We start from the raw sequence: 144,179 nt of genomic DNA, 5'->3' as shown, positions 1-144,179 counted from the left end.
TATTACACGATTTGTCATAATCCAGTTAGTGAAACGAACAGCTCTGCCACTGAGAAGATGACAGCATGAATCAAACGAGTGCAAATTAATTGTCATCTGGCTACAGCATCATAACAAAGCTTGCTCTATATTTGAAAAATGTATATTTATCAGTGTTTGATATCCTTGTGTGTGTCGTTTGTAAATGTCCTATTAACAGCCTCGACTCTCCCGTGACTACTGTACAGTAGTATACTTGATTTGCTGGTTGCAGTAACGTAACATATCTCTCCATGATTAGCAAGGAAGCATCGAGTGCGCATGTCGTTCAAGCTCAATTGGTATTCAGTAGTGCCTCAAAATGTAAATGCTGCATTGCATCAGGCCCTAAAAGTCAAACTGTCAAAAAATCCATTTGTGAAGATGAAGTAGTGGTTATATTCAGGCTTTGGGTATGACACATGATGCAATGACGATTGTGCAAATGATCCAGAGAATCCTTGAGGTCTTTTAGTGTTCAATAATGTGGAATACAGATCAGTAATAGTCATGCGAATAATGCAGAGTGCAGCGGCTGCATTAATGGATACAGTAATACAGTCCCAACAGGGACATGAAACATTTTGTAACATCCTGTTCATCCAGAGAAGGCAGCTGGCCCAGATAACGTGTCACGTGTGTACCAGAATGTTGAAGGTTTTTGCGGACCAACTGGCTGAGTCTTCTCCAGGTGCTCTCCCGCGGGCAAGGAGGGACCTGGTCATGTCTTGTGAACCGAGACAAATGAATACAGAATTGCAGCCTTCATGTCACGCATTGTGAAAATGGCTTTTCTGTCATATATGTGGTTAGGAAGTGCGTGACCCCCCCCCCCCCCAGTAGCGCTGATGAAAAATTGTGGCCTCCTCCAGATTGCCCGTCCCTGGCTGAGATGCAACATGCACACACGTAATTACACTTAAAATGAGCTGGCGGACAAGTCTCCTACTCTGTCTGCAACTAGGCGTGAGTCTCACAGTCTTTAAGAATTGACAATAACAACATAAAAAGACAAATAAAAAAAAAATAGAGTTACTAGAGGGGTCTGGATATTGCTAAATATTTTGTCAAAGAGTTGACAACATTTTGACTCCCTCTGCCACTTTGTCCTTTCTTGAAAGGGACACAAATAGGACACTTTACCCACTAACACAATACATTAAAAACCAAACTAAATTAAAAACTGAAACAAAAAATAATTACTTTCCAAGTTTATTGAAAGTGCCTGCCTTTTCCCAAACAGTTCTTATCAGTTCACTTCCAAATACCTTATGTAAAAAATCCTTTATGGAAAGCATCTAATGTGAAAACAAAACAGAGAGCTCATATTAGTTTCTATATTAGTCATCAGTCAATTCATAGCACTAAATGAAAGCAGAAAATTGCCCATCGGGTTTCTCCAAGCAGCGTAAATCCAGACAGATGTTTGCAATGTGGTTCTAAATGTGCAGTATTTGCATCATTATTGCTTGGATTACCCACATTTCAGATCTGCCAACTGCCAACAACGTTCTAGAATCATTTCTAAGACTGTTTACTGAGGATTATGTGAGAGATTCAGCAAAAACAGGTGGTTGAAAGAGAATAAACACAAAGTACAGAGTGGCTGATTTTTTTTTTTAAATCATGTCGTGTCATCTTGTGTTTTAGTATACATGGATGATGCATAAAGATGCATATTTGCATTTAACAATTTTTTTGACAGGATGAGCTGTTTCATTTGGAATTGGGCAAAACATCTCAATGGGCTTAAAATGCCTGGCTTAAACTGACAGCGATGACTGTACATCTTTAGAAATGTCTTAGCATGTTTACATGTTAATACGGCATGTGCATGTTTAAAGATTATATTGTTGCATATGATTTACTTGTTCTAATCCTAAATTGTTGTTGAAATTCAACAGTCGTAAGTGCCAATCAGGTCTAAATTCAACTGATAAGTGGTATTCATTTGAGTTATCCTCATGTTACTGTGTATATGAATTTACAGTGAAGGGAATTCAGGGGCTGAGCAATCATTCCTGGTTTTTCTATAAAAGTGCATACATTAACATGTGTATGGACAAATGTGTGAAGTACTTGACCCCAATGTGTTACCTCCCCTTTACTTTGTATGTAATTATATTTTGTATGAATTGAACATACAAACAGGCCAAATGTATTTCTTCGTAATGTTCGGGAGCCATCCAAGCTTTGCTTGTAAATATCCTTACAACATTTTCTCAATTCAAATGCAATGCAAGAAACTCTCATACATCAGCATCTTGTGAAACAGTTTAATGACAAATTTGACAGAATGTTGTACAGACAGAATCCTTTGGGGAGACTGTTGGGCTAAAGTAATCAATCATCACGCCTCCCAACACATTCCAGTCGCAGGCCTCACTTGATTATTTAAGGGAATTAGCTATCGATCCACAAAGAGTCACCAGCCAACTAGCCGGTCACATTCACCGCATTAAGGGGAATGGTTTGTTCAACACAATGTTCTCTTTAGCACCTAACCTAATATGACTAGAAAGAATTTCAGAAATGAAAAACTTATATTTGAAAGGAACGCTCAAAGTCTACAAAAACGAATAGCGGCACTATTACTTTTTCCCCAACACGGATTAGTCCGGAAGTATTAGCAGACAGGGCTCGGAATGGGTCCTAAATTCAGCCTGGGAATTTGAGATTGAGAGGCCCCTGGTACACAACTGATTTTTTGTGGCAAGGACCCAAATACCGTATTTTCCGCACTATAAGGCGCACCTAAAAACCTCCAATTTTCTCAAAAGCCGACAGTGGGTCTTATAATCCGGTGCGCCTTATATATGGACCAATATTGAGCCACTACGGCAGGCGTGTCCAAATATATGGACTTATATATGGACAAAGTTTTAAAATGGGCCATTCGTTGAAGGTGCGCTTTATAATCCGGTGCGCCTTATATATGGACAAAGTTTTAAAATGGGCCATTCGTTGAAGGTGCGCCTTATAATCCCGTGCGCCTTATAGTGCGGAAAATACGGTACTAACTCCTAATTTTTGTTGCATAAACTAACAAGGGTCTAATAATGTTGTCGACTCAAGACACTTTAAGAAGTCAGTATTTGTGGACTTCATTTTGATGCTTCCTGAAAATTACTTCATGTTCTTTCTTGGTTCCTACAATTTCCTGTCCCTCATGACAATCTTATCACCACACCACCTACCGGTAAGTGTGTCTCAATTTTTATTATGGAAACATATCGTCACAATCTCCCAAAATGTGTATTTCTTTTGTCATTATTGCTCTTGTTGTTTGGGGACCGCACGACTGTGTTATCACTGAGGATTTAAGGGCAAAATAAGATTACAGCAAGTCTCTTCTACATCCTGACTACTGTCAAGCTGCCCTTGAGTCTGTCCTCCAGACTCAGCTAAGCATTGCAGCATCATTTGCCATCCCTACCACTCACCTCATCTCTTCTTGCATTCTATGTTTGGGCTCTGCTTCTCTGTACGCTAGGCAACAGAAATATACAGCAGAGTGTAAAAAAAAACAAAATCCCACCAGGCATCCTCTGGTTGTTTATGATATCATACGACAAGAATGTATAGTAGTGACCAACATTTGCATTTTTGCACATAAAACAAATGGCCACATCTTTATGACCTCATGCAAAACTCTGCCACAAAATTATTTTAACTCTACCCCAAGATAAGCCTAACCCCCTGCAACAAAAAATAGAATACAAGGGACCCTCAAAAAGGTGAAATACATTTGTGAACTATTGTTGAAGCAGCAAGAGTTGCAGTATACAACGATTTCAGCAATCAGCATGGTTCGATTGCTTATCTTTTCTCCTTTAACTGACGCAATAGGTGAAAAGCACGTATATGCAGTTATGTGGATCCTGCAAAGTCAAAGTACTCACATCTGAGTGACGAATCGGGATTTGGACTTGTTTGTGGATCCTGCAAAGTCAAAGTACTCACATCTCAGTGACTGAAATCAGGATTTGGACTTCTTAGAATAATCTAGTTAAAAAATGTAAATTTAGAAATAATTCAAAACCTTTTCACTTCTTTTCCATTTTGCTTTCAATAATCTCACCTGCAAGAAATATGTTTTAAGGAATATTGCCACTGGGCATGTAATCATCTATTTACTGTGTGCTTTACTGTTGCTGTGTATCACTGCAAGTGTTTGATTCGTCATTTAATTCTTCAAGAGGATAATCATTTGGTCTTCAAAGCTGACTCCAATTTTCAACCTGTGAATCCCACATCTAAAATGATGGCAACAGAACATAAGCTGGTTTTGCTCCGGTTGGTGAGAGACCACCTGCCGCATCACAGTTTCATACTGAGGTACAACTGCTGCACCATTCTCCCAAATCAAATCAAAGAGTATGGGCAGTGAACAAGTGTACTCCCTTGCTCTTGAATGTCTCCCTGGTGATCAGAGGTGGCAATGAACAACACACTGTCCCCTTTGGATGAGTTCACTGCCTCCGAAGAGTCAAAGTCATCTCCAGCTGAGCTTCAGTTGCAAGTCTCCCAGATCTCGCTCACTTTGTGAATTTCAATTGCAACATTCATTTTTTATTCAACCAAACTTAAAAATATTAATTGCAACCTACTCTTGTTTTAGTCTCTATTACTGAGCACAGACATTCTATACTATAGACCACAGGTGTCAAACTCAAGGCCCGGGGTCCAGACACGGCCCTCCACATCATTTTATGTGGCCCGCGAAGACAAATTGTGCATCAAATTCATATGTCAATATTAAAATTACTAATTGTTTTCACTTTTAAAAAATAGATCTATTGCCAGCAATTTTTATTACCATTCATATTTTTAAAACAGTTTTACTTAGTCTCTGTTTTGAAAACTAGTTATTCATCTAGTCATTCACTAGTTTGTTGAGTACCGTACACTATATATAATTTGAGACATTCAGGCCTTTATTTGAGTTAGCAATTTCGATGGCCCTTCGAGGGAAACAATGACTATGATGCGGCCCGCGACAAAAATAAGTTTGACATCCCTGCTATAGACTGTAAAATGATGCCGCCATTTTGTTTTCTAAATTTCCATACTTTGATCCATCGTAGAACTGCTCTACTCTCACTTCCTCTGCCTTTAAAGACACACGTGAGTATATTTCTCTCCATCCTCGGTCATCAGCATCTATTCTACATGAAATCAATGTCTTTGGGTTCTTTTCCGTGTGTGGAAGCATTGGTGCCACATAATGATGAATTAGATTTCAACAGCATGCCTCTATTGATAATTGCTGCCATGTATAATTAGTCCTTTTCAGTGGCAATAAGAGGCTCTACTTGACAGTTTTTTTTTTTTTTTTTTCTGTGAGCCCCACAGCTCCTGTAGAGCGTGTCATGCTGCGGATGAAACAAAGGGCACATTAAACCTTCCACAGCTCACTGCTCCTCAAACATTCAGTTACTTGTGTGTAACATTAAGAGGATACTCCTTTTCATTGTTCTGTTGAAACTACAGAACAGACACGAATCTCACCCAATTCTTTTTCTATGGTAATAATGTCTTTGGAAGACAATACAGTAAACGCCCCTCTATGGAATTCACAACATGTATTCATACGAGTTACGAGAACTGAAGTCCTCCAGCAGAGGGAGTTTCCAATGAGAATACTTCAGCACCGTCTCTCTTAGGACTAAAAAGGGACAGCTGAGTGACTGAGCTGCTGTGTGTTGGAAAAAAAAGAGTCAGGAACAAGCCCCTCTGCTTTTGGGTGGAGGTTATCCGCTCGCCCAATGGGATCAACCAGAACGTAAAAACATTGAGCAAGGGGATAATAAATACGTATGCCCACTCAGGAGTGGAAGAGTCCAACTTCACTCGAGAGCACTTATATACAGGAGTGTCTAAACGCGCCTGACTCGATCTAGTCGTAATTTCTCAACCTCACACAGAGGTCCTCTTTAAGACCATCACTGAGCTAGAGGGTGTTTGCAAAATGCGCATTGCATTTAAAGAGAATTTGATATATTTACTGGCTTCCCATCTACAGTAGATAACTGTTTCCATTCAGTTTCCAGGTAGACTGGCAGATGAGGCTCATAAAATGCAAAGTTTAGTTGTTGCTTTTATTGCATTACAAATTTCCCTGGATTTTCATTGTTTTTGCAGTTACATCAAGGAAACAAGAACAGTCTGTCTGCTGACAATTTTTTTTAATTAAATAAAACTCAAAAAGCATTTCAATGTCTGACATGGATGATTTTGAGACAGTTTATGCAACATCTGTCATCCCAAGATAACATGTAAATTGCCCGCATTCTTTACTTGATTGTAGACTGAGGGAATGGAATTAATTCAACCTCTTTTTAGGGTTAGTGTATTTATTATTCATGATTGTATTGCTATCATCTGCCATGTAGCCACCCCCCCCCCCCACGAGGTTTTCTGAAATTAAATTATCAACAATTACCAATTTTAGAGTTGCTATTAGGCAGTTAATGTTATGCTTTGCAGTTCACTATTATTGTATATTAATGATTTATCAATTTTAAGTACTACTCTGCACTGGAAAATCTCCCACTGTCATTGTCCTGGCTTACAGTTTTGAATTTCAATCAATGTCTTGAAAGGTCAGACTGCATAGCACCAAGTAGAGGATGTTCAATGTTTCCTCTTGTTCATCACATTCACCACAAGTTTGTTCTGTTGCATGACAGCATCCAGCTTTCTTAAACATATTGCACAGTTATACACCTGAGCTTCCTGGCAATTATTTCTCTTAACTTAAGGGTGTGCAAAAGCTAGAATGTTCCTCACCCTACTTCATGAAATACAGAATTTCAGATGCAAATTTCCTATAGTAATGGTTACCTACCAATTCCATGCTGTAGCTTCCTTTAATTGAGAAGTCAAAATCTGTAAAACAATTTTTTCAAGCACATTTCTTGCATAGCATGTCCTAAAATAAATAAATTACATTTTGTTTCTTTATTATGGTTTAGTCAAGTCTGCTATAGTCCCAGATAAAAGTCCCAAATAAATCCAGATTTACATTAACATGCAGTTAGCAATGGAATGAGCATACCAATTACTTCCGTATGGTATGACCCCCTCCTGCGGTGTTGGTAGCTTATTCCATTTAACAGGTACGTAATAGCAGCATAACAGCTAAATGCAGCTTTGCCGTGTGTAGTTTGAACTATGGAAAGCCCAATTTAATAAACCACTGAATAATACTGAAAGCCCTAATATTTCAAATCCAATTTCTTGCACGCCCATTTGGGTTCCTGATCTTTATCTTATTTACCTTCATTTCTTACCTTGAATTTATTTACAATAAACTACTGGCACACAAACACTGTGGAATTGTTTCATTTTCATCACGTTCATGTCCTCATCATCAGTAAAAGCAGCCACAGTAGCGTTTGAAACACAATCCATGTTGACAAGCTTCAAACTGATACAGATCAACAAAGAAGCGGAGATTTTCTTTCTCGCATCTAAAGGCAACAACAAGGAATCCATTGTCTGTTTAGAGATCAATGCAAGGTTGTTATCATGGTCAGAGTTTGTAAATTTACTTAGTGACATTCAACAAGAAGAGCAAAGTTTGTATTCCTGGACAATGCAGTGCCGCTAGCATTGGCCCAAGAGTATAAAACAATAAATTGAAATAAAATAAATTCAAATTAAGCGAGCAAAAGCCAGGCAATTTACCTCCTCAAGGTAATGGCCCATATACATTTATTTAGTTATTAATTTATTTGCGGGGGGGGGTTAGGGTGGGCACTACCCATTCTTCACAAAAAAAAGACTTTTTGGAGGTTTTCAAGACTTTTCTGTTTAAAAAAATAAAATAAAAAATCAAACAAAATCACAATACCTTTTGGATGAGCTCAAGGAACAAGCCAATCCGTCAGGTGCGCCATCCATGACCTATAATAATATATTGTTAATATTGTGGACAACTTTATTTTTCATGTTCTTATTTATTCTAGTAGTTCAATAAAACAAGATGAAACTCATATTGTATTATACTGTAAGTTCCCATTGCACTACACTCTTTGTTTTTGAGTTATTTAATAATTAAGGTGATTATAACAATGTCGAATTTCACTATCTCAAGAAAAACCCAAATTGGTTTTTAACAGAAATTAGATTGGAATTGGCCCATGAAATGTGTTAAATGAATCAATATATGAACGCCACTTTGAATCAACTCACTTAAACTTTTTGATATTTAATTTTTTTATATGCACCTCTTGATGAAAAGGGGAAGGCAGAGAGAAGAAACTATTATTTCACTTCACATTCTCATCCACACCCATCTGAACTCCATTACCCAGATTAATTAGTTTGAGGGAATAAAATTCCGTGAAAATTATGAGGTCACTGACTCTCTGACACCAATCAGCGATATGGACATTTAAAATAATTTTAGAGAGTGAATGCCTCAGTTATTTTTAAAAATGTTTCTATTCATATTCAGAAGTACAGAAAATTCCATACATTCACATGATACGTATAACAATGTTGGTGATTAGACTCCACAAATCTGACATTACACAAAAGATGGATTTTTGAGTGAAACAAGGTGTCGTGTGAAGTTCTCAACTTTGAACATTAATGACAGGAGCAGATTGCTTTTGCATTTTGAAGGTAAACTAATGCTGCTGGCTGTGAGTGTGTGTTGACATCACATACTTCCTTAATGCTGGCCTGAAGGTACATCTCTAATAATTGGGCTTCTACACTTCCAGGTCTAAAGTTAAGAACTGAAAGCAAGAGAGAAAGCAGTTTTGAAGGCAGATTGGCAGATACTAAAGCTGTGATAAGACCACACTGGCACAGCAGACGCATAAATTGAGGTAGGTCAGGAAAAAAATAGCTCGTGGCATCCCAGAGAGCGTGGCGTTTATGACAAGAGCCGCCAGAGACGACCTTGAAACAGAGATTGTTTCATCCCTTTGTGGTTCTCATTCAGCCATATGGTCAATCTACCTTTCCAAACTGAATAAAGGATGTCCATTTTCTGTGATCCGTCTGATTGTAGCTTCCGGCCTGTACCTTTAGTTTGCATTTAGCAGAATCCTGTAGGAGCAAATCTTTTCAACAACACATTTGGTCTTGATTCACTGAAATATATTACATTCCGCCTCTATGTGGGAGAATGCAGCCCAAGAGAGTTTCTTTGGCAAGTGAAAGTTTCTGTCTTGTTATTTCTAGCCATGCAAGGTTCAATACTTCAATCATTACACATTATGCTACTCTGCTGTGCTGAGCCACAACTGCACCCAAAGCAGGAAGCGCCTGAACCTGCTGTGGGATTAAAAGGAAGCTTTGCATATCTAAACAGTGTAGCTTCAAGACATTTGAGACTACAGAGTTTATAAATCAATGCTGACATCAAATGTGACAATGTTATAGCTTTGGCTGGACTTGACTGTTGTTAAATTGCAGTGTATTTCTCCTGGGTCACACCAATATGACCATCGTTCCCGTGTTGAGCAAAAGAAAGGTAACGTTTAGTACTTTTCCATTCTTCGCCGTCAGTTTTTGTTTTTTTATACCAGCAATTATTTAATCTGCGCATAATTTCTTTTTAAGCATTGATGATTCAGAAACAAAAACAAACTAAATTATCTGATGGAGCTCTTGTTCACATGCTCCTTTCCTTGTCTAGCATTTCCCCATATTGATATCCAGTAAAAAATGTGTGCAGAAGAACAAAATCTAGCATGGGAGTTGAAATAGAGTACTAAAGTTTCTACTTTAAACAGCCATTAAATGAAACTCTGGAATTAATAAATGGAGTGAAGCTAAAATATGCTTTAATGAGGAATTCAAATTATGCCATTTTCAGATGAAGGTATTTCCTTTATCCCGCAGAATACGGATTTGAATAAAGTAAATCAAGCTCATTCCTGTGCCTGTGTCAGCACATAGTATGGGACCATAAAACAAGAATTTTATGGTTGCAGTTGTATAAAATTCTAATTATGGCACTGGCAAATTATATCTATTTCTAAATGTGAAACATTTAATCACTAACCGGCAGTTCCTGGCTGCTGCACCAAAATAATAGTCTATATTTTACTTTATACTGATTTAAATACAAGTACGAGCTTATAATAATTCTCATAATAACTATAATAATATAAGATAAAGACATTTCTGGTCAAAAATATCCATTTTTAATTTCACCACAAAGTTCATGTGTTGAGGGAGCGAGCATGTTTGGTCTCTTGTCTTTTCATGGTAGCATCTGCCATCATTAATGTCACAGAATTATTTACTCATTTGACACCATGCTTCACTGGACACCAAAATTGAGAGATAATGAGTTCACCTACAGATGTATGCAAATGCTCACAATATCATCTTTGTTGTTTGCACGCAGAGGTTGTGCATGAAGCCCTTCAAATACTTGTGCTTTAAGCAGCATACAACATGTGCCTGAAATAATCCTTACCCTCAAACAACGATCTCACAGTATCCAATTAACCAAGGCTGACATCCTTTCGGACTTGCACTTGGTCTTCAAGCTCAGACTGTGATCTTTTAAATGGTGAAGTCAACAGGACATCAAAATAAAATGCATCTCCCAGTCTCAAGGTGAAAAATAATAATCACATCAAATGCTAATCATGCTGTTTGCCCTCAGACAACTTTAAAATATTTCCAAAGACTTGGGCAGCATGTTTAATGTAACCTCATTAAATTCATTTTTGATACAAGCGAAGCCTGGAGTTGCTAGAAAATATTTGATGGTACAGAAAATGCATGAATGAATGTAGGACCTCGAGTTTTAAAATACTTTGAAGTCAGAACGAGTGAGCATCAGTTGAGAAAACATTCAACCAAAGCTGAGAGCGCTCATATTTCAGTTAAATGCATTTTATGATTTAGGCACTGGCTATTTTCACTTTTACACTGTCAGAGGAGCGTCTTAGTTTGTCATATTTGATTAAACAGCACTATGCTAACGTGAAAACTGAAGGTAAACTATGTGACAGTACTTGTAAGCTTGTATGGGACCACGCACCATAGTTTAGATCACAGGTGTCAAACGCAAGGCCCGGGGTCCAGACACATCATTTTATGTGGCCCGCGAAGACAAATTGTGCATCAAATTCGTGTGTCATACTAGAATTGCAAATTGTCTTCACTTTTAACAATATCTTGTTTTTTTTTAAATATTTGACCAGTTTTTACTCGTCTGATTTGAAAATGAGTTATTTGTCAGTTTGTTTTGTAGCTTTTACTGTATATTATATGGGGTGCTCATACATTTATTTGGGTGACAGTCATAATGGCCCTCCGAAAAAAACTATGACTACAATGAGGCCCGCGAAAAAAAGGAATTTGACACCCCTGGTTTAGATCTAGCGTGATTCCTTGTCAGCTGGTCTAGTAAATTATGCATGTTAAATGTTTGCAACTCAAATGAAGTTGCACCTAGCCTTTTTTTTTTTTTTTAAATTGCAATAATTGTTACGTTTAAACTGAAATGAGTATTTGTGTTTGTTATTCTTCCAAGTGCAATAACCCCATTTACAAAAAGTCTTGGTTTTTGTGCTAAAGTGTCGACAGCAGGAACAGAATGCAATGGCCTAATCGCTGTACTCAAGCTGGTCTTGGTTGTGCTGAAAAGAAGAAACAAATACAACGAATGGGTTGGATGCAACCTGTTAAAAAGTAATTTGTTGCGGCTTATCGGTTAAGAGACCATCCTGGCTAGCATCATTAGCTATATAATTAGCTGCAGGCGCCCGCTAATGACAGGTGGTTGCACAAATTGTTGCCTTTTCTGCTTGTGGAGCAGAGAAAGGGCCCTGAATATAAAGTAGCATATAGAACCAACTTCTTAAATATATTTTATCTTCATCAATGCTAAGTACAGTAAAATTAAGCTGTTTACCACTAGCTAAATATGCACACTTGATTAAACGTTACGTCAAGGGTGATCGTGTGACAAATGAGCATGCTGCTTAGCAAAAGTGTGATACGCAATACGTAAATGAGCAAAAACATGTACAGTAATCCCTCGCTACTTCGCAGTTCATTTATCGCAGCTTCAGTACATCACGGATTTTTTACAAACTAAAATAATTAAAAACTCACTGATTCTGATATACAGTATGTACACTTGTACCTTGTTATAAAAAAGTTAATAATAAAAGCGTTCTAAAAACATTTTTATAGTATGTATTTTAGTACTTTAGTAGTACATCTACATATGTTACACACACACGCACGCACGCACGCACACACGTATCATATTTATATCTATATTATGTATACATTATTTTCTGTATGTCATTTATACTATTAATATAGTATTTACATGTTTAAAACTATTACGTTCTAATAATAACATATGCACTTATATGGTTTAATATACATTTATTGATACACAAAAATATTATATATGTTAAAAATGAGAGGGTGACACTGTCACCTATCACGGGTGGTCTTGGAACCAATTATCCACGATAAACGAGGGATTACTGTATTACATTCATTTTGTAATTTTTTTATTCTTTTTGTAACATTTCTTTCTTTCTGATTTAAATAAAGGCTTTAACCCAATATTAAAATGATAGCTTAGCATGAAAAGATTACACTGCAGGAGGTGGTGACAAGGGAGTAAAGTATCTCATTTGGGGGAAGGCCCACTTCACTTTGTTGCCCTGTTTAGAATACAATGCATCCTGTCAGGATTTGAATGATGTTGTTTATTTTTGGATTACTACCATTCCCACCTGCCTTTCCTGTTTTTCTTTTCATTCTGGGTGGCACAGCAGGCACAGCATACAGCAATGTGATCAACTCTCTAAAGCTGCTGCAGAAACGGGATGATGCCAGATTATTTGGTTCCTTCTTTGCCTAATTGAGTGCATTTTTAAGTTGGAAACTTGGAACAGTAAAGATAATTTGTTGCTTACACTAGCAGTCCATGCTTTGGCACCAAACAGGCACGCATACCCAGACACACAAAACAAAGTCTACTGCAGAATGTAGAAACCAGCATACTCTCAGATCGATGGTAGATGGAAAGATATAAAGAGAGACAGAAAGTTAAAGTCACGTTCACACGGCACTGGAAATGAACCTAAAAACAGAAAAGGCAGGGGAGAATGGCAAGAACGTATATATGAGCAGAACTCAAATCATTATTTACTGTCCACTGCAATATTTAATAATATTTTTTTTTTAGTTAACCGGAATAGATGCAGCTGCTCAGTCAGTATATGAACAATTACAAAATAATAATAATTAAAGTTGTACACACACGCACGCGCACGCGCACGCGCACGCGCACGCGCGCACACACACACACACACACACACACACACACACACACACACACACACACACACACACACACACACACACACACACACACACACACACACACACACACACACACACACACACACACACACACACACACACACACACACACACACACACACACACACACACACCATAATCAGGGCTAGGACTTACGTATCTATGTTCATTTCCCCCTTTCAGCGTAGCGTCCTGTTCTTTGCGCTGTGCTTACTGTCTGCTGTATGCATGCTGGCTCAGTTTTGCTCCTCTTATTTATTGGGTTATTGGTTTATTATTTATTCATCGCTCATTTTATTTATATTGTTATTTTTTGTGTATTATTTATTGTTTGTGCCTTCTTGCTTTTATTTTGTGTCGTCTACTTGTATGTCTCGTCACCGTGGGATAGAGAAAACGGAATTTCGGTTTCTTTGTGTGTCTCGACATATGAAGGGATTGACAATAAAGCTGACTTTGACTTTGAAATAATAAATGGAATCGAAATAATCAAGTTCTTTCATTGCGGCAGTCAACACATAAATCTTCTTACTGCCCGAATTCCTGGCAAACTGATAACACAAATGCCCAACATACATTGATTGACGCAAGTATACCAGACCAGGAGGGTAACAATGTGAGGGAAGGAACAAAAATGCATTGCTTATGCCACTTTGCTTCAAGCCTATGGTATCACCTTAGGGCAAAACATGTAGCAACGAGCATTGAGACCACAGCAAAAGTAACACCAATAATTCTGGTACAAGCAAAGCTGCAACAGGCAGAAAGAGAGGAGAGGAAATGTGGTGTGCCCTCTCTCACCCAAAGTCAGCTGGGTGGTCCAGCTTTGACTCTAATGAACATAAGCAAGGTGTGAAACGGAAGGGGTTGTTTGGGTTACAGGTCACAATAATTATATAAAACATTGTGAAATGCTTTATCATGGTTTCCTTCTTTTATGTCACCAAAAACCTTGCACACAGGGGTATGTAGACCTTTCTTTCCACTTTATGTGCCTCTGTCTGTTTCTTTGAGTTTATTGCACAAATTAAATCACACAAGTGATTTCTTTGCGCTCCAAGACATCTGACTTACAGCATCTAAAGCGCTCAAGTAGAAAAGCAACTTGTTTAATTACCGTATTTTCCGCCCCATAAGGTGCACTTAAAAGCCTTTAATTTTCTCAAAAACCGAAGGTGCGCCTTTTAATAAGGTGGTGGGCCTTTTATGTGGAATTCCAAGATCTGTAAATGTTGTTGTGTGGCTGCCGTGTTTAGTGTGAGTCCGAGTCCAATATGTAGACGTAATATGTAGACCCGGTCAACCAATCAGAGCCCACAACAGCATGGGGGCAAACTTTGATTTCCAAGTTCAGTTACTATTCACTTTTTTCTGGGATGAACAATAAATTCAGTTTTGAGTGAGTCCAAAGCTTTGTGGTTTTTCTTTTCGTTTTTTTCCCCTTGAGCTTCTGATGTAATCTGCAGCCTCAAATAGACAGGAATAGCAATAAGGCATGTGTCTCTTCTGACAGAAGGTTCATGTGCAACTCATCTTGAAAAGCCATTGTGTTTGACATCTAATAAACCTTGACTTAAATTAGAAGCCCATTAATGCCACATAATGGAACTTTGCTGCAGTCCTTGCACCGAGGCCCATCACACATCCTCCATGAGAAATTACACAATGCTGACCACGTAAAGCCTTGCCTATAGACCACACTCCATTAAAAAGTTTCAGTTCTAGATGGGAGAGCCGCAAGGGGAGGAAGGCTAACAACCCCTTGGCAGCACAATTACTTGCTATCTAACAGTATAATTAAAGACAGCCTTGCAGTCATTCTGACATTGACCCCCTTTAGACCAGGGGACACTACCCTCTCTGTCTTTTTGATTGAGGAGATCCAAGTCACATTTTTCATTTTGCTTATCCACAGCACAACTGGAAAGATAACCCAACCTTTGCAAATAATTTCTACTAGGACGCCAGTACAGATTATCCCAATGAAATACAATCTATGACTGAATTCTCATTTTTCATTTGTTGTTGCATCAGTTTTCTGGCATCTTATTCAAATAGGATGACGCAAAAAAATGTTGTCACATCTATTGGTGCAGCCTCTTTATTTTGCCAGTGGCCATTTTTCAGATGCAGGCAATGAGCATTAACCAGAGCAAATAAAAACAAACATAGCGCGGAATCTGTCAAGATGATTCAAGATGTGTGAAACTGTCCTTGTCGTACTGTTGACTGTTTTTTTTACAAGAATGGTTCGGTGCAGCAATTGTTAATGCTGGGCTGCGTGCACTGTCAGGAAATGCTACAATAGCGTCTCTTTGTCTCAGGTTGCTGAACCTCTGTTGAAGCAACAATTCTGAGAAATATCTTTTGACATGCATGCCTAGGTTTTTCAGTTTTGTTACTTTTATTTATGTATATCTTATTCCCAGTCGATTTTATGAAGTCAGAAAGGCAACAATATATAATCTGAAATACAAGGCGCAAAATGACCGGACCATGGGGTACAGATACATACCTTGAAATGAATGCGATAAGAATGACTAGATATTGAAAGCTTTTTGTTCAAAACATCCATCCATCCATTAATTTACCCCTGTCCATCATCCATCCATCCATCCATCCATCCATCCATCCATCCATCCATCCATCCATTCATGCATCCATACACCCACCCCTCCCTCCACCTTCTCAGAACTCATCTGCTTTACTTCAAACCCAGTTTCACAGGTGGATCTGGTATTGCTGTTTGTACATGGGTTTGAGTAAGGGTCAAGCAATTGTTGAGCTAAAGTTCAGACATGTCAATGTTTCTTCGGTAGAGATCACAGCTTTTTGAGTGGCTTGCTTCATAGTTCAGTCAGAAGTTCGGTCTGGACTCAGAGCAAAAGCTTGGTTATTAGGAACAGGAAGATGGTGTCACGTCATGGGCCAGTTTTATACTTTGCTTCAACAGGGAGATAGAAGAGATGGAAATACTGGCTAATTATGCTTGGGCAAATAAAGCACCCTAATGGGGCCATTTTGGAAATTGTACTTTTTAATTGCTTACATACAAATAGTTGGCTCACTGGAAATAAACAAATGCAATAAAATAACCAAATGAATCTTTTGTTGTTTGGTTACTTTAATGTGCATGCAAACAAGATTTTCTGCAATTCTGCCCACTGCTTGTGGTGGCCATTCATTTGCTGTATGGGCAGAGGGGAATAAAACCACATAACAAAACCAAAAGGTAAGCAGATCTGCACAGTAATTTAATTCAGGTATTATTAGATTTTGCTGCTTAGTGCTGGCTCCATGAGGGAAAAAAGCACCGGCCGTAGCTCTTACGGTAACATAATCCCCACTCACCATTAGATGATGACTTTCTTTTTGGCAATGCAAGAAAAAGGGTGTGTAAAGTGTACAGTTAATCTTTATCCTCTTGGTAATTTTTACGATAGCATATTATGAGATATGCTAAAAATGTGACATATCCATAATGACAACATATTTGATGATCAACCAACCACACCGCATCTCCTCTGTCCACTTTTTGAAACATGATTTGATCTATTAAATACGTGATTTTTTGGGCTGTATTCATTTTAATGGCTCTCATGAGTGTCAGCAGACATCTCCCATGGCACCACTGTGCAAAGCAAACTTGACTGTGTGGAAACAACTCTATCCGTTTAATTACCATCCTTTGAGTTGTCAACTCATCTCAAGTGCCGCCCCCATAATTCATGAATTAATGATGCACATCTCTTGTCGTTATTAGTTAGCTGCTTTGGCAAACAAACTGGTTGAAGTTAATTTAAGAATCATGTTTTTTTGCCCTGCGCTATATAAAGTTGTATTGTACACAAAAAACTATGATGATAAAATGAACTAAAAATGAAATGAAAATATAAATGTATATATTTTAGTCTTTGTGGCCTGCTCACAGTCATAGGTATTCCATTCGTTCAACATTTTCACAAAAGGTCCTATGATAATATAAACTTAAATGCAGTCTGTTTTAGTGAATGAAAGCCTTCCACAAATGTCTTTTGGTGCTGCAATAGAAATTGTATATAACGATCATAAAAGCGAGATTAATTCATATACGTTTTTTGAAATTAATTTTAAAAAGCAGATTAGATCAAAAACGACCCCTTCTAGTCTCTTTGATAGTTATACCAAATTACAGTTTAAATTCTCAATGACTAGGCTTGCGCTGACCGCCTTCATATCAGTGGGTCTCAATGTGGCTTTGTCTTAATCCAAACACTGTGGCAGGTCATTATCAGTGTTCATGCAAATAATCCAGTGGCTAGTGAGCTGTATCTGAACATTAGAGAGGTAATTCACCTCCCCACCATGTCGACTTCTGCTAGGGGAACAGGAAGCTTTTGATCGAGAAGCTTGTAGGGATTCTCCGAAGCATTTTCACAGCACATTGCACCACATCAGTGCTGCCTCGGGGCATCATAGTGAAAGAGGTAGGCTGATGTAACCATTGAAAGAGAACAGAGATGAAGCGGATACAGGTCAGGTGAATATAATGACTTGACATGCTCCGGAAACTGGGTCACTTTGCCCCTCGGTAACATCAACATCCAAGGGGGTCAAGCATACTAACATTCTTATTTTTATTTTGATCATAGCTATTTTACAGTTTATGTTCTAGTACATATGCTGTCATTGATCATAAACTGTATATTCAGTTCATTTGTTGCATGTGCAAAGTTTGCAACGATACTAAGAACATAGCAAAAACGGGTTTGAATCGGAAAATCAGTTTGGATTTAATACAGTGCATCGAATCGAACCAAACATCATGGCCAAGGGCCGTGCAGGACACCATTCCTGAGGCAAGCATATGAAAAGAAATGACTGTATTTTTAGTGTATTCTTTTATTGTTTGAGTCAGTTGATAATCAGTCTTTTGCTGACCTTTATCGAAAGGGGAGAGCCGGACACAAATTGTTCCAATACACCGCGTGCGTGTCCCATATTTGCCATAAAGGACTTATTTTTGACAGACTCTGTAGAGATCTGTACTTACTGTTCAGTTCAGAATGAAATTGAGAAACATAAGCGTTAATTGATACTCCAATGGTTTCACAGCTAATAACCAATTAGTGCTTCAGGAAAACCTGCGACAAAAAGATCAGCGGAAATGATAAGAACCTTGAGAGGGACGAAATGCAATGTAAGTCTCGAAAGACGATCTGATTGCTCATTGTTTGAAAGATGGAATCCTAAGGCACAGCTGGGTAAAATCATTAACAAATCCATTGTACAGGAATGATGAGCCATCTGCTCTAAAACTGACAATTCTGTGGGAAGTTCATTAAAGATGTGAGCGCACACTGTGCACTGATAATGTTTAATGACTGCCATAAAAGGTATTAAACAGAAAGTCATCATTGATATACAGGGAATGTAAGCTACCCTTTAAAGTGTTTTGAGATGGACAAAGTACGGTAAAATGTATCTTTTTTTTTCTATCTTTTCACCAATTCAACAATCTTTGTTCCTTTATACATAGTACGATAATATTGGACTGAAGGTAGAGTGTACAGTATAACGGTGTGTCCATACTGGTCCATGACTAATCAGAAATGTGTTCATCTCACCAATAAAAGACGATACGGGATGCATCTTGATACCTGGGGCACAATATCAAAGATGAAGAAGTGTATTTATAGAAACAAAGTTGCCCTTGCCTATAACATCTCACTCCTAATGTTATCCATAATTCATTTTAACAACATCAAGTTGTGTCTTTGGAAACTTTAATTAACCACACCACCCCTAAAAAAATTATGTTGTGGGCCAAAGATAAACTGGACCATCTCTGGACCACACCAGAAAGGACTCAGCCCAGGTATGACTCTTACCACATTTTTTTAATTCCTCCCACAAGTTAGCGTGAACGTGTTTTATTTAATTATTGAAACAATTGTTTGCCATGTAACCAGAATTAAAAGACAAGAATGTGTATGTACGTACATGTAATCTTATTTTGCTGTGCATTTGTCCACCCACTACTTGTGTTGTGACACTATTTTGTCTCAGCAGTACTTTGTCTTGTGCCTCAAGCAAGATTTTAGTTCAAGGAGAAAAATAAATCATGTGTAGTATTTTAGTTCGCTCTATTTCCTTCTATTCTGTTTGTGATTCAGTACAGCGCATACGACTCTAACTTTAGTGTTTATTAATATTAAAGCTATAACTGATACTTGCCCTCAGTGGATTACTGTTAAAATTGAGATAACACACAACATTATTTTGTTACAAGCCAGGACAGACTTACAGTGTTGGGCCACCTTTTGTAGTTTTAAATAATTTCCTACATTTTGTAAAAAAAGAACCCTGGCTGTAAGCCTCGCTTTCTCCCCTAAGACTTCACTGCAGAACCCAAGAATATTACTTTAGACTTTGGTAAATTTCTCACTCCATTTCTTTAAATAATAAAAAAAAAAAGTGACATATTAAGATTTACTATTTCACATTTTTGTTTGGGACCCATGGAAATCACCTTCATAAAGAAATGGTGGTAGAAAATATAAATGTATTCTGCTCTTGACCCTTAGCAGAGACATTGACATTGCCAACACAGAAACAGATACAATTGGGTGTGCAGCATCTTTCTCAAGGAGAGCACTGTTCTAATTTCTTGACAGCCACTCCATTCCCTACGGCCAAGCTGCCCTGCAGATACTCGGCTACTGTAAACCTGACATCTACTCAAATTTATGACTTTGCTCTTTATGTCAATACACCTTGACAACTCTTGCACCAACAATATCTCCACTGTTTATGTGTTAGTGTTTTGCAGCTTCTTTTTTACAGTCGGGTGTATTTGTTTTTTTTTTTTTTTTTTTTGAGTTTTTGCAGCTACAGACAAATACATAAAGTACTGGTGCAAGATTTAGTATTGACCTGAGACCAGATAAGAAAGGGTTGGTATCCCTCATACTGTTACTTTTAGTCCTTCTTCCAATCTATATCACGTTTCATTTTGGATTATAAATTACTTAAAAGCCAGGAAAGATTTCATCAAAATATTTGGGCTAGTAGAAAATATATTGTATTATCAAAATTTCTTTTTTATCACAGCTGCTTTATTCTTATTCCTCAGATCCTGCCAACTATGGGAGGATCCAGTAACACACAGCTACTTATGAATTTTGCAGCCTTCTTGGTGAATGGCTGCGGCTTGCAACACAATGAGCGTATTGACCTTAGCATTTTCAGTGGTCATCTGGTACCCTTTCATTAAAGTCTGACTACAGACAGTAAATCAGCGATAGCTGGCACACAGCACAAAGTGGAGACGCAATAGAGGAAGCTTGCACAGATTTGATTTTAGGGGACACACCAACCCCAGTGTATAGCCGACCCTGGAATAAACATACTACCTTCAGGCAAGTTTCTTATTTCACGTACCAATCTGCAAACCATGTGTTCCAAACTGTCTATTGAAAGTAATCTTTATGGAGGGCAGCTCAATGATGCACCGGCAAAAGTGTCCCCTGGATTTTTTGCCTCCACCACTAACTGACAGGACACCCACAAGATCCTCGTGACTCTATTCTGGTCCTGGAAGTGCTTATTTGTATTTGCGAGTTTAGGAAGTTCTGTGTTGTTCATTCAACCTGAGGAAAACATTCAGGGAAAAAGAAAGTTTAGATTACAAAAATTGGAGAAAAGAACAAGCAAACGTGACAGGGGAAGCAAAACATCACGGAAAGACTGAGTGGGGAAGCATCAATAGAATCTGTCAACCACTTAAAGACAACAATGCTCTGACCAAGCTGTAAATCTAGAGTGAAAGGTCATCTGGCAGGAGGACACCTGAGATGAGGCAGATGGCATGACTCTTAAGAACAGCAGGGCATACACTTTGGAGATCGACCACAGATGCGTAGCCTGAGGCCTGCAAGCTCAGAGAAAAGGCTCTTGAAAGCCACTGGAGTGCATGCGTTAGAGATGAAGTTTGAGTACTAATGGAAAAAGAGCAGAGGGGCTGGAGTCGCAACTATGTTCCAAAGTGGACCACAAGAGCCAACATAGCTGTTATGGGGAAAAAAAGCTCATACGAGATAGAACGATATGATTTCTTATGGAAATGTTGATAACTGGAATCACATAACGCATATTAGCATAGTTGCTGCAACTCGTGCCAGATGATCGTAGAACGTGGAGGGTCTAAATATGCAAAATACACGAAACCCTGCAATAAGCATAAAAGAAAGTATTTTCTTGTGCAAATTCAATTAATACCCCTACAATTTAAAGAAAGCATTATTGGTTGTACTTTTCATCTCGATCCACAAATATTGGGAGGAATATGTTTTAATCAAGACCTACACAAACGTATTTGGGAGCCATATTCTAAATGTACTTTAACAGGAAGTCTGTCGCTTTGACTTTGTGCCATTTGTGACCTTTTATAGGGATCGTCTGGAAGAATTTATCCGATTGTGCTATATTCCAGTACCCTAACATGGCTTGTGAAGGCCCTTTATAGATGCTCACAACTGTAAACTTTTAAATGTTGCCTGTTGAGCAATCAGTAAGTATTTCAGATTTTTCTTTTCTGTTTAATACTTGTGTTTTGTATTTATTTTTGTACTGCCCCTCAGGAGTTATCCACTGTTGGACTCAGGTCTGCAAAATCCAAACATTCTGGTCTACAGGGTAAAATGAGACATTTATTTTATTTCAGTCTTGGGTTAAGAAATGTCTCGGTGAGATCAATCTAATGACTGCTGTGATTATTGTTGCTGACAGTTGTTGGAAGACTTTGCAAAAACAATCACAGTAGTAATAGCTTAAGGTAAAAAAAAAAAGAAAAGAAAAGAAAAAGCTGGCTGGGAATATAATGGGTTTGCAACTCACAAGAGACATCAATATGCAGCAAATGCACTTAGAAAGAAATATGGCTTTAAGGGTGACTTACAGGAGTGCAAGTAGAATAAATATGGCTGCAAATGCTTGACTAAAATATCACTGGGACTAAAAGATCAGACTTAGGGTCTTTTGGAAGAACTTGAAAGTTAGCTTGAAGAAGAAAAAAAGGAATTCATCAGCATTGAAGAGAAAACCCAATTCAGTGCAGTCAAATACAACAGCAAATCCCGATTGTGTAAAGATTAGAAGAGTTTATAAAAGTACAGTGGTCATAAACGGACCAATGTAGAGAAAGATTGTGGCCTGGAGCTGCTGACAAAAGGGACTATACAAGGCAGCATTTCAAAGGGGACCACCGGTTGTGTAAAGAGCTGCTTACACGCTACGATGATGTGTACCATAAAGTATTAAAAGATGTTAGAAAGCATTCACTGGAGGGCAGCAGCTCGAGCAGTGTCATCAAACCACTGTAGTGTGACAGAGAGACTGCAAAAAAAAAAAGAACAAAAAAAAAAAAAGGAAACAGGACCATAATACAGAATCGTCAATGCAGGGGTGTCAAACTCTTTTTTTTCCCACGGGCCGCATTGTAGTCATAGCTTCTTTCGTTATGACTGTCAACCCAAATAAATGTATGAGCACCTCATATTATATACAGTAAAAGCTACAAAACAAACTGACAAATAACTCGTTTTCAAATCAGATGAGTAAAAACTGGTCAAATATTTAAAAAAAGATGTTATTAAAAGTGAAGCCAATTTGCAATTCTAGTAATGACACGAATTTGATGCACAATGTGTCTTCGCGGGCCACATACAATGATGTGGCGGGCCGTATCTGACCCCCGGGCCTTGAGTTTGATACCCGTTTTGAACTAAGGATTTTTTTTCTGACCTATAAATAACAAACAAATAGAAAATAACTGTAGTGGCAAAAATGTTTTCATAGATTTCATTAATTGAACCACTTAATGCGGGCAGCTTAAAGTTTTCTGACTCGTATCCTTATTCAATGCATTTCCGTCTTGACTTCGGTGTACTCACGGATCCGTTGAGTTTCTTTTTGTTTTCTTTCACTCTTGAACGCCTTGATTTTATTAATTGCTGTCCACGATCGTCTTGCGCTGCTGTATGCGCGGTGGCGTGCGCGCCCGGTGCGTGGCTACTTTCCAAACAATTGTTTGACAGTTTGTTTCCAGCGTTTCAGGATCGTTCGCTGAAATTTATTTTCTGTGTCATGTCGATACTACACATATGAAGGTTCCAATAATAAAGCAAATTCACTTGATCATACACCGACGATCTCCTAGAGCACCAGATACTGACAAGGTCAAAAAACGATCTGCCTTCTTCTGGGGCGTCTTTTATACTAAATCACCCGTATCCATAGCAACCTAGTGAGCGTCACTAAACATCCCTCTGCCTTATTAAACCCCCCCAAAATCAAAATTACTTTCCAATAAATTGGCTCTAACAATAAAAATTCTCTTGACGAAAGCAAAACATGAGCATATCCTCTTTGAATCAATATGAAGGCAAAGTCTAGCATTCTGAACGTGATTGACATGTACGTAGTATTTCATTGTGATTAAGACACATCTAAGGTTGTTTCAATTACAGAACAGGGAGTCGTCTGTATGAGAATGACATCTGTCACAGGGTGAGATTGTATTTGGTTTCTTTTTCAGACACCGACAACATTTTCACTTATGATTGTGCAAACATCAGATGTCTTTGGCACTTTTTATTTTGACCAGAATCAATAACATGTGCCCACAATTGGTGATATGACATAAGGGCAAATTGACAGTATTTCTATTTTTACTTCCATTCCGCACACGTCATTTTCCAACATTGTCACAAACACAGCGTAGGTTGGCACTAGATGTAAATTCAGGTTGGCAAATCTTCAAAATAAATGTAATTGCCTCAGCCTCTGAATTGGAAGAAATGCTAAGCACTATGACGGTAAGACGCTTTAATGCGACTCACAGTGCATTTAGTAATGACGGTTGGATTAGCAGCCCCATGGTTGAATGTTACTCATGCAAGCCATAAAGGCAGACATCTTAAATCACACCTGACGCTTTACATGGTTCTGAAAAACAAATACCATCTAAACATACTTTGCTGGGCTGGATGTAAAATTGCCGCAACATACTATGTCATTGAAGTAGGTGGTCAAGGCAAGCTCGGTCTACTAAGATCGCAGCCAACGATCTTCGGCTGGTTACTAATGTGGTTAAACACGTTGTAATAATTGCCTCCATGTTGGCGAATAAGATACACTTCTGAATATCATTCTCACAACGGGATGACGAGTGGTAATTATGAAAAAGGATGGGGAAGCCACGCTAATTGGAGTCCTGAGTTGTCTTGTGAGCTGTGAACACAGTAGATCTCATATTTAAAATAGATGTGTTATTTGGCAGATGTGATTGAAAATTTTAAGGCAACATAACTAAGTGTTGCTTATTAACTGTAAAAATGAATACATCCAGTTTAGAGTCAAACATACTTGGCTTTTGTGTTTCACAAGTACTTCTCCATTGGAGTCATTGTGTAGTGATTCAACTCGCTGACTTTGATGCAACTTGTGCAGGAGGAATTTCCACTCAATCCTTTACTGATGTTCTCAATTTATTCTCAGACTGACTGGCGACCATCCCAGGGTGTAGTGAACCATTAAACCTAAGCCTCCAGGTTTTGCTGTGACCTTGAACACGTTGACTGATGTAAAAAAGGAGGAGAATGAAAAACATGTCCTATCCTCAAGGGTTTGAAAATACAAAAGGTTGCAACTTCAGATACAACATCATAATGGCTTTTTAAGCCTTCGAAGAATTTCTGCTGGCTTTATTTCAACATGCTTTGAGTTGGATTTTAGAGATTTTTTCACTAGCCAGTTTTGGAGTCCATTAGACGGACTGATTGAAACAATTTGTAGTTGACCCAAGATTTAATGGAGAGAATATAAATCAAAAGTCAATCCTATGTGACATTTATAATCTTGTGAGACTTCAGCTTGGTAAAAATATAATGTCTTTTTTAAACTTGAGTGCAGTGTAATGGCTATAACGACTACCCTGAAAGCTAACAGATATGTAGGCTTGCAGCACATTTTCTTCAGTAAAAAAAAGTGCCTTCTTTTTTATGTTTCTCCACACCAAATCCTCTTGATTAACAAGTATATACTGTCGAATATATTAAAAACTCAAAGCAAATACATAGTTCAAGATGTGTTCTTATGCTGCCTGCCAATCGACGCACTTATTAATTCCAGCAGTACCTATAAAAAGCCACTACATAAGGGTGTCATTCTGCAAATACCTTTCAATTCTTTGTTGTGCTTCTTTATGTGCTCATTGTGTGTTTGTCGGACATTTTCAAAGAGTGATACATTTAATTTTAGAGCAGTTAAGTCAAGTCAAATTTGTTTGGATAGCCCTTTATCACAAAAGAATCTCAAAGGCCTTCAATGACAAACATAAACAATGTCCCCTGAGCTAAACCTCTTCAAAATGTCAAAGAAAAACTCAAAAACTCCATATGAAGAAAAAAGGATCACTAAAAGAGCAGCGTGTTGTGAGTGAATGATTTTGGGAAGGAATGTCAGCATGATAAGAAGGTCTTAAGTACTGCCGCAACAGAATCTTGAACTCACATCTCAAGTGATCCGAGAGCCAATGCAAATTGGCCAGTGTGAGGGTAATGTGATCAGCAGTCTTGCTGCATGCAGCATTTTGTTCTAAAAATGTCAAGTAGACACAGGGAGGGAACATGTGTGCATAGGAAGTGCATGTGTGGCAGTGTAAGGAGCACTTGGAGAGCAGAAATAAGCATCTTGAGCTGAATTTAATGAGCAAAGGGAACGAGGGCCATGAAAAGAGCCATCTCTGCAGTGTGACCCTGGTTTTAGTCTGTGAATTTGCCTCGTGTTACAACAAGAGACACTGAGGCCAGTCTTCTGCATGCGATAATAAAGAAAGAAAAAGCAGTTTCCTGAAATCACGGAAATCTGTATACTGACGTCACAGACACGAGCGGTAAAGGCGGTTTGTTCCGAAATGTTGGAATAAGTGTTTTCATGCGGGCCAATCAGATTATCAATCGAAATAATAAATAATAACAATATAAGACATTATATACAATAATATAGACAATAATAAATACAATATTGATTGGAATGGGCTTGATACCACCAGAATATTTCGAATGGATCATTTTTATTCCAATCAGACTTTTAATCAGAGTAAATGGGTCAGTGTAAACGTAGCCAAAGTCTTGAAAGTGTTTGTCAAATTCTGACAGACAACTGTCAAAATACCCTGTGCAGACATGCACTGTCAAGCTGCACACATAAATTCCCTTGAGTCGCCAGCTCTGACGCAAAGCTCTGGAAGCTGGCCAAACCATGGTGCTTGAGCTTTGCATGTGTGATAAATAAAGCAGAATCAAGATGCCCCATTCGACGTCCAAGGAATGAATGAATAAATAAATAAATAAACAAGAGTCCATGTTGAACGGATGTCCAAGAAATAAATAATAAATTAATTCAAGACTGCAATGTCAAATGAATGAATAATAAATAAATCTGAGTTGAATGTGCCTGAACGGAAATACTCAGCCGTAAAGGACATACCTATCACACCCATAGTGCAAAAGAAGAAACCCTCACTTCATAAGTGGGAAAAAAGAACAAAAAAGGGTACAAAGGTTTAGAAAACTGTTCAGGAGAGAAACACAAGCAACACAACGCACAAGCAATGTACTAGGAAACAAGAAAAGGTGAAACATAGCCAGCAAGCATGTGATCGATATGAGCAAATGTCAATTATCAAACAATATTTTAGCAATCAGATTCCATTTAAAACTGATTATGTGGAGCAGGTGTGCACTGGAAAAGCCACCCATTCATCAGCCTAGAGAAATAAAACAGAAGCAGTTCAACAAACAGGGTCACGACCCAATTCGTTTCTATTTAAACTTTGCATGTCTGCAACGCTAAGGTCAGATTAATTATCCTTAATGTGTCACTTGACCTTTCAGACCGTATTTCACTGGGACATAAAATGAACAAATCATGTGATTGTGCTGGAACATCAACGTGAGTGTGGAAATCAGGATTAGAGGGAAATTCCCCAGATGTTACATGTGGACAACGAATATGCAAAGGTTTGAATCTCTTTGCAGTTAGCTTGGGTTCATTCCCTGCATTCAAATGGCCCCTTTCCTGTCAGAGCCATGACCACACAATGTCTGTCTGGAGAGCTATAAATAGTGATGGCAACAAGGAACCTTTAGAATTGTACTCTCCTGAGGCAGTACTGACCTGAAGTGGATTTGAACAAGTTATTCTGTTAGACACTGCTCTGAAACTCCACTTTGGGAAGAATGGGTTATTTTCTCTTGAAGGTATTACACTGAGAAATAGTGCCTATCGTGAATCTAAAACAACAGTCCCCCAAGCTTGAATGACTTATAACCGATAATTGAGTCTCATGTTTGGTCCAGGGAAAATCTCTCATCATTAAAATATGCAGCATCTAAGTTTTTGATGGCAACTGATTTTTTTTTAAACGAAAGTGATGACCTTGCTGCACCCAGATGGGTTTAATTAATTGCTGTATCCCTTTAAAAAAACGCTTATGCCATTAACTTGTTGACTCCATAATTGCATCCTTGAATATGTGCAAGGACACATGCGGCAAGTCGAAGACTTGTTGCCTCATATTTCTAGAGCTTTGGCACTACATTTCTTGAGACACATTTGGTATTCTCAATGGTGACAGATAGTTTTCCTTATTTTTCTTGCCTTTTGCAGATGCAGTTTCATCCTTGACTAACCGCTTGAAGAACCCCCTCCAGTCAATGTCATCTAGCCTTTTATCAACATAATACGGCACATAGCAGTAGAGCTGTTATGTTCTTTCCCCTGCGACAACCTGTCCCAATCGAGCATGCTACACTTGATCTTCAATACAACACCTTATATTCTGTGCCACGTTCAACTTTCAGCAAAGATTTCCCAAAGTTTATGCATACATTTCCACGCGGGTGACAGATTTGGCCTACACACCTCCGTAATACGTCTTGGCTAATCTTTATACTTAGTTTGCATTGTGAGGTGAATTCCCCAATACTCGTGGTCGATTATTCCTCTGTAAACTAATGCAAGTGGATGGATGAAACTTTGTAAAACAAATGCATTACATTTGTTCTTCTAATAGAGCAAATTCACTTTAAGATGATATGAATAGCTTTCCAGTGTATGTGCTGATTTCTATGGTGCTAAACGCAACTGACAGTTTAATATTCCGACTGGTGAGTAGATCAAATTGTCAATAAATGAACTTGTTTTGGCAGTCCCAGATGAGGGATTATACACCTTCCTCTCATAAGACTAAGAAAGAGGAAAACACAAAATCAAGGCCTGCCGGTCTGTCTCGCAGCCATATTTATAGGTTTGATGGATTAATCACCTGTATTAAGCACCTCTCATTAATTTCCCGCTTTGTGTGATTGGCCACTAAAGCATGATTACAATTTGTTGGGTCTCTCCTCATCATGCCGGTCAATATTGGACACCAATTGTCCCATCGGATCATTTTCTGGGCCAGCAAGGCACAGTTGTGGGAATGCTCCTGTTATAGTCAAGCCTATCGAAGAAGAAATAGAAATATTATTAGCTGACATTTACATCATTTCCATTCGCTTGAAGCCAAGGAAACAAAACATCAATACAAATTGGACTCATCTGCAAGGTTCCAGTGGTATTTGGCTCATGTTATCACAAAAATCAAAAGTGTTTGTTTTCAGCACCACATGGAAGCTCACTAAATACTAGCTACTCAAGTTTAGGTGCAAACAATTCTGGTTCACTCCAAACATATGTAAATAAAACAAAAGCTGCACCATTATGGGGATTCTAGGAAACACAAAGCCCTCTCATTATATCTATTCTTTATTTTGCATAAGGAAAATGATTGGAATCGAAATTGCCCATGCAGATTTAACTTTTTATTCTCCTTAATTATGTTGCTCTTCGATTGGTTGATACCCTTTCTACTTTGTCCTTCCTTCCCATTGCCAGGGTGATGATGGATGCAGGGAGTATTAAAGAACTGCTTTGAACAAAAAGCTCTTATATGAAAAAGAATGGGATATTAGGCACCACGAGGGATTCATGGCGTGCCACCACTCCCTCCCTTGAAGTTGTCATATAATTAGATAAAGGTAGACTCTCTGCTGCAAGTCCATCTCTATTGAGAATTTCCTGCGACCCACAGTTCAGCCCATAAATAGAAAGGTAGAAGGAATACAGAATGTTTTTTTTCCTTCATGTCAAGGTGACATCGTCTCATCACGATGAGAAAAAGAAAAAAATGTGGTAAAGGAATAATGATTGAGTATAATCTGATGGTCAGAAGGGAACAAAGCACTGAAATCAATGGAAAAAGATGAAAGTATTGAAATTTGAAAATGTCTCTCACCAAGTGATGCAGATACAATGAAGGGGGTGTGCACATAAACATTTTCAGACAACAGGATAGAAACAAACAAAAAAAAAATAATTTAATATAATGATGTTGAATGCAACTCTAGATCACAATTGCAGTGACTGTATTTGTAATTAGTGGACAAGCTATCTATGGCTGTTGTCAAAGTATGGTAACCTGTCAAATTTTTGCGATTTTGACAAGCGCATTGACTATACAAGTGTCACCGACCTCTATTAGTGTGCAAATTATCTTGTAGGTTATATACCACTCACGGCACTGACAGGTTGAACTAATAGCATTACCATGCATTAGTAAACATTGTGAGTCAACACAGATGCAGCAGAACAGGACACTAATGCTATTACAGCTAAGTATATTCAGCAATAAATCAACTAGTACATGCTGAAAGGTTAGAGAACTTAAAAACCAGTGTCTGTCCCTGCAATGATATGATCTTATTTTAATGATCAAGAGGAAATTCTCAAGATCTTTCCCAATGCCAAAGGTTGAGCACTTTGACAATTCGGTTACAAAATTTATTGATCTCCCTCCTTTGTTCTTCACTGCCTGCCTACAGTGCCTTGGAACAGAAGGATGAGATAAAAGTGGATGACACCAGGAATTAGTGACATGTGAGGGCACAGCTCGGCAAGAAACTCCTTTTTGTGAAATAGAGAAAATACACTGACAGTAAGTTAGAAGGAGAAAAAGAACAAGTTAAACTTGAAAACTTACACTGACAAAGTCTTAGTCTGACAGTGGTAAAATGTTTTAAAGAAAGACACAAAAAGCTAGGTGAACTCTTTATTCATATATATACTGTATATATATATATATATATATATATATATATATATATAGAGTCGAGCTTTGAACTGCTCTCTTGTGTTTCAAGGCTCAGCCTCATTTACCTCGCAGGCTTTTTATTTACTCATAGTGTTTGTTGCTTTATCTCAGAAGTTCTTTCTCCGTTGGGAAATGTACATGAAAGCAACTATACACTAGCAGCCAAGAATCAGTGTTAAGTTTTGTCCACTGAAAAATTCACTTTGAATATTTGATATGTCTGCCTATGCCCACCCTCCCACGCAGAGTGCACTCAGTAAATCAGTAATGTCTGGACGAGGGGTTACATATCGAGGCTCGGTTGTTGTCACAAGCGAGAAAAGCAGCTGGTGGCTTTGTTGGATTTTGCAAGAAAATCTAACTAAAGTTTACTTAGTTGGGTGCTGTTTAGGCACTGACATTAAGAATCACAAATGATAGTGAACTAGTTTGCATTGAGGTATTATTGTGTGCTCCACTGAACTCTGGTTCAATAATTGACAGAGGAGCTGTTTCAAAGCAACAGTTGTTCCATTAGTTTCCAGTAAAGCCAGTGGTTACCAAGATCGATGATGCATGTGGGAATAATTCTCTGACACTATAGGGGCACGGTTTTTACTAAGACTTGGTTGCAGTACTTATGTTGTTGTGTGAGTGTATGTTGAATGTTTTTACAGCTTGTGATCTGTCTTTGTAGACGCTGTTGATATAGGCAGATATCCACTACTTCTATCATCCGTCCGTCCATCCATCCATCCATCCATCCATCCATCCATCCATCCATCCATCCATCCATCCATCCATCCATCCATCCATCCATCCATCCATCCATCCATCCATCCATCCATCCATCCATCACTATATTAGCCGCTTAACCTCACGAGGCCTGCGGGCGTGCATGTCAATCTGAATTTTGCAAATCACCCATGACCTATGTAATTTGATACAACATAAACTCTAGCAAGCTTCGATATGGAATGATCAACATGAGTGGATTCAGGTAACATTTTTACAAATTTTTCCCGTCTTGGAATGGTCACTGATATACTTGTAAAAACAGACTTAATTGGACTGCAAGTCTGAAAAAGCAAATACAAATCAGAGTCCTGGTTTTAACGCATACAGTTAATTAAATTTATGAATTTTTTTTTAGACTTCAAAACATTTCATCACCGTTTATTGAGGGAGGATTTTATTCTGTGAATGTCAACTGTTCCATGAGGGACATGGGCATACTTTTGGTGTTCAAATTATTATTGATGTTCAGATCGTTCTATTTTTTACTGTATGTGCCACAAATATCACCGTGTGGAGTGTATGCTAATATATGAATTTAATGTGACAGTGGCGCATTCTTAGAAAAGTGTGGCAGGGGCTGGTTCAAACTGCTGTAAGACTGCAGCACTTTGAAAGGAAGCAGGAGGAGTAGATTCCTTGTTTCCATGGAAACCATGGGGGCGTGCAAATAGGAAGCGGATGCTACAATGAAAGAGCTAAAGGTGAGCTCACCATTCAAATTATTTGACCACATATTCTACCCTAAATAAATGGGTTCATGTCCACATCTCATGCCTTTGTTGTAAATCCCAAGCCATTCTTGTTAGGCTCCATCTCAGCATGTGTTCCATATTTTCCACAGCCCAGCAGATTGTACATGAAATAAAGGCTACATGTGACGTTAAAAGACTGGCATGTCTGGTCTGTTTTGGGAGACCCCCCCCTTCCTTTCTCATTATTTTAGATTTCAAGACAAGGGTCTTTGATCTGTAAGACTAACCTCACATGAGTTAATAAGTGTGCATATGATGCATGTCTCAATTTACGTCATTTTTCAAATCTCCACAGACTTAGTGAACAAGAAATATTTTATAAACTGAGATATAAGTAATTGCAAAAATAAAATATTACATAACTATAAAAACCTTGCACTTTTATTGTTTCTTAGGTAAAGCTAGTGGTGTGACCAAGGCTGAATTAGTTCAAAAAGGGAAATAGATTGAGCTGATAAGCGATAACACATGGAATCTCATTATTACAGGATCAGAGAAAGCACTTGTCAGAGGGTGCACATTTAGCAGTCAAGGAGGGATTAAACATGATAAAGGACCACTCAATAACCTTCTCATTTACACCAGGCTGTTGTCTATCTTGCCCCTTTTCACACTTTCTTCCCCCACTGCAATGTGGTTCTCTCAAATCAACTGTTTATTATTGCATTTTGAGGAGTGCATTTCCATATCAGTAAAATGGAACCAAGCAGCCATGTCTTATTTAATGGACTTGTGAACTTGTGTTGGGTCCTGGGCTCGTAAGGCTCTAGCCTATGCCAGCTGACTTTGGACAGGAGATGGGATACACCCTGTACTGATTACTGGCCACTTACAGTAGGCTCCTTTAGTGGGAGGGGATCATTTTGAAAGTTGATCAACTTAGCATCACTCTGTTTCACTATACCACAAACCATTTATTACTAGAATAATTGCTGTGGAAAAAAAATACTTGACTCAACCACCAGATTGCACTTTGCTTAAAAACAAGTCAATAAAACAGATTCAGATATGCAAAACCATCGCTGCATTTTGATTTTTGACTAAACAAACATGGACAGACTAAAGTGTTGGCATGTATTTTAAAAGTTGAATTGCATGGATTCAAACATATCAACTGTCTCATAATTCATGTGTAATTCTGTGCTCTTTGCATGTTCTCGTCATGCTTGCGTGGGTTATATCTGGTAGTCAGTTTTTTTTCCCACATTCCAAAAAATTTTGCATTTGTATGCCCTGCGATTGCCTGGCAACCAGTTCAAGGTGTACCCCTCCTACCGCCCAAAGACTGCTGGGATAGGCTCCAGACACCTGCGAGCCTCATAGTTTGGAAGATGAATAAATGAACGAATTAAAATGAATTAAGTTTTTTGTTAGTTGTATCTTCTTGGTATAAAACAAAGATTCTGCAGTGTCTTACCACCTAACTATCCACAACAATGTCATCCACTAAAAGCGCAGCCATCCCCCTGGGGAAATCCAGGAGAAGAAAACACACATTTGGAACTTCTTGGTTGTCTGCTTTAATATCCGAGATGTCAGATTTTTATTTTAAGATGGGAGGTCCTCAGCCTTCAGAAACACTTCTGTAGGGAAAGCACTCTGAGCCTCGGTGTCCATCCATACTGCATGATCGTAACAAGTGACAGTGAGTTTTAGCAAAAATACACTGTGGATCATCCATCCATCCATCCATCCATCCATCCATCCATCCATCCATCCATCCATCCATCCATCCATCCATCCATCCATCCATCCATCCATCCATCCATCCATCCATCCACCCATCCATCCATCCATCCATCCATCCATCCATCCATCCATCCATCCATCCATCCATCCATCCATTTTCTATACTGTTTCTACTCAATGGGGTCATGTGTGAGCCGGAACCTATCCCAGATAACTCTGGTGAGAGGTAGGGTACATACGTACCTATGGACAATTTTAAGCCTTTTTTCGGAATGTAGTAGGAAGACAGCAGTGGGACAAAACCCATGAAAGAAAAGAGAGAACATGCAAACTATACACTCGAAGGAGGGCCGAGCTAAACTGCAAACCCCAAACTTTCGACATCATGACTACTATGCCACCGTACCACTACGTGGGCAACCCTCTTGAAGCTTTTAGCTCAAATATTCCACGTAATTGCGCATGGAGTATTTTAAAATCCATTGTCTATGTTTGGTTGAGGATTTGTGGCCACCGATTACACTCTTCTCAGTCCAGGTTAGACACAATGAGGTTGAAAAAATTGGAAACAATGCTGAAATCAAAAAGAACCTTGAGGCATATTCTAGAAAAGATGCACTGTGACACACTTTTGGGACTGTGCAGATTCTCCCTTAATTGTTTCAGTTACACATCTTAATGAAATGTAGGCGCTCTCGTTGGAACGACATTTAAATGAGGGTGTCCCCTGTTAAATCTAGCTCGCTCAAGATGCCGTACGAGGGACTAGTGCCTCTTGAAGAAGAAACATCACATTACGTACATGTTTTGATTTGATTAACTGCTTCGGTGCTTCACCGTGCTGGTGGCTTAGAATCTGTCTGGGGGCGCAGCTCACAACTGCAGTCATTGTAATGTTTGCAACGGGGAGCTCGATTTTGAATAATTTGTTCTAGTTTGACATATGCCGGTCGTGAAATCCATAAAAGTATTGCGCTCACATGTGCGGCAAGAAGTGTTACTAGGCAACACTTTAACAGCTCACCGGCTTTTAAAAAATGGAACAACTCCAAGTATGCCTTTGGTCTTGAGCACTGATTAAATTACCTTTATTGTATTTATGAAATACAGAGTGCAAATAGCCTATACCGTATTGGCCCGACTATATAAGACGACCCCGATTATAAGACAGCCCCCTCTTTTTCAAGACTCAAGTTTGAAAAAAGCCTTAGTCTAGACCCCAAATGTAAAACGACCCCCCCCTTTTTTCAGTTTTATTTCAATGGAAAAAAAACGTCTTATATTCGGGCCAATACGGTATATGCTCCTTCAAAGTAGCCCATGAGATGCATGTCACAGAGGACAATCAGTAAACAACTTCCAGGTTGATACGCAAGTCAGTCTATCATTTCAAGTTGGACATTTATTCCAAATGTATCTCTATGGTATTCACGTCTCAGGAAAATTTCATAATCCAGGACTTGCATTCCTCATCAGATTCCAATGGGTCACACTTCTTTGGTTGCCGCATGGGCCTTCACCGGTTATGCAGGTGGGTGTGTCAGAGGCCTTGACGGGAAAATTGCGCCTTGAAATTTGATAAGAAAGAAGTGTAATGCTACGTGGAGGCCAAACGGGTGCTTAGTATTCCTCGTGGCGCTTTACCATATACAGTAAAGTCAATCCAGTTTGTGCGGTCAGGCACGGTTGCTTGAGCGGTGGCCCATTTGAAGTCTTCCAAGCGCAAATGTTCCTCCTTAGCCCATTCCGCTCATGTAGGCTGAAGTGAACTTTTGGTGGCGGTGCATCGGCGACAGCCAATCAGTGGCAACCAGTCAGTGATGAGAACATACTGTCACGTGCATGCTCATCAAGTAGACACAGCCAAATAAAGTAAACAAAGAAAACATGCCTACATATGTGGTGAAATAAAAACTATATGAGACAACAATATCATTGGGCTCCGTGGGATGGAGGGGTTGTTGTGATTGACCTGAATTGTTGAACTGTCGACCAAGATAGCAGCCAATGCAACCCCCATCGGTCAGCAGACTGACAGACATTTTTTTTCTTTCCTGTCAGAGATGTGCCCCTCCCTTTGTCTGCCTCAAAGAAACCCGCAGTGAAGTCACCTCTGAGTACAAACACACGGGAGACAAGCAATGAGTCATAATATTTCACATTCAGTCTGAACGTAGCATAATTGATACAAGAGCACGCAGGGGAATATGCCCACTACTGCTGATTCCTTTGATAATAAAATGTCAAAGTGGTGTCTATTGCACATACAAAAATATTATTTGATCAATCCAACATTCCTATACAGCTCATCTTCTTTAAGGGCTCAGGGAAAATGAAATCAATAACAGCTGATTTAATGTGTGAACTCACCAGTCAATCAGAGCAGTGGCACAATCAGAAAATAAAAATAAAAATAATAATAATAAATAATTAGTAGATGTAAAAAGTAAAGATGAGGTGAGTTGAGAATTAATATTTGAATATTTCTGGCTCTGTAACTAATAGAAACAACAGAAATATTAGACATAGCCCAGGTCATCCACATCAGTATTTCCCAGCATTTATTGAGCCAAAGCACCCATTTGACATTACAAAAATCCCCCCCAAAAAATGTCACAAAGTGTACGAATGCTAAAATAGTGATCTCATTTCAATTTACTCAACAAATGTACTTACGCAATATGAAATCTGGGCATGTTTAATTGAACACAACATATGACTCATTCTTGTAAGGTCACCGTAAAAATGGAAACAAGTTTATGGTACCATTTGCTAGCTAATTGAAGAGTCATTTAATTTGTTCTGTTTGTCACTTTACATTGCTGGCATTGATAGGTTAACAATGTATTTGCACCTCATAAATAACATTCCCACCAATTACAGGTTTGTGAACACTCCTGATTTCTCACGCCTGACTGGAAATCACAGATTCGCAATGTGGCCGGTCAGTGTATATTTAAAAAAGCTAGTCACTGCTTTGTAATTATGGTAAAATAATTACTTTTACATTGACAGTCTCAGACTTAGCATATGCATGTCCATGAAATAAAAGTGTCCTTTATACTGTATATTACTCGGCTCATTGGTATTGATTAACAGCCTTTTCACTCTAGGTAATTTTCTTCTCGGAGGCAGTAAAACCTTGAAACAGCTTATTTGATAAAGGCTATGCCACAAACCTGTCAATGCTGCAATGGCTCGGTCTCTAAATAAGGTCAGTAATCGAACAGACTCATGCAATGCCCCTGTATTTCATGATAGCATATCCTCCAAGGTTAACCATGTCTCAAATCACTTCTATATTTTTTTTCTTTTGACATTTGTCAAGTAAGTAGTTCAAATAAAATAATGCACATTGGCCTGTGTAGCCTGCACTGACTACTGCACCATGGCTCAAAACAGGCACTTTGAGAGGTCAGGACAAATGTGATTTTGTTAGTTGGCCTTAGTGTCTTGAAATTTGTCTTTGATACAAATGAAGTGTTTGTGCTACTTTTTATTGACTTTATTTCATTTACTTTTTACTTACAAATGGCAGACTTTGTCTGAAAACTATTTTAAAATTGATGGGAGTAGAATGGATAGTCCGAGCTCATTAAGACAATTTACTCAACACATTTGTCTGTTAGGCTTGCTGTGTTTTTGATACAAAAACAGTGACTATGAGTCATCTAACAGACTTGTGCATTTAAATGAGCATTGCCAAACACCTGCAGCTTTGTAAAATGGGAAGACAGTTTAATTCCTTTGCTCATTTGGTTTTGTAGATGTGGGAAAAAAAAAGATAAAAAGTAAAAATACATACTTAGGTCAGAATCCCCCCCCCCCCCTTTAAATTGGTTTGTTTCCAAACAGGGATTTGTCTCAGCCTTGCCCAAATTAAGGTCAAAGTAAAATTATTCATTTTTAGCCAAGTAGGGACCAGAGTTATTAAAGCAAGATGGCTTTGTAATTCATGTTTTTTTTTTTTAATTAACTCACTACTGCTGGGCTCTTCAACATTTGTGTTGATGAACTGTGCTTAACAAATATATTAAACCACCATCCCCTATTTATCTCAGAGATCATAAAATAGTGAAGCCACTTCATATTGTCTGAGTTTATCTTAATTAGGAAAAACACAAAATTCAATTTGTTGATACAGCTGTATAGGGACAGGGTTTAATAAAACGAGATAATCTACAGCCTTTGTTTCCAAATAAATTGCAAATCACTTCTCGTTGGTCTGTTGAATTCGAAAGGATCTCAGCTTCAAATAAAGACATTTAATAATTAGCTTCAGATTTTTCATGTGTCTGTGTCAAGATGAAATTGGCACAATAATACTTTGTTCCTTTGATAATAGCCCCAAGCCTGTACAATCACATTATTTCCCCTCTTATATCAAAGGGGTATTGTTAAAAGACAGCGTCACACATTTTTCTTACCTCGCCAAACCTTGGTTGCTTTTGATAAGATACTGCAACATGCTGAACTAACCTATGGGAGTCACTCTGTTTTGCACAAAAAGAAGGATTTTGGCCTTGGAGAAATGTCGTATAGCATCTTTAAAAAGGCACATTCAAAGATCCTGTGGTCATACCAAATGTCACACGGAGGGGTTGCTGGGGCTAAAAATAGACGGGGTTGAGCTGCCAGTTTAAAAAAACAGACAAACATCGGGTTTTCTCTGTCAAATGTGGGCTTGTCAGTAGATGATAGTAAATGATAGTGATATATATGCCCCACAATACTTGGATGGTACGGTGACACTAAATAATGCTATAAGGATGCATATTATATCAATTTTCTTGACTGTTTGCCCTGTTCAGGTTCACACAAATGTGTCTTTTTACCCAATGGAAGTCCGAAAAGTAAACTGACACAAGGTGCTGAAAAGAATTATAGTAGCTGTACATCGATAAGGAGACATGGCCTATAAATGTATATGTAAATGTATACAAAAACATGTATATCGAAGTATGTTCATATTTTATGACATATTCATGCTTACAATAATTTTATTTAGTTGTTTTTACAATAGAGATTTGATTTTGTGCTCTGTGCCATAAAAGTTGTCAAAATTACTACATCCTAGATTTAGTTTTTTAATCAACTTTGCTACCGGACTAGAAAATACAGTTTGTTGCTGTACACAATGTTAATTCAAGAAAAAAACTGATTATGCAAAACGTTAGTTCGTGAAATTGTCATATGTTATAATAACCCTTTGCTTCAGGCCCCTGGGACTAACCAGCAGGGGCGAAAATGATCCACAAAATTAGAAAATGCCTCAAATGAAGTCCCTGATTTGCAAAACTGCCCTACAACGAATACAAATGTTCCCACCCTTAGAATTCTCCTGAGGGATTTACTGTAAATTCTTGATTTGTATGGTGGTATGTCTACACACCACCAGGTGCTTCCCCAATGTATATAAAATACCATCAGCCATTCCTCCATTGCACACACAGATGCAAAGATGCATTTCTGGCCCCTTTATATGATAGAAAAGCATAAAAGTGATTGATGACACTCCTATTGTTTCATTTAATTATTCAGGAAGCCTTTGACATCTTAAAATGTGAGGAGAATATTTACGACTAAGTACACATCATCTACTTAAATCAAAACCTGTAATGAAATGTTCAAAATTAATTCAACATTCATAGAGCATAGAGTTTGGACATTGAGGAACCTTTTGCTGTGTTGATCACAAACATACTGGCTCATGTTTGTTTTCCCACAAAGATCCATTTATTCTTCACAAATGTCCTGAAAATTACAGTTCATTGAAAATACACATAAAGGTCAGAGAACACAGATACATGTAGCTAGGAATTACTACTCAGTGCATGGCACATTCTCAGGGAGACGACCCATTGTGAGTCTTTGGCTCGTTGCCTCTGGAGTGGTAAAGGCAGAAAGAGTGCAGAAAGATTAAATGTTGAACAGTTGGCCAGCCAACTTGAGCCTTAATATTCCAAAATGTAGAGGAGTAAATTAACCTGCTACTATGCGTGACAAACAATAGTCTAAGTTTGGTAGTAGTTATAGAAGTATAGTATTTTTTTTTTCTGTATAAAGCCCGGAATGCACTGTACAATTTTGACCACCTCTGATGGGAAAATGAAATAAGGCAACAAAAACTGGACTGCGACCAACATCAAGCAGTGTCCCAAATTGAGGGAAAATCATTTCACAGTTTTTCTGACGCCACGATCGCAGATAGAAAACCAAAGAAAAGAAACACACCATGAAATGACATAAATATCATTGTCACAGCCATTATCATTAGCAGAAACTGCATATGAAAACTCGGATTAATAATGTGACTCACTTTGAGCAACGTTTGTAAGATTGGCCACACTTTCCTATTTGTTCTTTTAGTCACAACAAAAACACCACTATGTGAGCGCAACATTTTGCATCGGTCACAACAACAACCTGTGGTGGACCCATACTAATGATGCAAAGACACTGCGTTAAGACCCTGAAAATTGTAGCCTAGATTCAAAGTATGTTCCATCACATAATGTGAATATTCTGAAAATGAGTGACTGATGACTGCAAAAAAGTGTTCAGTGTAGAACAGGCATCAGTAAATTCATATACTCATCACACTATACAGTGTCCAGACCTTACCAATGCAAAGGGATTTTTCTATAAAGATCACACATTAGTAAGCAGGTACCCTCACTAAGAATAAAAGTCTGATAAGTAAACATCATATGAACAATCATGAAACAAGTTGCCAGTGCCATTGCTACCTTCAAAATAAAACTGTATAATGCATGCCATGTTGTTGTGTTGACATTTCCAGTGTCTTAGCTTTTGCAAGCAATGCTGATATTGTGTGTGTGTGTGCGCGCGTGTGTGTGTGTTTCTGTAAAAGTACGTCAGATGTGTGTGCTCTTTGAAATATCATTGAAGGAATGCAAGAGTTTTGTATTTTTCATGATACGCTGTCCGCTCAGTTGTATTTTTGAGGCTTTATCTTTCTGCTGCTGCTGCTTTGCCCTTCGTCCTCGCTGTCGTCCGGGCGCTTTCCAGTGCTTTCCGAGCTCCCGGGCTGCCCTTGGCTTCTTTGCTGTGAGGTTCAAAAGATAAACATGAATAATAAACGAGACAGCCACGGTCATATTTCATTGCAGCCATACAGTAGTCTATAATTTGACTGATATGTATGGGCAATGCTCATTAATACCACAGAATGTCAAGAAACGATGCACCGAATAGACAACCAAGGCTCTATTAAAAAGACTGATCAATTTTTCATATTTATCAGAAGCCTTACACTCATTACTGTCCATTCATGCACCCTGTGCAGCTATACGGAGGAACACTAATGTACCCTACATTACTCTCACACGTTCGCTTATATACTCAGTAGCGAACTAGCCTTACGAGCTTGAGAAAGCCAAACGTGATGTTAGATGAGATGAATTTTCTTGTTTATGGCTGAGGCCCATCAACATCACAATTCATCTGTTTTTCTGTCTTTTATTCCAGACAAAGGGTGAATGAGGAATGCATAATGCATACCATTAGCCACCATGTGGGATGAAAACTCCATTCTTTGAGGAACAGCTCTGACAGTCACAGGAGTCGAGCACAGTGTAGTTTGCGCATTAAGAAGGATCATTGTAATGTATCCTATCAAATTGAGCTCTCATTGGTAGTCTGAATATTTTAGTTAATTTTTCGACATTTTGGCGGCATATCATTTGGCGTGACAGAACATACGGAAACTAGAAAGCATTTCTCTCAGTAAAGCACCTGCCGTATGACACTTTTGGGAATGCCTTTATACTCGTGGCTGCAAATAATTTATTTACACACCACTCACCTTAGCAAAGTGTGACTTAAAGCAAAATACACAAGAAGAGCTCTGTCAAACACTATCACACAAGGGACCGAATTCAAAACACACTGTTGGGGGCTGAACATAAAACAAAACGAACTGAGCTTGTTTCAAAATAAATCAACTTAACCATAGAATTACTTCAACCAAGTTGATCTGCTAATTTTAGACAAATCCTAGACATAAACACGCCCAAGAGCTACCTGACTGCAAATCACTACTAATCAAACAAAATTCTTGCTGGTGTGATTCAGCGCAGATTGAATCAAGGATTTACTGTTGAAAACAAAATTGTGTCTAAAAGGATACGCTTTACGGAAAAAAGGTCAGATTTTTACAGATGTACGACAAAATGGACCTTATGCTTATTTCAGGATTTATTGCGGAAAGGTCAGTTGGAATAACGTTTTCTGCTGTTAATATATTACAAGCTACCGGGATGCTATCTATCTGAAAAATAACCTCTGCCGGTAAATGTGTGATAACCCGGGATTGTGTAACAAGTAAATTCAATGTTTGTGCTAGGATGTTTCAAGGTTGAAATGGCAGCAATAGGTTTTTACTGATCAAAGATGAAATAGGAAATAGCTCCTTCAGCCAACACTTTGGTGTACCGCTTTATTGTCACGATGTCGCCTTATACTCAATGTGGTAGTGCTGTGTGTAAAGCAACAATAGAACTGACTATGAATCAATGATACAATCTAATGTATGGCATTGATAATCAATCTGAATAAGTCACTGAATATTTTCTGGTATGTTCCTCCTAAGATATTGGCGCATTTTTGTGAAAATGGAATGTGTCTAAAAGTGAAATGCATCCATTTGAAATGCATGACAAGTTCTCAGTTTGACATGATTGTATTGAATTCAAATGGGATGTGTTGTTATAGTGCACCATCTGCCAGCTCCAGGCAGGTGTGACTCAATTCAGTAATATGATGCTCCAGATTGTTATGCTTTAGCGTAGAAGCCAGGATTATATCTTGTACTTTATTTTTCTATGCAGTATCTTGAACTTTCACCTTCTCTTTAGTTTTTTTTTCCATTCAATCTCTCATACCCATTTCAGATGGAACACATATTTGATTGTGTCAAAATAAATGCTTAGTTAAGACAATCAAAATGCTATTGTCTTAGTTTTTCTTCTTCTCATTAATCCATTTTTTTGTACTGCTTGTCCAGTTCAGCCGCAGCTGACCCTGGACTGGGTGCTAGTAAACATCAATTTACTGTCACATTCACACCTAAGAATAATTCAGAATCTTTAGTTAAGAAACATCTTGGGAATGTGAGTACCTGGAGTAAACTACAAAAGCGGGGAGAACATGCAAACTAGACACAAAAAGATTTCTCCAGATCATCAAAGCTATTTCAATATCCCAAAAAGGTAATTAACCCAAGTAACTATCCAATGTGATTCATAAATGAGATTATTATTTGTTAAGGGAATCCTTTCATTGTTTACCAAGTGTGAAATCTTAACCTTAACCTTAGCCCTAAAAGTACAGGCTTTGTTTTGAGTGTTTTGGCCTCAGTCTCACCTGATGTGGTTCTGGTTGTTGTTTTGCTTCTGGAGCTAATTCCGTTGTCTGATTCTGGGAGCAGTCACTCCCAATCTATTGGAGGAGAAAGGAAACATCTGAAAGTACATAATATGAACTTGGGTAACAAGCTTATTAAATATATTCCATGTTAATGGAAACTATCATGAACCTGAATGGTACATTTATTTTTTTTATTTATTTATCTCTCATTAACTATTTATCTCTCATTAATGTATTTAGGTAGCAGTCATACAAACTTGCCGTTAAAATCAGAAGCACATCACTTTATCTGTAATTCATAATTTGCGGTATTGATTGTGGATGGGTGGAGAAAAGATAGCATTTTTGAGCTCTACATGTGTGGTGAAAAAAAAATCAGATTCTCTTTTTATCGCCAAAGCAAATCATGTGTATCGTTGTTTCTCTTCTCCCCGGGTGAGCTATACCAATAAACGGTTGGGCTTGGCACCGGAACTGGCACTATAACCAACAACATCATTAAACTGTCTACTGACCAGCCACATTATGACTGCTTGCACAATATAATTGTAGCCAATAAAATAGCCTTATCAAATATTCTGTACACCACTGCAACCTACAACCTACAACCACAACAATAAACACACGATTCAAAGTCTTACATATTGTTATCTGCCTTATCACTTTGCAAAATATCTCGCTGAGTGACTTGATTTTTTTTGTATGTAAAGGCACAATATTTGATAGAACCTCCGTATTGGATCTTTTTTTGTGTGTGCATGTGATCCAAACGTGGTCTGTGTCTGAAAGCACATTTGGGCTGATTTAATAATATTAGTTCCAGAAATATCTACAAATCACAGTAGCCTAAAAAGAGCATCATATATTTAATGCTGAAAGTTGTCAATGTGAAGTCAGATACTATAGTTTTTTTTTAAATTTCCAAAGAGAAGCAGAAACGTAATGAAACAAAATCATTGATGAGCGATCAGCCCTAGCAAACTTCTCTGCATGTCAAAAGGCTTTTACAAGAACTGGCCAATGTCGAAATTTCAACATTTGTTCCATGAAGTTGTATTTATTTATTTCCAAAAGTCAATTGTCTTGATTTTGAATCGTTTCACTATTACATCCAGGTTGATGCGAGATTTATTTATTTTTTGTCCAATCAGATTGCAGTATTTCCATGTCAATCTAACCTGTCCAATGCCTTCAGAATCAGTAGTGCTGGCTGATCCAACTTAAACAACTTGTTTTTCTAACCCTAACCCTTGCCTTTGTCTTTTATCTATGTCACAATTTTTCTCCCAAACTGCAGGAGTTTGACGCCCATGTCAGCATTACATAATGGTACACTGATGAAACTTGAAATTTGCACAATTTTACAAACAATCTCCTTGAGATACTTTTTACAATTGCTATTTTCCACTTTGACATTTTACCATCGTCTCCTGGCATCAATGTCTTTCAATGTTTACCTGTGGTACTCCTTCCATGTGACTTTTCCAAGAACCCTTTTGGTTTTCACAAAACATAAGAGGGCATAGGCTCCTTCAAAGCAATTGTCACAGTTGCCTGAATCTTAGAGATGTTTGCAAGTGGGAGTGAGGCAGCAAATTAAGCAAAATTTGAATAGCAAATATCAATTATTGACTATATCTTCTCACTTGCAATAACTGCTTTCAAATTCATTTTCAATTTAGCACAGCACTCAGCTGCAGATTTTGTTCAAATGAAGCCTTCCAGCAGAACTATTTGGAAACCAGAACAGTGGAGCTGACAGTGACGAGCTTTTATGCTGTAAGTGTCAATTTTTAAATTATACCCTAATGGAATTATTCCTTCCATCCATTATCGCTAAAAGCTTATTCTGTGCAGGGTCATACGAAGCTAGAGCCAGCAGACGCTGGACCACAGGTTGAGTCACACGGGGTAGATTACCACTGACCTTGAATTACTTTGGCTAAATTGAACAGTCTTTGATTTTAAAACTATTTTTTTCTCCAAAAAAACACAGTACAGTGTTTATATTCACACCACTAACCATCACTAATCACACGGGGTAGATTACCACTGACCTTGAATTAGTTTGGCTAAATTGATCAGTCTTTGATGTTACAAATATTTTTTTCCAAAAAGAAACAGTAGTGTTTATATTCACACCACTAACCATCGCACATTATTGATAATCACACATATAGGTACTTATGTGACAATTATGTGAATGAAAAAAAAAAAATCTTTATTTCGTCATTCCACAAGCTTTTTGGATAATGACAGTAATAAAGACAAACTATGTTTTTAAATTCTGGTGAGGGATTTGAATGGATGCAAGTGGATTCAGGCCCTTGGGTTGCATTGTGGTTTAATTACTGTTAAGGCTCACCTCCTCCATCTGGCACTTTTTAACTCCACCAATTTCTCTCCTCATTACGCTGATGTTCATGGGTGTTTTGCTGGTTATGACGACTCTCTGAACTTTAGAGATATCCTATTAGGGAATAAAAAAAAAACTGTAAAAAAACAAACATTTTAGCCTGGGGTTAAAAATAAAATGTCGAAATGGCTCGTTACTTGCAGAATGGGATCTGAGCAACCTGAAAAGTAAACATGTCTGACTCAGAATGGATTCATTATTCGCTCTTTTAACAATTTCTGAAATCTGAATAATCAAATGCATTCCTAAAGCAGAACAGCAGTGATGAACAAGAAGAACAATATGGTGTATGCCAGGGTTGTCCAGCTTGGATCCGCAAAGGCCGTTGTGTTGATTTCTGTTATTGTAACCCACAAGCATTGAATGCAAAAATAAGAACACTACTGCATACAAGTTGAAATAAAATTAATGCTGTTTTGTGTTTTTATCCTTACTGTAATACGGAACCTAATCAGACGACATTAAGTGTGTAATTCTTTTGAAACCAAATGTTAGGGGGAAGAGCATTTAGAAAGAGAGATACTCTATGTCCATAGCAAAAGGGAAAGAAGCTTCAGCATTAAGAAACCTATTGTAGCCTACTGCTCAGGGCTGTTATAGTACAGCAGTTCCTTTCACTGGACCTCAATGTCTCCTGAGAGTAGGAAGCAAAACATTTTTTAAGATAGATACAAATGAATTTAAAGTCACTGTAAAACTTTTCTTCTTACTTTTTTGGGGGGCTGCTGAGTCAAGAAGACTTTTAGGAGAGACAGGGAGTTGGGGGGGATAAGCATTTCATGCATTATTTCGTACATCTTGACAGCCGCCATCAGAATCAATTCATAGTAAAATAGCAATAGGAGAAGGAATAGATTTAAAATGCTGCTTTTACTCATGCGTTAGAATGATAAAGAATAATCCTTGTACATCATGAGAAAATACAGAGATTACTTCTGTAAAGTGAGTGTATGTTTGTATGTCTACTAATTTACAAAACAACTTATGTTGCACAATTTACAGTTTTGTACATATCTATACGAGCACACTTGCGTTACTTGGCCATGAAGGATCACTTGAGCATTAAAAATGAAATCTGCTTTATTGACGTTAAATGATGGTTATCGGTACATTTGTTTTGAAACTCCCATATATAAGCGTAAATTTTATTTCTGGGCTGATGGTGGTAAAGAATTGAGGACTTGGGAAGGAGGGGCCAGAGAATGTGGGGCTGCAGCCAGACTATCTTGGAGAAAGAAGCAATCAAATGACTGATTTCTTCTCCTAACACAGTGTTTCAAATCCTAAGACATGATCTTCCATTATTTAAATGAAAATTGCATGCTATTGGGCCACAAGCCGTGGCTCTCTCCCCAAGACCCTTAAATATGAAGCAACTTCCACTGCAATCTTGCTGATCTCCGCTTCCTCAAACTAATGAATCTTTCAGCAGTGAGTGGAGCTTTGTGAATGGAGGAGAGGCCAAGTCCACAGGAGCCCCTACTATGGCATCTATGAGAACTTAAGCCTCATTATATTAACTCAAATAATAACCCCAGATTGGTGTCACTGAGCATGAATAAACTACCCTGCACTTATCCTCCTTGGATGTGAAATGCTGGAGTGTGCTTATAAAACATAAAGATCATCTGGAGGAAAATTGGCTTTCTCTTTGCAAAGGAAGATTTTCTTTTCAAACAGATGATCAAAAACGGCAATTCCTACAGCTAACCGCCTAAAAGTTTTCCCTCCTGGATGTTCAACTGATTCTTCTGGTGTGCTTGAGATACGCCTCCTTTTATTTTTCAATATTTATAGAACAGCATTTCTGCCAAGTTTGATCAGAGTGTTCTATTGTTCCCAAACATAGTTATGGAGCATTGTTCCCAATGCGCAGTGAGTGCAATTGTGTGGTGTTCCGAACACATAATTTTAGAACAATTTGGCAGGGATTTCAACGAGATCTGGCACACCTCCATATAAGCAGACAGGGTGGACAGATGGAGCACCCCAGTAATCTTTACAGCAAGGGCTGAGTCAGATTTATCAGACAGCCAGTCAAAGAGTACAGCGCTTAAAGGAGATAATGGAGATAATAGAGCGAGAATCTTTACCTGCAAGTGGAGTGCAGCTATTTTTAACACAAACCAAGAAACCATAAAAGGTGGCCAAAAAATACACTTGTATGGTATCATTCTGTTTTAATTGTTTGAATGTTATCGCAACAGCGACCGTCTCAAACTGTTGTTTTTCACAATTTCACGGACACTGGAAGAGACGTTGAAACTAAGTCAAGATAAAGGACAGAATCGGAAAAAACTCGTAGCATGTCAAATCTCCGAGGCACCCATTGAAGGGACGCCGAGCAAATTGTCACTGCTTTGATGGGAGAAAAGCCTCTTAAACACAGAATTGCTCACCGGAATCATGGAAGATAAAGAAAGCATAGCAGAGCTGTGTACAACCAAATGATTTCAAAGTGCCTGCCGTGACTGCTTTTCAGAAATCACAAATTGCACAATCTCTGATTGGACTTGACTCAAGTGTTTGGTATCTTGAAAATACACGAAAAATATGGTGTGATGTATGTGTTGTGGCGCAATACAGATGCACATTATGTATTTCTATATTTATGGAACTAATAGAATGTGGAATTTGAGAAATCGTTATGGATAGTGACATTTAGACATCTAATCAGTCCAACCAAAAGGGGCACAACTGTTTCATTTCTTTCAATTGTTTCGTTATTTGGCTGCATGTCAAGGAAGCAGCCCCTGTCCATTCTCGACAGCGTTTGGCTGACTCGAACGGGACGAGGATGAAATATTGGTGGAAACTAAAAGATGGAACCTCGGGGGCTAGAGGACAATGCCCGCCTCTGGTAATTTGTTCACTCGTACGAGTGGGCAATTATGAATCAAATTATAATTAAAGTACTCTGATGAGATAATGTGATCATTGGAACTGTTTGTTTCCACGGTACCTGTTAGCGCGAGTCCTCTTTGAAAGTTACAGACCGAATGGGGGGGGGGGTTGGTTGGGGAGATGCTAGTTGACGCATCTTATTCCCCTTGTTAATTTCTTATTAGGAAGCGATGCAGTTGGTAGATTGACACTAAAAATGTCAAGCTTTTACAGTTGTTTAACTTTTTTCCTCAAAAAGTAGGACCACCAATTTCCAGGGCCAGCAATAAATTTTGATCTTTGTTACATCTTTGCGCATTTTGGCATTCTTCATGACACACACTGTTAGTTCAAGGACGGCTGAGAATCACTCTTCAGTATCGCTGCAATACAATATTATTGGGCCAAATTTGATAACAAAAGTGGTTCTTTTTAATAAGCATTAAATCAGATGGCACTGAGTGAAATACTGAATTACCTTGGCATGGGGTTGTTGAAAAGTGACTCTGGAGCTGTTTATGAGTGATGAGTATCTGTACAAATGGGAGGAAGAGGTGGGAAATCTGTGGCTGCTGCTGGGCTGGTTGTGCAGGACAGCTGAGAAGCAGATGTGAACAGTGTCCTTTAGCGCCTTCAGCTGAGACTCCTGTTCCCAAAAGAGATTACACACAGGATAATTTTTCAATTCCTCCATCTCTTTTGCCATGCATACATTTAATTGATTTTATGAGATGCAAAGTTCTAAACAAATGGTGCCCACCCAAGACATGCATGCCAAGGCAGTCTGCACGATGTGAGCAGTAGCCATAACTGGCCCTAACATAAACAAAATTGAAAAATAAATCAGATACAAGCTAGCTGCAAGCTGAGTGCTGACCCATAACAACGTCCAATGATGCAGTTTCATGAATGTTGGTCTGTGGTCTGCCAGTCGACCGTAATTGACTGGTTAGGCACTCCTTTCTAAAGTGCTTAATAAATACCGAAATAAATAAAACAACAAATGTTTCAAGAGCTCCTATTATATTAACATTTAGCATATAGGAGTTGCAGACTTTTATTCCCTCCATGTTGCACACATGCTGTGTGATGCTTCTTGTAGGTCAAAGACAAAAGCAAGATTGAGGTCTCCAATGACCAACACGAGGATGCCGGAATCAGAGATGTTGCAGACTGCGATGATGAAATTATAATCTTGTGATTACATCATGTATGACATTATACTTGTGTTGGCTACAAACTGAGTTGGAATATATTTGTCCATTGGCGAATAAAGCAAATGCATAAAGAATGATTCAAATCTGTCCTATTTAATTCTATTTGTCGCCTCACTTAACTACTATATCGCCGGGTCTTCATATCTCCTCCAGATTGATTGCTGCATCTGTTTTTGTTGACAAAATATTTGTTCTATCTGATTCTTTGTTGCAGGCCAGCCTGCACCTCAGACTAAACAATGTATCAAAGCAGAGGGCAGGTACACAGACTGCCGTTGTATAATCTTGCAAGGCTTATGTTTTGTCTTAGACTGTTTTGGCCAGTTCTCCTTTAGTACAGTGGATCCCCGGGTATTCCAGGGCCATAGTGACTGGGCTGGCAAGCAAATAGCACAGCAAAAATAACAACCAAAAATATTTTTACAAAAATTTAAATAACCTAGAAAAATGGAGGTTACAACAAATAAAAATATAAAATATAAAATAAAATGAGAAGTCAGATAATAGATGAATCGACAGGTGCCGAAGCGTAGGCATGTGGGTGTCCACTGTATATTCCTCGGAGTCCTTCCGGATTCCTTACCAAGGTTATTTGACCTGAAGTCAAATAGTGTAATTCTAGAAACTTGATAAAAAATTTCTGACACCTGATGACCTTTTTTTTTTTTACTGATGTTTGTTCAGATATGTTCTTCAGGCTGTCCTAAAGTAACAACTGTAAAATCAAGGACAGATTTCAAGGAGCTTCAAAATAAAAAAGGCATACTAAAGAAGCCCTACTAAAGCCTGAAAATGACTCACCTTGTCAAGAGCAGTCTTCTCTAATTCTTCCTTGGCTATGGTTAACTTGTGTTCCAAATCCATTAACTGTTGCCCCTAAAAAAATACATACATTTTGAATCACAGCAACATTTCCAGCATCTTTTTCCCCGTAGCCCTATCACATCCAAGTCCAATTCCTGAAAGTGTAGAAATGTAGTTGGCATTCATTGACCTTATAAATACACACGCATTCGCTCGCTCGCACGCACGCACACACGCAGATTCAACCCTCATCATCCATCAACAACACCTTTGGGTTTGTCTATATACACAAAAAGGCATTTTGTCTGTCCGAGAGTTACAATATTCCATTCCACATTTTAGCGCTGTTTTATATATTGGTTTATATATTTCATATTGTAAATAAAACACAAGACCCATAATTACTATCATCGTTCAAGTATAATCTCTGACCTGAATAACAAAGAAGAGTGCATTTATATCACACAAAAAGCCCATCAACAGAAGAACCAAATTAATCCATTCGTAATAGCTTGACAATTGCGATGGAACAAATTGTGATAATTTGCATGCAGACTGCGTAAAACTAAAACTGACCTTGGTGGTCTGCTTTCAATCATTATCTTTTACTATGAATCTTTTACTGGCCTTTTGAAATGAAACTCTTTGCGCTTCAAAGGTCAGCTAAGCCATCAAAAACGAGGCGCAATGTATTGGTATAATTTTGAATAGTATTATTGTACCCGCATCGATATTGAGTCGCACAGTATTGAAACATCCAATAAAGTATTTGCAAAATTTACCTCATTACAATGCAGGTATCAGAGGACAAGTTTATAGTTTTAATGAGGTCAGCTCTAATAAAATGTTTGTTATTGAGTTCAAAGATGGCACCTTTGAGTTACTAGCCTGGAACAAAAGCTCCGCTATAATTTTTCACCATATTTTGTTTGCTTCCACCTTTTTGTCATTGAATGTTTAAGTCGTGTTGACTGTTTTTTTTTTTTTTTTGGGCATTTTTGGCCATGACATTCATTTAAGGAGAATATTTCTGCTTGATTTTTGTGCCATTTTGGCAGCACATACTGCATTCTCAGTTTCTCTATTGAGAGAAAGGTTGCCACGATTCAACCGTTGCCAATTTATGGGCACAGGACTCTTGATTTTGCGCCTAAATGGGCTCCATTTTTTGCAACACTATGTTGTTTAGCGGCAATGTCGCTGCTGTTGGACTGTCTGCCACGGTACAGCTGGCTGGCTGGCTGGATGGATCGCTGGAGGAGCTGAATTTGAGGAGTGAAGTGAAATTTATTTTTGAACATAAGATCGACCAAACACAAAATCCTTTTCTTTTCACATTTTCACATAATTTCATGGCACATAAATTATCATGTTCAGGAGGAGCGAGACGCCTCATCAACATGGGCCCGGAGGAGATGTGGAGGGGAGTTAGAGTTAAAGTAAAGTGAAGCCTGATGAGGATCTAATTAGAAGTGGAGAAATGAACCATTTCTGAATGCGTGTATTTTATACACCAACAAATGTTACAGTTGCTTGTTTACTTTCAAACTTAGCTTAAAGCAGACTTGAGAGATGCCATGGGTGCTGTGATCATGACCGAATGGTGAAAGGAGTCTTTGAATCGTTCTTCTTTCATCTATAATCCAAGATGGCGGCGCCCCTGTTGGCCGCGGCCGCTACGGGTCTCAGCATTCGACGAGGATATTCACAAAATATGTCGCCTAGGACACTACAAACAACTCAAAGTTTAGTTTATCCATCCAGTAGATTAGCGTATGATCGCCAGCGCCTGCTGGAGGTACGGTCATCGAGTGTTTTCGGACACGTAGCCACAACTACCCTAGTCTGTTTGCGTAGCCTCGGAGTGCTCAGGGCGCTAGCCCCAGGAGCTCACGACGCAGCGGGCTCGCCGGGCAGCACACGCCGGAGGAGGAGTAAGCGTAGGCGGTGTGACCGGCGGCGAAAGCGCGGCTGTCGAGGTGGGCTAACGGCTAAGCTGAGAGCTAACCCCTACAAACCGCCGCTTCCATCCATCTTCCTCTCCAACGTCCGCTCGCTGGATAATAAAATGGACCATCTAAAACTGGAACTCTCTTCAAAGAGGGAAGTTAGAAACTGCTGCGCTCTCATCCTGACGGAGACATGGCTGAACTCATCAATGCCGGACAACGCCGTTAGCCTGGAGGGGCTCGCTACATTCCGCGCCGACAGAAACAGCGAGCTAAGCGGTAAATCCCGAGGAGGTGGGCTGTGTGTCTACATCAACAACAACTGGTGCAAAAATGCTAGATCTGTCGCCAGCTTCTGCTCTTCGGACATCGAGCTTTTGACTGTGAACTGCAGACCCTTCTACCTGCCCAGGGAGTTTACTGTTGTTAGCATCACGGCTGTGTACGTGCCTCCTAGCGCTAACACTAAAGAGGCCATGAGGGTTCTCTACCGGACAATTAGTGAGCTGCAATCCACGCACACAGAGGGGGTTTTCATCATTGCTGGGGACTTCAACCAGGCTAGCATGAAGACTATTCTCCCTCATTTTTACCAACACGTGGATTTTCCAACTCGGGGAGAGAACACTCTGGACTTGGTTTACACCAATATAAAGGATGCATTCAGAGCAGCCCCCCGCCCCCACCTCGGCTCTTCAGACCACCTATCTGTTATGCTAACCCCTGCATACAGGCCCCTGCTGATCAGAGCAAAACCCACAGTGAAGCAGGTGAGGGTGTGGTCTGAGGGGGCCATGGAGGCACTCCAGGACTGCTTTGAGTGCTCTGACTGGGACATGTTCAAATCAGCAGCAACATATGACAATCAGATCAACATTGATGAGTACGCCATGACTGTGTCAGCCTACATCAACAAATGCTCCGAGGACGTCAGCACCACTAAGAACATCATCACCCGAGCCAACCAACGACCCTGGATGACTGAGGATGTACGTCATACGCTGCGAGCACGGAACTCAGCCTTCAAGTCTGGCGACAAGGAGGCACTGAGGACAGCGAGAGCCAACTTGAACCGTGCCATCAGGCTAGCGAAGCGAAGCCACAGTCGGAAAATTCAGGATTTTTTCCACGACGCCAATAACACCAGGAGTATGTGGCAAGGCATACGGGCGATCACGGACTACAACTCACCCTCCCCCCCGGTGGGTGAGGTTGATGCTGACTTCCTAAATGGTCTAAATAACTTCTTTGGGCGTTTTGAGGCACTAAACAGCACTCCGGCAGTTAAAACTGTTCCCCACCAGGAAGAGGAGGTCCTCTGCCTTGACTCAGCCGACGTGTGGAAGACTCTGAGAAGAGTCAACCCACGTAAGGCCCCAGGCCCCGACAACATACCTGGGCGGGTGTTCAAGGAATGTGCAGGCCAGCTGGCTGGTGTCATCACAGACATTTTTAACATCTCGCTGGACCAAGCCAAAGTGCCAGTGTGCTTCAAGGCTGCCTCCATCATTCCGGTGCCGAAGAAACCTCAAATCACCTCATGGAATGACTACAGACCTGTGGCACTGACTCCCATCATGATGAAGTGCTTCGAAAGGCTGCTCAAAGATCACATCGTCTCCAGACTCCCCCCAACATTCGATCCGTTCCAGTTTGCCTACCGGCAGAACCGCTCCACTGAGGATGCCATCTCCTCCGTTCTTCACCTGAGCCTGGCTCACCTGGAGGAGAGGAACACCCACGTGCGGTTGCTGTTCCTGGACTTCAGCTCAGCGTTTAATACCATCATTCCACAACATCTGGTGGAAAAACTGGAACACCTGGGCTTCAGCACCCCCCTTCGGAACTGGCTGCTAGACTTCCTCACCAACAGACCTCAGTCAGTCCGGGTCGGACAGAACACCTCCGATGTCATCACCCTCAGCACAGGCTCCCCTCAGGGCTGCGTCCTGAGCCCCCTGCTGTTCACCCTGATGACACACGACTGCGCCCCCAGGTTCACCACCAATCACATCGTGAAGTTTGCAGACGACACAACGGTGGTGGGCCTCATCAGGGACAACAACGACCTGGACTACAGAGAGGAGGTGGAGCAGTTGGTGGGCTGGTGCAGAGAAAATAGCCTGATCCTGAATGTGGAGAAGACGAAGGAGATCATCGTCGACTTCAGGAAGAACCAGCCTCACCACGCTCCACTGATCATCAACAGCTCAGCTGTGGAGGTGGTCAGCAGCACTAAATTCCTGGGAGTCCACATCACAGACGACCTCACCTGGACTGTGAACACCACAACACTGGTCAAGAGGGCACAGAAGCGCTTGTACTTCCTGCGGAGGATGAGGAGAGCCCACCTGCCCCCACCCATCATGAGGACGTTCTACCGAAGCACCATAGAGAGCATTCTGACAAGCTGTCTCTCGGTGTGGTGTGGAGGTTGCAGCGCCTCCGATTGGAAGAACCTGAGGAGAGTGGTGAGGACAGCAGAGAGGATCATCGGGGCTCCTCTTCCCTCCATTCAGGACTTGTCATCCCAGCGCTGCGTGTCCCGAGCCCGAAATATTATCAGTGACCCATCACACCCCCACCATGGACTGTTCTCCCTGCTGCCCTCTGGGAAGAGGTTTCGCAGCATCCGCTGCAGGTCCACCAGGTTCTGCAATAGTTTTTTCCCTGCTGTCGTCAGACTGCTGAACATTCAAACGTAGCATTCCTCTGCACACTTGTAAATACTGTTTTTGTCTCCTGCACTGTTCACATACTTTATCACTGCTGCACTTTGTACTTTATAATTATCTTATCTCATATTTTTATATAGAATGTCACTTTTTTTAACCAGCCGAAATACCTCTACATTGCTGAAAGCCGTATGCAACGAAATTTCGTTTTGTACACACCTAGTGTTGACAAAATGACAATAAAGTTCTGTCTAAGTCTAAGTCTATAACAACAAGGTGTATGTAGGAGTGGAGAAACAGATGTTGTTGGTTTGTTATGTTTGTATTATTGTTGATGTATTATTTGATGTCTTTTGTAAAGTGCTTTGTTTGAGCTACATTTGTTGTGAGTAGGCTTTATAAATAAAATTGATTTTAGTTTAAGTTTAGCCTGTTAGAGACAAGGGAAAAGCGCAGCTCTCAAAACCTATTTAATTTTTATTTATTTTTTGCTGTGGGTTTATAGCAGTATGGAACATTTGATAAAATATAGCCACGGCTGGGCGGCTCGGTGAGCACTGGTTAACAAATCCGCCTCACAGTTAGGAGGGTGCGGGTTCGATTCCTCCTCCGGCCTTCCCTGTGTGGACTTTGCATGTTCTCCCTGTGTCCGTGTCGGTTTCCTCCAGGCACTCTGGCTTCCTCCCACATCCCAAAAACACGCTAGGCCGATTGAGCACTCCAAATTGCCCCGAGGTGTAAGTGCGAGTGCAAATGGTTGTTTGTCTCTGAGTGCCCTGCGATTGGTTGGCAACCGGTCCAGGGTGTCCCCCGCCTACTTGCCCGATGACTGCTGGGATCGGCTCCAGCACGCCCGCGACCCCCGTAGGGACAAGCGGTATAGAAAATGGATGGCCATTAAAAAGTCAGCCCATTGCCTGATACATTTGACTAATACAGACGACACCTCGGAAAAAAAAAAAACATTCCACCGCCATATTTCAAAGGAGCCTGTGATACTTTATACTTTTGCTGTCAGAACAATATCAGAGGAGATTTTCATGCGATGCTACAGAAGAGAAAACACACATAATGTTTACATCTTATCACAGCAAATAATCCCAGACACAAAGTGATGCTCAGTGTGTCAGATGAAACAGCACAAATGCGATGAGCTAAATAACGAGTCCAGGTTGTTTTGGCTAACAAGCTTAGGAATTTGCAGCCTGCTCTCAGGATTACTTTTAAAGGGCAACAGAAGAATAATGTGTGCACGTACGCATGCATGTGACTGTGTTGCATTATAGAGAGCCATTACATCCATTGCTTCGTGCATCATCAGCAGACAGTTCTCTGAGGAATGCAGGCACACGGTGACTGACCCAGAAATGCTGACTTTCAGGGTTACTGACTCAAAGCTCCATATTTATGTGTCAGTCCATTATGGAGGTGTTAGGTCAGCGAGGTACAAGCCATTTCGCTAGATGAGGCATGCGACTACATCAAGCCACCATTCTTCATTTACTTTTGAAAGCCGGTGGAGAAACAGCCCCGAGGTAAAGTTGAATGGGGACTTGCAGAGTGGAGGCTCTGCTGCCACGCAACACTGGGAAGGGCAGTTTCTCTTAGGGCTTTGAATAATAACAGAGAGAGCAAGTGGAGACCAACCTGCCGGGGTATTCTGTTTACACTTTAGCATTGACTGCGGTGACTCTTTTATAGATACTAGAGCAGGTCAACTAATCTGACATCTTGTCGTTTTGGACATTTCAGTCAGTTTGAGACTCAGAGGCCATGTTCGGAGGCTAGCAGTGCAATGCTAGGATCACCCAAGACCAAAACCAAAGCTAAAATGCAATTGTGCACTGTTGATTAGATGGAGGCCTTAGAAAAAGGGTGAATTTTTTGGGCACAATGTTAGGTCTGAGCATGTCATGGCATGCCAGAATTTGATTCATGCGTGCCATCTCAAGTGGTCCTTGAAATAATTGTATTCAAAAAAGTGTTTAGAGGATAATCTTCATCTGTCATTATACTTAATTTTCATATTGTCATTTTGTTTTACCCATAATAGTGTGTACCTTTATAAAATACAACCCTCCCATTGTGGTTCGTGTTGTTATTGTCTGTATTTTTTGCAAATGTTGTGATGTTTCTGTGCTGTCATGATACAAAATGCATTTTGTTTTGGTACAACAGCTGTTATAGCCAATTCAATTTCCTTGAGGGCAAGGTGCTTTGACTGACATCCCACATTTGAGGCTGATGACATTTCCAATCTTGAGTGACTCTTCCCCGCATTCTCGTCACATCTGACCTGTCGTCCCCTGCTAGGCTTTCAATCATTGCATATGGGGAATAAAGATATAGACAGATGTAATCTTTAAAAGAAAGCTAGCAAAAAAACACTTTTTCCTCTAATAAAAGCATCAGTACCCATTTTTGATTTTATCCATCAAAGTTAGTCCGATTTCCGTAAATGCCCAAAGAATAGTCTTTTAAGGCTTCTTGTACATATGGGTGACATGGAGCAACAATTTTGAATCAACAATTTACAAATGGTCACATGACACGAAACAGTCAATTCATCATGAAGGCTAACTAAAACAAAATTAAACTCAGATGCTTTCAGTGTGTCATAAATGCGCTGAAAACATACTGTATGCTGCTACACTCTTTTGTCAAATAAATTCAGACTTAATTTGTCAACGGGTCCCTATATATTTGAGCCGCAAAAATAATTCCCACCGTCTCCTCACAAGGTATGGATTTTTGCAGAAGATAAACAAGGGCTAAACAAGATGCAGATTGCGGGCCAGCCAGTTGACTGTACAATCCACTGCCTTGCTGGAAGGGATTTTGTCATTGGAGACCAAATTAATTGGGGTATCGTCTGTGATGGAGCCATATTTCCAAGGTGGTCTCAAACAATGCCTATTAACTCTGGTGTGGAGCTTACCTTAAAAATTAAATCCTTTTTCCCATACCGAAGTTCTTTCAGTTGAGCCTGGATTTTTTTGGACTGCAAGAGAAAGATAAGAAAATAAGTGTTAGATTATTCAAATTGTGAAATTGGTTTTGGATCACGTAGCAGGATTCTGGCAGTAGCAGCAGAAGACCTCTTTGTGAGTGGTCCCAGGGCAAAAGCGCCAGCTAAAAGAACAGCATTACTGTGGGAAGGAAAATATCAAATCTCCCCTTCACTGAACTGCAAAGACAAACCAAACAGTGATGCAGCCATGTGCTGGCTTTATGCCAACTGCAGAATTATCACCCGCACCACACACAATGATGCTACCACCTCAGGTATGAAGGTACCTTTGTGACAACAGGCTGCAGGCAATGGCAACATTAGGCCTATTTTTGGGGTGCTGAAGATCCCCTAAAACTTTGTTAAGTCCCAGATTTGGTTGCATGTTTTAATAGATATTTTATTTTAATATGTATTTTTTTTCTACAAAAAAGTACCAAAAAGTTCAATATAAAGTGGCTAGAAAACCATTTAAATAAATCATCACATATCTTATCATTACCGTATTTTCCGGACTATAAGCCGCTACATTTTGCACAAGTTTTGAACACTATGGCTTGTAGTCCAGTGTGGCGTAAAGGCACTCAGTCGATTTGGCTCTTAACGAAGGATATGGAGCTGCTGTGTGTACTGTAGAGGTTTCTTCCGGCCACGAGAGAGGACTGGGCTATTGTTGATGACATCTTATTGCGTCACCCTTTTCAATATTTTTTTCCAGGTCATGTCTCCTCCGGAGCTTTACGTGTAGCTCGTATCGCATTGCTAACTTTGCCCTTGTAAGGGGTCCCATTTTATTTATTATTAATTGTGTGTTTCTAGTGTTCCCTGTACATTAAGTCTATTATGGTCGCCTCTGAGATTTATACATGTTTGTATGTTTGCAGAGCTCCTTCATCTCTGCCAATAAACTTTATGTTAATAAAACACATGCGTCCCCAAAGAACCATCTCTTTCTTGACAATCTTCTTTGTGTATATTATTCTCTTACAAATAGTAATTAAACATTAAAACACCTGCGGCTTATAGTGCGGTGCGGTTTATTCATGGATAAAACAAGATTTTCCCCTAATTTTGGCCGGTGCGGCTTATGGTTAGGTGTGGTTTTATAGTCCGGAAAATACGGTCGTCACTTACATACAATAATTTATCTGTGGGTTTTCTTCACAACGGTCCTTGCTGTGTGCCGTTATTCGGTCTGTTCCATTTAATCATACTGAGTGTGTCTATATCACTAAAATGTAGTCCACATTTTCTTTGAGACCTCTGCGTGTCTGAGTCACAAGGAGCGAGCAAAAGCAGTAAGGCTAAGAAGGTGATGGATAGACTATCATTATTCACTTCTATATAACTATAACTGTATGGGGTTGCTTCATTTCATAGTGTAATGCAGGGGTCACCAACAAGTTGCCGATTTTAAATTAGCACAACGAATAAGATCTGAATTCCAAACTCATAACAATTAATTTGTTGTGCTGTCGCTCAAGTCCAGAAAAGAAGTTAATTAATAACAAATTGAATCCATCTGAAGCTTTTATGAGGCTCTGCAAGAATAAATTACCGAGAAGCTGCACAGTGTAAAGTGAACTTGACAAAGAAATGCAAATATTTGTATCTTTTAATATGCTGCACTCCCAGCATTGCCAAAGCATAGGCTTCTTATTTACTCAATAAGTCATACAAGGCACCTCCTTCGATCCTTCGGGAATTACAGCGTCATGTCAATCTTGATGTCTTGGATGGAAGTTTTGGATGAAAGTATGATGCAGTCAGGAAGCATTTGGATGCCACATATTTTTAGACACATATGATCAAATATGGTAAAGGACTATTTCCTCACAATCAACAACTTCAACATTTGACTTTTTAACACATCTTAATAATAAAAGTGAATTTGAGTAGTATTTTGTGTAGTTTTTCATTTTTATGAGGGTGTAATTTATTCTAAAAATCAGTGTTGGCTTAGTCAACATACTAATAATGCTGAAATATAAATGTTAACTGAGGGCATCGGAAAAAAATTCTCAGTTCACTGTAGTAAAGTTCTTATAAAATGATTTACGACTTTACTAATCCAACTTCTTCCCACATTCCAAAAACGTGATTTTTATGAAAATTGATCAAAGGTGACGTAGACTATTTAAATTTAGATGTAGAAATGATGACATAATATACACACATACACACGCACGCATGCACGCACACGCATGCGCACACACACACACACACACACACACACGCACACACACGCACACACGCACACACACACGCACACACATGCACTGCCTTTAAACAGATATATAGTCACATCGTCTATGTGCTCAACTTTGTAGAACAAGTCAGATGATGCAGACTCGCCATAATCCGCCGAGGAGAAGTACATTTCATTTTAATCATTACAGTCATTTCAGGTGTCTGAATTATTCAATACAGATAGTGAATGAGGGAGAACAAGGGAAATTGTTTTATTTGACATAAATACTCTTGCGCTCCTAACTAATTGTATTGCAGGATACATTAGTGAAGCCTGGTGCAGCACACATCTCTCAAAACAATGCATTAGCAAAGCAGCCAAACATCTCGTTTTTGTTTCAATTGAACTTCAGTGCTTTTAACACAACTGGTTTTGTATGCAGAGTCATATGATTTTGTCAAGTTGTTTTAGCTTTGTGTCTTGTCTTCCAACCATAGCGACTAAACAAAAACAGTGCAAGGTGTCATAATAAAACACACTGTTATCCTCCAATATTTGTTGACTAATGTATTCCTGATTGCAGAAGTTTGTATGCACTTGGCTTTTTCAAATTTGTGTAAGGCAGTGTTGGAGGGTCAAACAAAATCACCTTTACGTACGCGAAGTGTTTGTGATAGAGTGACTCATTCTCTCGAATAAAGTAACATAGCTGCATTATGAATGCTTTCACTGGATGTCTTTTGATCTGGGTCAGGTAAAATCCATGATAAACTAGATTGAAAAAAAAAAAATGTAAACGTTCCAAATGCTAGAGACTGTGCATCTGACTGTTGCAAAAACATTGAAGGACCTTACAAAACTATTTGATGACTTGTTATGATAACATTTTCTCTGCACCTCAACCTTATACTATGCTGTTTTGGCTGCAAATTTAGGCCCGTCCAATCAGGGGTCGCCTCAGCAAGTCACTCGCATGATTTGTTTGGCACAGTTTTTATGACAGATGCTCTTCCTAACCCAATACGCACACATTTTAATCTAGGCTTGGGACTGACCATCTTGGCTGGGTTCTGGGTCACTGGCTGGGAATCGAACCCAGCATATTACCAGTGCTTCACTGCAACTGCATGTACGAAAATATGGCCATCAGCCTTTGACAACTGCCTTTACATTCTTTGCAAGAGAAATTAGTCTTTCAAGTGCCAGAAGCACATTTCATTCAATCATTTATTCAGTCAACACTAGATTTTATGTCTCAGTAGCATTAATTAAGGTATTTTTACAAGTAGAATCATCATACAATTTTGCATATTAATTTGATACTCAAGGATGATCTAAAATTAGTATTTTATGCCACAGGCACAGCTGCAGAATGTATTAAGCTTATTTTCCCCACAGGATCCATAGAAATACAGTGTTTGAAGAGAATTTCAGTTCATGAGATTCCCTCAAGACACAAGGGATGGAACTAAAACAGACTTCAAACCCAAATCATGTTACATTGACACCTCTTAATATGTTGAAACTAAGGAATGTTTTATTTGCCTTTTGTGGTGGCGATGCAGATGACATATTTGTGCATAGCGCTGTAATTAAAAAGGACCATACAGAAAAAAAATCATCAATTTTATAGAAAAAAAACACACACTGGGTGCATGTCCTCACAATAATACTAACTGATTATACTGCAGATGTAATGCCTGTTACCTCTCCCTTCTCCTCAAAGGTCTGTATGACTCAGACTTATTGACTTTTTCAATGTCAGATGTTTCCCTTGAGAATTTAGTCAAATACTTCTGAAAGGCTAGATCGTATTTTTGTAATGAACCAACAGCTGTCATCTCACAGCCAGCTGACTGAGCTTCCTTTCAACTTAAAGCGAATCCTGGATTATTGTTTGAGACGCATACAGTATAAAAGTCTTTCATGCTGCAAATAAAAGCTTAGGGCAGCAAACTGTAATGTACTTTACTCATGCTCTACACTAATTCCTTGCAATTTGAGTACACATTCTTCTTTATTATGATTACCTAAGCCGATTTGCTTGCTCATATGGGAAAAACTGTGTTGACATTATTCAGCTGGAGAGTCTTAGTTACCTCAAATGAGGAAATACGGTAAACTGAGGCAGAAGAGGATAAAGATTATTCATATGACCATCTGGCTCGACAACTGTTTCCACGGAACTTACGTTGTCAGTTGTCGAGTGACGTTACATAAACGCTAGTTGTTTACCTCAGTCACCGTAGCAGTCTGTTCCAATTTGCCATGCCACATAATCATTTTTCATGTCTTGTAAAAGTGCTCTCAAATGTGAGAAACCGAGACGTTAAATCCAAAATTGTAATTTGTAGCAGCACGTGTTCTGCCTTTCACGTCTAAAGCTGCTTTTGCAAAGTTGCTTTAAAAAGAGGAGTATTGATTGGAAAGGGACTTTAAGCAAGCCTAAATTCATTGCAGCAGCTGAGTTTCTACTTTTTTTTTTAAAATTCTATTCATTTTTGTATATACTCTATATAAATCTGTTAATAGTCAGCACTGACCAGACTATCTCTGAAGGTATGCTGTAAGCTATTTTTGAGATGCACACATAAAAACACAATTCGTAATATGAGGTATGGCTGTTTACAATGGTGTTAAGATTTAAACACTGGTATAATTACTGCTTTAGAAAACACAATTGAAATTGAATAAACTCTGCTCTCCCAAAAACAATAAAAAAAAAACTATTAGACTGCACATCACGCTAGTAGATAAAGAAGTTTACTCACACAGACCCTCCAAATGTAGGCCTACTGCAAGTAACACAATACGTTGATGCTCAAAAAGTTTATCTAAGTCCTTCTAAAAAAGCTGTAACCTCATTTCGGCTCTTGGCCGTACTTCAAAGCCACGATTTAAGATTTTATCAAAAGCTTTGTTTTTTGTTTTTTTTTACTTAGCTGGAGCTCTAAGTGGAAATATTTTTTGCTTGAAGAGCAGATTATAATATTCGAGCATAAACAATTTCTTGAGGCTAGCATGTAGGTTGAACTTTTGCCTGCATAAAGTTAATCACATACTGTATCCTAATTTTTTTACTGGATTTGCTTGTGGATATTCTCCGTTATTCATTCAGGTTATTTCTTTCTCAAGGCATTGAATAGGGCTTGTCACAATTACCCCAAAGTTTCTATTTTTTAGAACAGCAAACTGCGCGTGCGCCGCGCAGGTAGTAAACAGTAGGAGCGCAAAGGACCAACTCGCTATTTTTTTTATCAGAAAAAACATTAACGGACCTATAATGGTTACAACAATACACTGCCGCTTTGGTGTCTGCCGGAGATGTTTTGTTTGTCCTAGAAAACGCTTTGCAGCTCATCTGAGAAGGCTTCGTCAGTTCATGCAAGACTTAATTTAAATTAATGATAAGGGATGGACGGATGGATAGATTTAAAGAGCACAATTTTTGTTTGTTTGAAGCAGTTCTCCAGATACATTTGGACAGAAAACAACTTTCCAGAACAACACTTCAATAACAGATAAGCGTCGAGAAGACATTTCATCGTTGACTTGCAAGTTGATTGAACAATGTTGTTTCATTTTTTTCTTTATGCTATAAAGGAAACCTAACAAGAGGGTTTGAATCTTTCCACAGTGCTTCAGAGTCAGAGCTCCGAAAATAGATCAGTATAAATGTATTGCTGGATTCTGTAATGTAATTCTGCAGCTGACGCACTCATTCTTACTTGCTAGGAAATTCTTGGCTCTGCATTGACTGACAAATTAAGAACTTAAATTATGGCCTTTCGGTCTTTGTTGTCTTTCCAGCTTTTTCTCCAGGGCTGTAGCCAGATCCTCAAGTTTACAAACATGATTAGGACTGGGAAAAGCAACATGTTTGTTGGATACAATTCAGAAATACTTGGCTTGAGGGTTGAGAGTGGAAAAGAGACTCATAGGTGTTTCCACGAATGTATTTGGGCTTGTTTTTTTACAACAGAGGTTTCCCATGTTGTCAAATGAAACACATCCTTATAAGAAATTGAACTCATGATAACATTACATTATTGTGTTTTCATGGAACAAGAAATGCTTGGAATCACAGGCTGGATGATATAGTAGCAAAATGTGTGTAAATATATATATTAAAAAAAAAAGAAAAAAAAGAAAAAAGAAATATATATATATATTGAATATATATATATATATATATATATATTATAGCTTTTGTTGTTAAGCGCTCCTGTATTACATTGATGTACAGTCTGGTATGATTGTCGAGTTGACCACTCCACAATGATGTTTACAGCATGATGTCAACTAGTCGCTTATCAAGTATTTTTATCCTGCTCAAGGAGGAAACAAGGGGTTTGCAACAACAGTGATTGAAACCTTAAAGACCCAGTACGTAAAATAAAGTCAGAGACTGTAATGAAAATGTCAATGACATCATTCATCATTGTCGACGGGAGTTGTAATAAAATGCTTACTAGTAAGTTACTACACAAACACCTCTTAACTGCTGCTTCGGGACACCCAAATGATCCACAACGCATTGTTTGAACTGCTGCTAGGAGGAGATTGAATAGACTTATCAACGCAAACACCAACCAACTAATAACAGTTGCAATAGGAACTCTTGCACAGTGGCCAAAATGTATTATCGTATACAACTCAAATGTCATAGCTGAAAGTTCCATAACTAAAATAAAACTGTAATATCCAACTTCAGACTTGTTAAGCACAGGTAAGTGTGACGTATAGAACATAATATGAATATGAAACAAATTACCAAATGGCCTGGATTGTCACAAGCTAAATACTTTTTTTTCCCCCCCTGCAATGCCATTGAAATACAATTTACCAAACAAAACATATTTGCTTGCCAAAGACCCAAATTAATTGCTATTCATTTGTAATTATGTTTCAGCATTGTCTTAGTTTGTATTTCTTTGTTCTTCAATTGAATGTGCACTTACCTCTTCAGCATGAGCATCACAAAGCTTATTCCCCGACAAAAGTTTGTTCTTCAAGCTCTTGTTCTGAAAAAGGATGAGAGAAGAGATGATGAAATTGCTGTCTGGTAGTTTATGTACCTTTACATGTTTATTTAGTTTATGACTCAGTGAGTCTCGCTTTTTCAGGCTGGGTCAGTACTCTGACATTGAGTGCTTTGATGCCTTTCAATGTCAGAATAGATTTAGTGGCCTCTCTCTGAATATAACAGCTTGCATGCAGGATACAAAAGCAGCTGGAACACTGCTACAAAAATGTTGAGAAGAGTAATGCATGTAAATTCAGACTTTTGAAATTCAAAAGGGCTTAATTGGGAAGATTTGATTAAAAAAACAAGGATTTCAAAGGCTGGGTTTACGCAATATTTCTTGTGACATGACTAATCGTTTTCCTCCCCTCAAGTAACCCTTGAAAAACATGGGTGATTAAAAAAAGAGTAAATTACAAACAGTAAAAAAATCCTCTCAAATCACATTGTAAAAAACAACAATGCAGCAGACATGGCAACATAAAATCAAGAAGCATACCTTCCGAGGACTACCACCCCACACACACCTCTAACGTACTGTATATATACTTTTATTATGACGAGCAATTTGGGGTAATGATCCAAAATGCAATTTTCCTGCTTGTCTCACTCCTGAAACGATCATTGCATCAACTCATGCGCCAACAAATAAAACAGCCTCAGTAAACACAGTGAGTCAAGCTGAGTCAATACTAACAAAACTTGGTTGATGTTTTTGGACTTCTGTGCTCCTCATGGAATGTCCATAAGGAATATCATGGTCAAGCATAAGCGTGTCAATTAGTGCACTTGGCACCAGCACACCTTTGGCAGCAGTTCAAAGATTGACTTTGTGGTTTTGTCATCAGACTTGCAGCCACAGGTCTTGGACATTTAGGTGACGATAGAGCATGACGCACCAACTGGCATTTGCGTTTTGACCACTTGCACTGAGAATGTTTATAGAAAACACACAAAAAAAAGACATTCTGCATTTACAAGGATTATAATGTTCAATTTTAATTAGTTTGTTGTGTCAGGAAATGTTTGCTGGTAATATATCTCCTGCTCTTTGGGAAAAGAGAGAGTTGGTATAAACATTGAGCACAATGAATTTTGTGAATTGTTCTCACTAACCGTGATTTCATCTGAATAAAGTCTTGCTTGGTTTTCTCATGGTCAATCAGGGTATATGATGGGCATTGAGAGGAAGGCACGTTTCACTTCAGCCCATAGACTACCACGGATGCCATAACCTAATGCTTCAGGCTTTCTACCAAATAAGTGAATATCTAAATAATTCCATAATTCGTCAAAAACTCGAGACACTGTTAAGTTGTATTTAACATTCAAGTAAAGCTTACAAAAGCAACCGAGGTAATGAGCTGGCACTGCAACACTTTTGTGATCCAGTGAGGCAAAAAGTGGACAAGTATCAATTCCAGACAGTTGCTGCATCTCTCGCTCCTACATAGGGAGCGCCATATGAGGACATGTACAACTGGCAGCTGTCAAAAAATGTGATGTAGTTAGGCCCCTGGACATACTCTGAGTGAAAATGAGATCCTCTAGAGCCTGTCTGTCACTGCGCATTATGCAAAATTCAATACTCTGAGCTGCAAATGTCCAAACGTGTTAGTCCCGGAGCAGTGTAAATATGTGGACCTAGAAGTGAAGGACTATTTTCATATTTATATGTTGTTCTTTCCACTTGGGCCAATACAATAGTACACTACATGCATAGAACCTACGACACAATTTGCCCTTCAGTTTTAAGAGTTTTAACCCAGAATATAACATCATTCTGCAACTCGTGTCTTATTTTTCCTCCCTTTATGTGATTCATCCATCCATCCACCTTTCTCTTGTCTCCTGCTTATCCTCAGTAGGGTCACGGGTGCACGAAAAACTATCCCAGTCTACTTCGGGTGAGAGGCAGGCTACAACCTGAATGGGTCTCCAGCCAATAACAGGGCACATATAGAGACCGTACACTCACATTAACACCTATGTTAGACAGTTAACCTAACATCCATGTTTTGGGAATGTAGAAGGAAAGCACAGTACCCGTAAAAAAAAAAAAAGCCAGAGCATGGGTACAAGCATATAAAACCTCTGAACGGTGAGGCGGTCATGCTTGCCAGTTGTCCACCGTGTCACATTATGTCAATTATGATTGGTTGCTCATTCTTTATTCATAAAGATTTCTTCACAGGAAGCAATCCTCATCCCACTTCCATCACACCTTAATTAAGACGTAAAGATGAAGTTTAAAAATATTTGCTTTGGTGTCCAAAGTAGAATGTATTGAACCTCTCCTCTCCCAAAAAAGCTGTCCATCACACAAGAGCTTGTGATTTAAGTTGACAAGGTCCTCAAACTGATTTTTACAAAGTCACTTCATTCATGAATAATTAATGGTATGTTGAGTCGATAAATAAAAGGTTATTTGACTGATGAAACAGCATCATTTTTTTTAATATCTTGGTCAAGGTCTTTGACAATCCATTAAAAAACTGAGGGATTAAACTTGCAACCTTTATGCAGTCAGGAAACAAATAACTGATCTAATCTATTATATAAACATCAAATCCTAATTTCAAAATTGAAGCTGCAGCACTATTTTAGCGCAGTAACAACCTAAAAAATACATTACTTTTTGTGAAGAATATATTTTAGTTCACAACATAAAATGTGTTGTATTCTCTCACCAAACATATTTTGAGCTCGTATGAAATGGGAAGGTTTCAAGTGTTGTATTTGTCTTCATTTTAATGTTATGGGATGTCAGAGAGAGATAACAACAATAAAAAGTAGAATAATAGCAACAGCTAGAGTGCAAAAACTACACAGCGTCCCCGGCTTTGGTGGCTTAGTCCTCTGTAGTCTCCACAGTTTTGGGGCAATCACAATGCAGCATACGTATATATTGAAAATATATATAGGTCTACAAATATACTATATACTATATACATACATACTATATACACGTACATACCTAAATGTAACACTGAAAGCACAATTTTTCCCCCCCACAAATGCAATAGGTTCTAGGCGTCTTGCTGCGTGCCGTGCTTTCATGAAAATACCGAAGGACCAACAATAATATCACTTTTTATTCACCCTATAAACGATCAGTCGTCTCATGCAAGTAAGTCAGCCCTCATCCTACACCATCTACTTCTGGGCCAATGAGCTGGGTTGACAGCCAGTGGGGAAAGGTTTCATTTGTCTCCCCTTCTCGTTTGTGTCGCCTCCTCTTCCTTGCTCAGTGGTGAGTGTTTGTGGCATGCTGCCGCTTGGAGTTTCCAAAAGCAGAGACCAAAGAGTTGACTGAGAAAGCCATTGACCTTAGTGTTAAGAAAATGAAAGCATTTCATCTTGTGGAGGCAACCGTTCATTCAATGTACGTGACACATTGACACTTTCCCAAACATAAACAACCTCCGCACACAACCTCCGCACATTGCACCAAGTAAATGTTGATTATCACAAGCTAACGCTGCTTTAACGTTAATCTGTGCTTCACCAAAGCTCTCCGCATCTGTTTTTACTTGGCGTGAAGCCATCACTGGCAAATTTAACCATATACCTCCTCCAGAAACACTTAAAGTAAGCACCCATAGAGATCCTTTTGCATAATCACCAGTGAAGGCGGCATTTCATCATGAAACTGCCGTATCACACTGTTCAATGCATGTAGCAGTTTGCTGCATGACATTACCGAACACACTTCACCCACACAACCATGTTGACAACTTTGAATATGCACTCGTTATCAGAAATTACTGCTTCGATGTATGGAACTTCTTCCAGCCTCGCTGATTGGCAAACAAACACCGTGTGCGGGTTCACATTTTCTGAAATGGAAAGCCAAGTAAAGGTTTTCGTGGTTGTTGAATTTCACAGTTATTCGGTGGTCAGGCACTCTAGAGACCCAACCAAATTATTTATATTTTATACATATCTGGGTCGGTGGATGGAAGGATGGATGGATGGATTAAATTTGTATGTATATTGCAATTTTGTAAAAGTTGTCTTTTTGGTCAATATGACTTTATAGTTATTGCTTACTACAGGGTGTGACAAATCCTCTTTATTGCTTGCTGCCATAGATTATACACTCTTAAAAATGATGGGTTACAATCAAGATAGTTTTGGTTAGAAATTGGACACATCTTTATAGAAAACAACCCAACAAATTGGTTAACCTTAATCATAAATTGGATCAAATTGGCTTGGTCCAGTTTTCAACCCAGCACTTTAATGTTTGTATGTTGATTTTAGTGACACAATTAAGTAAGTTCGACAGAAAATTAATGGATGGATTTGCAAAATCCTTTATGGAGTCCAGCCTATTAGACAATGAAATGATGGAACTAAAATATGCATATTATATGCAAATTACAACCACAGAAATATCCATTTGTCTTATCAGTCTATAAAAAAAGCACTTGGGTGGTGGAATTGCAGATTTAATACAATCAGCCCCCTGGCATGCTGAGCTCATATGTCATCATATTAGTCTTAGACACTGCGCCACAACTTGGTCAGTCAGCTTTGAGGATTGACTGCCACCTCAGATTTCATTACAGACAAGCTCAAGAATATTTTACTTCTTGCTTAAAATAACACACACTTTCTAGTCTGCACAACTTCTGATCGTAAAGCCTCTGCTATTACAAATTTTTCATAACTTCAGGCAGAGCGTAAACGATGACAAAAAATAAATGTTGGCTATTACCTTCAGAGACAGCATTGTTAATACTTCATGTCACTGAGAAATTGTACTTCATCAATATTGAAAAGCAACTAGCGTATTTTCCGGACTATAAGTCGCTCCGAGTATGTCGCACCAGCCATAAAACGCATGATAAAGAAAAAAAAAACATATATAAGTCGCACCGGAGTACAAGTCACATTTTTGGGGGGGGACTTTATTTGACAAAATCCACCACCAAGAACAGACATAAATAGGCAACAACAGGCTAAACGATACGGTATGCTAACATTACATAAATAAACGAGGAACTGAGAACGTGCCTGACGTAACATATTAACAGTTATTCAAATAAATATAACGTTTATCAAACCATCCGTGTCACTTCAAATCATTAAATCCATCGAAATCTTCGTCCTCTGTGTAAACAGCGCCGCTGCTGACTCTGGAAGTACATGCGGCACTGAGGTCGGACTCATCGTCAGTTGCGGTTCCAGTTTTTCCGCAGGCCTATATAGCTATTTATCAACTAATATCAAATAACTATAACATCCATCCATTTTCTGAACCGCTTAGTCCCCACGGGGGTCGCGGGAGTGCTGGAGCCTATCCCAGCCGTCATCGGGCAGTAGGCGGGGGACACCCTGAACCGGTTGCCAGCCAATCGCAGGGCACACAGAGACAAACAACCATTTGCACTCGCACTCAATCCTAGGGACAATTTGGAGTCTTCAATCGGCCTACCAAGCATGTTTTTTGGATGTGGGAGGAAACCGGAGTGCCTGGAGAAAACCCACGCGGGCCCGGGGAGAACATGCAAACTCCACACAGGGAGGGCCGGAGGTGGAATCGAACCCGCACCCTCCTAACTGTGAGGCGGACGTGCTACCCAGTGCGCCACCGAGCCGCATAACTATAACATAAATAACAATTTTAACGAACCATCCGTGTCACTCCAAATCATTAAATCCATCAAAATCGTTGTCCTCTGTGTCACTTAAACGAGGATAATTTGACAATCATGGCGTATTACACAGAGAAATGAAAATACAGATGACCCATAATACTGAACTGAGGTCAGCTGGTGCTTTTTAACGTGATATTACTTCCTGATTTGACGCTTCCCATTTAGCTAACTCGACCCCATCCTATGCATAACAAAAGAGCCCTACTATTTCTCATTTATAAATTAAGTCAATCAGGCTGGTCAGTATACTGTATAACCTGTGCTCTCTAAGTAAGTGACAATGTCCTACCACTTCTCATTCCATTTCACTTAAAGCTCCATTTTCGTCAGTGCACTATCCCTCCTAAAATCAGGTCAGCAATCATACGTGTGAAATTACTTTTGACACAGTCTCGATGGTGTTGAGACCCTACTTTTGTTAATACTGTGGTTATCCAGTCATTGAGGACTATACCAGCTCAGACGTGAGAAAGCTATTTGTTCATCATGCTGTTAATATCCTGCAGCTCAGTGTTTTTGTGAATTTCTCAGAAGAAAGGCATTTTTTCCTATTCATTTTTTTTTCACTGCAAAAAGATAATTTCCGGCTGGCTTGCCATTTCAGTAAGAAACTAATGGAATCAGTTGTTAAACAGACAATGACAACGCATTTTCATCAGTATTTTGTCACCCCAGAAAAACGGACGGCTCAAATTTTGCCCATTTTCACGATTTAATTAATATAAAATAAAATATTTAGGCTCGAAACATAATTTGCAAGTATTGCATATAGTGAGTTGGCAAATTATCCATTTAAATTCTCTGTAAGACTGATGAAAAGCAGTATGATCCAAGTTTGCATGCAAGTCATTCTCCTTTGACCGTATTTTACCGTATTTTGCGCACCATGAGGAGCTTCGGGTTAAAAGGCGCAGACTCAATTGTGGGGGCTATTCTGTACTTAATCCACACAAAGGGGACACCGCATTATTGGGCGCAGTGCATGCATGCCATGACTTACGATAAAAAAAAAAAATTCACAAGAGCATGACAGTGAGTTTGGTTGTACTTTATTCTACTATTTAATCATGTACTGTACTGTAGTCATATTATTGTTTATACGATATTCATACGCAAAGTCTTTATCTTCTGGATCTGAATAAAATAGTTGGGCTAGCTTGCCATTAAACATGCCAAGTCGTCATTGTCGGACTCAAACCTTTTCAAATTTCAAATTCAAATGTCATTTTACGTATTTTGCGTATTCTCACCACACAAAAACATATAGAGATTTTGGAATTCGGTCCACACAAAAGGCGCACATTATTAAAAGGCGCACCTTTGGCTTTTGAGAAAATTAAACGCTTTTACAGTGTGGAAAATAAGTTAAGTATTGCACCAGTAATCATAATGCATTATGGATTCAATGATGAATACCAGTCTTTTAGTTCTCTGTCTTTGAGTTTTTTTGTGATTCCACAACAAATGGGTGTCATTTTATGGCGCAGTGGAGTATTATCGCAAGAAAAAATAATAATACATGTCTCTGTCTCAGTTGCTTTGTGCATAGTTGCAGATTTGAATTTTTTCTTAAATGTGATTTTTAGTTCATCTGTCATGCATTTTCCTGTTTTTGACATTTTCATTCCCTGCAGTTATGTAGCAGTTTGACTATTTGTTATTTAGTATGCATATCAAATTTGCATATAAATATCCATCCATCCACTTTCAATACCGCTTATCCTGTTCAAGGTCTTGGGGTGCTAGAGCCTATCCCAATTGACTTCAGGCAAAAGGAAGACTACATCCTGAACTTGTCAGCGGACAGTCGCAGGGGGCATGCTCTATATACTGTAGATAGACAGCCATTCAAACTTGCACCAAAGTCAAGTGAATGTACCACTAAAGCATCAATGAAGTGGATACATATGAAAGCTGTATATAGTAAATTTAAAGATGCATGTGACTTACTGTATCATCAAAACATTCACTGTGCAATTAATAAGGCTTTCAACATGGACACAGTTTAGGTGTGTAGTGGATTTAGTGAAATAGAATTGAAAAACAATTGTGGGTGGGGGATGAAGAAATTGGAATTCAACTGGCGTTGCTCAATGGATTGTGGCAAACTTTGAAGCTTTTATTGTAACAGTTTAACATTATTTTTCTTTGACTTCCTGAATGCAATACATTTCAGTAAGACACTGTAATAGATTCTGTGCATGCAACCAATTTAAATGTCAGGTCATCACAGATGTCAGTGATGTTCTGCTGAGCACAAACGATCCTTTCTGTATGTGATTACGTTGGCCCAGAAACCTTGGAAGGGCATTTACTAAGTGATGCAGATCTGGGACGGGGAAAATAGCAAATGTCAGCAATTATTATTAGTCATATGATGATGGAGCAACTGGTTGAGACATCTGCCAGAGCAGTGCAAGCACAGTGGCTTGCTGATCCTAAGCATTGGGGACATGTAATGGAGAAGATGTAAAACATTTGACAAAAGTACAGTAATACTCTTAGCCATAATTGCTGCTGGTTCCAACCATGCTTCTGATACAATGGAAGCAGGAGGAGTTTCTTTCAAATAAATATTATTTAGATTTTAGATTGATTGAGATTCTTCTGGGTAACCCAAAGTCTGTTAAAGGAGGGTTGTTTTTGCATCCCTGATACATTACGGACACATTTCACATCAACTCAATAAAGCTACCACAGTTGATATTCCAAGGTAAGTCCATTCATTTCTTATAATACTATGAATTGGTGTCTTAAGTGACTGCTCAGTTATTATTAATGAAGAATAAACTGCTGACAACAGTTCTTTTCTGGCATATAACTCTCTGTTGTGCCTAAATTAGGATTAGCACGAGTTTTGATTGTGTTATTTAAATATTATTAACCAAAGATCAAATTATGTGAAAGAAGAAAAATGCCATTTCATATATGTGCTTCACCCCAAGAAATAACAATCACAATTGGTGTCAAGCACTTTATTTGTTCTAGTTCCATGTTGTTTAAGAGTAAAGGAATACTTAATTGTCCATTACCAAGGCAAATCATGGCCCTCTTTATTGGCCATTCATCTACTTAAACAGATCTAGTGTGCAATACCATCCACATGCACAGTCACCCTTTGTGCAAATCATTGTTTTCATCACTTTATAATGGGTAAAGCACTTGAGAGCCAAGTCAATGAGCGTAATACTTAATATGACTGACCAAGTGAATGACCATTCATTTAATTGCAATATTCTAAAAACAGCAGTATTTGTAAATAGAGGGTTGCATATATATGTATATATATACATAAATACATACACAAGCACGCACGCACGCACGCACGCGCGCACGCACGCACGCATGCAATTATTTCTGGACTATAAGCCACTAATTTTTGCACAGGTTTTTAAACCTGCGACTTATAGTCCGGTGCGACTTATCTATAGATTTTTCATGATTTTTGTGATATTGTAAAAGGAATTGTTTTGATAATACAGGTAATACAAATGAGGACAACTGCGGTTTATAGTCTGGTGTAGCTTACATATGAATAGTATTTTCCACTAATTTTAGCTGGCACGGTTTATATTCAGGTGTGGTTTATATTTGACCTCAGTTTACTTCAGATAGGTTAAAACTGAAGAATAAAAGTAAAAGTAGCACTTGCAAGTGTTCGAATGTTGAATAGATGACTCACCTCTTGTTGTAAATCCTTGATGATTTTGGTTTTCTTTTCCATCTCCGCTTTTATCAGTTTAACCTGAAGGCAGAAAAAAAAAAAAAAAGAATGCTCTTTGAATATTTGTCAGCATTGGCTAAGAATTAAAGCACTTTTAATGAATGTGGTGAAAGGTACCAATCCTGGAATAATGTTGATAATCTCTCTCTCTCTCTCTCTCTCTCTCTCTCTCTCTCTCTCTCTCTCTCTCTCTCTCTCTCTCTCTCTCTCTCTCTCTCTCTCTCTCTCTCTCTCTCTCTCTCTCTCTCTCTCTCTCTCTCTCTCTCTCTCTCTCTCTCTCTCTCTCTCTCTCTCTCTCTATATATATATATATATGTATATATGTATATATATATATATATAGAGAGAGAGAGATAAGAGAAGAGCTGAGTAATATCAATAGTTGCGTCTACTAGAGTAAGAAAAAGAGAGAGAGAGAGCCGGGGGGAGAGAGAGAGCGAGAAAGACAGAGTGGGGGAGAGAGAGAGAGAGAGAGAGAGAGAGAGGTTGTGGTGTGCAAGCAGTTTTTATGCTTTGAGAGTCCTTGAAAGAGGTCAGTCATCAAGATAGACAATAAAGGCAATAATCATGGTGTTGGTAACCTCATAACAGGAATGCACCTTAGGCAACTGTAAATTAAGCCCTGCCAGTTGACTCGCATTCCATGGCAAGATAACATCAGGGTTTATCTTTGAGCCTTTCAGTCTCAGAGCCAAAGGGACTGGTTAATAAAAACATAAAACACATTTTTACATTCTGTAAATCTGACATTCCTTGTGCTAAATTATACTGTTTTATTATTTACTGCTTTGTTACAAGAGGTTATCAACCCCATTAGAAAAAAAAACAAAAAAAAACACATGATGAAAAATAGCTCGCTTGACAATTGTAGAAATTATGCTTGCTATTTAATGAAGCCTACAAACATGTATTTTGATGGATTTTCTCCGCTTGCAGAGACTGGATCAGTCAGAAGCTACTTGAAATGTGGTGAAAGTTATAATGAGCATGTACTGTATGCAGGAATAGCAAAAAGAATATTGTATTTGATCTGTACTTTATTTCGTCATGCCTTTTCCTGATTGAATTCAAGAAGCGATACTGGCTTTTATTGTTAAGAACAAGAACACAGTGCCTCACTGTTGATCTTAATGGCCCTTCAATAATGTTTTTGTCAAAGTGTCAAATTATGTGGCTAATAAACACTTAGAAAACCAATTAAACCATCAGGTGTGCCAGCTTTTGTATTAAAATTACATGTTCTTTTCATTGCTCTCACTGCATGGACTTTGTTGCTTAGTGACATTCAACCTCTATCCTTCAAATAAGAATACATGATTATCACATAAGACTCATAATAGGTATCCATGGGAACTTTTTTGAATAAATGAATCCATTTACTGCTAAATAACATTCTCTACCCATTAAATGTCCTATTCCGCATTATTTTTTGGCTTTTTGTTTGAAATAGATTATTTGATTAGATGATATGGTTTGGAAATGCAGAGGACACCTTATTTCACCCTTCTCTTATCACCCCAAAATGAGTGAAGGTTATTTCAGAATTCCTCATTTTCATTTCATATGTAAATAAACACTGTTCTGACCGTATCAGTGTTCTTCTCAATTTGAATATGGAAAACAGCTTTCCTTTGATTGGTAATTGTACATTACTGCAAGGCAGCATTCATAGAGCATTGATGAATTATCGAAATTAACAAACCATAAAAATATAGAATAATAATCACGGAAGAAGCAAGTGGCTACAGAAAAATGTCGTGACTGAAAATAAAAAAAGGGCAGTTTTTTATTATAGCTCGCTTAGCTCCCATTCATTTCCACAATCACGGCAATTAACCTATTTAATCCACGTTATAAATCAAATATGTAATTCAACATTGTTGTAAAACACAATTTGTCCAAAACTAAATTGAAGCCATTTGTTCTTCTCCTGCAAGGTTGGCAGGTGATGCAGTAAGATGCAGGTGCCCAACTGTTCTGTCATTTTTGAATGGGTGCGTACCAACCACAAAGTGAAGAGGTATTTGAATAAAGAGTACCTTTAGCTAATCTACGTGACACCGAGGGCTAGACAGACAAAAAAAAAAAACATAGATCAAATTCATTGTATTGGACTCGGAGGAAGGCTGGACATATTCCCGGTGGGCTCGGTTGCCAGATCTAGCCTAACTCAAGACAATGGCAAAATCTGATTTGTTTTGCCTATTATCGGCTATCGCATACAGTCAACAAACTGTATAGACTTGTCAAAGATTTATTTCTAGATTTTTTAAAATATTTTGTGATTTTAGTTGTTGTTTTTTTGGGGTTGTACTCTGTAATAAGGCAACCTCCATTTTTCGAGGAAAACACAGATTGGAGATTTATCAGTATTTGATTTAATTTTCATTTTCTAATGCATTTGAATGGGCATCACTTAAAATTTGTCGCATTGTGGGCTGGCCTGGTTGCTAGTCTCCCTCAAATCCAAAGTGGTTAGGGTGAGACATTATTGTCATAAAATAATCCAACACAAAAACAAGATTCAAAGAAATCAAATAATCACAATATGTTTCAATTACAGTATACCGAATTCTCCAAATTAGTTGTCTACAGACAGAATTTCACAAATGCTCTGTTCTCTGATCAAGACTCATACGGGTTATTACCGAGATTTTGCACACTTGAATCCCCCCCCATAAACCCATGTATGATACTCACATGTATAATATTGATTTGTGTGTTACTCTCAAGAAATCACGGTAATACCATTTAATGAGCATACATGTCAAACTCAATAAAATTGTGCAAGCTGTAGTACACTCAAATAAGAGACATCCTATGACCTGTGCACTGCATTTTTGTTTTTATCTACTACTCAATCTACTGTATGTAGAAAGCGGCAATTGCAATTTCCTACCGTGCATTATCACCCCCTGACCAAGCATAAAAAGTCGTCAGATTTTTTTTTTTTTAATGAGTCTGAATGGAAAATTCCAGCAGCGTTCTGTCTTGGATTAAACTTCATGCTGACTAGTTACTATTTACTGCAGGGGAATGTTTCAATCCATCAGCCCTGTGAACGCACAAAACATGTGGAGCTAAGTCTTATACAGATCAGGTTCACATACACTGGAAATAAAATGAGACGCTTGTATGCTTAGGGCAACAACAGCTTGGAGTATGTACTAGTTTTATAACTTTCCTATTTCAATGACTTTTAAAGCTGAGCGACTTTTGTGTTTTCTTTTGGCAATGGACCAGGGGTACAAACCTGATGACAGTATATTGTCCGCTCACATTGGTCAGCTGAATGTCATGCTGACTAGTTTCTATTTCCTGCAGGGGAATGTTACAATCCATCAGCCTTATGAACTCACAAAACATCTGGAGCTCAGTCTTATACACAATGGGCACATCAAATTCGCATACACTGGAAATAAAACGACAAGTTTGTACGCTTCGGGCAACAACAGCTTGAAGTATGTACTTGTTTTATAACTTTCCCATTTCAATGACTTTTAAAGTAGAGCAAATTTTGTGTTTTCTTTTGGCCGTGGACCAGGGGTACAAATCTGATGACAGTATAATGTCTGCTCACATTGGTCAGCTGAATGTGAATGAGACTGGTGGAACATGTGTTCCTCTTAGTGATTAAATCTAAGCTTGTTAATCATTCATTCAGCCTAAAAAGCAATTAGTGGATGATACACACCAAATGCTCATAAAGTATTGCAATCTGCCCGCATCCCAATACCCTCATGAAATTAGACAGAATCGTGTGACATTAGTTTGAGTAGACAATAAAGGAGACTTCCCCTCACTCCATTTAAAAGCAGTTCTCAGGTATGAAATAAACATGTCTGTGACATGCTTTTCTCAAAATGTTGTGACTTGCAACAAATAGCCATGTGAATTTGATGGAGCACAAATTATGTTTAGTTTTAGTTAATAATCCGATAATGGCTGGACTGTGTTTGTTTTTAATTTACTACAAAAAAAGCAGAAAGTAAGAGAGTAATGTTAGCGTTGTATTGATCTTAATAGGTTGGTGTCTAATGATCTATTATTTATATTTTGTTTCCCCCACTTCACTGTATCCATTGCGGTTTTTCAATATCTAAATGGACTGCCGAAGGAAGCTGGAGCAGCCAAGACAAACCTAACAACAGCATGTGCCATACACAAATGCCCAAGTCGACACCAACCTTACTGCAGAGAGGCAACCGCACTAACCACTGGGCCATTGTGCTCCCCTTGCCCGCTTTTATTAATCTTAAATTGGGGATTGAATGGAGGGGACAGACCACTTTCTCTTGCCATTTTATAAGCGTGTCAAGTGTTGAGTGAAGGAGCTGACAGAGAGCGCTCCTGGCTAATAAGCCTAGGTCAGCGTTGACAGGTGACAGAACAGGTTCAAAACGACCGGATGTTGATGTTCAGGTCAGGTCTGTCTTACTGTGGCCTGCTGCTTCTCGGCTCTCTCGTTGGCCTCATCCAGCTGCTTCTGCAATGCGGCCTGGAGGGACTTCATCTCGTCTCTGTCAATTGTGAAGTAAATGAGATACTGTTAGGACGCTTTAGACATGTTCTGAGTGACTTAGACTAGCAGTGAAAGGCTATACTCAGAAAAGCAATGCTTGGTAAAATATTCGTTCTTACAATTTTGTGTATAACAAATGAATCTTTTTTTTTCCCTTCTCTAATGCCACCAGCAAATGTGATTCGTTTTACATGACTGTGAGTCACAATTACAGTTACAAGGCAGTTGGTGAACATAAATAATATATACATGTTGTGATGGTAACTATTACAAATTGAAGATTTGGGAAACTTCTGGTCTCTTTCTGACATTCTTAGTACATCAACATTTTTAGTCCCATTTCCATTTTCGGGATGAATAATACAAACATGATGTTTTTGCACATGGCACTTTGTGAGTGAAGAGATGTTGAACAACCTGAAGTGAACTTGTTCAATTAGTCAGCCCTCGCTTATGCATTTATTCCAATACATTTCTGCATTTCTCTGCTGTAGTGTCAGGACCTCTGTTTCCCATCTATTTTCCTACTGGCCGACAAATCAAATGCATTATTACATCCTCTCACTCCTGTGGCTTGTTAGTCCCAAGTCATAATAAAGTTCTTTTTAATTAAAGGAGCCTTGACTAATGTAAATGAAATAGAGGCCATTTGAGATGGTGATGACATAGTTTGAAGTATCCATTGTGTTTTGTAAAGTACCTCCCTTTGAGCATTTGTAACACTAACATGAATGCTAATGATGAATATTTTCTTGCAGTTTGATGCTCATGCTCACACACTGTAACAGTGATGCAGTACAGTTTAACTTAAGACTTGGTAGCATGGCAAAAATGTAGAAAGCAGTGCAATGTATTTGATGTTGCAAAGCACAGCTGTACCTTACATGACAAGCACAGAGTTAAGCAGCGGTGTCTTGGAAGGCAAAATGCCAAGTGCATTGTTTGTGTTGAAATAATGTCTTTGATTTAACAGCTGCAAAGCACTTTTATACGCCAGTGGGTTTGTGTTTTGGCATTGCCAAAATCCTGGAAAAAAGATTTCCTTTTCAGTCACCAGCCACCCACGACTGCTTTGGCATTTCATTTTTTTTCTCATCTCTTGTGTCCCTTGCTTGGAAACACTTCTGTAACAAAATCAAAACGTGCCCACATAGACAGGAAAGGTCACGGTGACTGTGAGGCTGACACAGAGGTACATAGCAGTGAGGAGGTGGGAAAAGAGGCCAAATAGGTTTATAAAAGGCGAAATCATCAGGTTTTTTTTTTGGTTTGTTGTTTTTATTCCTTTGCTTTCATAAAATCTAAAGCAACCACTGAGAGTAATCCATCAGTGTAGAGTCCGAGAATTGCAATATGGAGTAGTTGTCAAAAATGAGTTGTTTGTGATTAATCACATTTGTCTTCTGTCATGATGGAACCGGCTAATGATTACACTTAGCACAAGTGGGACTCCACAGGCGGATTAATAACACTTGCTACTAAAATTGCGATTCAGTGCTGGGTAAGCAACATGGAGCCAAGCTCTATGGTTCTTAGCTTCATCATGTGAACGCTGCTATGCGTTGGTGATAGGCTATTGATTGGTGCTGCATGTAGGAGGCTGGACTTTAATCAGTCTGACATTTCAGAGAGCAAGGAGGCCACAGATGACTCCTAATCATTAACAGTCTCATTACACACAACATTAATCAGACAATCCTAACTGGTGGGGCACTTTAAGTAAACAGTTTTCCAGCTCGCTTGCAAAAAGATATATTGCTAACCCAGGAAGAGTTCTTTTCGAGTATGGCTCTCTTATTTCACATATGTGGTTCGATTCCAAGTCGAATGTTGTGTATAGATTTACAAGACAGCGCTGTTGTCAAATGATTAATTGATTTGTTTGTGAAGGGATTGATAAGGTATTTCTCAGTTTTGGACTTTAAATTTAACTCAAGTTACTTACATTTTAAATATGTTATATCTTAAAAGCAATAGTGCTGGTGTCCTTACCGCTGTTTGTGGCTGAGCTCCAAAATCCTCTGTACGTCCTTCTTGGCGACTGAGTCATCGTTTTTCAATGACTAAAAGAGACAAAGAGATTTTTGCATATTATACAATGACCTGCCCATTAGTGTTAAACAAGCACGCTTCATGCTGTATGTAGGAAACAAAATTTAAAGCAAGATAATCTTTGAATACATAATAATAGCACAAACGGATGAATCTTAAAATAATCAAGATGAATATGTTAATGAACATAGAATTATGCAGCAGATGTTCAAATGTTGTTGACGCCCCAGAAAAAAAATATAGCCTCCAACAATCTGGCTATGAAGTCTGAAAGAATCTTAACAAGGGGTAAAGAGAGAAGGACTGATTTTTTTTTTCTTACTGGTGCCTAAGCATCTGCCTGATGGGTAATCCAGGAATAATCAGGCCTCTGATTGCTTGATTCTCCCTTGAAGATATTTCGATTGCTATGAATTGGGCAGAAAATCCTACGGTAATAAGACTCCAAAATGATATAGCTTATTTTAAAACATGCTTGAAGGTAAATGTTGTGGCAATTAATATTGCATTTCCATAAATTCCATTTGCATTGGTGGTGCAGTGATGTTTTCTCCTTCTTTAGTGTCTCCAAGGGCCCTCATTCACATTAATGTTCAGGGATAAAGCAGGCACTGTTGACAAATGAATATTAAATCAGTCAAAGCTCTTTTGAGCTATGCAAGTGGAGGAGGAAACCTGTTATGACTTACAGTGGGACCTCAAAAAGCCTTTTTCGTACAATTTACAATGTGACCCACATTTTCTGAAGTTACGCCGCTCACAAATGTTTTGCATCTGAACCACCATAATGGAACATGTCACATGAGACTACAGTGAACTTGATTGCAACCTCAGTTCAACAACCATGCATCCTCTGTGACCCTTGTTCTCATTAGGTCCTAATGATTAGGATCATGGGTGAGCTGTAGCCTACAGCAGCTGATTTTGGGCAAGATGAATCGATTGCCAAATAATTGTAAGGTACAAACAAACCTTTGAACCAGTGGGCAATTAAGAAATTTAGAATTGGGGAGAAAGTAAGAGGATCCCTAGAAAACCCACAAAACCAAGAGGAGAACATGTGGACCGCCACACAGGAAGACACAGAAATCACATAACTATGAGGCAGAAGTGTGAACCCCTCACCCTTAATTATTAATTCATAATGTGTGTTTTGCTTTTTCCTTTTGTGACTTCCCAAGTACAATATATTTCATACGACTAGTTACTTGCATTTTAAATTAGTATTACAAACAAAATCTGTGTAGACTAATAACTTAAATAAGTTTAGTTACTTTTAAGTTGCTTTTTTCATCAGGCTTTAAGTAATTTAATAATGATTTTGACATTTTAAAAGGAAAATGAACAAAAAGCAACCATAACTGGTAAGGTTAAGCTGTACTGAGCATTTTTAACTATATAATGTGTTGAATGCTTTGAATACATTTTGGGAGACAACAAGCGTTAACTCATATTTGTATGAGTAAGAAGATGCACTCATTTTTAATATAAAAATATTAGAACTGATATTTCCTCCAGTAAATAAATAACCCCAGCCTGTTCCCATATCTAAAATGATCAACATATTCAAATAAATTTACACACATGGAAGAAAAAAGTTTGAATTGTCATTGTGTTCATACAACTGATAGCACAATTTTTCAAAAGGTTGGTATAATCAGAAAGCTTGTTACATGTTTGATCTTGGAGGAGCAAAATGAAAACAAATGATTACAAAACAGACAGTTTTTCTGCATCAGAAATCAATACCTTAATGTCCCACATTGCATGCTTATTTTAAACAGTTAGCTGCGGCAAGGCAAGGTACCGACCTGCACACTGCTGAAATGTCCACACACGAACACCCACTAAAGCGTGTAACACATGCAGTACAATGTCAGGTGTAACCTCGGGGTAGTTGAGTGTTGCGCAAGCACATTGCAAGTAAGGTCTTCAACATACGAGTTAGTTCCTCTATTAAAGTCCAGATATTAATTTGACCGATAACAATAAAAGTGGATGGAGTGATTAGGTCCTAAAAACATATAGGCAAGAATATTTTCTTGCAAAAGCCAAATTATCTTGGCAAGGCAGGTAAACTAAACCTGACATAGCAAATGGGATGCTTACTTCACAGCAGTTTATTTCACAAGTGAAACTGGGATATGCCAGTTTGGAAAAGGGCAAGCTTTGTCACATCTATGATAGGTCACTCAACAAGTTAAAGATTCAACTCTAGAGGGCTATTCAGATAGTGTGAAATATAGCTCTTTAATACGCAGGATAATGTTGGCAACACTTACTTTATGTTTCTGGCGTAGGCTATTTTAATCAGCACACGGGTTTTACAGCGGTTTGTGGTGGATGAGCAGGGTTGTGGAGCCTGAGTTTTAAATTTTATTTGTGCTGACAAATATGTCCATCCGTCCATCCATGCATCCATCCATCCATTTTCTGTACCGCTTGTCCCCCACGGGGTCACGGGCGTGCTGGAGCCTATCCAAGCAGTCATCGGGCAGTAGGCGGGGAACACCCTGAACCGGTTGCCAGCCAATCGCAGGGCACACAGAGACGAACAACCATCTGCACTCGCACTCACACCTACGGGTAATTTGAAGTGCTCAATCAGCCTACCATGCATGTTTTTGTGATGTGGGAGGAAACTGGAGTGCCCGGAGAAAACCCACCCGGGCACGGGAAGAACATGCAAACTCCACACAGGAAGGGTCGGAGGTGGAATCGAACCCACACCGTCTGAACTGTGAGGCGAAAGTGCTAAACAGTGGACCACTGACGAATATGTAAAAAAGGTATGTAATGTAAAAAGGAAATGATTAAATACTATGTTATTCACTTGATTTACATGGAAGTGGGTATGACTGTCAAGTAAAAAAACAACAACAATCAAGCAACGTTCCTAGAAGGTAAACCTGAAACTTGAAGGCAACTGATAAACACTGGCTAATTCAAATCTGCTTCAACAAACCAATTCTCTTCTAAATAACAATTCTGTTTCTTTTCTTTGTGTGTTGATTAGGTTCTCACAAATCTTCTTTTCCCAAACACAATCTCTGCCCTGTCCATTATGCTGGCACAGGGCCCAGGATGAAAGTACAGTAGTTGTCTGCAGTGGAAAGACATCTGTCTGCCCGGGGACATGATAGCCACATTTAGGACTAAGTGCACCCACACACACTTTCCTGGCCGCGCATCATTTCTTTGATAACCAATTTACTGATAATTACATTTGAGCCATAAACACAGAAAGCCATCAGTCAATCATAAGAATTGAAGGGAGGCACTGAAAGGGGATGCATTTTAAGTCTGATCTCAATTCTCTTCTGTGTTGGAAACAAAAGAAAAAAAAGCGCATCAAGGTTAACGTTCCTTGGTTTTCAATTTTTTTTCACTGAAATGTTGCATTGGGGGAATTTGTTGAGGAGGACTGCCGTACAGGGTAATAACCAGAACAATGTCATTGTCATTTTCCAAATAGATAATAATAGTTCAATTTCTGTCTTCTTTCCCATTTCTTCAAGTCCATTTAGTCTCTTAAAATATAATTTAATTCTAATTGTGAAAAAGCACTTTTCCTCATAAATCCAAAGTCGCCAAAGCCTTGTACTCTTCAGTATCTTTCAGTAAGAAACAGAAAATGTCCAACCTGAATGTTGCCTTTGATACTGTCCAGCTCCTTAGATGTCTTGGAGAGTTGGTGCAAGATGCTGCTTCTTTCAGTGAAGACTTCCTTTAGCTTCTTTTCCAGCTCATCGTAGCTTTGTCTTTCAAGAGAGAAAAAGATATGATGTTAGTTTTAATGTGTACCGCTGGCTGAGATTCAGCCTTTACTGACAGGTTGTGGAGCAAATGTTAAAGAAAAAAAATCTGGCAAGCACAGTCACCAGAGAAAGGAGATGTATTGAAAAAATGGATATGTGCAATCCCGCCCATTGCTAATTCAACCAATGCTTTGAGTGACATCTGTTTAAAAGCTGTTGACCTGAGGCATGCCCCTACTGTTCCATTATAATATGGACGGTGTCCATTCAGCTATTATAGAAGAGGGGGCAGGAGTGGGTGGATGGGCGTAATGTGTCTCTGTATAACTGAGCTTCCACTGAAAAATACTGCAGAAGAATTTGGGGTGTTTATCACTGAGCCTTCAGAGAAAAAGACAAATGCTATTTCACAACATTGTTTGCAATTACTCAAAGCCATGGCAAAAAATGTCCATTATAGTCACGGACACCCACTGAAATGCCAGAGGTACTACCTGGAAGTTTGGACACATGCTGTACAATTTAACAGTACAAACTATATCGTGAGTGAACTAAGAGCTATGATCATGTGACCCACCACATTTATTTTGTGGCTCATTTAACATAATCCGGGAGTGCACCTCTCACTGGCTGTTACTTAATAATCCATCCATCCAGTTTCTGAACCGCTTAGTCCCCACGGGGCTCGCGGGCGTGCTGGAGCCTATCCCAGCCGTCATCGGGCAGTAGGCGGGGGACACCCTGAACCGGTTGCCAGGCAATCGCAGGGCAGTTACTTAATAATATTTTCTTTAAATCTCACATCCTTGTTTACTAACTAACGACAACAGCTCATTTGGGATGTTTCTCAAATCGTGTATGCCCATGCAATTAACCTGTTAGTGAGAGGTAAATAAATGCGATTACTATGCCACCTTGGGTATTTTAAATTTATTGTAAACCCTCCAAAACGCAACTGGGCAGATGGCAAGGTTATTGATCCACAAGGAAAAAGTTGAGGAGGAGATGAATCGCAATTGGTCAGTAAAATTATCATATTCTTAAATCCTCACTTGCAGCATTTTACACTGGTTATTGACAGCCAGGCTTAAGCACAGCACTAAAATCAAGTAGTTTTGTATAGTAGCATTTTCTTCTCTTCAGTACACAACATAATCCAAATCTCTATTTTTATTCAAAAATTCTGCACACTCTCCTCAATGTTTCCAAGCAACAGAAAAACAACACATGAGTAGCTACCAGAAAATACCTGGAAAAAAATAATGGGTTATTGTCAAACCACACACGTGACTTGTAATCCAGTAGCATCAACTGGAAAAGTATTTGGGTCACATAATAGGAGAAGAGAAGGTGAAAGATTGCTCTGATTATTTAGTGACTGTTGGCTAAAGAGCGCGTGTATAAAGATTCTTAAATTCTTACATTCCATTCCTTGGCAACAGATCAAGTGCATAACTGCCAATCCCATTTGTAAAAGAGAGTAGAAATTACGTCATGACAAATACAATGACTAACAAAGCCATGTATGGGCAGACAAACAAATGGTCTTAAAGCAGAGGCAGTGAAATAATGAAACCTTTCTCTTCAGACATCTGCAGTTTGTAAGACTCAGGCTGTCGTCATGAAACTCATCAGTCTCTCGGCTGAGGGGGCGGCTCCATTTATTGAATCCTCTTACCGAGGACAAATATTTCGGAACCATCAGAGTCGAAGCAGTTGTTCAGGGCTGACCCTCCAGTAGGAAATATAATTTTAGAGAATAAAAGCAATGCCACTGACTAAGCACCAACAACATTCAAGCAATGCCCCAATAAAGGAAGCCCAGAGTCACAGAATGTCTCAGAAAAGGAACTGCAGAGGTTGGCTCTGGTCCCTTGTTGACAAGGGCTAGCCTGTAAGCCTGAATATGATTAAAGTGTTAACACAGTAAGAAATACATTCAGCTTTATTGGAACACAAATTTGCAAATGCTGCAATGGTCTCCCATATTTCTTATATTGTAGCATATGCTGAACCATATTTCTGCCACATCACTGCCAATTTCCATTTGTAGGTCCTGGAGCATCCAATGAATTCTTCAAATTGATGACTTATGTGGAAGGGCACTCTAAAATACTAAAATGCAATCTCATAATGCAAATCGCATGATACAATTATGGAATTAAAAAAAGATGTAATTCATATAATGCAATTGTTGACAAAGATATGAAGTGGACTTATCGCTGGAGTGAAGCAAGGCGTTTGCTGCTCGACTCACTAGCTGTACGCTTTTCAAAAAAGATGGGAAACTATTGCGCTCCAATCGCTGCAATCCAAACAGATCTGACAACCCTTTGGTTTACCACGTTTCTAGTTGCAGCATGTCTCTTCGCCACTTGAGGGAGTATAATGTGCTTGAGTTGTTCTTTAAAAGTGCACTCAGCTATTTGCTATTGTGTTAAGCCTGCTAGAATAGATCCATCTATCCATTTTCTATGCCGCTTGTCCCCATGGGGGTCGCAGGCCTGCTGGAGCCTATCCCAGCAGTCATCGGGCAGTAGGCGGAGGACACCCTGAATAGGTTGCGAGTCAATCGCAGGGCACACAGAGACGAACAACCATCCGCACTCACACCCAGGGGCAATTTGGAATGCTCAATCGGCCTACCAAGCAAGTTTTTGGGATGTGGGAAGAAAACGGAGTGCCCGGAGAAAACCCACGTGGGTATGGGGAGAACATGCAAACTCCACACAGGGAGGGCCGGAGGTGGAATCGAACCGGCACCCTGGTTAGCAGCTAACCAGTGCGCCACCGAGCCACCTGCCAGAATAGATTGTCGAGAATTCTGTTTATTTGTGCTGCTTAATTTGCTTTTCATTCACTTGATATTGGACAGATATTGTTTACAAACCCATCAACTTATTGGATTTTGAGTCTGGAGTAAACCTAATACAGAGGAACTGGAGGAAACCTGTACCTGGATTGACACAGTTCCAAGTGGTGGCATGCTCAATTAACGTCAATACAGTAATTTATTTACAATTATGCAGATTGCAGGCAGACAGGGTTTATGTATTTCTAATCTCAAGCGAGATTTTTTATGCCATTAGGAGGTTTACAAATAACTAGTTTGATTTAATGGATCCCAAGTCCCATCAGGGAATTAATGTATGGTATGTCTAGTATCACAGACAACACACTTGTCTTGGCTTGCTGTTTTGCTGAACCCAGTGGAATAACTATAGAAAATTGTCCTTTGTGACCAGGTTATGTTGTAGAAATGTGCTGAGGAATGAGTGATTACGTTGGTTTAACTGTTTTGAAATAAATAGGAAAGTCAGGTATTTATGAATACATTTTCTCAATAGAAGATGGATGGATGGATGAGTTCCAGACCCCCAAATTTTTCCCTGATGACAAAATGTTTTACTATTCAGATTACACCATCAATCAAATTGAACTTTTAAATTGTAATATGAAACTGATCCAAATAAGTTAATTCAATACTTAAAAGGGTGATTTGCAATTCTCTCATCACTTATCTATACAAACTTGCACAAAGGGGCATCAAGCCAATGAAAGTCAAATAATTATCATGTTAAAGGAATTATTTACGAAGAAACATTTTCATGCACAACTTGACACCAATTATATTTCCTTGACATTTTGTGCTGAATAAGACGAAACAAAACTTTGTTACTTTTTTTTTTACGGGTATAGGCACTTGTCTCACCATAATTGATGTAAAAAAAAAACTCAGAATCATTGTTGCCAGATTCTATTCAATGTTTGTCTTTAATGTTGTCTTTAATGTTGTAAAACACTGCTTGCGTGATTGAGTTTCTTCCCACGCAAATGGGCATTCCCCGCAGTGTTGTTTGTTGCTGTTGAAAACGGATGAAATCACTTTTGTATGTGAAGCCTTCACCTCCTTCTCCCTCAGAGATTTTTTGTACTCTTAATCGAGGCGTCAAAAAAATGAGGAAAAACAATAGGCTATTCCTGAGGTATCATCAATATCCCCGGGACATGAACACCGCTGCCTTTACTTTACAGAACTAGATTTCTGTCCTGGTTTATTTGAGGAAACCACACATACCTGAATAAGATTTTTGGAAGCTATTTTGAAGAATTTGTTCTACCCTGTCGAAAAACCTATAAGCAGAAATTAACCACTGGGATATCAATTTGTTAAACACAAGGAAACAGTTTTCAAACTATTTAAAAGGGACGTGGAAAGTTGACTTTTGGGATAGTCTATAAATAGTAGACTAAACACCCATTGGCTAGACAACATTAAGAGAAAGAGAGACGTAGGAATGAGCATCGAGCAACTGAGAGAAGCCGTGAATAACAGGGAAGTATGCAGGGGACTGATTTATAGAGCATTCAAGAGTCGGACACGACTGAACGGATAAAACGGAATGGAATACAAATAGTTGGGTTTCTGGAGTGCCCGCCCATCCAGCAAATTTGAAACTAAACAAATCCGCGCAGCAAATCCTAAATTAGGTTGCCCATTTCCCAAAATGTTTGTGTGCTCTTCTCTCTAATGTAACAAAATACAGTGCTAATTAACATGATAGCTATTCCTTACAATTGATTCCTCAGCCTCCATGACATGATCTATTCGACTGGCCAAAGTTTAAGAGTGAAAGAACCACTTTGAACCGGTGGCCAAAGCATAAAACCAAAAGGGCTACAGTGTGAGACAGACGATTCTTTAACGGTGCTACCAGCATTAGTTTCTGTTACAGCGATGCTCGGCTAAGGTGTCAAAGTGTTGGTGAAGGTGCGGTATTTCTGTGATGTCATGCACCACGCTACTACTGCAATTCCTTAACATGTTGATGAAATGCTGATTTCATGGGTAGTGAAATCTCTTGGGGAGCTCACTTTAAATGTCTATGTGTGTGTGTGGAGGTGGGTAACCAGTTGTGGATTTGCGCAGGATAATTGAATGTGATGTCAGAATGTTAATGTTTTATTGGAACATGCCGATGTGTTAACATGTTGCCTTCACAATGTTCTCACTTGATGACAGTTATGACATTTCGAGGTCACGAATGGTGTGGGGTGTAACAATTTGTTATCATGTGGCATAAGAACAAGAACTCACATTTTTTTATTGGATTGTTTTATATTTATGTGAATCAGGTTTGCATTTCCAAATTACAGAACGGTACTATTATTATGTTTAGATTTATTTCATGACTGCAGATTCTGAATATAACGTATTTTCCGCACTATTAGGCGCACTTAAAAACTTAAAATGTACTCAAAAAAACACAGAGCACCTTATAATGCAGAGCACCATATATATGGATCAATTGATTAATAATTTGATCCATACTGGTTGTAAACAGCGCTCTGCCAAAATGTTTCAGTACATTTTAGTACGACTAGTAAATTACAAGGTTGCATCGCTTCCCAGCATTACGGCAACCTATAGGCTAGAATCCATCCCATCGCTTGATTGACATACAGGTAAGCCTATCACAGTGAACTGCCCCCCCACCACCACAGCACATAACGCAAGCCTGTCATCAAAGCTAAGAAGCTAATCAACGCATTACGCATCACCGCATGCACTTGCTTCTTTCTTTTAAACTAAATGAAGTTTATGACCAGAAAAAATGAGTGGGGTTGCTGGACCAAAAAAGAAGCCAAACCGAATCACTTTAATCCCATCGCTTGATTGACATACGGGTAAGTCTATCGTGAGACAAGCACAGTGACCCCCCCCCCCCCAACACCGCTCCCCACCACCACAGCACATAACGCAAGGCCGTCATCAAAGCTAATCAACGCTAAAGAACGTTTATGACCATAAAAAATGTATGGGTTTGCTGGACCAAGTAAGAAGCCAAACCGTATCACTTTCATACAGAAAGGGAGTAGGAATTTACCTCATTGACTGGGTTGACATTCCCTTTAGGACAGCACCATCTAGTGGATGCATACCGCAACCCTAGTCAACCTCAGTTTGATCCAGTAGTACTTTTTTATGCGCCTTTTAATCCGGTGCGCCCTATATATGAAATCATTTCTAAAATAAAAATTCAATGAAGGTGCGCTTTATAATCCAGTGCGCCTTATACTTCAGAAAATACTGTATATGTACTATACGTGTTTTATCATCAAGAAATGAGAGCAGCGGCTGCTATTGCCCTTACTTGCTAAAGTTAACTGTGAACTGGGCTTCCAGAATGCTGATATACAGCAGGCCCCACAGTATGTGTCCAAATCACATCATGGACAGTCTGCGAGGTCTCTTAGGAAAACAAGTTAAGCCATCTGGAGGAAAAAAAGGAGCAAGAGCGAGGTACAGAATGAAAACCAAATGACAGATGTGGCTTTATTATACTTTTTATGGCCGTCTGGTACACCACTCTCTGAGAAAGTCTGAAGAACAAATCCACAAGCTTATTATGTGTGCAAGATTTGATTTTAATTTGTTTCATTGAAGGTAGACTTATGCACATACATTTTGTGTCCAGCGTCATCTTCAAATTCTTTGACGATACTGAACCAACTGCAGTGACAGAGTCGTCTGGTCCGCTTAAACTCACCCGCTGGCTAGAGTTTGGACTGGCATGATGAAATGCAAAGAAAAATCCAACACGCGGCCTTACTGTTTCTGTCACAGTAGGGATAAGAAGATAGCAGAATAGAAAGGAATGACTGATGGATGGGGATTTTGATCGCTGTGAAATTGACAATAAAGCTCATAGGAGATCTGTGAATCTTTTTTGTATATTAGAAATGTCTTATGGCCCATGACGGAAAGTCTTTTATGTGAAAACCCGTAATAGCTGACTGAGTCCCAATCTAAAAATGTGTTTTTAAGTTATGTTTAAAACATTTCACAGCTTTTATGTTCATTTGGGGGAGTAAGCTTTGAGTAGTGAAGAGACACATTTAAAACTTTTCTTGGTTCTAATTTCATCTCTGTATGCTTTGTAATTCGCTGTTGATGATAAATTTAGCAATCCTGAGTAAAACCTTGTTAATTATTCAGAAGGGTGACAGCATAGACATTTGAAAAATGTCTAATGCAGTTTGGTTATGGACCCCAATTTTCTTCGTCGTAAATACATTTTCAAGTAGTATTTTAAATGGACAATATAAGGACCGTACAAAGCTACATGACTGGCGCGTAAAACTTTCTATACAACACGCTTTCGGGGTTATCTGGACCCCAAAGTTCACGTAAAATCGAGATTTTGCTACACTGGTATGGCAAGTGAAACTTGAGTCTAAAACAATAATTTTCATTCCCTTGACTTGGCTCCTAAATTTGTGGTGAAGAAGTTAATCACTGAGAATCATTCAAATTTAATTTTAAAGGAAACATCTCCATTAAATCACACTGAGTCGTTTTATGGACTCATTTTTTTTTTGGTTTTTTTCAACTCTCTTATGTCAAATTAACATGAACAAAATGTTATTGTATTCATGAAAAGCATACCTTGTTCATATCTTGCACAGTACCCACCGAAAATATCTTATTAAATGTTCAGTTTATGAGGGGAGGAAAGCAGTACGGATTCAACCGGATATTTGTTTGCGTTTGTATTCTCTGATGTTTGTTGCTACTTTCTAAAAAGGAAAAGTTACAAGTGTGAGAGAGTCTTCACACATGTATAGTGAATATCCTTAACAGATTTACCAGCTTGGCTTGGCAGATGTTCAGAAAATGGGTGCTATTTTATGTTTGATAAGTTTTAATTCATTCTATCGCTTCATTCTTTAATACAAAATAAAGCCATTTAATTATTTCATACCTTTAATTGGGTACAACCACATTTCCCATTTCCATCATCTAACGCAGTGGTAGCCTACTGCATCCCTTGCCTCGCCATGTAACACCAACATAACCAAAATTAAATATACAGAAGCGTAGAAGGCTTAAGTTTTCATCAAAACTCTGAAAAACACACGAGAGGCCCAAATATTTGTACAAGCATATGAAAAGAAACTTCTCCATAATAACATTTCTAGCAATGAATCAAGTAGTATTGTGCAATGAAACAAAGACAGCTGTTAGAATTACAGCAAGGTTGCTGCATCGAAGCAGGAAATTAAAAGTTTGATCATTGAGCTAGAGAGAGGTTTCCAATCATATTGTACCGTAATTGTTCATTCATATATTGTATCATATTTATTCATGTCACCTAAAATTACGTAAAATTAATCTGTTTACAAATCCGTGGTACCCATTTGTAACAAACTGATTTCTTTATTTTGGTGGATAAGTACCTTTATGTATCCCAATTCAGAACATAATAATAATAATAATAATAATAATAATAATAATACATTTTATTTATAAGGCGCCTTTAAGGCGCTCAAGGTCGCCGTACACATAAGAATTTAGACAAATGTCGAATGAGAAATAAAAATAGACAAATGCCTAACATGAGAAATAAATTACATATAACATTTAACCCCCCCAAGTAGTTTTTTTGAATTTTGTGGCGTGATTAAAATGGTGACCAGTGTCTGACATGCACTTGGGTGTCACCCCTCCTCCGTATATAAGGTTGAGCTGTCCAGTGACTTACGTAAATGGGCGAATGGTCGGCAGTCACATTATATTAATCATCATTCTGTGGGCGAAGGTGGAACCCCTCTTGTACACTCTGTGAAGTCATATCACATGACTGAAAAAGATAGATGCAGTTCTATATGTGGAAGTGACGACTTGAAAATTATCAGTCGATATAGTAGAGTAGAAATAGCCTCTTGTATCAAACTGAGAGCAAACTGGAAATTGCACGTTGCTGGATTATCAATATGTTACAGACACTTCAGTATTCAAAGTGGAATTCTCTATCTGTGTCTGAAGTCAATGTCGCATTTTATTTCAACTTAATCAACTGAAATATGTGTGTGTCACTGAAGTCTCACGCAATGGAGGAGGGAGAATCTCATTCATGCCTTTGGAAGCTGAAGGAAGCATAATCATATAGCAGGGGTGTCAAACTCATTTTTTTCACGGGCCGCATTGTAGTCATAGTTTCTTCGGAGGGCCATTATGACTGTCAACCCAAATAAATGTATGAGCACCTCATATTATATACAGTAAAAGCTACAAAACAAATTGACAAATAACCTGTTTTCAAATCAGACGAGTCAAAACTGGTCAAATATTTAAAAAAATAAGATATTTTTAAAAGTGAAGACAATTTGCAATTCTAGTAATGACACAAATTTGATGCACAATTTGTCTTCGCGGGCCACATAAAAGGATGTGGCGGGCCGTATCTGGCCCCCGGGCCTTGAGTTTGACACCTGTGTCATATAGGCTTATCCCGTGTTGCTCAGCCTCCTGACTGTCTTGTTACTTGTTCGCATTTAAAAAAATACTTGGCAAACAGCTTTAATGAGCTTGCTTGTTTGTTTCACAGACAGTATGCAGAATGAACAAATTCTATGTGCTCTAATAATGAGACAAATGACCTTTATGTATAAACAAAATGTCTATTGTAATCTTAATGCCACACAAATTATCCCATATTTCCCCCACGTTGTAAGTGTGATGACACAGCTTTTTACTCAAGCAGTCATTTTTATAAGCAGGTCATCTGAGAAAATGTCCCTTAATCCAATATACTGGTAAATATCATGGAAAATCCATGTTTTTTGCTTTTATATTTATTTTCTTGTGTATTTGGAGTCTCCAAGAATGTAGAAAAGAAAATATATATATTCCTCCAGGTGCTTCTGAGATACTTTTAAGATTTGTTTGGAGGCTATTTTTTATTCCGTTCAGTTTTCTCTGTTTTTTATTACGTATTTTTATCTATTACATCACACCCGACTGAATGAGTAAAACTAAAACAGTAGAATTTATTACTGTGATCCGTAAGATTTAAAATTAAATAAGATATTTAGGATTTCGTAAACAAAGGAGAGGGTTCTTAATTATGGTTCAAAAGGGATCTTAAAAAAGCAGTAGAAGCTCATAATGAAGATTTAAGTTGTGTCAAAGTGTTTCTCTATGCTGCAGGGCCTGCATGACGCCACTACTGCAATTGAAGGATTTGGCCAGTCTTGGCTTGGGGCTCTTCCAGATGTCATCATGGTAAATTAACTGCATTATAGAGCACCGTTCCACCTTCAAGCTACTGAAGGCCCTTTTTACAATGTAGCCCCATTCACCCGTTCTCCCAATGATGATGGAGGATGCTGCCATGGAAGCAAACGAACGAGATCATTCACACAAGATGACACTTTTGTATGAAGAAAATCCAATTCCTCCCATATAATCGCTTACTTTCTGTGATGCTGACATTAGTTATAAAGTTAGCTAAATAAGATGTATTATATGAATAAAAGTGTGAAGACCATTACAACTTTAGGAAGAGTTTTTCCCCTTTGCAAAAACAGTCTCAAATACAGCTGCGGGTTCAACTTCGTGTTTGCGTCATCGCATCTCACAGAATGACAAAGTTTTGGTTTTCAAGATTCCATAATAATGTCATGAAATTAACAGGGACTCTTTAAAAAGGCTGAAGATGTGAAATTAACAGTAATCAACATGTCGACCATTTCAATTGCACTCTTTCTCTGTACTACAATATAATTTCAAAATGGTGCGCCCAAATGTTGTATATGTTTTAAGTTGAACAATGTTGTAAATGTGCCAAAAGGTAACTGAAAAATTGGCACAATCTTTTAAGCATTGTTTGCAGTAAATGTGCTGTTATTTTTAGATTGAGGTGACTTTCTAAGAGCACCTCATAGGCTTGCAGCTCATTTTCATTCTGCTTTGTTCTTGATGCAACTGTAATCCTTTAGCTCTTTCAGTAAAACCGTCAAACTGTCTGTCACGGTTGGTACCTGGCCTCAAATGCAACAGTTACTACGTTCAATGTGCTGCATCTGCCGAGTGTGTGTCTTTAAACACAAATCAGCAATGAAAAAGCATCCATCTCATTATATTGCAGCGCTGGCTCTGTATATTTTTCACTTGAATGACGCCACATGGAAGTTTAGTAAAATTGCTTCTCGAGAGATTGTACTGTTTAATTATTTGTGTTGGGGGGAAGCCTTTATACCCATGGCTGTGGAACAGTTTAAAATTCCTTAATTGTATATCAAATCTCCTACATGCACATGATGAAGCACTGGTTAGCACATTTGCCTGACAGTTCTGAGGTGCAGGGTTCAATTTTGGCTTTGGCCTTCCTGTGTGGAGTTTGCATGTTCTCCCCGGGCCTCATTAGGTTTCCATCGGGTACTCTGGTTTCCTCCCACATTCCAAGAACATGATGGATAGATCGAGAGAGAGAGAGAGAGAGAGAGAGAGAGAGAGAGAGAGAGAGAGAGAGAGAGAGAGAGAGATTCAGCTTTCCAAAAGCATTCATACCGCAATTGGTATATAAAAGACATACTGATGACACGAGAGCAACTCAATAGGCTTGTAGAAAAGGCTGCCACTCACAACGGCACCACAAAAGAAAACCAATAAGTGCGACAAAATACAAGTCATCAGAGGCAAAGCAACAAAGCAACAAGGAAAGAACTAACCGCCGGCCAACTGGTGAGAGGCCTAAATAATGTACCGTAATTTTCGGACTATAAGTCGCACCGGAGTATAAGTCGCACCAGCCATAAAATGCCCAAAAAAGTGAAAGTGAAAAAAAACATATATATGTATATAAGTCGCTCCTGAGTATAAGTCGCCCCCCCACCCAAACTATGAAAAAAACCGCGACTTATAGTCCGAAAATTACGGTAATTGATGTAAATGTGTCTACATTATATTATAGTATATGTAGATTATAGGCATCTACAGTAAATTAAATAGTTTTTGCGAGGCCTTTACTATCCCCCATGAAACCCTGCTATTTAATTGAAAAAAATAATAATGCAAATGATTTTTATGGTTATGCTTTTAATATGAAGCTGCATTTTATGCACATAAAAAATATCATGTATTGAGAGCAGGTTACCAGCATATACCTGAATAAGTGAATACAAATTCTGAAAATGCTCAAGGCAGTGAGAAAGAAGGCATTTCAACGAGTGGAACATTCGATAAGCAGATCAACAGCAGATGTGTGAATGGATTAAATCAATTTACAGCTCACTATTAAATGTATATACATAAAGCTTGGAAATGAATATTTACATGCGGCTTTTGCATTGGTAAAGTATGACAAACTCAAAGTAAAAATTACAATAGGTCTGAGGAAATAGTATGAAAAGCACCTTGTCCCCCACCCTCCTCAAAGAACCACTGTTCTTTGGGTCAGGCCGCAGTTGTAAATAAGAACTTGTTCTTAATTGTTTGCATGGTTAAATAAAGGTTAAAAAAAAAAGGACAATTTGTGTACTTAACAAAACATCACACAATGCTATTTATTCAATTTCCACATGGTTGAGAAAACGTCACATTTGGTTAGATGATTGAATTTGGACATTTTAGCACTTATACTATAATGTCTTGCACAGAAAACAACGTTTTAAAATGTGAGCTGACATTTGACGGAAATCTACTCGAGATGACCAACACACCATACACCACACAAAGAAATCACAAAACATTGTGACTCTCATCCGCCAGAGCAAAAGTCTTACCTTATATGGTAACAACATTGCTGATGTACCCCTTGCTAATCTCTACTTGTGTCCAGCAACGACCTCAGATCACTTCCTTTTAAGCCGTAACATTTTCCAACGCAGAACGGGGAAAAATCACTCTGAATTTAATACAAAACTAGTCGACAATATTTCTCCGAGTATTGGGTCTTTACTGACCGATTAAGTGCCTGAGTGCCAGTGGCGATTTTTGACTAATTATCAACTAATTTTACTACTGGGAGGGCCAAGCTGGCGACGAGTTTTTGTCCAAGGGGCACTATTTTTTTTTGCAAACACACATACACACACAGACTATTGACTAAATTGTTTCACTGTAATACTTTTAGTAGTTTTTTTTTTTTACTGCTTATTAAACTGATAGTGACTTGTCTGTGCAACACTACGTCACCACAGAATGTAAAGTTAGCATATGATACAACCATTGTATCGACATTATGTGACAAATTTTAGTGTGATACTGCAATGACCATATTAGATGGTGCATAGGAGGAGCCAGGCACCAGGAGAAAAACTGTTGACACCGAAATACTTGAAATACCCATCCGAGCAAAATGTAATGTCTCTGATGAACCTTCAACTTCACTTCTTGAAAGACCCAATCAGCAATGAAAGAACATGCAAACTCCATCTTTAGTGGAACCGTCTGTCAGGCAACATCAGAAACAATGAGCACAGCACACACGCTGGTTGGAACATTGCAAATCATTCACAGTCATTAAACTGTCATTTTCCTTTTGAAAAGAGAACAATTAATAAATGTGCCGTATGTTTGATGACCCCCACATAAATGGAAGGAAGGACTACTTGCTGTGCATTAGAAACCATTTCTCTCCAGCCAAGTCTTTAATGATGTCTCATCTGCATTTTTCAATTTGAGCGTGGCTAAAAATAAATCACTTGCCGAAATGAGTCACATTTATTAAATGCAAAACAACTCGACAATCATAATCAGCCACTTTCTAGCTTTAACAATATAGTATTTATTTACCACAAACTAAGTAAAATTAACAAACCATGGTAAAGCGTTTGACATTTTTCAAGTATTAACGTAGACTGTAATTGTTTTCAATTGTAACTTTTATAATAAGAATAATAATGCAAATGATGTTTATGGTTCTAATGATATTATCATTAGTTGTATTAATCATATAAATACCATTATTGCTATCTGGAATACCCTTCAGGATAATTGTTTTAAAGATTGCAATTGAAAAAAAAAACATTTACTAAGTCTACGTTAAGAGTACTTGAAAAATGTCAGCTGCTTTACAAAGGTTGATTAATTAAACTTACTTTGTGAGTAATAAATAATAATAATAATAATCTTTATAATAATAATACATTTTGAGAAATTATTATTATTAATGATAATAACATGTCAATTTAAATCCATTCACTGTATAAAAGAAAACTACACCCATTGGGGATGAAAATACAACTTTGTCAATAAGTCATAAAATACTACTCATGTGAAACTACATTATTGAAAGCACACATTTATCTTGTTCGTGATCTAAGTGTATTCTAAAGGGGTTTCATCAACCACATTCCCTTTAAATGACAACAATGCAGAAGTCCAAGCCCTCTGACTATTGCTGACAAGTAACCTCTTTTCATGTCTCGCCATATGATTTGCATAATAAGTCATGCGCCATTTGAATATGTCATATGCAATATGGGGCACACTGTGTGCAGCTCGAGTCACTTTCCCCAAAGGAGTTGCCTGTCCTGCTAAAAGCTAAAGCAGAGTCTTAGCCATTCTACATCAGATATCAGCTGAGTCAGCAACATCTCGGATACTCTTTTCATACCCAGACCAGACTATTAACATTTGGATACATTCAGTTGGGAGATTGAAGGGAACAAGATCTTAAGCTTGTGATGAAGTGAGACAGACAATAGCTAAAGATCACTACTGCAGCAGGAAGAATGCCACGTTTATCACTTTAGAGTGGGCATGCTTCTCTCAACTAGACTTTTGCTGGAAGCTCGCCATAATGTTTCAATTTCTTCACAAATGAAGAGGAGAAAGAGTTGGCTTGGACCATAAATGTCCCTCCTCCCTCTCGGCTTGTGCGTCGCTTTCTATGTGTGTCAGAGTTTGGAGGAATCCAGGTCTTGTTGCTTTGTGTTCTGGACTCATTTGTAACCTTTAAGATTAAAGCCAATGTTATCTTCCACCTTTCGATAATCTTTCTTTCACTGCTACCTTTTTGATTTGAGGGGATCATTGGGTGGGCTAGTGTGCAGATTAAACATATCATGCTGATAATGAATTCTGAGGAAAAAGGTGTGGGGAACAAGCTTGTTTATCTTTAAAGACATGAGATGAGAGAACAAAATAATCAGACAGACTTCAAGCAGATTTGTAGTTGTTTCTCTTGTCAATTTGCTGAGTAATTACACGCACAAAAAACGTCATTCCCAGCAGCTTCTCCCCATCTCCGGCATCAACAAAGCTCTCATCAATGTAACCTCTGATGTCAACCATTTGCTTTTCACTTTGTTTTTGTGAGAGCAACTGCGGTGAAAAACTATTGTTGAGCATCTTGGGTGGTAAAAATAATGGAAGTTGCCTGCCAATCTTCTAGTCCAACATCACTGAACAGCACAAGTGATTCACTATGGTCACCCCTGATGATACAAGCTGAAAATCACAACTGAATATTACTAATAATATTTGTGTCATTTGATCCTATTTGTCATGATTGGTGGAAAGGGGCCATTGTCAAAACTTCTCAGATGAAGGACAGGAACCCTTCAATCAGTAGGATTTTGAAAGAACCTGCAAAAGGGTGTTTCATCCACCATCAGTTGTCGATAGGAAAGTGCAACTGACTGTAAAAGGTCTGCCGACAGAAAGCCGAGAGTCAACAGAGAGCCCGTCAACAGATCGGTGACTCATAGGCCAACAGCTTCGAGTGGGTGTGATGGGTCAAGAGGCATAAACAAGTTCAAAGTTAAATATAATCATTGGGAAAGAAATAGTAAAATGAAAGACACTACGAAATATTAAACATTTCTGGTGTATGTTATAGAGTTAAAATACATGGGGGTCACCAGAGGTTGATCTAATATTTAAATTCCAAGTGATCTGCTGTTGCCATGGAAATGACTCACTCCTGAATAAACAGTTAAGATCACATTGTGATGTATTTTTGAAATGAAAATTAATAAAAAAGATGGAAATAATTTACTTTCACAGTTCTTTTCACCAGTACACAGCAGCAGCAAATGTGTTGTGTCAGGTGTTACAGAATGTCAGAAAAACTAAAAAGACTAGATGTTTTCCAACTTGGGGAATTATAACGTTTTCTCTTTCTTGCTCAACCTATCAACCTCTTTTAAAATGTTATGCTGTCAGCTTACCAGCCCCCGCATTGTGGAAGAGAGTCTCAGTGGAGACAAAATAAAGCAACACTCATGATTAATCGTGAAATTGCGCTGCTGAGCTTGTCACTGTGTTAGGGAAAAACAAGTGTGTTACTCTTTATAAGACAACAATAATGATATATAGTATATATATACGTATATATACTATGTACATATACAGTCATCCCTCGCTACATCGCAGTTCGATTATCGTGGCCTCAGTACATCAGGGATTTTTTTCCCCAAAAAATTAATTCACAAATTAAAAATAAACCTTCTAAATTGTGGAATATGGCACGAAAGTTGCCCACACGCAAGCAGAAGGCAGGGAGTGTCCACACAATTGCAGTAAACACACTTGACCTTTTTATAAAAAAAAAAAAAAACACACAAACGCATCATATTTATATATACGTATTATTTATACATTATTTTCTGTATGTCATTTGTACTACGTATTAATATAATATTTACATGTTTGAAACTATTATTTAATGTTCTAATGATAACATATGCACTTATATGGTTTAATATACACTTATTGATACACAAACAATGTATGTAGTATGTTTAAAAAAAGGGTGACACTACTTCACGAATTTTCACATATCGCGAGTGGTCTTGGACCCAATTATCTGCAATAAACAAGGGATTACTGTATAGGCTATAAAATTATATGCATTCTAAAATGTTTACAATGATCTCTAAATAGGTTGCCTGAAATCGATAGTTTTTTTTTATAATGGGATTAGAGGACAGGTTCATTTGGATGCCAAGTAGGAGTTTGCAATTGGGGTCGTGATCACAATGAGGGTGCCCGTGAGTGCACAACAAATGATTGACAATTGGTAAACCACACTTTCTGTCTCTTGTGACTTTTCCACAGGAGAAGCATCGAAGCATTTCTACTGATCCTATTAAGCCATCCATCCATTACCTTAGCCCAGTGGTTCTTAACCTGGGTTCGGTCGAACCCTAGGGGTTCGGTGAGTCGGTCTCAGGGGTTTGGCAGAGCCTCCACTGCGGAGGTCCGAACACACCTGATTTATCGTGTAAATTCGTGATAACGCATATCTGAACTGGTCTCGCAAAGGCACACTGATTTACAGGTATGTAATTTGTTGTGAGTTCATTCATTGTGTTGGTTTTGTTCTTTGAAAAAGGTGATGATCATGCACGGCTCATTTTGTGCCCCAGTAAAAAACATCTGTGTCTTGAACTTGAATTATTATTATTATATTATTTGAATGTGCATATGAAACCGGTGGGGTTCGGTACCTCTAACAAGGTTAAGAACCACTGCCTTAGCCGCTTATCCTCTCGAGGGTTGCGGGCACGCTGGAGCCTAGCCCAGCTGACTTCGGGCACATGTTCTAAATATGTATTTGCACACTGAGTTGAAAAAAGATACTTGGATTTGAAAGTATCACATCAATCTCCAAAGTTGTTTCATAATGAATGGCTGCACAGTGTTAGGACTATCTACGTACATTTAATATTCAGAGAAAGATCTGACGGACATTCTCCCTCTGATGAAAGGGATCTAGTCTGCTGATAAAATTTGCATTACATGCAATCTAACAACCATAAATGACAACGCACCATTAAAAAAAATAAGAACGAGTAGTACTGCTCACAAAAAAAATGGGCTCAACCACTAGTGTGGCTTCCATTGCACTGTTAGTAAGGCAAATAAACTACCTTGATCAGACACACATGTTCCGCAGTTTTCTGTGCCAATTCTAGAGAGACATTGATGAAAGTTTGCAGGAGAACACACTCTTCAATTTTAACCATGTATTGCATAACATTGACTACCTCTCAAGTATAAAATGACCCAAGTGAGTGGGCCTCTTTGAAGTGGGCCCACGATTGGAGCCGTGTCATATATAATGCATATGCCCAACTGTGTGGTTGACCCAGTTTAACTTAAGTACACCCAGGCTTTCCATGAAAAAAATAAGTGACTATTAATTTATGTAGGTGTTGGTTGAAAGCTAAGAGTGCACCAAAGAAACTAAAATTATGGATGGGTAAATGAAGCTTCATGAACCAGCTGTTGTATTTCATTTTTATTTACTTCTCTCGATGGGACAGTTGGTTCGATTAAAAGGGATTAAGGAATGGTAAGTCAGTATACCACTGTTGAAAAGAAAGTGCCATTTAGAGGAGTCAAAAGATACAACTGGTTCATGAAATTTGAAGTTTTATTTTTCCATCACTAGCTAAAGCTAACCATATGACACTCAGTAGAGCACAGAGCACCACCAAGGATATTAGTGAAAGACATATATTTGTGTTTGTTTGTTTGTTTGTTATTTAGCAAGGTACTTTCTGCTTCACCGAGATCAATATAAAAAATTGAGTATTGTGCCGTTATCCTTTTTACAAATGGACTTTTGATTTTTGGCAGGTGGAATATATAAACATGGATTATGATTCGATTTTTTTTCTTTAATGGCCTCTGTTGAAGTCTAAGCTGTAAATGTACTTACAAAAATTTTGTGCATTGAGCTTTTCTGGCCCAATAGCTGTAATACACAAGACAATAAATGCACCTATTGAATGGCTTTTGGTCTTAAAGGTTTACAGTTTATTCTTTTTTTTCCCCCACCTATTTGAGCTGGTATTATCTGATTATTAGCTGATCTAATAAACCAGCATTGTGTCTATCAAATGGACTAATTTGCTGTGTAGTTTCATTTGTGCATTGTGGGAGGAATCTATGCAAATTGAATTATTTAGCATGCAGAATTAATATCGCACAAGAGGGAATGTACTGTATGTTATCACAAGAGGGTAGACTAAAATAAATCATCTGCAGTGGAGGCGGGCCCTCTTAATGCCTTAAAATGCAAGAGGCACGCTGACATGGCTAAAGGTGAAAGTGATTTGCTCATGTCTGGTGGGAGGTCAAGGCGTGAAAAATACATTTCTAAGGAACCACAAGCAGACAATGAGCGGATCCACGACCGGATAATATGAAATTGAGATCAAATATCTGATTTGAATTGGGCACTTAGAGCCAGCCCTCCTTCCACCATCATTTGTGTCCGTGTGTGACACAGCGCTTGTCGGGATGTGCACATACCTGAACATCCAAATCCGAGTCAAATCAAACGCTGCATGACTTCTATGCAGTTGCTGGCTTCCCCGAAATTATCAATGGGATTGATTTATTTTCTGTAGCTCAGTAATGTGTTTGTTAGTTTATGTGCTTGTACCAAGACTTCCAATTGCATCACTTCAAACTTTAGTTTGCTCTTGCTGAGGTCTCCCAAATTTTCCAGGGTGAACACTACAGATATAAAAGTGCAAATATCTCTTTTAAATATGGCACTCTCCACTACGATTGCATCTGTTGCCATCGTCCCGTGCAATCTGTTAAACACGTAATTTTGCGCCCACTTATTGAGACCTTACTAATAGATCACAATCTTAGTAAATCATCCAGAACACACCCAGCAATAGTGTGCACAGTCTGTTAGAGTTTGCATACAATTTACTGTCCACAAGTTTAGATCTTCATAAATCAGGCCTTGTGTCTTGTCCCAGTTGTCTTTTGACATTCATTGTGACAGAAAGCCCCTGGTTGTTCTCGGGAGAATATCTGTATTAAAAAATAGCACCTGTAAATTTATTCCATCTACTACAGGTTACCAAGCAACATTTAAATAGAAACATAAATCCCCAATGTTTTAATGTATGACAACAAAGGCTAATACAGCTCACCAGAGACCAGTAATCCTATCACCTGATCATCAGTTATGAGACTGCCTCACAGAAGGTGATGTCAAGTCCTAAATCAGAGACAAGCCAAGGCAAGAAGGGGAAGGTGATGCAGCACGTACTTTTATCTGCTAAGATAAAGATAACTATAGGTGAGAGGGGAAGTCAGCAAGTTGGAAAGCGTGTTAAGAAGTCGAATCCCCTGTGTATCGTACAGTAGGTCAAACTTGTTTGGTAAGGCACCCTCTGATCTTTCCGCAGTATGGCATACGGGTTGTATTTCTCAATTAGCCAGACAGATATTGTGGCCGAGCTTCCAAACTGCTTGTTTGAATAAGAACAGTGCTGCAGATTCATAGTCCAATGGATTAAACAGTTTATGTTCTGGAAGATAGAAAAAAAAAAGAGATTGCTGACAAAATAAGAATTTAAAATAAATATATTAATAAGAAATAAATAAATAAAGCTTACATGCCTTAGTATTTGGAAGAACGATTTATGCATGTTCTATAAGCAAAATAAGCATGGACAAGCACTGAACACATAGTGATATAACAAAACATGGAAGAGGACCAGTTTTGTTTCAAAACAGCCACACTGAGCAAAGCGGAACTATGCAATTAGTTGAATTATACTTGGTGCCACCACTGAATTCTTTATTGAGTCTGCAAAGTGCATGACGTGTATCACACCTAAATTTCTTGCTTTGTGTAGAACTAATTCATTGTCAATCATTCTTTTGCTGTCTGAAAACCAAATTAACAGAATAGAAGATTTGAAAATAAAATGAAGTGACTTATTGAATAGAGAAAACAATAGAATTTACTAGGTACATTTGAATCTGAGCAACACAGCAAAAAAAAATCAAAGAGTGTAATATTCAGTTTTACTGAAAATGTTTTGGAAAATTCAGAATGACAGTTACAGTAATTCTTAAACTAAGTCATCTGAAAATCAGTTATAAGGTTGAACTGATGTCAGGTATTTTACACAGTTTTTTTTTAATCTTATCGTTTGTGGTTAAACACATTTTGTTGATTTCTATTTAAAGTAACATTTAAAAATGTCGAAACAAATTGATGAGTTCTAGTAAAATTGTACACTAAATATATCAACCACTTATTTATTCATTGTTTGTGCCTTCTTGTTTTTATTTTTTTGTGTTGTTTACTTGTATGTATAATGTGTACTATGTCTTGTCACCGTGGGATAGTGGGAACGTAATTTCGATTTCTTTGTGTGTCTTGGCATGTGAAGAAATTGACAATAAAGCAGACTTTGACTTTGACTTTTTGACTTTGAACCTTCTGTGAAAAATATCGAAGATAAATAAATAGCAAAATACAATAAAATATAAAAGGTAGGTAGGTAGGTGGGTAGGTGGGTAGGTAGGTAGGTAGGTAGGTAGGTAGGTAGGTAGGTAGGTAGGTAGGTAGGTGGTTAGGTAGGTAGGTAGGTAGGTAGGTAGGTAGGTAGGTAGGTAGGTAGGTAGGTAGGTAGGTAGGTAGGTAGGTAGGTAGGTAGGTGGATAGGTAGGTAGGTAGCTAAGTAGGTAGCTAAGTAGGTAGTTATGCAGGTATGTAGGTAGGAATATCTATATAAGCATGTACATATTAATGTGTATTTAAGTACATTCACTTTGCCCTCAATAGAACATTGTTGAACATTATTTTTCAACTCAGTGGCTGGCTAGTGCTATTTCCTTAGTTCTGACACAAGCCTTTTGATACTTTCTATGTCCAATTTATATTAAGGAGTGACTCACATGATTCATGATGCGTTAACACTACCATTCCAAGGCATTATTTCCTCCAAAATACAATGAACATATAGGTCTGCCCTGAGGTCTACTTATGGTTGGACACAGTATACAGTAATGCCTTCAGTGAAGAAGGAAAAACAGTTCCTCCAGAAATCGGCACAAGCAGTGCTGTAACTAAAGCTGGATGGCAAAGAAAAAATTACTTGGAAGCTAGTCTGCTGCATAACGCTTCGAGGAATATAGTAGCAATCTTCAAATAGAAGCTGAAATGTGGAGCGATTTGAGCACTATGATGATCACGTGAGCGCAATGTGATAAGTGCTTTGAGGTGACACCATAATATAATTGCATCATCTCTATGCTAGCCCATAGTTAACCCATGATCTTCCCTTTGACTTTAGTTAAATATTTGAGAACCAATGAGTATTAACCCATCCATTTTAAGGGTCAGTCTCCTGTGTGGCATATGCATGCTTTCCCTGCACTTGCTTCCTCCCACCTTACAAAAACATTAAACGTTATTGGAAAAGTCCAAGATGCTCATAGGTTTGAATGAATGTGAATAGCCATTCATTTAGATGTCCCCTTTGATTGGCTAGCAAACAGTCCAGGGTGTATAATGTCTCATTAGAAAAGTCAACTAGGACAAACACCAGCTCACCCTTGATCCTAATGAGACAAAACAATGTAGAATATAGGTGGATGCACAAACATGTTGGCATTTCATCACCTTGAACATCCAATATCTAAATGAGCCCCCAACCACCTCTGAGTGCAAATTATATTATGTCATTGGATGATAAGTTTTACTTCATTCAAGGGCATGTATAATCTTTCAGTGATCACTAATTGAGCTTCAATTCAAACATGACTTCTTGAAACACTTGAGTAAAATTTAAAGACAATTCATTGTTACAGAGGTCAATTACTGCCAAATCTCTACCCTAGAATATGTGTTGCATCCATGTAAATCAAGACAAGCCATCAAATAGTATTATGTACTGTAATACTCAAATACTGTAATACATATGTATATTAGCGGGGAAAAATTAGATTACGTAATCATTAACGTTGAGGTGTTACCAGAGCTAATTTCATAGCGCTGATCAGTATAATAAATGTAATTACTTGGTCATGCAATGGGCAACTAAGACAGAAATACAATCCTGTTGTTAATTAGCAAAGTTCTGTCTTTTATGTATTGACATAAAAATAATAATAATAATGACATTGAAAGTGGTGATGCAGATGATACTGCATATTTTAATCAATAATGTATTGGGGCAGGTCTCACAGAATTGTTTTAATTAGCATGCGCTCATTAATTGATTGGTTGTTTCGAGGATCATGAGAGATGTGATATGAGAGCGAATGCAATTTCTGGAGAAATTGTGTGTGAAGACTGAGAGGCTGAATAAAAAGATGTGGAATTATTTGAAATATAATATTGAATGATGTCAAATAATATTGAATGACATAGTATACAAAAACCAAAAACGACTTGAACATGTTGAAGTTGGAATGGTTTGTTATTGGGCAAAATAGAGAATCCTTGGTAAATATGGATTTTTTGTTTTTTTACATCGTAGGGATATACTGAACAGTTAAAAGTTAGAACTGTTTGAATCAGTGAAAAAAATGTAGATATTAGAGGAGAAAAAGAAAATAATATCTGAAATTTTTAGTTTGTGTTTTGATGGGGAAAATGTAGAATTTTTAGTAACCTGCAATTTGGGACGTTGAAAATCTTTCCCAAAGTGAATTGAATGAGCTGCATGTTGTTGTTGTTGTTTTTTTTTTTGCTTTATTTCAAATGAAGATATATAAACATGTTATGTTGAATGGTGAATTTTGGGCAAAAAACTTCGGTATGAGATGTGGCAGCCCTGCATATCATGAACTTTGTATTTTTAGAGTTTGAATCAGTTAAAAAAATTTAGAAATTAGAGAAGAAAACCAAACTAATATTTTAATCATTTGATATTTTGTGGGTATTGTAAATGGAGAAAATGTTTGTTGTATATAAGAATTTTCGGGAATGGTAGGCGGCATAAGCCTCAGCTTTCACACATAAAATTGAAGGTGTAGAATAACACAATTACATATTAAGTTAAAAAACAAAAGCTGGGCATGTCCTGATGCAGAGGAACTGAGAGCAAGGAAGATGGACACATCTGCTGCTCTACGTATCTTGGTGTGTATTGGAGTGTTAAACGTTTAATGCAAAGAAACAACTCAGTGGTGATGAGTAGCTTGTAATTAATTATTGCAAGTTACTGTATTGTTACTGTAGTAACGCATTACAAGAATGAATCCTCATATATATATGTTCAAAGCATTAAACAGCAGTGTGATAAATGTAATGCTACATACAAAAAGCCATTTAAGATTACTCAGACCAACTTTAGAAAGTACTAGAATGCAGTGCATCTTTGGCCAAATTCCCGCCCAGGAAATATTTCTGTTGTCAGATTGATTTGAGGGAAAGACTGTTCCGTATCCGTAATGCAGTTCTTTGGTAAGTGTTTCGGTATGCAGTGGATTCAGACTTGGTATTCATAGCTGGCTGCACTGCAGTGCATGATAACACGGTGGATGTGCATGAGGTACAGATGTGAGGACGAACTCATTCAAACCCTCGCCCCCTTGGTCAGTCGGTTTACAAGGTTCCAATTTTCACACATATCTGAAGAGAACCAGGAGAGCATTTGAATCACTTTAAGGCCATTTCTTCTTTCTCAGCAATTTTCTAAAGCAGCCTTGCCATTAAGTGTCCCTTTGGCTGCATATCTCTATTGAACAGGCTTCCCCTTTTGAATCTGCTATTCTTAACTCAGCAATCTCATTTAATCTGGTCATGGAATACACACTATTTTGTAGACAACAAAAGGAAAGTCAAGCTCTGAAAAGCACTGAAAGTTAAAATGACGTTACCACCTCACCTTTTATATCACACAAACTAGGCATTTCAACAGTTTGTCGGGGGTGCAAACAAATATTTTACATGTACAAGATAAAACAAATTGTAGCCCGATATGTAAAATGTACTGTTTAAAGTTTGTAATCAAGAATTGATTTAGTTAGTTAAATCAAAATGCTCAAATTTGATTTTAAAGTTTGTAATCAACAATTGATTTAGTTAGTTAAATCAAAATTCTCAAATAAGATTTTAATGGTTAATATGCTAAGACTTTGGGCCCTGTTTTCTTAGACAGGCACCCATGCTCTTGGTGTAACTCAGATTTTTGCCTCAAACGCCACATTTGACCCGTCTGTCCATGTTCAGCGGTTTTAAATTCTTTTGAAGCTGTTTCCTTGAAGTTTTGAGAAGATGTGGTTTGCCAGACTAAGCCATCTGGCTTCCTATATGATTCTGTGGCTCTGCATTTCTTCAAAGGCGTTCTCCCAAATATGGTAAATGAGTCTTGGCCAAGAGCGCCTCACAGTTCAGATGTTGCGGGTTTGATTCCACCTCTGGCCCTCCCTGTGTGGAGTTTGCATGTTCTCCCCGTGCCTGTGTGGGTTTTCTCCAGGCACTCCGGCTTCCTCCGACGTCCCCCAAAAAAAACTTGCATGGTAGGCTGACTCCAAATTGCCCGTTGGTGTGAGTGCGAGTGTAGATAATTGTCGCTGTGTGCCCTGCGATTGGCTGGCAACAGGTTCAAGTTGTCCACCGCCTCCTGCCCGATGACTGCTGGGATAAGCTCCAGCACGCCCACAACCCCCATGGGGACAAGCGGTACAGATAATGGATGGATGGTGTCGAGGCCATTATCAACAGCTGTCTGCCAATTTAAACTAGCTCAAGAAATCTGGCCTTGATTAGGATGTAATGTCAAAATTTAAACCCATTTCCAAGCTGCCTATATCTAAAAGAATCTGGAAGTGCAGTTAAAGTCTTTCTTGGATGAATATGATATCAAGGAGGTCTTCAGTCAAGTTTCAAGATGATGCATACCAAAGACTCAGTCCTATTACGAATTTTTAATGACATCCTCCTGGCAAATGACCCTGGAGATTTTGTGCAACTGGGTATGTTGGAATTACCTGCAACGTTGATACGGCGGATCACAGTATTCTGTTGGATCGTTTGAAGCACCAGGTGGGCATTAGTGGTAGCGCCTTTGATTGGTTGAGATCCTATTTGGCTGATAGAGCTTTATGTGTTAGCCTTGGTTGTTCTGAGTCCTGCACTTTCCCACTGTCATATGGTGTTCCACAGGGCTCCACAGGAACTCTGTTGTTTTCATTGCATCTGCTGCCTTTGGGTTCTATCATAAGGAAGCCTGGTATTTCCTTACACTGTTATGCTGATGGCTTTCAGATTTATATCCTGCTGCTGAGCACAAAACATACTTCCTCACTGAGGCCACTTTTGACCTGTCAGAAGGAAATCAAGACCTGCATGACACTGTTTTAAATTTCTATTAAAAAATAAACAGAAGTAAGGGTACTTATTCCCATTGGCCCTTGCAAATTATATTCTGTTGACATTGGGCCCCCTGGCACCTTATCTAGGGCCAACAGTCTTGAACTTGGGGGTTAAACTGGACAGTGAATTAAGATTGGATCAGAAAATTAATGCTGTTGTCAAATTCAGCTTTGTTTTCATTTCAGGCAATTTCAAGCAGTCCAACGGGGGTGGAAGGCAGTGTGCCCAGCCACAGCAGTCAACTCTACGTCATCCGGAAGTAGAGAACTTGCAGTTTGTTTTAAATGTAAATGCACTTTATGCATTCCGATCAACTGCACGAACTGTGAGTCCGTTATAGCAACTGATAGGGGATAAGAAAAGCCGCTTCGATTGACAGAGAGTCGGCTGTGTTCCCATTCACAACTCCACAACTCCACATGGTGCAACAAATGCTGTTTTCTGTCTGCGCTAGTCAAAAAAGAGAACTGCACTCATATGTGCACAGCTAGACTGCACTTTGCATTGGGCATGAAAATAGGGCCCTTTTTCTCCTTTTATAGAGGCATGGCCTTGAGGTGTTATGTATCAGTCATCAGTATTATTTATACAGCACTCCTCCCATATAAATATGCAACTAAAAGTGCTTCAGATAATTATAACTAATAATAATAACTTTATGTGTGTTAACTTGATATAACTGTATTCACCCGACACAAGAATAACCCTTTTTAAGGACCTTTTTTGTGAAAATAGGTAGAAAAGATCATTTTAATGCTTTGAAATTGCTCACAAAAAAAAAACAGGGAGGGGGATGCATATTGTGTGTTGGGCACCATGCAATTAATAATAGGTGGATGGATATTAGGTGATTTTACTGCAGACTTATCAAGGATCTAAATGCAAGGATCTTTTTCCACGGTCATTTGCTTGAGAACAGTCTGTAAAAGTCCTTGATGATTTAATTAGTGTGGGATTCTATCCAGTTTTAGAATGGAATATTAATTTTCCAGAATAGAGCCATGTAATTGTGCATAGATCAACTTTGAAGAACATTCTATTTTCCAGCAATTATTTTCTGTCTTTTAATCATCACCACAGGGTGCATCATATACAATCCGTAATGTTCGTCTTGTTGAAATTTACTTAATTAGTGGTCGCAAAGGAGAAGGCGCCTCAGTCAATCTAATGGTGTCCTAGTCTTGTGTTTACAAATCTCGACTGTGTAATCTGTCACATGTTCACATACAGTTCACAAGGCTAGTATGCGTTTTCTTATAAGCATATCAAGGACTAAAACAAATTTTCTGCCATCTTACATAGTATTTATTATTAGAATGTTTGGCTTTTGTGATAAATTTTGCATAAAAAGTGTCTTGTTGGGTTGCATTTCCATCACTGAGAATTATAGCCCAAAGGTCTGCCACCCTTGGCATTACAAGCATTTAACATTGCAAGTGGGATACATACAGTGTACAAATATTGATCAGATATTCAAATACAGATGAATGTATTTCATTCTGTGATATTGTTTCAGATTTGGGCCACACTGCAGATTTTTTTTCCCTTTTTGGTGAAATCCCAGAGGAAGAATCAGCACACATTGCTTTCACAAAATGTAGTGATTACAGGCAGCGGAAACGATGGATTTTCTTGATTTGTATTTGCTTGACTATCCTAAGCAGTCGTTGGGGGACACGTCAGGCCAGATTGCTCTCACACCATCATTTGTCTCCACAATGCAGGCTTGTGTTCAAGCTATGCGTCAATCCCAAGAGTGTCTCAAGGGAGGTTTGGGTGAGCACAGGGTGGAGTATAATTAACCCAGTTTTCCAATTAAGACCAGACAATCCACTGATTATTCATACTTGAGCAGAGGATATGTGCTGAAGCCCCAGTATCATGAGAGGACAAGTAAAGATTAAAGAATGGAGGAAACATTGATGTAACAGCTAAACGAGTTTTGGCCACAAATTATAAGTGGCTCTTTTCCTACTTGGTACTTTCTTTTAAAAGGCCTTTTTCTTTATTGATCTACATACTATTCATGCTTTATTGGGCTTGCGTTTGTTTTGTTTTTTTCAGTCAGTGTTGTCCCTGTGCACCAATTGAACAGATGTGAGCTAATAAAATGAAACTCAAAAGCTGCCCCACTAAAAAGGAAGAATCCTATTGAGAATCGTTTGGCTCAGTTACACTTAATATGCTTTGTATGGACCACAGTAAGAGACGGCTGCTATTGAGAACGCTGTTTACTTCCCTATAATACCTTTATTGTATACCGTTCTTCTTAATTGTTTTTCAAATTTAAAAACTAAAATACAAGCCAGATAAACAAGGCTCAATAAAAACACAACACCAATAAAATAAATGCACCTTTGACGGTCATGCTGCAATGGTTGTTTTAGGGCAACTACAGACCCCCCGCTTCGAAAGAACCAAACAAAACACCTGACTCCGAACAGGTTTCCGAGCTGAGTCGAGGCTAGCCGACGGTGTCTCCGCGTCCCCGAAACAACATTCGGTTCGGCTCGACAAGCTAAAGCGCGTCTTGAGAGCGTAACGCTCCGGAGAAGACATGACCCGGAACAAAAATACTGAAAAGGGTGACACAACAAGATGTCATCAACAATAGCCCATTGCCCTCTCGTGGCTGGAAGAAACCTCTACAGTAGATGCAGCAGCTCTATTTCTTTCGTTAAGAGCCAAATCGACTGCCTTTAACTTAAAAGCGGCATCATATGCATTTCTTTCGTCCCCCATAATGAGGGGTTGAAGTATAAAAGCTGCCTTTATCCAATAATCCAGTAATTGTGGGCCACTATTTGCCTGGCGGACGGACATACGATCAACACACCACTCTTCTCCCTAGTGACCGTGTGTCTGGTCTCATATCCCTCCGCCCAGCAAAGCACAACAGCGGTCCACAACCTTTTTACTAACGAGTGAATAGGTGTATCAGACATCACAAAAATCACTAATTATTATACAAAAGTGTCCATTGTTGCTATGTCATAATGGATTAATCCATTTTCCATTATTTCTTATGGAAAATTTGAATCGGACTCCGACCAAATCGGGGTCCAACCAGTTTTCTGGAACGAATTATAGTCGAAGTCCGGGCTTCTACTGTAGTACACTGCTGTGCTTCCATTTTCTGGGGTACTTATGTCCTCATTAGAGTCCCAGGTAAACCAAAGTCCAAAAAAGGGTCAGTCAATCGCTGGGCACACATGGACAAAGCATTTACACCTCTTGACAAGTTAGAATCCTCAGTCAACCTAATATGCATGTTTTTGGAATGTGATAGGGAGCAGATGGGGGGAAAAAAAAAAAAAAACTCCAGGGAGAACATGCAATCCAGTATACCCCATACAATATGAGTGAACGCTATAACTATTGCTATAACCAATCCACAAGCGTACAAAGCAAATCCTCACAATGTCACTTTCTGAATAATTTTGTCATAATGTAATTCCAACTATTGGCACCAAACTAATCAAATAGATCTCATGGCTTTCAGCCGCAATCAGTAGAGCTATTTAAAGTTGCACGGTTTACAGCAAGGGAAGGAAACTGTCCCCATTTCTCACATACATAATCAGGCTTTATTATCAAGGGGTTCTTCAGAGTAAAATGAACATACAGGAATTTGGATTTTATCCCCGAACCTGAAAAATGAATCATTTGAAATACTAGTTGGTCGGTTAATGTGTAATAATTTTTCAACTAAATTGGAGCTAATTGCTGGAAACTACTGTGGAGGTGCCCTCGAGCAAGGTACCATGCTCCCTCCCACAGTCACCTCAGGAGGGCAGGACCACTTGCATGCCCATCACTCTGATATCACTCCATGCAAGCAAGCGTGAGCTGGTTCTAATATGATGTGCAAAAATTTGTGTTAATTAAATTTCTACTTGAGGGATAACATTACAACATCCATCCATCCATCCATCCATCCATCCATCCATCCATCCATCCATCATCTGAACTGCTAATCCTCACCACATTTAATAATAGTAATTTACAAATACAGATTTTATAAAATTCACATCCAAACAAAAAGACCAACTCAGGGTAATATTTACCACCAATTTTTTTTTAAACCAATGAGCAATAAGCATCTAAGAATTGAAGAATTTTCTGACAGGAAGTGAAGCCAAAGGCAACATAATCAGGAAACTTTGAGAGTCTGTGACTTTTTATTGTAGCTTAGCGAGAGCCCAACCAAGAAGAATATTTTACAACCGTCAATAGAAGACTTGGAGGTTCAGGTCTGATAGATTCATGTTTGGACTCCTATACAGGACAGTAAAAACTATTTGACAATGACAATATAATTATAGATTATATTGAAAATGTCTCAGGGCTTCCTTAGATGTCCCGAGTCTTTTCCGATGAAAATGCAATCATGTTTTGCATCTTGCAACAGGCCCTAGAAATCTATGCTATTCACCTTATCCACCAATATACAGATTCTTCTTTCAAGCAGGGCTTTGTTTTCATAGACAGGCGTGCATGCCTTCAGCATAAAAAGGGCCGCATATTCATTTTGGTAATTATTTCCGTCACACCGACGCACAATACAGTGACAGTTGTTCTGAAGTGCCCAATTCACAGGAGCCAACTTAACATCACTCGCAAGTGGGGATCTTTCTGTTCCTTTGAAATGTACTTTGCACAAGCTGATCTCATGCATGGACTCCAGTGAATTTTCTGCATTTTGATCCAAATAAAGGCATTTTTAAATTAAATATCATATCATATTCCTTGAGAAAAATATATCTATAGAGTACATTCAATCACAAAATATCAGTCAGCAATGTTAGGAAGCATTAGTCCAGTAATTGTCAATGTGTGAGACATGTACCACTGGTGATGCAGAGCTCTCTTGGGTGCTGTGATTGTGAAGTAATCAATGAATATTGTTGAAAGCCCACAGTTGCAACGAGCAAAGGTGTTGGCTAGAGTAAGATTTGTAATTTGCAGCTAGGTGACAGACTATTTGAATGTTTCTATTTTTGTAGATTGATTGTGTAAGTTTAATGACATTTCAACAATATTTAAGCACAGATTTATCACATAGGAAAAGGTTTGAGAGCTATTATTTTAGTGGTATGCAAATTGCATTTTAATGTTGTGTATTACTCAAAATAATAATGATATTAATGAATCCAATGTTCCTCTTTATTACACATTGGCCTACTACTGTACTATATTTTAATGTTGTCGATGAGAGTGGTACTTGGAAAGCTAGATTTTATCGTCGGTGGAAGTCTATTTGATATTCTCATGCGTGCCCTTCATTCAACCAAGAGCTTTTTGAAGCACGATGACCAAATACCACAGTAATTACAAACATTTATAATAGATTCAAGTGTAGTCTCAAATTATTAAAGGGTTCTTTCACACTGATAAAGTCAAGAATCTGTATTTCATGTCTTGACTCCCTTCAAAAATCCAATATCAAAGTTGAAATATCTCTATCAGATATATATACCCATATCACTACTTCATAATTTCTCAGAGAGTAATCTGTTAAAATACTGTAATAAATGAAATATTCCCTGAAACATTCTTTTGAAGTTCCGCACCATGGAAAGACAACCATTTGACATTCAAACCTCATTATGAGACGACAATCGATTGCAGGTGTCTTTAAATCACTACATGTGGTGACAGAGGTCAATTTCATAAACTCATTTCAAGTCAAGGCCATTTTTTTCATTATTATTATTATTATTAATGGATGAACGCAATGACACAGGGAGGTAAAAAGCTTCAAAGGGGCCATTATTCACAGTCCCTGTGAATCTCTATTACCTTCCATTTCATTTTTTTTAAGATAACTCTCTTCCGCCACATAAGAATCCATAGGGGTTACTTCAATCAATAGCAAGAATCAAGGATCAACTGTCAATTTAGAAGAGAAGAATAAAGGAAGTGAATTAAGAGGACTGGCTTGAAATGCCAAAGTATGCAGTTTGAAAGACATGGATGTGAAAGTTTTTAAATATTTCTCCAAAAACAACCAATACGACCAAATACATGCAATTGAAACACTTGAAAATCCCAGATGGAAAACTCTGACTCCTGTCATACATGGAATAGAAGGCATTCCTTGGAAGACACACAGTCCGAGGACCATATGTGCTTGCTGAGACAACATGGAAAGAATGAGCACACCCCCTGTAGGTAAATACTCATCAGAGCACAGTGTTGGCAACTGTGCCTCTACCTTTCTCCATCCATTTACTGGCAGCATTACCACACTGGCCTGCAATCTCCGATTTCCATGTTTCCACAAGCCATTTTTCAACATCTTTCATTAACTCCTTACGGTAATGTGAGGATGGGCTGCTAATTAGCACAAGACGGTTATTAGCAACGAGACTCAGGGAAAGATGCTTCTCGCCTATACTGATGAACGGGATGGCAATGCTGGATATGAAAAGGCACTGCCTCAAAGTATTTGTCAAGGAAAATGGACAATTGAGACCTGATGTCTCAAAAGATTGGACGCAATCCATCCATTTTCTGAACCACTTCTCAAACAAGGGTCATGGGGCGTGCTAGACCTTATACCACCTGACTCTGGGCAGTAGGCGGGGAGTACCCTGAACTGGTTGTCAGCCAATCGCAGAGCGCGCATAGACGAACAACCAACCACACGTACATGCACACCCACGGGCATTTTGGAGTGCTCAATCGGCCTACCATGCATGTTTTTGGAATGTGTGCCCGCAAGCGCCGGAGAAACACACAGAAAGGTCGGACCCGCAATCAAATCCACAACCTCTGTACTGTGAGGCGGACGTGCCAACCAGTCGACCACCGTGCCGCCCACATTGGACACAATCACGTTGATAATTAGCTATTTATCCACCAGCCTACCCTGGAATTTGCCGAGATCAAAATCAAACAAGGTCACATCAACACCAAAAAGACAGCGTTGGACTTTGGCATTGGCAAGACAAAGGAAATCATCTTTGAGCCATCGAAAGGAAAACATGGGTAATAAACTAAGAAATTGACTTGCTTTATTCTCACTCGACCAGCAAGCTTTGGCGGCTCTCAGCACCAGCAGAAGGTGTGATAATGAACCTTTGCAGCACATGAGATCAGCCACCGGGCAACGGACACTGATAATATGTGACAGTTGCATGGTTTAACTGTAGTAACACATCACTGCAGCAGAAAGAACACAAAGGTTCTGTGCTTTGTGAATGTCTTGTCGGGTATTTCTGGTAAAGACGAGAAGCCTGCTGCTGAGCATCCAAATCCGTTATTATTCACACAGGAGTATTTGGTGTAACTTAATTTCATGTAACTTAATTTAAAGCAACAATCAGAGATACTAAAGCACAACTTTCTTGATTAGCCTTTACAAAAAATGCAATCTCTGAATGCTGAGATATTTTCAGTGGAACTCTGCCAACCATCTGGTCAGTTGATAGGCCCTTCAGCCTGTCACTGTCGAGATGGCTGAGGTGTGTGCTTTTCACTCAGTGAAATATATTGACATTGTGTCAATTTTCTGGAAATATCAACATCTCTTCAAGCAAGGTGGGGTTTGCCTTAACAAGCAAGGAATTAAATTACCGACTGCTAACATTTTCTACAGTGTGCGTCACTCAGCTCATTTGGAACGTTCCAGCTTGGGTTCGGACTAGAACCAGAAGCTCTCAGAACATATTACTCCAGTTCCAAAGGCTTTACACTGGTCGAGCTGGCTCTCAGTCAGCTGTTGATAGATTTTAAAATTCTGGTGCTAGCCGATTAATCACTGAATGATTTGGATCCTGAATACATAAGAAATGCTGATTAAATATAAACCCAGCAGAGCTCTGAGTTCTGCTACTTAGGTCCTTATGTGGAGCCCAGAGTTCAAAGCAAACATGGTGAAGCTGCATTTAGCCGTTATGCTGCACGGAAATGGAATAAGCTGACAACATAAGTGAAGTCAGTCAATACCTTTGATAAAAGTTCTTTCAACATTTTAGAAACTTATATCTTTACAACAACTTTTTTTAAAATGGTTTTGCTTCTGTTAATATGCTAAAATGTCGATGAAAATTAGTTTTTGTTTTCTTGGCTGCTTCAGCATGTCCCTTGTGCATTAAATGTGCTGTATACGGTAAATGAAGCTGCCTTGCCTTGCCTCAAGCGACATTCAAGGTATTGCTAATAAAAAGTAAAGAGAGTAGTATAAAATTATTATGGTGCATTTTATATCTTGCCCCACACACCTTTCTTTGTTCCCTCAAAGTTTCTATATCTTGTATTAACAATGTGACCGAATAGAGTGCTTCGGAAAAAATAAAAATCTTCCTCAAATTTATCTCGAGGACAGATTTATGCATGAGTCATTCTTAAGAGATACATTCACATGTTTTACTTAAGTCTCAGATTACATGAAATGGAGGTACTATTTTTCTGAATATTGTGAAACATTGGCACAGGGCCCTCATAAAAATTCAATTAGAAGGGATTTCATAGTCTCATACCATACATAGTATCACATTGGATTTGTTCTGTGAATTTCAATGCACCCACTACACATACAATGTGTTTTAATGTGTTGAAGAGGATTTAATTATAGCAATCCTATATCATTCTTTGCTGCAGAACTCTTGTAACACAGATAAATAGTGAAGTCCTGCAGAGGTGGAGCAAAATGTATCTGTAAAGATACAATGGGAACATCTGAACCATTCACTTAACCAGCCCAGGTTTTGGCTCTTACACTTACTGTGTTACTGCGAGCATCCTTTAAGAATGATGATTGTTTTGTCACATTGAACCCAGCAACTACAGTACCTCTACAGTGTAGAGTCTACACGATACTCATGACTCAAATGCATCATCATTCAGGACTCAAACTTTGTTACGGTGAGATGCTCACAAGGGATGCACAATCCCCTGTTTGATTAAAAATCCCCAAAGTATTCATCCAAAAAGGAGCTTGGGTTAAAATAGCATCAATTATGTAACGTTTTGCAAAGAAAATACAATATGGAACCAGTTATTTTCCGATAATAATAATAATAATAATGTAGCATTGCAGCGCTTTTCTGGACATTCAAAGATGCTTTACAGTGGATACATTATTCACGCATTCACACGTGGGCAGGCTGACAGAAATGTTCATGGTTGACCAAACTTGCTGCTTTTGGGGGGGGGCTACCTGAAAAGTGCTGAATTTGTAGGTGTACATTAATTCCGTACACATTGAGCATTTCCGTGGTCAATATTAGGTAGGGCACTGGTTTCTGCTTACTATCCGTTTCAAGCTACTGGGATGCCATCGAACAGAAAAAGAGCCTCATTCATCGAATGTGTGATGAAGCGGGGTTGTATAATAAGTACAGTGGATCCTCTATTTAATGGACTAAGAGGGGAGGGGTCATCCATTAAAGACGAAGGGATAGCTTCTCCAACTAACACTTTGTTGGTGCTTATTATGTAGGAATTCAATTCGGCTTTTTGTTCCAACACATTCACAGTGATGCATTACGATGAAGGAAATGAGAAGACAAGATTTGTATTTCTGGTGGCTTATGTGCCAGACGCAGCAGATACAAGTGCTTCATGCACTTAAATGACCACCATTTCTTGGAAGTCGCATGAGCAGCTGGAATGTTTCTTTCAATGGAGGTCTTCCGATATGTGTTTATATGACTAAAGAGTCAGGTAAAAAGAAGGAATAACCCAGGGGTTGTATTTGTATTATTAATGCAATTTTGAGCATATTTGGGTTTTTACATGATTATAGAAGCTTATTGCTCATATTCTGGCTTTGAAAGTTTTTTTTTGCAGCAGGTAAACAGCCACACAGAGCAGTTGTTTCGATCTACAGAAGGCAATGAGGCTGGTCATGCCAGCAAAGCTGATCGAATGTTCAATGAGTCATTGAAAAGTAAATTGAATTAAACAGTTCCATGTAGGTAATGTGGACAAATTAATTGGTAACCTCAATAATGTGTCGTGAGAAGAGAGAGACGTCTGGCTCCTGCCCATTTGGATCAAACGTTAGTAGCATTTTAATACATTACGTGGCATAAATTCAAGTTAGGGCCCTAAGCTCAGCTATTATGACCTCTCGCTTTAACTTAGATATTTTTATTTTATTATTATTTTAGCAAAACATAGCATTCTTTACTTTCTGCTCACGATTTCTGCTCATTGCTTATCTGGAACACTATTCAGGATTCGGGAATTACCGATCCAGGTGAATGACGATCGACAGACTGATGGAAGCAATGACGGAACCCCTTTTTGGATTTATGTATTTTCAGCCCTTTGTTACAGCAGTGGTGGTTTTTGCGCGCGACGCAACAAAGTGGAATTTTGTGTGTGAGAATTGAGTGTCTCAAAGATGATGCTGTACAAGTCTTAGTACACACAGACTACTATGTTCCGTGAAATTGTGAATGGCTCATTAAATCAGATGTGGATGCTTTGATCGCTTTGTGGATACTTGGATAACTGGATCAATTAGAAAGATAATACATCATCGACCCTGTCATTGTTATACAATACAAGCTATAACATATTAAAGAGAAAATTAAAAGAGAAGGAAAAAAAGGTATTATCACAACTGTGATAGGTGTTAGCATGTCGAGGTATCACAGGTGATGAAGAGGTGCATGCATGGAGTCCATTGAATTGCTGTGTAAAATAGTAAACAGTAGAAATGAATTAGTTCCTTAAGAACTAAACATGTGATAAATATAACATTATATCGATGGGTAAGTAACAAAAACTATTTTTTCTAAGTCATATTCTCCACATGGGTAGCTGATCATTTTAAAAGTCAAATTGCAGAATTAATACCGAAATAAATCCACCTATAATATGTTTACACAAGAGGTACTTGCCTGCAAGTCTACTGTTATTGTCATGGGAACAAGACAACTGTCAGAGATTCCATCTCTGTAATGGGAGATGCCAATTAGTGGAAATGTGCCAGGAAATGAGAGTGTAGCAACATGGCATCTGAGACGTAATACTGGCTCAGGTGCCTCAGGGAGAAGGACATCCTATGTTGAGTGTTGAGTGACAATAAGTCTGCATGTCATTTTTAGACAGTTTTATAGACTCTGCTGGATATCCTCTTACTTATTTAAACTTTTTGTCTTGGTTTAGTTGCATTAAGGTTTAAATGCTCACAAAGGAATGAGTTTTTTTCTGAAACATAGATTTTGGGGACATTCCTGTGAAATATGTTCTCTATATTATTATGTAGTTGGGCCCTCTAGTAACACAAATTTTTTTTAATTAAATAATCTGACAATGGTATCTTTTAACCATTTGTGAAGGTGGAAATTATGACGGATTACCGTTTTCTCACCATTGTGTTCTTTCATCCAGCATAGTCTTTGTACTATTTCAAGCGTACAATGTTTAGAAGAATTGTACAGTCCCTTCTCAACCATTTATTTCAGGAAGTCTGCTTTGTTTGAACGTACCAAATAAAACTGTCTTCTTATCCTTGTTAAATGACTACTACTCCCAATAGCTATTGTTTGCAGTGGAGCATTCATTCTAAACACAATTAATTTGCTTCAAATTAATTATATCGCTTTGCCTATGTATTCGACCCAAAGTTAAATGAAATTAAAATGAACTAAAAATGAAAACACAAAACACTTCCAAGAGTGGAAAGCATTTGATCCAGACCACCTTTCATTAATTCTACAGTGTTCTCTTGCCATTGCACACACGCTGCCATATAACGCAATGTGGACGACCAATACTTGACGGAACGCCGACACACAGGTATACCAAGCGGACCTCAGTACATGCATTACAGCGGTAACAGTACTGAAAGATCTGTGAGTTAAATTATTTTTCTAACATGATTGACACTAGGCGGCACAGTTGCGCACTGGTTAGCACGTCAGCCTCACAGTTCAGAGGGTGTAGGTTCGACTCCACCTCTGGCCCTCCCTGTGTGTGTGTGGAATTTGCAAATTGCATATTGTCCCCGTGGTGATTTTCTCCGGGCACTCCGGTTTCCTCCCACATCACAGAAATATGCACCATAGGCTAATTGAGCACTCCAAATTGCCCGTAGGGTTGAGTGCGAGTGTGGATGTTTGTTCAACTCTGTGTGCCCTGCGATTGGCTGGCTGCCGGTTCAGGGTGTCTCCCGCCTACTGCCCGATGACTGCTGGGATAGGCTCCAGCACGCCCACGACCCTCGTTGGGACAAGCGGTAGAGAAAATGGATGGATGGATGGACGGACGGATGGATGATTGACACTACAAATCACATGTAGTATAAATAAACCAAAGAAGCATTTACTTCACACATTTTTGTTGGAACCGAACATGGCGAATGGAATGTGTGACCACGATTAGTAGGAAGATGTGTCAAGAATGAATTTCACATTATGTATTTTAAATTGGTTATGTAAAATAAAAATTGCTGTGACTAAAACAACAGTAATTTAGGACTTCAAAAAGCCGAATTACTGTTGAGGTGCTGTTTATCAAGACACACATTTGCACACAATATTGAAGAAAAAAACATGTTCAAGGTTGACAAAGATAGATATCTTTGGTGCAGCTCAAACACTTCGTCTGAATTGACTTATTTGTTTTGACTTCACGTTTTGTTTTATGTTTAAAGGACTTTTTTTATGCTTTTTGTAGCTGAATGCTTTAGACGTAATGAATTTATGAAGCCTGTATTTCTGGAGCTGTAGATGAAAATGCGCCAAAAATGTAAAAGAAAAATAATCTGAAATTAGAACTAGGTTACAATTTGGCAGTCGACTGATCGTTTAGTTTTACATGACTGCCCTCGCATTTTATAGATCTTTCCAAATATTGTCCACTGGTGGAAGCTTGATAGCATGAAAAGTCACAGCCAAGTCACAAATATTGTCAGTGGGTCATAACTTGGAATTTAATGATGACTTTACTAGACTAGATTTATTTGTCTTGGTTGCCTATTCAGTTACTCTTTCATTCCAATGTGACTTTTCAATTAAGTCTTCTAATTAATTGTGTTCGCCAATCCTGAGTCATTCCTGGCTGTGTTAACTTGTTTGTTTGGGACATTAATTCAGCTATACAGTGAGATGCCGCAGTCTCCTTCTTTGCACCAACATCCTACCTAGTATATTAATATTCCATCTCCATTCCAATAACACACATTGGCAACAGAGAGATCAACTTGCTTAAAAGCTTGTATATAAAGGGTATTTCTATGGAAAGGGAAGTCAACACATTTTCAAGAGAATAAAATCACTGGTAATCCGGTTAGGTTGAAAGTCATTATGCATTATTAGTCCTATCCATTTAAGTAAAAGGATTCTGCTCGTTACACAGCCGAGTGCTATATTCGGAATAACCTGTTGTTAACTCAAGCTTGGAGGTGTTGGATAAATTAGTTGTGTAACATATTACGTAAGCTTTGACAGACTCATGGGATGTAAAGTTGGAGCTAGAGAACCACAAAATGATTGGATTTGTCGCTGCAGAATGTTCACTGGTGGGATTTATTTCAGTGGTTAAAAAAATAATATGCAATAGTTGAAACCAGAATGATGGATGGATTTTCAATAACAAAAAAAAACTACATCTGAGAACAGTTTGGGTTTTGAAGGACGTTCCTCAATGTGAGGATCTGGTAGCATTAAGAGAAAAACAGTGAGAAGGGATTCTGATCTGGTCAATCCCCAGAGCGGGCGACTCTGCAGACCTTTTGTGTGGAATGGAAAAGGTGAGGGAGAGACGAAAGCGTATGCACAAAGAGGATCATTCATGTTTTTTTAAACAAGTCCATTTGCAATTCTGAATTTCACTTAGAATAAAGCACATACCATGACCTTTGTTACTGTCTATTCTAAATTAAAGTGAACTACAACAAAGAAGAAAAGAGCAAAACAACACTGTATGACTCATTGTTAAAGTTCCACTACGTTTAATTTAATCCATCCATCCATTTTCTGTACCGCTTGTCCCCACAGGGGTCGCAGGCATCCTGGAGCCTATCCCAGCAGTAGGCGGGGGACACCCTGAACACCCTGAACCGGTTGTCAGCCAATCTCAGGGCACACAGAGACGAATAACCATCCGCACTCACACCTACGGGCAATTTGGAGTGCTCAATCAGCCTACCATGCATATTTTTGTGATGTGGGAGGAAACTGGAGTGCCCGGGGATAGTAACCAACGCAGGCATGGGGACAATATGTAAATTCCACACACAGAAAGGGCCAGAGGTGGAATCGAACACGCACCCTCTGAACTCTGAGGCGGACAGCTAAGCAGTGCCCCACCGTGCAGCCCTGTTTAATTTATTTTGTCATTGAATATATTTTAAATGAAGACATAGAATTTATTTTCCGACATCACGTCCGGATTTCCATGTTTTCGCAGTGTTAACTGATTTGTAGTAGTAAAAATGCCTTGAAAACAAATATGTAAACACTCCGATGGTACATTGACTTGTGACAAGATAACATCAGGTCAGTTACCTTCATGGTCTACTTTATAATGGTCATGGACCCGCTAGGACACTGCTGATGCTGAGTTAATAGTTTCTGTTTCTGTTCACTGCCTGTACAAATATCCGCACTGGACTTTTGTTTTTAGTTACTTTTCGATCATCTTGAATGTGGTTCGATATATTCAAAATATGTGTCGGCTACTAAGTAAATAATGAATAAAACACACGTGCTAAATAGAATTTACGTGTGTCAATGTGTCATATTATCAAGAAAATGCACAGAATGCATGGCTTGTTTTTCTAAAAATGTTTCAGTGAGCATGCAAATATTGAATTGCTGTTCAAATTGATTCCTCAAAAGCAAAGTATCAAACATGAACATCAATACGAAAATATAAGTGATGGCAAAAAAAAGTTTGTTACCCTGAAAATCTGTTTTCTGCTCAGTGGTCACAACATTCACTGAATTGGGAAAGACTGTCTTCTTAAGTTGTTTCCCCCAGTTTTGCATGGAATTATTATGACGACTCCCAAGATTCTTTCCATTTTGGACTCAGCAGTCATGTCTATTTGCATCGGTACAATAGATCTGTTCCTGTCTTCCTGCTCGTCAATAAAATCAAAATGTCCTCGTGTATAAGGCTGTGCACACATTTTAATAGATTTAGAGCAAAAATGCTCCATTTTAACAATATTCTGGAAGTCAGTAATCCCCAAACCCCAAATTCATCCTCCAGGGAATTTCTTCACGCTCATTAAATCAGCGTTAATCCAGACTTTTGTCATCAAATGCTAATTTGAAAAAATATACAACCAGGGATGTTTTCTATAACTTAACACTTGTGATAAGATGGAGATGTTTGATGTGAGTCAGTAATATATTGGTATTTTTAACAAAAACTCCCCAGGCGTCCTCCAATTTAACCAGCATGGAAAGGGTCCAGTGTGCGGACAAATTGTAAGATTGGAGAAATATTTGAATGCTTCCAAGCAGTGGCACTGTAATTGCAGGAAAATTGATGCCAAGTACAAGGGCCCGTGACTGACTAACATTTGCAGCATTGGAGTGGTGAAATACTTCCCTGGTGGCAGCCCTACTACCCAAATGCAAACAATCTTCAACAGAAGGACTGTAAGCAGGTTGAAGCGAAGCTCTAGAAGCACAAAAAAACATGACAGACATGCAAGCTCTCCACACTGTTAGTAGATCGAGAGGTAGCCAAGGAGCATCTTGAAGTTTAATTGTTTGTATAATTTGCAGTCGGGATGTAATTTCACCCTTGGTGAGAGAATATCTCATGTGCATAAGACCTCAGACTGTATGATGACTAGCACGCATGTGACCCTCGAAGCTTTGTGCAACTGAAAATTGTTTCATATATCATTTGTAGTGCTTGTTTTTCGACTGCTTTCTTGTTCTTATTTTCGGTGTGTGTGGGGTAGGTGCACAAGCATTTGCGGGGAAACAATGTTTTGGCGCCATATTAATATTCACTGTAGACTGCTCCTATCCTGTCATTTTGTCAACACCATCACTGTGTGGAACTCAGCCAAGCAAGACATCTGACAGACAGGCAAACCAGAATGGTGAACTTTGATAACATAACACTCTCGAGTGATCCCTTTTGAATCCAACATTGAGGTTCATTGCACATACGGTACATGCACACCCAAACAAAGCAGGGTTGCATTCTGTATGTTACACAGTTTCATTTTGGCACTCTAGTCATTGCTGGAATACAGAATTAAAAGCTGAAGACACAGAGATTGATGAGAGAGATGCAATGAGCAAGAAGGTGATCTGCTTGAGTGGGTTTCCATTTGGTGCCACACGGCACTAGAGATTGATTGGCAAGTAACGAAACAGCCTTAATCCCAGAAGCATTATTCCCAGAGCACTATCTCCAGGTCAGTATAATCTCCCTGGAATGGTACTTTTACTGTTTTATTTTATATGTTGGAGATTCGCCAATCTATAAAAACGGTAGCATGTTCAAAATGTGATGCAATAAATGTCCAATGAAAACAAATTTCAACATGAGTGTTGCCATTCATTCTATAAGTGCCTCTAAGCAGTGTACGATATATTTGCTCCTTTGAGGAAAGTCCTTGAGATAATTATCAGTTCAGAAGTGGCACTGAATGCTAAAAATTACAACCAAAACATTTTAGCAGTAAAGCGCTTTGTTGTTCTAAATGCAAAGGACCCAATGAAAATTGTTCTCCTTGTACATACTGTAGTGTACACCAAGTAACGGACACATCCATCAGGTGACTTGGTAAAACACTGAATGAACAGGATGATAAGGGACATTTGGGACTTGGGGTTGTCATCGAAAATGGATCTTGACACCAGACTATGCTCAGGAAATTATATGATAAAAAATACCGGAAAACCACCAGACACCTTTGAAGAGGTGTGTTCGCGACTGATAAAGAATTCATGTTTACATAGCCTTCATAATATAAAAGCTATACTTTGCTTTCTGAAAAATTGAACAAGAGAGCAAGGCTGCACATCTCTGGTTACCAAACAAAAATGGGCCCAGTTTGGTTTGATTATTTTCTAAAAAACATTCTTAAACTTGATAGGCTTTGTCTAAATATTGATTGTATTCTTATTACCTTTGTGTCACCTACCACACGGGCAGTATCTGGTTTATGTGTGGAACAAAGTGTTAATTAAACAGGTGACCGACTCTCCTTTTGTTGACTTACCTTCCTAGACTCAGGAAGTCATTTAATTGCTGCTCTCAACAAACATTAAACCTCAGTTTCTCAGTTTGCTTAATTTAGTGCAACGCACTAAATGATTCATCTAATTAACATAACAGCCACCCCCCAACAATAAATCAGATATTTGAAATATGTTCCTGACGAGTTGTCGAATGCAGAACAAAGTTTCTCATGCCTAGTCTCAACACAATAGTTTGCTTTACCTTAGCTGGTCATTCTAAAGTGATGAAAGTATGCAATAATTTAGCAAATGTGGAATAATTACTCTCAGTTGACATTCATTTCAATTCAGAATTTTGATTTGTGGTAGAGCTAACTGTGTGCCACTCATCTGGGGATTTCTGTCTTTGAAATACGGAGATATACATCAACTCAGTATTAAAGTAGATAATTGGAAAAATTCATACAACAGCAGTGTGAAGAAGCATGGACGAGGCAAATGCTTTGGCAAAATAAATAATGAAAGGGATGAACCACAGAGGTCTAGAATTGTCTTCCATGATCATAGCGTTTTGTGTATACCTGTATAATTTATAAGCCTTTTTTGTGCATGCCAAAAAAAACATTTTCATCTTCTGGGTTCTCATTCAGTTTGTAGAAAATTCGGCTGAGCTAGGTTCCGTCGATAGTCAGTCAATTGTGGGTTTAGAGATGGTAGAAAAGAACAAAACTGGTGAATGGACACAGCCAATGGCAACATCATGATCACATAAGTGGAAGCCAAATCTCAAAAGATGAAAATTGCGAAAAAATCGGATATTTACAGCGCAATTACTTGAGACTTGAGCTATGTACAATGTTACAGAGCAGACCTTCAATAGAAGAGAACATGAACCCTGAGCAGCAATGAATGTCGAACATGCTGCGAGTGAAAGAAAATGTCTGTTCACACTGTTCACTTGATGAAAAGGTGAGAATGCTGGAAGGCAAGGGAAAAAGAGAATACAAGGAAACACTGTGCAGTGCAGTGATACCCAACCAGGTTTCCGTGTGGCACCCTCGTGTGCCATGAGAGATCATGAGGACCACTTTAGAAAATTATCCAACTTCATTTGTTTTTTTTTCAAATTCATTTAAAGTCTTTGTTAAACTATTGATGCCAGACAGCAACATAGTCACAGGCAGAACAATTAAATGCTCTTCCGTTAGATGGCAGAAGGTTGAATTAATCTGTTACCATTTATAAAAGGTCTGACGTGATCATCATATACACGTATGTTGTGCGCACACACACACACACGCACGCGCACACACACACTTTCGCCCGCACAGTTCTCCAAATAGGAAGAAAAGTGTGCTTGCTTCAAGCTGTTTGTTCATGTTTAAGTTTAGTTTTAAAAAAATACATTCAAAAGAGAGGGTGGCACGGTGGGGCACTGGTTAACACAGCCACCTCACAGTTAGGAGGGTGCGAGTTCAACTCCACCTCCAGCCAACCCTGTGTGGAGTTTGCATGTTCTCCCCGCGCCTGCGTGGGTTTTCTACGGGCACTCCGGTTTCCTCCCACATCCCAAAAACATACTTGATAGGCCATTTGGGAACTCCAAATTTACCCTAGGTATGAGTAGAAAATTAACTTTAAAATCACATCCCTGTTCATAATTTCATTACTACCGTAATTTTCGGAGTATAAGTCGCACCGGAGTATAAGTCGCACCAGCCATAAAATGCCCAAAAAAGTGAAAAAAAACATATACAAGTCGCTCCGGAGTATAAGTCGCATTTTGGGGGGCAATTTATTCGACAAAATCCAACACCAAGAACAGTCATGAACGAGCAACAACAGGCTAACCGATAGGTATGCTAACGTGACATAAACACAAACTAAGAGCTGAGAACGGCCCTGACGTAAAATTCAGAGTTATTCAAAAAACTATTACATAAATAACACGTTAATAAAACCATCTGCGTCACTCCAATTCATTAAATCCATCAATCGTCCTTTGTCAACAATGCGTGCGCGCCGCTGACGGCTCTTGCAGTTAAAAATATTCCACAGGCCCATATAACGATATATAAATTATATATCAAATAACTATTATATAAGCAATAATGTTATCAAACCATCTGTGCACTCTAAATCATTAAATCCATCGATCAAATTCCTTGTCCTTTGTCAACATCGCCGCGCGTGCGCCCTGACGTCAGCCTCGTCGTTATTCCACAGATCTACTATATAACTATATTGTAGCGTTAACAAAGTTCAAGGAAAGACGTGGGTTTGGTAAACGGCTCTTTATTTAACAAAACAAACTTACAGGCGTGTGGCGGCGTGGACTTCCACCCACGGAAGTGGAAGAGAGCTCCATACAATAGGACCGGGCGTGCGTAAAAGCCATGACCGAGCCCCATCCACCGTCCTCGGACAGCCACCCGGCTGAGCGCCGGCCCTCGACTTCCATCCACAGAGGTGAAAGACACCGGGCGTGCGTAAAAGCATTGTCCGAACCCCATCCACCGTCCCTGGACGAGTCGATCTTTGTCCTTTATGTAAACAACCGCCGCGCTGCTGACGCGACGCCGCGCTGCTGACGCGCGACCGCGACGTCGCGTCGCGCTGCTAACTCGACGGAGCTCTTTCACTTTCGTGGATTGAAGTCGGGCGCCGGCGCTCGGCCGGGTGGCTGTCCAGGGACGGTGGATGGGGCTCCTATTGTATGGAGCTCTCTTCCACTTCCGTGGGTGGAAGTCCACGCCGCCACACGCCTGTAAGTTTGTTTTGTTAAATAAAGAGCCGTTTACCAAACCCACGTCTTTCCTTGAACTTTGTTAACGCTACAATATAGTTATATAGTAGATCTGTAGAATAACGACGAGGCAGCGCGACGCTGCGTCAGCAGCGCGGCGGTTGTTTACATAAAGGACAAAGATTGACTCGACGAGCTGCTGCTGACGCGACGTCGCGCTGCTGTCGTCACTTGAAATTCAAATTACAGTAATCCCTTGCTACATTGCGGTTCGTTTATCGCGGTTTCATTTATTTATTTTTTTTTAAATGTTTTGAAAAAAAAAACCACATATAAGTCGCTCCTGAGTATAAGTCGCCCCCCCACCCAAACTATGAAAAAAACCGCGACTTATAGTCCGAAAATTACGGTACCTTGAATTTGAAATGTTTTCAAGGTCTCATGCATTTACGGATATGTAAACCGATTAGATGGTACTTATCTTGGAGGTGCAGGGCTGATCGCTAAAATTAATGGTGAAATGAACGCTAAAAATAAAAAACGAGCTCCTGGTTGAGCTGTATTGAATGATCAGTGGATGTCTGTGTCAGATGCTGAGGAATCATATAAAGCGTGCAATACGATGACACTGCCTCAAATCTTATGCCATGACCAGCATCCACACTGAAGAACCTTTGAAAGGCCCTGATCATCACATTTATACCAATTGATCAGATGTGACAAGATCCAAACACCACTCAAGCGTGCTGCTTTAGCTTCAAAACAAATTGACCCCAAGCCGCAGTGCAACAGTACGCAGAAAACAACCAAGTCAGTTCATATTTGCTGCCATTATGACAAGGGATGGTGCTAGCTTTTGTTTATTGTAGTTATACGTCTTGCACGACAGTGTAAAACAAAGAGCCAGGCCCTCCAGTAATGACTCATTTCTGAGAACACAAGCATCAGTGTTTAGCGGGGCAGAGCAATTAAGTCTCTGCCAATTACAACAGCAATTTTGACAGCGCAACACTATGTGTAGTGACAGCACCAAAGCAGTACAATCAAGCGCCGGTTGAAGCTGCAATAAAGATCCACATCAAAGTTCCTTAGATGGGCTTTAAAAAATTGTCAGAAGGAAAAAGCACAATGAACAGGAACATTGTGTGTGGGATAAGATGGAAATGGTTTAAATGAAAAAAATGCATATATGTTGATTTTTCCTTTTCAAAATAGCTTGTATATTTATTTTGTAGTAACCATTTGAGAATGGCAGGGCAGATGGCAACTTTGCTGGAGGATGGGCAACCCGTGGTTTTAGAAAGGACCTTTTCCCTCTTACCAAATGATGAATTGTATTGGACAACGTGTGTGAAAGGCTCTTTCATTTTCTGTTTCCTATGCTACGCAAGAAAGTAGCATATGTGTCAGTCCAGATTTTAGAATTGGTGTTAATCAGAACCAAATAACAATAATGTTCAAGCCATTTGGCGAGCAACATTTACTCAGAAGCTACCTTTGTAAAAGTTGCTTTCAATTTATGGCTTTTCTTTTTCTTTAAGTAAATGTCACTCCAATTTTGAAAAATCACTCTGAATACATTACTCTTTTCTCATTGTTATTGTTTTATGTCTTTATTAGTTATTTTTTTTGTCTTCAGAATAGGTTTTTCAGTACTCTACGTAAATTACAGTTTAAGATGTGAGAAGTATGGCAAAGCATCTGACTAGAATCAAATCTCTCTTTAAAAACAACAATTGATCATTAAAAAGTGAAAAAGGAATATTAAAATATTTCCATGTTATGAGATGGAAACAACTGAGCCTTTGTTGGGTATAAAACCTGCATGATATCTGGTAATTTTAAGTGCCTCATTAGAAGGAGCCTTGAGACTGTCAGAGCCAATCACATTGCTCCCATTGGGCCCATGCAATGATTAGATTTTTTTTCATTTACACTGCCATTTGAGCTTAGACGTAGCCATCTCCAAACATGAATAGAGAAAATTGCCCATGAATACAAGGCTGTCCAATGTCAATGTTTGCCTCTTACAAGGTAGAAGAAGAGCAGACAGGAAAGCTCAATTACATTTTTGTCGTGATGACACCGCAAAACAAAAAGGCCACAACCATCAACTCAGACGTGTCATTTTGTTGATTGGGTGCAGAAAAAACTTTTTTTATGAAAAACTTCACATGATAGTCCCTCAATAAAGCCTTAGGAATTACATAACATTTGTTCTTGAGGTGTGTATACACTTACTTTTGCTTCCGTCAGTGACCTTTGGAAATTTCACCTCTACGAACAACAACTTAATGAATGGTCTGACCAAGATTCACTGGCCAATTAACTGTCACTGATAACCTTTTACCTTATGGAGAATGCTTGATTTAAGGAAAGAGCAAAAACAAGACCAAGTGAGATTTGTGACCCACGATATCAAGGTTGAAATAATAATAATAATCCATCCATTCATTTTATGTACTGCTTTTCCTCATGAGGGTTGCGGGGGTGCTGGAGCCTATCCCAGCTGACTTTGGTCAGTAGGCGGGAGACACCCTGAACTGGTTGCCAGCCACTGACAGGGCACACACAGACAAACGACCATTCACAGTCACACCAAAGAGCAATTTGGAGTCCACCATGCATGAGGAAACCGGGGGACCTGGAGGAAACCCATGCAGGCACGGGAAGAACATGCAAACTGCACACAGGAAACCCGGAACATAGAACACTGAAAAGGTAAAAAAGGGCATTTTTGTTTGCTCCTTTTCGGAACCCTTGGTGGAATAAATAGTGCTATAAATATTTAGATGAGTAACCAAGTAACCTCGTAACTTTGACCTTTGTTTTTTTTGAAAGAGGCATGTTTAGACATTCCAAGTTTCCAGTGTCTTTATACTAGCTAAAAATGTGTATGATATTGGTTTTACTAAGTGTGTAATTATTCCGAAAATGTGCGTCCCAGCTAAGCCTCTGTCAAATGAGCAAAACTTCTGTGAGCTCAGGCTGAGATATGTGCAAAGCAGTCCATCACACAAAGGTTCAATAATGCTTAAGGGTGCAAGGCTATTTACCTTCACTCACCAAACACCCTGATTATGTTTGTGAAAATGTTGCAGTAACTCATTGCATATGAAGATTTGCTGTACATTGTTATTTTTCTTTGGTCAGTGCTTAGGTCTGAATTGAGCTCGACTATACTCAACCAAAGCAAGGACCAATTTTGACAGATTTGCATGTTTCACAACAATGTTCCTTTAACAACCATCTTTTTTAAAAGTACAAAATGAAACAAGATGTCGATTAGCTATTAAAAAATGATGTGGCTTGCATGTTGTTGCACTACATCTCCACTAAATACATCCTCAGTTTCATACAGACATTTATTGCTACAGATCGATAAATTCATTATTCTTACAAAGACTAACGTACATTTGAAATTCATAATAGCGAAAAGCAACGTGGTGTGTCCTGACTTCTGCCTATATAGTATGTCAATCAACCAATCAATTGATCAATCAATCATCCATCCATCCATCCATCCATCCATCCATCCATCCATCTTCTGAACTGCTTCATCCACAAGAACATCAAATCGTCCGTAGGTGTTATTTGAGGGCGGGTGGTTGTTTGTCTATGTGTGCCCTGCGATTGGCTGGCGACCAGTTCAGAGTGTCCCCCGCCTACTCCCCAAAGTCAGCTGGGATAGCGTGTCTGCGACCCTTGTGAGGGGAAGCGGTTCTGACAGTGGATGGATGGATGGATGGATGGATGGATGGATGGATGGATGGATGGATGGATGGATGGATGGATGGATGGATGGATGGATGGATGGATGGATGGATGGATGGATGGATGGATGGATGGATGGATGGATGGATGGATGGATGGATGGATGTGAATTCGTTTTAGCACATCATTTTTTTTGAGTAAATTGGATGTGAAAGTCAGTCAGAGAGACCAATCATTTTCTTGTTAAACATCTTGTTCAAGTGGTTGGCACTCCACCAGTTTTATTTGATGTAAAAAAAGACCACTTGAAATAACAGTTTGATGTCTGTACTCAATCAGAAATCCGAGACTCTCACTTGCCCTTCCATGTGACATGTAAAACAATTTAACATTTTGAATATTGTGGAGTGCCAGCAAAGAGCAGCTTCTTCTTAGAGGAGCCTGCTGATGCAAGAGAAGTCAAAGATGATGTCAAGGAAGTGTGTCAAAATGTTTTAAGAGAAACCCTGAAAGATGATTCTTGAACGTGTAAAAAGGTGTGACTGTTTGATCTGTGCAGTTTGGAAAAAAAAATAGTCTAATACATACAGAAGTACTTTCTTCACCTCACAACCCTGGCCTGGAGATAGACAGTCATATCTCACAGGGCTGGTGTCAATGCAGCCTAGTGTCCTGCTTAAGTACCAATTGATTTCTGCAATGGCACACACCTTGCACTATCATTCTGCAGCTGGAGTTTCCCACTCAATTCATTAAAGTCACACCCTTTTGACACTCTCATTAGAACTGGCATCGCTGGTCAGATGCAGACGAAAGCTGGCAGGTATACATTTTTCATTACCATCCATGCTATTTTGATTATGATAACTACTATGGACATCATTTTAGATTACTGTGCAATCCAGAGAATTAATGCATTCATTATACAAGGCCATTATATCAGGGCGGACATACCTTGTTGGACGTTGCACTCAACATACATAAGGGATTCACTCACAGACCACTGATGTGATGATTGTGAGTCTAACAAAGCGAGGCAGATTCTACCTAGCCTCAGCAGCACAGGTCACAATTCATTTTGCTCTTGTCCGCCTTACATTCAGTAATGTTCGATGTTACAGTACTGTGCCGCAGTGGAGCAGAATATCAGTGCCATCCGACGAAAATGAAATCCCACTTTAATATGTTTTGGTTTGATGTGAACAATATAAAAAAAAAATACAGTTTGTGATAAATTGCAATTGTGTCACATCGTGAAAATCTGCAGTTAATTCATTTACGCTTCTAAGAACTAATTAACATATTAGATTGTGTGAACATAAACTGTCACCAATAGCAGCAGGGTGCCGATAATAGAGCATAATGAAAATGAACGTGTTTTGAATTAACTATACAGCAGTTCAGTGGTCAATATTTGTCTGATAAAACCACAACAGTAATAAATGACACCAAGTACTCCTTGGGGCTTTTCTTCTAGATACAATAGTTAGCCTCAATACATGTCACAAAGAAGCTATTCAAACACGTCACACAGACAAATGCTCGTTCATGGCCACGTGGTTACATACACTACGCCAAAACACGCGTCTCATTCACAAACGACTTAAGCCTCTGTCATTAACACATCCTAAAAAACTTGTTCAGATAGAGTCACCATTTGTCGATGGACTTTTCTTTTTTCATGACTGGCATCTATGTATTACTGTACTAATAGTTGTTCAGGTCACTGATGAGATACCACCTTCATCTTGAAACTTCATCTTTGAGTTTTTTGTTGTTTCTTTCTCACTATGGTCTATATGTATATGCCCATTATATGTTGTCAAAGTAGAAGATAAGTTTGAATATATTTAAAGAGGTAGCTTGCAATGTCTGCTTATTCCTATTCACACCCAAAGTCTCAAGTATATTTTCTAAAAATAAGCTATGAATATCCTCAAAAATACACCTGAATGAAATAATAGTGAACGAAAGATATCATTAAATTAGAAACAACCAATTGTTTCCAACAAGCTCATATTAACAGGATTACAAAGATGTGTCATGTATTGCATTTAGCTAGGGTAAACATTACCATTACATTAGAAGTAGACTTATTACAAGCAATAAGAGTTTACTGCTCTATTGCTATACAATAATACAGCCTGGAGTAATAGAAGCCATACATCATTAGTTCATCTCTGTGATGTTAATGTTGGAAATGGATATTAAGATTTGCTAAAGGGTCAAAATAGTTGAGCATATTATCAATAACCCTAACCCCCCTCTCTCTCTCAAAAAAAAAATATATATATTTCTGTCATTTACATTGTTCCCAAAGCAAATATGAAAACAGAATTAAGCCATTTTAGTCACTCGGGAGCAGGAATGGCAAGTTTTATTATTGAATATTTTTACGTAAATATAATGCATGTCTTTCTGTATCCGAGTCTCCAGGGTATCATCAAAAGCCTTGAATTTCCCCTCACGACTCTTAAGACAGTACAGGCGCTGAAACGATGATCTTTCAAGGATTTCATGTATCGTCAGAACTCTGCAAATCCTACATCTCTCTTAGTCATTCTTCTTTCTTATGACCTGTCTTCCTTCTAAATGCAAAGAGATCACATCAAACACGTACACACACACACACACACACGCAACACATGCGCTTTGCAGCACGGTGGCTTCAACCTCTCTTTTCACCTGATTTCAACTTGCTCGCTCTTAAACCAGCATGCAGCAAAAGTCCCAAAAAGCACCGTGATCACCCCCACCACCACCCCGGCAGGCATACAGAGAATTGCACACACAATGGGACAACTGTCTCCGTGCCGACCCAGAACTGAGGAAGATAATAGCTCAGATGATCTCTTTTTTTCCCTCGCTTAAGTCCTTGAGTTTCTTGAATCAACATGCCAAATACTGTACAGTCACAGTGAGTCCTTGCCAGGACAATGTTTAAAATCTTGTATTGAAGAGGGCAGGACAGAGGCTTAGATTACTAATCTAATGTTCTACATCCCTCCTTTGGTTTGTTTCAGAGTGTCTGTAGCTGGTTGAATAAAAACATCATCCAGTGCCTACCTGGTGTTGAGACTCAAAGCTGGACAGAGAAGCAGCATGCAAAAAGCCTGGATGGATTTCATAGCTGAATCACACTCCCGTTCTTTCCGCCGTCCGTCTCAGATGCTTTTAGCCTTTCCCCTGCGTCTCTCTCCTCACTCTCTTCCCACTGGCTGCTTGGGATTTTAGTGCACCCTCGCACACACACGCGCACCCTCTCGCGCACACACTCACGCATGCGGAGAGGCAGACAGATGCAACACAGTGGCTGTGCGAGGGGGGGGATATTGGGTTTTAAATAACACAGAGACACGGACCGACTTGCTGATGAAAAGGAGCGGGTGTGGCTTGATATCAAGAGAGCAAGATGTGGAGGAGATATATGATGTCAGTACCCGCGCAGCTTCTGCGACTGGTGTGAGGCATCTTTGCCAATGTGTGGCTGTTAGTTGCTCCTCCAGTACTATGGTACCCCATTCAGTCCACACTGTCTGTTTACTACCTGCAATGTGTGAGACGTAGAACGCAGCATCCTGAGAGTGCTGAGAGTAGCCATCGGAGTCTGGCTACATTTGAATTGACAGTCCTGAGAACTGATGTGAACAGATTTAAACAGAATGTAATCGTCTATGGCAATGCAAGGTTTTGCATTTCATAAAAGTGAAAATATGAGGATGCAAAGCAAAGTGATGCTACCCTGCATGCCAAAGTAATAAAAAGTCCAAGTAATTAAAACAAGAGCACTCAGAGAGCAGATCTCTGCCAAAGCTCAATCATTCCATCTTAAAACTCTTGAAATAGTATTTACAAACGTTTCCTTTTCTGCAAAACAAATTGATTCTAGTTAAAAAACTGAACTTGTAACAAGTCAATAAAACCTTGTCCGCAAATATTTCAGCGTGTAAAAGAGAATTTTTCACACTATAAAATACCTTGAATGACATTTGGTTTTAAATCACAGCATCTGGCTTGACAAACTGTATTAATGTGATTCACATTAGACGAGATAAAAATGTTGTGTCATAGTTTTATTCCTTTTCCATTTTAGATTGACACAAGAGGCAAACATCCCAGTCTTTTAGATATCTAATTAATTGGTGTACCTAACTTTTGACAAAAGTTCATATTTGTACCTGACCAATATGGATTTTGTGGCTGGTGGGAAAGACAGCAGAGCAAGCATGCAGCAGGGCAGAGCGTAGCGGAGACGAGCAGGCGGTCAGGACAGGTAAGACGTGGTCAGTAACGGACAGGCGGTCAGGACGGGCGGCAAACAAGACGTGGTCAGTAACGCGCAGGTGGACTGGACTATCAGGCACAGGTGTGTTAATATTTGATTTTCATATTTAAGAAAATATGCACACAAATCATACAATATCATAAAAATCATGAAAAATCGAATGAGAAGCCACACTGGACTATAAGCCGCAGGATTCAGAGCTTGTGCAAAAAGTAGCGGCTTACAGTCCGAAAAATACGGTACATATTACCAGAGTTACTTGTGTACAACTGCTATAAAATGCGTAAAGGTATAAATAATGGGCAAATATTTTGATAATTTTGGCTGATGTTTTAGAGGAAATAATCGGCCAGCCGATTAATCAATTGGGGCCCCCCATCACTGGTCATAGTGAAAGCTTTAGTGAGGAATATTTTCTTTCCAAAACAAATCAGCTTTGACAAAATGTGTAGCGAGTATTCTACCCAACCTCTAACCCAGCCTCTGGAGTGTATTTCAAATTAAATATTGCATTCATGAAAATTGGCCTGGACAAAAACACAACATGGTGAGAGTTGATTCAAGCCAGCAGGACCAAAAACCATGAAATACATGCAGAATATGAAACAGCCCATACAAAAGGTGAAAGTCACAGACCGTACACCATGGGCATGATAAATCATTTCCATTAGAGATTTAATAGAATTTCCAGTCTGTTGTGCCCTCGTAGGAGGCTACTGTTCATAATGAAAGATTTCCACCAATTTATCTGGTTTAATTAGAAGTTCATGCATGGAAACCCATGGTGACCGGCTATAATGAGTAGGCCGGACCACGGTGTGCCTCAGATTACAGTGGAGAAGGTCCTTAACAGACCGCCCGAATCTCCTCAATAATATATTGCGTAAGATGCACTCTTGCAGTTGCCAATGTGCTAGCTAAGCCAACCTCATGAGTATCGTAAAGAATAATTATTGGGGATGAGTATGAATTGCTGATATCAAGTGTGATTACATTTAGTCAAATCCCCAAAGCTAAGCCGGCGTGTCGCATCAATTGGTTTGTATATTTTGTACACGACTTCATTTGAATTCATATCATGACTGTGTAATATTTTTCTCAGGCATTACCATCAGTATCTACTATGTATTTTATTAGTTTGCTTGGACAAACACTTCAAACTTTTCAGTTTCTTCTGCTTCTCCTGTTCAGGGTCCTGGGTGCGTTGAAGACAAGTCAACACACGAATAAAAAGTCATATTTACCCGTACGGGCAAATTAATGTGTTGACTTAAACTAACATGCATGTTTTTAAAAAGTGAGACAAATTCCGAGTATCAAGGATAAACACGAGGAAACTCTTTTTGGAAATTGGATTCAAACCTGAGTTATGAGCACAGTCAAGGAACAAATTAAACTCTTATCTCAAGACACCGCTGGATTTGGGAAATGTAGTGAGATAAACTACAACTATCAATCCATCCATTCTCTGTAATCCACTTCTCCTCACAAGAGTTGTGGGTATGCTGGAGCCTATTCCAGGTAACTGTGGGCGTGAGGTGCAGTACAAGCTGAACCGTTTGCCAGCCAACCGCAGGGCAAGCTCCAAGTTACTCTGTATTAAAAGCATTTTAAATCCACTGAAGTTACCCACTAGAGAAAAGGAGCTTGCCAAGCTACAATAAAATGACAGAAGTAGTTTAAATAAGTGCACCGATGCTGCTTCAGCTGTGTGGATACATTTGAAATTAAACTATTACTACCATTGCAATGTGTTGGACGAACGCAGTGACACTACGTTAACATAACTCAAAGGTGTGAAGTAAACAAACATATTATACAGTCGTTGGAAATGTGTTCATTGTTCTCCACCTTTAAATATTGCTTTTTGAAGTTATTAAATTAATTATGTAAATAGACCGTAGCGATTTGGTTTTGTCGGGAAAAAAAAAGAAAACTAACACAATTAAGATGTGCAAAGTAAAGTCATTACTTTTCATTATTATTTATCCTCTTGTTTTTCCTACCTTACACAGACACACACGCAGTGTTTTATTCTATTTGTGCCAACCATGCTGCCTTTCACAATGTCCACCAAAGTCAACGAAACCAAAGTCAGATACTTTAATTAACAGTTGCCTGTGTAAGTCAAAATTTATTTTCCCCAGGAACTAGACAAAATATTGGCTGTGTTGACAATTCCAGTGAGAACAGTTTGTCGTAAAGATATAATTCATTCCTGTTCTATGTTTCTGTCCATGAATATGTATAAGAAAGAGATAAGATAGCAAGCCGTGAAATTTCCAGAGCCTATTATGCACGATATGTTTACAGAGGGGTTGTACATGAAGGGACAATAGCCGCCACTCCATTGCATATTTTCCCATGTGTCATTCAAAACATGAATGAGGAAATAAACATGAGCACACAGGAAAGAGAAGTCTTGGCTGTATCGCGCAAGTTTTAGGCAGTTCATTATGCACAAATGAATGTGATTATGGCGTATTGGCACGCTGCTTGAGTTAGGAGCATTTTCACCAGTAGACTTTGTTGATGATGCAGGCTTCATAGTTCATAGTTACACTTGTTTAGGACTCTTATCCTAAGTACAAAAAATAAAAGGCACAGCTTGTGCTCATTTGTTCCATTTTTGTGTGCAAACTTTTCAAACTGAAATGGTGTCTGCTGGATTGAATCCATAAATAATTGTAAATTTAAAAAAGAACCAAATCTGAGATTAAGGACTATGTCAATAAACTTGATAGTTGCAGCTCAAACCAATGCAGGAATTACAGTTGCAGTAGATGCCAAGGAGATCATGTGTCAACCCACGGCAGATACAAGACACCCACATTTATAACGCAGTGAACTGGCAAGACACCCACGCTACCAATAAGACCACAGCAAGCAGGGCATGCTTCCTTTATGGAATACAAGCTAAGATTTGGTGTTGTTGAAGGAAAAAAACAGCCTTGTGAAACCATTAAAGCTGAATTCACACTATTGCTACGGCAGACACGTTTCAGTCATCTACTGACAAAACGGGATGGTAGTTTGAGAACGCAGGGGAAATAGGACGGGCAAACGTGACAGTCTATGATTGCCGTCAATGCCTGACGAGATGTTTAGGGACCAAAAAAAACATCCAGTATCCAGCATAATTGTGCACCATTGACCATTCTGGTGCCAGGCAGGAGGTCAGCTGCCTCCGCCTAGGCATAAATGCTCCAAAGATGCCCAGCATCCAGGAATCATTTACAAAAAGTCTTGACAGAATGGGAAAACGTGAGGAGGCCCAACAAAATGTGACAGGCGAAGAGGGAACGTTCCAGCATCTGTGGTAAACCGCGGGCCAAAATGTAGTGAGCCTTTGAGCCTCTAGGACTCAACAGCCTCTAACCCAGCTGCCAATCACGGTTACTATGATAGACCCCAAAAAAAAATAAGTAAGAATTCAGAGCGAAAAATGGTCAAATCCCACTGCGCACGCACTATGTTTTGGGAAAACAGGGAGGCCATGGCCACCGGGAACATCGCCTAATAATTGTCATCCAGCTTTGTTCACTTGATTGTGATGCAGGCTACCAGCCAGGCACCACAAAGAACATCCATATTAGGCCTGAACCTTGTTTTCTGTGAAGACAAGAATTTGTGGGGGAATGTTTGCTTTCTCTCTGTAATCTGAATGGGCCAACACAGCTTCCCCCAACCTGTCATTATTATTGCAAGAGGTAATTTCATTCATACTTGGTTCTGTCAACAATGCAACAACTGACTGGACTGATGGAAAATGAGTGGCTCTGGAACGATTTACAGGTACAAGTGCACCTTATAAATACAATTCAATACAATACATTTGTGCATTTTGCACACAAAGACACCAAGGGGGGGAAAAGTCAGTCAAAAGTTAAAGAATAAAAATGAGTCTTCAAATGAATTTGAAAACTGGACTGGAGTGGTGCTTGCCTAACATTTAAGGGGAGGTCATTCCTGAGGGAAGGATCAGCAACAGAAAAGGCTCGATCCCCTAGATCCTCGGCACTTCCAGTAGTCTGGCCTGCAGACCGGAAGCACCGTGCAGGAGCGTACGGGTGGAGGAGCTCAGAGACGGAAGCTGGGGCGAGGCCATTTAACAATTTGAAAACAAATAGACATACCTTGAAATAACTCTAAACTCTCTTGGCGGCTCATGAAGGGAGGTCAGAATTGGAGTTATCTGCTCTGACAAGCTCCAGTTAGGAGGCCAGTGGCAGAATTTTAGGGTGTATTCAGACCTGACTTGTTTGGTCCACTTTAAACGGACCAAGGTTCGATTGTAACGCTGGTCCGGACCTTTTGTGCAAGTGTGAAGACACGCAAACGAATCCTGGTGCGGATTAAAGAAACGGACCGAGACCCACTTTTTAAAGTGGTTTCTGTTCGCTTCCAAACGAACTCTGGTGCGGTTCGCTTCAGGTGGAAAAAAAGGAAAGGAAGGGCTTTACCTTTGCGACCTAAGCTCCCCAAGATGCAAGAACATAGAGGATATCATCATCCTTTTTAGCCCTACCTACCTGGAGCAAGCAATGCTGTTTTTCATTCAAGTTACTGTACAGTGCATTTCCAACATCTTGCACAGTAAAAAGCATTGACAAACAAAATGAGCAGATTCCATGCTGAATTCTCCCCTTATGTCCTTTCTGTGACACTTTGCTTGTTCTTCCATAGGCTGTATGGGTTATTTCCATAAAAGTAGCTCCCACCACAGTCTATAAAATGTAGTTTATTGAAGACTCTAGTTGTCCATGGGTTGAGTGTGTGAATGGGGGTGTGACTATTAATGTACTCTCCCTGTGATTGAACGCTGTCGAGGACACGCCCTACCTCACCCTGAAAGATTATTTTATCTACATTATATGGGACAGAAGTATTTTCTTTGGGTGTTACTGCATGAGTGTCTTCAAGCCAAAACATGCTAACTTTTCAAAATGAGTGTCAAAGTCAAAGGCGTTAAAAACATTAAAGTTACCACTTCTTGTGTGCAGCAGTTTGTAAAAACAGAGGGAGTGTGTTAAGTGTTCAGTCAGGGTCTGCACAAATACATTATGATCAAACCAGTAATATTGCTGTTGTAGCATCCGTGTTTATAATGCCTCTCCAGCATTGTGCATTTACTGCACCACGACTGCTTTCACTAGAGTCGTATTGCTGACGAAATATCCCACTATAATGGCTCATATACGCTGACGAAGATTATTAAAAAGACAAAGGGATGCTACCTATATTTGCATATTACAACAATTTCTGCTCGTTTTGCTGATCAGTGCAAAACAAATAGTTTCAGAACAATTTCCATGTAGTGGTGTATGATTATGGGAGG

The 144,179-nt window shown here is 38.9% G+C and overlaps 1 protein-coding gene across 3 annotated transcripts; it reads right to left on the bottom strand.

Moving 5' to 3' along the window:
- Positions 1–39,517: 39,517 nt before the first annotated feature.
- luzp2 (leucine zipper protein 2) lies at positions 39,518–137,898 on the bottom strand. Of its 3 annotated transcripts, none has more exons than XM_037248428.1 (12): positions 137,623–137,892; positions 84,973–85,090; positions 81,270–81,340; positions 79,194–79,275; positions 74,714–74,776; positions 65,301–65,363; positions 58,077–58,139; positions 50,512–50,586; positions 48,972–49,139; positions 45,560–45,664; positions 43,192–43,266; positions 39,518–40,873 (listed from the first exon to the last, which is right to left on the bottom strand). In XM_037248428.1, exons 1-12 carry the CDS (start codon positions 137,682–137,684, stop codon positions 40,757–40,759), a joined length of 1,062 nt encoding a protein of 353 aa, XP_037104323.1. In that variant the 5' UTR covers positions 137,685–137,892; the 3' UTR covers positions 39,518–40,756. The 3 variants fall into 3 exon arrangements, with proteins under 3 accessions (XP_037104323.1, XP_037104324.1, XP_037104325.1); XM_037248430.1 differs by having other exon boundaries at positions 40,788–40,873; positions 43,192–43,289; positions 137,623–137,898; XM_037248429.1 differs by lacking the exon at positions 43,192–43,266 and having other exon boundaries at positions 137,623–137,897.
- Between the last annotated feature and the right edge of the window lie 6,281 nt (positions 137,899–144,179).

This window comes from Syngnathus acus, chromosome 3, assembly GCF_901709675.1.
Source record: "Syngnathus acus chromosome 3, fSynAcu1.2, whole genome shotgun sequence".
NCBI lineage: Eukaryota > Metazoa > Chordata > Actinopteri > Syngnathiformes > Syngnathidae > Syngnathus > Syngnathus acus.
This window is presented reverse-complemented; position numbering and strand designations above follow the sequence as displayed.

Excerpts from the sequence above, each read along its gene's own strand:
- luzp2 (XM_037248428.1), bottom strand. The coding sequence starts at position 137,684 with ATGAAATCCATCCAGGCTTTTTGCATGCTGCTTCTCTGTCCAGCTTTG. Across the intron at positions 85,091-137,622 it reads GCTTTGAGTCTCAACACCAG|ACAAAGCTACGATGAGCTGG; the intron begins GTAGGCACTGGA and ends CTCTCTTGAAAG. Across the intron at positions 45,665-48,971 it reads TTCAACAACCCCATGCCAAG|GATATCTCTAAAGTTCAGAG; the intron begins GTAATTCAGTAT and ends ATTCCCTAATAG.